The sequence below is a fragment of the Lissotriton helveticus genome, assembly GCF_964261635.1.
Source record: "Lissotriton helveticus chromosome 1_1 unlocalized genomic scaffold, aLisHel1.1 SUPER_1_unloc_17, whole genome shotgun sequence".
Classification (NCBI taxonomy): domain Eukaryota; kingdom Metazoa; phylum Chordata; class Amphibia; order Caudata; family Salamandridae; genus Lissotriton; species Lissotriton helveticus.
The window spans coordinates 758361-902539 of record NW_027611656.1 but is presented as its reverse complement, the minus strand read 5'-3'; the positions used below and the strand labels follow the sequence as shown (position 1 = coordinate 902539).

The 144179-nt window shown below is 48.9% G+C and overlaps 1 protein-coding gene across 1 annotated transcript; it reads right to left on the bottom strand.

Annotated features, from left to right (window-relative positions):
- Positions 1-40292: 40292 nt before the first annotated feature.
- LOC144805651 (uncharacterized) lies at positions 40293-106692 on the bottom strand. Its single transcript, XM_078672172.1, has 2 exons — positions 106641-106692; positions 40293-41732 (listed from the first exon to the last, which is right to left on the bottom strand). Exon 2 carries the CDS (start codon positions 41493-41495, stop codon positions 40527-40529), a length of 969 nt encoding a protein of 322 aa, XP_078528298.1. The 5' UTR covers positions 41496-41732; positions 106641-106692; the 3' UTR covers positions 40293-40526.
- Between the last annotated feature and the right edge of the window lie 37487 nt (positions 106693-144179).

The window sequence follows — 144179 nt, the reverse complement described above, 5'->3', positions numbered from 1 at the left end:
TTCCACCCTTCTAGAGGGAGAAGACATGTTAAACTTACGATACCCAGTTAAAGTTAACCAGAGCCCCGGCATCACAAAATGGACGCTGCTGCCACCAACACAATTCTGACCTCCTGCGGCTGGGAGTCCTTCCAGCGACGGAGGCTTGGACAATAGGTTTCCTGCATTGGGAGGTGCTAGCACCACCCCAGACAGGACTTTGTGTATTGGGACAGGGAGGGCTGAAAGAAAAGAGACACTGCCTGGGGCACACAAGGTGTCCCATGCATAGCCCGGTTCAAAGCAGTTGCTGGGGCACTCCAGCCCCAGCTCTGGCGTGAAACTGGAAAAAGGAAATGGGGTGTAACTACCCCCCTTCCTGGTCTCACCCATAGGAGGGACCTAGAAGGTAATCTAGCTCCCTAGATTAGTATATAGGTGGAAGCTGAGTCCTGAGACTTTAGATTAATCCTGACTGAAACCTGAAATGAAACTCTGGACCTTCGACGTTCTACTTGAAGATAGAAGACTTAAGAATCTCCCTTGTGGCCAAGGAGTGACCACCCTGTGCAAACAGGCACCATCAGCAATCAACGGCTTGCTTTGTCGATGTTCCTGCCGGAACCCTGGCACAGAGCCTGACAAGACCCATACTTCCAGACTTCTTCGACCCTGATCCTCGACCACAGCAAAGTTGAGACCCGTAGAGGCGACAAGAGATGTGGGACAGGACCTCTTGAAAAGCCTGCAAATTGCTACATGTGCGGCTTCTGAGGCACCCTCGAAGTTTTGCATTGGGGATTGAGAAGCCCCAACTCAGAGCACCATCTGCACTGAAGATCAGCCATCCACCCTCCACGAGATCGGCGTGGGGCCCTTTTGCATTTTGCCTGCTCGACGTGTTGTCCGGCTACTGGCCCGCTGGCTAGTAGCCTCTGTGACAACCAACCCTTGCTTCCCTGTGAAAGAGAAGCCCCTCAGACCTTGATGGTCTGCATCAGAGGCCATCTTCGATTCCTGCATAATGGGTTGCCTTTGCCAAGGCTTTTTTTTCAGAACTAGAACCTTTGCCAAGGCTTTTTGACTCCAATCCGGAAGTCAACTCCTCCATCAGCGAGATCCTTCGTGGGACAGTCCGTATCCAGCTCCTGGTCGTCTTCGACGCCTCCTGGTCCACGTGGCTGCAGAGACAAGCTTCAAGACATCACCTGATTGCTCCTCGACATCGCCTGGTTCCTTCCTGGTTCCACGTGGTCACTGGCTAGTGACCCAGACTCTGTCCCCTCTGCTTTCAGGTACTCTTCATCCTCGATCCACCCTTGGATCCACCCGGACATCTTCCTCCTAGTCGCCTGCAGCCTCTTTCTCCAGGTCTCAATAGGATCCGGCTACGAAACGCGACACATCTTGACACCTATGCCCCCGTCTCCCGTGGATGAGGTAACGTGAGTACTCCGGTGCTCCTGTGGGTATTGACTATCCAAGTGTCCCTGTTTTTAGTTGCTTCCTCCTAGCTTCTCCGGAAGTGTCCTAAATCTTCTTACTGCTGATTTCTAAGTTCCCATTGACTTCTATGGTAACGCGCGTACGTGGAAAAGACCCCAGGCCCTAGGCCTACTCCTTGTTCGTGACGTAGTGCTTATACCACTATTTTAGTATATGGTTTTCGTGGCCCCTAGGCCATAACTGTATTTTGTGCAACTTAACGTATGCTCTTTAAGTTTTTTGTATTGTGCTTAGACCTCTGACCTCATAAAGAGTGCAGAGGGTATGTGTTAGAATAAATACATTCTAATTTTTATATATACCTTGTGTGGTGTCCTTTTATTTGGTATTCAAGGGGTTGTACTTGGTAAAACAGCTGGCTTCACATGCCCTCTGAAGTTTTAGCCTTTAGACTGCTTTGTCCATTCTACCACTAGGATAGCTGGTCTATTAGGTTGCCTTTACAATCATCACCATAAGGGATTGCTTGGACTGATACAAGGTGCCTTTAGAACTAGTGACATCATATATCAGGCCAACTTCTCACAGGACCTTATTGGCATTTCCCATATTAAAGACATTTGGGGAGAGGGAGGGGTCAAATCCTTCCACACACTACAGACTGAATACAAGCTGGCAGGCACCAAATGTTTCCGATATACACAGATCTAGCATTCACTCCTGACTCATCTTCTTAAGCGGACCTCACTTCCCAAAGCCTCACCCTTAGACGACAGAATTTTAGATGCTCACCTTCCTGAAAAAACTATCTCCTTAATATACAAGAAACTAATTAATAACATGGCAGATCCCCTCCAATCACTGGGGGAGAAGTGGAGGTGAGATGGGGTTGAAATAGATGACGAGGACTGGCAAGAGGCTGTGTCCTCCCCTAAAGTGGTTACCATTCCAGGGCGCCTCAGGTTGGTGCAGCTTAAAATCTTCCATAGACTATATATCACTGGGCCCCGATTGGTGCTTATGGGAAGATCCGATAAAGGAGAATGTAAGTGGCGCTGTGGCCATATGGCGACATTCATGCATATCATCTGGGAGTGTAACTATATCAGCTCCTACTGGAGCTAGGTCCGTGACACAATCAACGCGGGGCTACAGGTCCAACTTCGCCCAGAGGTGCGTAGGTGCCTCTTGAATATATGGAAACCCACGGACCTGAACACTCATCAGACTCAGTGGGTTACACTAGGGTTCATGATTGCTAAAAGAAACATCGCACAATTATGTGGAGCAGCCCAATCGCCCACACTTGAAGCCTGGGAAAGAGACCTTGATTTGTGTATGTATAGAGAGAAAACAGTGTACTCTGCCAGGGGATGCCCCAAAAAGTGGTCCTGTATATGGAGTCCCTAGAATACATACCGTGGAGAGATGTGTGTGCCACCCCAATGTGCTGAACAAGATGACTCCCTAATGCCGTAGCATTCCCCTCTTATACAATGCAATGATATGAAAATTCTCCTCCTGTGCCGCTCTACAATGTATAATTTGATTGATACCTCTGTATTGTTTATTGAAACCGATGTATGCTTAATACAATGATGCATAAAAAAAAGTATTTAAATAATTTTAAATTAGTCTTTAAAAAATGTAAAAGGTTGATGTTTGAATTGCCACTCGGGCAAAAAGTCCAATTTGTCCATTCATAGAAGTTGCTTTACTAGAAGCAGAAGAAGGCCATGTCTTTTTCAGTGAAAGTGTCAATGTAGGAAATGTTCCAAATGTTGTTTGTTTATTTATGAGAAAAAGAAAAAGCCAAATTCTTTCCCAGCAAAAGATGAGCCAATTTTACATTAAGTGTCCTGGCTGGGAGATGCAACAATATCGGTGTTTGGTACTGCAGATGACAAGTCTAACACCTTGCAGAGTATGTCAATCGCACATAGATGATATTCCGTACTGCCAACAGCCGGTGCTAGGGCAGCTTGTGCGGTAGTTGATACCAGAGTGCCTGTGGAGGAGGCAACACCTAACCCAGCAGGAGCAAACGGCACCTGTGGGTTCTCGAGGAATGCAGCTATCAGTATAGGAATACGCTGGGGACAACGCAGAGCATGGGCTTTTATGGGGTCCAGCATAGCATCCATGTCCGAAGGCGTAGCTGATGAAAGTGTCAGAGATCCCACACACATTCTTCTCCTCAGAACAGGCATCGAAGAACATGTAAGATGCAGTCCATCCAGACTGGTCTAAATAACACGAACCAAGAGGCGCTCAGTTCCCGCAGGCGAGGTATGCCCAGATGTTGCACCAAGGGTTCACGGTATTTCCGCTCCAGGAGCGCTTTTGTCATCTCTTTGGTGATTGGGCCGTCCATTGCATAGCAGTAATGGGACAATCAGGATTCCTGCAATTAATGCCAGGATAAGCAGAAGACCTCCGAAAATGCTTCCAAAGCCAGAGTGTATAAAATATTGGATAACTCCGAGGACTCTCTGAAAGGTGCTTAACAGTCCTGACCCTATTGTCTTAAATAGGTGTACAATACCACTTGTATCAGACATATAAAAGATACGACCCATAATTTCTGCGAGATGAATGGGGCAGTTTGTACATATGAGTGCCTGTATATCAGCTGAGGTTCTTGCTATTTGAGGATCAAAGGTTTCTCTGGTGTAGGTTAAGGGCACGTTTTGCTGTAGATGCATGGCTTTCATTCTGCTAAGAGCATCAAATTGTATGAAGGAAACATTCAGTGAAGGCCATAACGGCGCCTCCCTGACTGTATGTATCAGTGGAAACAATACTTGCATACAACAAGTAACTCTGGAGCCGACGGTTACCAGATATGCAATGCCTGGTAGCATTCCACAGCAGCCTTGATCGTTCAGCATCAGGTAACTCCCATTTGAAAGTAGACCGAATGCTGGAGTCATCTCTGCAGCCAGGGAACCCTTCAGATGGCAGGACAGGTTCGCTACAGAACCATAACAAGCCCCGTGCAGCAATATGTCCTGGCATATGAGTGATCCACTTAAAGCACTCTCACAGTTTGTACCGCTAAGAACACTTCTCAATCCCCACACCCGCATCGAATTCTGTATAGTAATTCCCAAGATTCCTTTTAAAAAAAAGAAATTATTATTGGTCATTTCCCTTTTTTTGCAAGGAATAAATACATCAACAATCAGATATGAACAAATAAAAATAGAGTTCCTTGACAGAGAAAACTATACAAGAAGAAAATCCAGAACAACAGTTATATACAGTTATATACACCAGAAAGAAAGCAGAAACCTAAATATAAAAAAAGGACAAAGGCACAAATACAATGATTGAAGAAAAAGCAAGGAAAGAGACAACTTTAATAAAACAAAGATATCTTTTAAATCCAGTCCGTAATGGGTCTCCAGATTTTAACTCCCATTGCCCTTTTTCTCCTGCCCTTGGTCTTATAAATAGCCATTTCCAGGTTATACATTGATAATAATCTTGCCCGCCAGGTCAAAAAATTGAGTTTCAGTGTTGATCCACTCCTCCGTGATACAAGCTTGCGCGTGTGTGTAGCAATGTCAGAGCTCAGCCCAAACAGCACAAGTTCTGCTGTGATGTCATTTGTTACTCCCAACAGGGAATCCAAAAAATGCTCTATGGACAAGAAAAGTTCGGCTAATTTCGGCAAGAGAAAAACATATGAACTGTGTCTGCAGCAAACAACCCACACCTGTTACATTTAGTCCAAGCAGATGTGGCCCAGTTAGAGATCTTTTTTGGTGTATAATACAGGTCGTGAATAGCCATATAATGCTGGCTTCGTATCATCCCTGTCAACAAAACCTGATTTGCAAGACTTAACGAGTCTAGCATGTTAATCCCTGCTTGCTCAAGCTTTAGAGCACACTTGTTTTGAAAAGCCTGTATATCATCAGGGAGTACCTCAATCAGTAGAGTATACAGATGACCTATGGAAGCTTTACCCAGTTTCTCAATAAGCGGAATTGTTCTCAATTGATTTTCTCGCCCGGGACCTAAAGAATTAAAAAAACTCCGAATCTGAAGGTACTTGTAAAAATCGTGCTTAGGAAGGCCATATTTAGTTTGGAGCTCAGTAAATGATCGAAGCTGGCCTGCCTCACATAGATCTCCGAGTGTAACAATTACCTTTAAGCACCATCTAAAAGAGATTTGATCACGGAAGATCAAAGGCAGCAGCCCGGCGGCAGAGAAGGGAGTATAAGCACTAAGGTTGGGGATCCCTAGATGGCGCTTAACTTGTCTCCAGATACAATAGGCGGATTTAAGGATCTTGAATTTAGTTTTTTTTAAATAACTAGGCTCTAGGATTTTAACAAGACACCCATTAGCCTCCTCCCCCAGACTCAACGTAAATATTACTGCACTATGACAAACCAAAACTTCAGCGCCCTCAACCACTACTAATGAACTTATAAATTGCAGATCAGATGCCCAATAATAAAACAAAAAATAAGGAATACCCCAGCCACCACGATTTTTGGGCAAGACCATCTTCCTATAAGCCCTTCTCTGGCATCTATAACCCCATAAAAACCTAGAGCTAATGAGCTCTAATTTTTTGCTCTCAAAAACACTTGAACGCTGCGTAATCCTGCAACTGACACACCATCTGGACAACATCAATCTCCTGGACCCCCTCCAATCCGGCTTCAGACAAGGCCGCAGCACAGAAACCGCGATGCTGAACATCATAGACGACATTCACAGATCTCTTGACGCGGACAAGTGCTGCCTCCTCATATTCCTTGATCTCTCCGCAGCTTTCGATACGGTGGACCACAAGCTCCTCATCAAGACTCTTCAAGAAAGAGCCGGTCTTGGCGAGGTAGTCCTCAAGTGGTTCTCCTCCTTCTTGCATAACCGTACGCAAATAATAAAAATCAAGAACTTCACCTCCGAAACCCAGCAAGTCAACAAGGGTGTCCCTCAAGGAACAGTGCTCTCTCCTCAGCTCTTTAACATCTATATGGAACCGCTCGCCAAGTTACTCAGGAATGCCAACATCCACTTCCACCTTTACGCGGATGACACGCAGATATACCTGGAATCCTCTTCCCTTAATGACATCCACAGACTCAACGATGTCCTAAATCAAGTTCAAGACTGGCTGACAAAGAATCACCTGAAACTCAATCCCGACAAGACAGAAACACTCCTCATCTCAAACAAGGAAGATAACCCTCAAATCACTGAGTGGTTAAAGTCGATCGATGCTCTCAAAGGTAACCTTACGCTAGCCGACTCCGTTAAATCCCTGGGCTTCACCCTAGACCCCAAACTTACCCTGGCAAACCACATCAAGAATTCGGCGAAAAGCGCATTTTTCAACCTCAGACTTCTGAATAAAATCAAACCTTACATTCCCAATAAGGACCTCAAATTAGCCACGCAATCTCTAGTTCTATCAAGACTGGACTATGGGAACTCAATCCTAACAGGCATCCCCAAATCGCACCTGGCCCCACTAAAAACAACACTTCACGCGGCAGCGAGAATGATCACAGGCTGCAAAAAATCTGACCACATCTCCCCGGCACTCAAAGAACTCGAATGGCTCCCTGTGGAAATGCGGAGTACCTTCAGAACGGCCTGCCTAACCCACAAGGCCCTCCATACCGGCAAACCGGAATACTTGGCAAGCAAACTTAAAAAAGCAGGCCAAGCCAGAAATTTGAGAAGCTCTAACTCCCTGCTGCTCATCCTACCAAAAACCAGAAAGAAGAGAACTGCGGACGGCTCTTTCACAGGAAATGCCCCCAGAATATGGAACGCCATCCCCCCTCACATCAGAACCATACCGTCCTATGCAGAATTCAAGAGTCAACTCAAATCCTTGTGCCTTATCCGCTCCCTTGGTTGTGGGTAACCTGGATCAGCAAGCGTCCCCAGAACCAAGCGGTAACGCTGAATCCTGTTACCAAGAAGTCCTGCTGTTCGAACTTTTCCACCTCCAAATGGTCGCTCGTTGTTCGCTTTTACTGAATTTGTGTCATGTTGTTCTCTTTTGAATTCCCTCTACTGTAAAGCGCTCTGCTACATTCGGGTCTTGTTAGCGCTATAGAAAACTTCTAAATAAATAAATAAATAAATAAATCTCCTCAGACAGTGCAGACCGTAATCTTAATTGTTTGTTAATTAAATAGCTCAGGGTTGCTCCGCGAGCGCCCGCATTGAAAGCTTCCCAAACCATTTGAACAGACGCAGACCCACGATTAATCTTAAAGAAATCTGATATCCACTTGGACATCTGTTCGCAAAAATCGGGGTCCACCAATAATTTACGTTCGAACTACCAGGGTCTCAAGGGAGATCTATAGCCAGTTTCTAGCTCTAATAAAATCGGGTTGTGATCCGAGATTATTTTAGGCTGGATATCAATCCTGGCTAAATTTGCGATTAAAGTCCCCACAAAGGATCAGGGGTGAGGGCCATTGGGCTAGTTCAATACTAGTTCAATACTAAGGTTGTTCAGCATACAAGGATCATCAAGGTTAGGGCCGTAAATAGAGTGTATGGTTACAACCCGACCATCTAAGCACAATTCCACAATCACCCAGCGACCGCAAGGATCCTCTTTTACCCTTTTACATCCCCCATCCGCACCTTTTCAGAACGGCCACCCCCCTGGTGGTGGTACCTTGTCGTGTACAGCAAATCAGCTCTAACCCCAGGTCTTTCAACCAGCCCCTATTGTTCTAAGCAATGTGAGTTTCTTGTAAACATAATAAATTACTTTCTTCGATTTAAGTATCTGAGCGGTAATCCCCCTTTTCTTTTTATCGTTTAGGCCGCAAATGTTCCATAAGCCGACTTCATATCTACCCATGTTCACAATGCGGTTGAGTTATCAAGTCTGAAATGACTTCCTCCCTTCTGCGCATAAGCATAGGAATTGCTATTCCAAACAAGTCAAAACATTTAGTGAAGAACATTTTAATCACACTTAGAAAGCTGTTACTGTATAAGCACAAAAATGTATTGTTCCTTGCCCCCCAATACCCCCCAAAGGCCCTCCCCAATTATCCCACCCTGAAGCCCCTCCCCACCCACCCAAGCAAACACCCAAATGAGGCAAAGGGACTGACTAGTCCCTATTGGTGATGGAGAGAAAGGACAAAATGCCCCCACCAAACCCCCCCACCCTCTAACTGAGGTAAAGTAAATAAGCAAGAGAGTAACTGAGAAAAAGGGTGAACTGTTAATCGAACAATTAACCCCTTAATAATACCTTCCAGACATCCCACTAAATTGATCCCAAGAATTCCTTTGCTGCCATTTCTGAGATAAAACATACTGTTTTATCCTTGAATATAATTTTACGTTTTGCAGGATTTAATAAATACGTTTCCGGCGCCTTAGCTTGAAATTGAGGGATCAACTGATGAAAATGCCATCTCAGCTGTACTGTGGCTTGGCAGTAGTCTGGGCGCACAAAGAATTTGCACACCTGCCCACGCCTCTTGCGTTCATACAGGGATTCACAAAGTAAAAATGTTTTCAGACAGATCAAAATAGCTCTAGGCTTGCACTCTACACCAGTCTTGCCCCAACGTATCTGAAAAGGGAATCTATGCACCCCCTGCAATTCGAGTTCCCACTTCCACTTCGAAAGATCTGGAAATGCTTCAGAAAACAGATTGATGACAAATTGGCGAATGTCTGTTCCTTGAATTCCTTCAGGTACACCTAAAATATGAAGGTTATTCCTCCTTGATCTGTTTTCCATATCAGCCAGTTTCCAAGTAAAGTCATCTCGAAGAGACTGAAGGGAAGATAAATCGGAGTTTACGCACCGCACCCTGCAATCGGAGTCCTTCTGCCCGAGTCTCCTCCCGATGGGGCATTATTGCCTGATATATAGTAGCTAAGGTGACGTTGTTCTGCATTGTCTCAGTGGAGCACAAACCTTCTCCCTGTACTTCTTCAATGACAGCCTGACTCTCGTTGGACCCTGCACCATAAGAATGAGGCAGCAAAGGAGATCCATTGTTAAGATCTGAGAGACCTTTATGGGAGATTATCTGAGGGACATCCTTCAGTTTTCTAACTGTATTAATATCTTAATGAACCAGAAGACTGTTTTCATCTTCGTCCGGAGGGGCTGAGCTGGTCACGCTTCTTTCATTGCCCTAGTCCCCTTCAGTGCTCCCGTTCTCAGAGTTATTAGAGAGGTCGGACATAGAGAAGAAGTTTACACCAGAGTTGCAAGAGTCCGGTTCTATTAGCACTGTTGGTGCTGCCGTACTACCGTTCTCACACAGAACATTGTCCACCTGCTGTGCGCTACTGGAGCCAGCAGTATCCGGAGCAACATTTTCAGCAACATTGTCAGCATACTCCACTTTACTCTCAATACCCTCCTGCTCCTGCTCTTCCCCCTGCAAGCCAGGTAGGTTTTTTTGTGCTGAGGAAATACCAATAGTTGACTCAATTAACTCAGATGTTGGACTAATAGCAAGTAGGGCTGAATTGCTATTACCTAAAAGACCGGCATAATCATTTATCCCTATCACTGTTTCAACAACAGGAAATGTCTTACCTCTGACTGAGGGTTGACTCTTTTTAATCATGCCCGGGATCTTCTTTTTGGCACCAGTATGGCCTGTGCCACACACAGCCCAGGGGGAAGAGAGTGTATTTTCTAGGATAGAGCAACTGTTAGACCCCACTTCTTGCATGGGCCATTAAGGGCACCCGCCGGTGTCAAAGCGTGAGCTGGAGCTGGGGCTGGAGAAGGTGCTGCATTCCCTGCCTTGGCTGCTGTGACTCGTGTCTTTGGCCCCTTCTGAACAGCACTAGCGTTTTTTGGGCCCATGCTTTTCGTAGGGCTCAAACTGCAACTCCGGTCCCACTGCGTTTGTTGGTGGTACAATGTTCTCCTGCAGCAAGCAAGAGCCCCACACTGCGCCACGCAACTCTGTGGTTTGTGAGGCAAACGCTGTGGAACAAGCACAGAATGGGAGAGAATGCCTTGCCGCATCGCTCAGTGCATCGCTTGACTGCGGCACCAGCCCAGGAGCCGCTACGATTCTCTACCGTCGCAGCCCGTAACTCTCTGTCGCAGCGCCTGCTGCCAAGCTCCGGTAAGCAGTAATGAGGGTTGCACGCCGATAGTGCAACTGATAAAGTTGTGCCAGATAAAAGAGGAGCATTACTGGGAAGGCTCCAAAGCAGGTTTTAAACGAGGACCTCACGATTACCAGGATTTTGGTATTCAATCCTGCATAGCGAGTGTTTTGGTCACCCGCAGACAGCTCTCCCTCAGGTCGGGGATGTAGAGGGGTTGGACCGGTGGGAAGCACCTCTCGCCTGCCTATCTCGGACACGGTCGTGTCCGCCATCTTGCCTACTGATTCCCAAGATTCCTCGATTTATTCCCTACCCATCTTTTCATATTTGCCTGCCTGCTTATGTTCAAGGCAATACTGAAACTGGAAAGTAGTGACCGGGAGAGTTATGTGGCCATGGATGAGCCATTCTGTAGCCGGTGATTCTGCTACGTTGAATACTAATCTGTCCAGTTTTTCAATACTAAGAATTGTATATTTTGCTTCCTTTTGTGCCATTTCTACCTGTTTATCTGTTAGATTATATTCATAAAACAGAGAAGTACTGTTGATAAAACACCAAGGCACATAGCCTGCACGCAAAGATTGAAGCGCCTAGCCTAACAACATAACAGAACGTAACTGAGATGCAGTGTTGCAACATGGCCAAATCTTGTTCCAATATGTCTATCGCAGAAGATACAATGTTGCCTAAGGAATATATCCTTGAGGTCAATGTTGTTAACCCATTATTTACTACTGCCAAAGATTTTTCTAAATGTATACGGTCAATTTCCCGTATTTTCTCTGTGACCTTTTGTTGGGATATTTTCCATATTTCATTGTATGCAGTGTAAACACCGGCATATATGGAACGTTTCTGACGTGGCTTCCTGGGACCTAGTAAGAATTCCCTAAGATCCACATCCTCTGTAAGTAAGGATAAGTGTTGTTTCACTTAGGTGAATGTTGAGGTTCCTAGCCAATCAAGGCACAACTTCCCAACACTGTAGGATGTCACTACCCCCGTATGTTGTCTTTTCTAAATAACGTGGAACTGGCCTATGAATATTATACCCTTCATTTCTACCCAAGAATCTTGACTGACAACCATTGGTGTCTGTGGGCCAAATCAACCATTTTCTCCAATCGGGGTCTGATCTATTGTATTGAATGATGTCATCTAATGTAACTATTTCTTGTGATGTATTGTTATCCTTGGTGTGTAATGTGTTGGCACCGAGGTGTGTTCAGGTCTTTGATCTTGGCTAGTCCAAGGCAAGACGGTTGTTGCACTGTCTCATTCAAAAACATGATCTGCTGAGGGATGTGGCATACTCTAAATAAAGCTCCCATCCCCTGAACTTGCCAGTCTCTAGTATCCCAGACTGATTTTAGGTCTGTAGTGTCTTTTCAAAGGTCGAACCCTTGTTGAGACAGCTGGGTAATAAAGGTAGCAGAGTAAACCTGTTTCGTATCTGTAAGCATATTTTTCTGTGCTGATGTAGGTGCAACCTTATCGTAATATGAGGCTGGGTGAGACATATTAAACCCTGAAAAATATGGAAACTTGTGCACGAATATTTTTGAACTGTCCTTTGGCGGTATTGGTCAATGTTCCCACTGGTTTTATGTGAAGACATTTCTAGGTGTCGCGGATTTATGGAAAAAAGTATGACCATAATGTTGATAACAATACATAAATTTATAATCTGATGAGCTTTCCAATGTTTCACTACTGGAAAATCCAGCAGATCTTTCTAAATCAGACAACATGTTATTTACAGTTTCAAAGTCCCAATCATCGGAAAATGTACTTGAGGTAATATCACTTAACGATATTCTATACAAATGTGGAATTTTTAAAAGTTCAGTCTGGCCAAATATGTCGAAATCAACTTTGTCCCACACTATACCATCCGGTACAGGCACTGCTGTAATGTTCACTGAAGACAAGTCTCTTTGTTCTTGATGATGAGATGGATGTGGTGTTAAAACTAAATTCACGTTTTGGGCTGTAGAGCTTTGCCGAAGAGGTTAGCATCCCAGCTTCTGCGGCAGTCCCGCCCACTTCCCCACGACAAAAGGGAGCGAGCAGAGCAGACGCCAGTAGCCAACACAAAACACTACGGGGCAGTAACCAGAGCCCTGTCCGGACACAGTAACGCCCGCACTTCTGTTCTGATTATTTTTAAATTGCCTTACTAGCATTATAACTGTTGTAAAATGCCTGCTTTTAATTTGCGCCACATTTTCCGCTTTCACCGAAGTCTCCCCTGGTCCGCCGCGGCTGGTGCCGTTTGTGCGGAGGGGACCGACTCCGCCATTTCCTCTCCCCCTAGACTCAGGGGAGGTTAGCATCCCAGCTTCTGCGGCAGTCCCCCCACAACAAAAAGGATTGCGCAGAGCAGACTCGCACAGCGGCGCGCCAAAGGCAAGCCCGTTTGCGCCTGTCTGTTGCCAGGCGCCAGTCACGCTGCCTTTTTTATTCCTTTTTTACTCCTTTTTTTGTTTTATCCTTCCCAACACATCACCCTTACTTGACATAAGAAATGACAATCATCAAATACACTAACCATGAGCTACACTCCTTAAACCGGGTCAGTACTACTTCCTTGATCACCAAGTTCCCTAACACCCCAGAATGCTTACACATCACTAAAGTAAGCGCACCAACAGTGAACAGCACCACTATCCCACGGCTTACCAATCCTAAGCCAGAATCAGAATTTATAAAAGCACTAGACTGCAATATACGCTCCCTCCCTAAGCACTCACTCCAAATATGGTCCCTACTAGACTCGGAGAAGCCAGACCTCTGCTTTTTTACTGAAACTTGGCTAAATGAGTCCTCTCGGCCTGACCTAGCGACTGGATCCCCTCCCCCCCCCCCCGATTACCAGATTATCAGTCAGGCATGATAGGACGGGGAAGAAAGGAGTAGGGATAGCTATAGTTTTTAAATCTAACATGAAATTACGCACAGGCTGACTGGGGCAAAATCTGTATTTTCAGAATAGAAGGCACAAAAACTGAAGCATGGAAAGGTGCGCTCCTATACAGACCCCCGGGTAACAAAACTCAATTCGCGAATAATCTAACGGAAATGATTGCTCCACATGTTCTCACGGCAGATAGGTTTATATTCCTTGGAGATTTAAATTATCATGCCGAGCTTATAAATGACCCTTACACTGGAGACCTCATCACCAACCTCAACTCACTCGGCTTAAAACAACTGATAGCAGACCCCATCCATAATGCTGGTCATACCCTAGATCTATTATTTACAAACTAACATTGCATAAAGATCAATCAAATTCTCCCCATCCTAAGGTCAGACCATCACCTCATAAGCTTTCAAATAGGCCAAGGGATGCCTAAATTGACCCACAAAAAAGAGCAGAAGCTTAGCCGACCATGGAACAAGATCAACTTGAAATAATTTCAAACAGCCTTTGTCCCTATTCCTCCTTCTGAAATGACCAACATAAATGAGGCTGTGATAAAATTGGATGCAGCCATAACCAGATCCCTAGACTCAATTACCCCGAAGAAAAAAATCAACTGCCCCATAAAATTATCCCCCTGGTTCACTCTGGATCTAAAACACATCAAGACAGCTGTCAGAAAGGCTGAACGTAAATGGAGACAAACTAAAAATACATCAGACAGATATCAATATAAAATGCTTCACCAACAATATATGGATAACATTGCTAATGCCCAAAAAACCTATCTTGGAAACCGCATCAATCAAGCCTCTAACTCCCACAAGGAACTTTATAAAATTCTAAAGGAGTTCACACACCCTGTCTCAGACATTCTTCCACATACCATCTCACAGGAGTGAGGAGACTCACTCGCAACCTTTTTTGTAAATAAAATAAATGATATCCATAAATGTTTTCCCCATGACTCTAACCCACTACATAGTCAGAATAATACCTCCCCCACCAGATACCAATTCTCTTTTTAGTAAACTTACAATAGAAGACACCTCCATTCTACTTAATAGGATGAAATCCGGGTCACCAACCGACCCTGCATCTGCACAGATTCTACTCAAGATTGGTTCAGCACTCATCCCCAACCTAACCCATATCCTTAACCTCTCTTTATCAGAATCTACTGTGCCAGCACACTGGAAAAAAGCTATTCGACACCATCTCACACGACATTCTTTTAGCACGTCTAGGTGAGTTTGGTGTCGAGGGCCTGGCTCTGAAATGGCTAAAAAGCTACCTAGCGGAAAGGACTACAATGGTACAAATAGGGGATTGCTGCTCCAATAGCCTAATCATTGATAAGGGTGTTCCTCAGGGATCCATTTTGAGTCCAACACTCTTCAACCTTTACGTAGCGCCGCTGGCCAAAATTATCAGAGACCATAGCTTCGGCACAATCTCCTATGCTGACGACACGCAACAGCTGATCACTCTTGATGCTGACCCAACTGACACACAGCGCAGATTTATACAATGTATGACATCAGTAAACAAATGGATGTCAACTAATCATCTGCTCCTCAACGCGAGCAAAACAGAGATCATGCTCTTTGGAGACGCTCTGAACATATGGTCCGCAGACTGGTGGCCTCCCTCACTTGAACCATGCCCAAAACAACAGTTCGTAACCTGGGAATTATCATGGACAACAAATTGTCCATGAAGGAACATATCAACTTCCTGGTCTATACTAGTAACGGACAAATGCGCTCTTTGAAAAAAATCTTTAAATGGATCCCCTCAGCGCTAGGCTGCCACTAGTACAAGGCCTAATCATCAACCGATTAGATTATGGCAATGCACTGTTTGCATCCATTAATGAAAGACTTCTCTCTAAACTAAAAGTGCTTCAAAACACGGTGGCGAGATTGGTCCCTTATCTCCCTTCCCGATCTCCATCAGCCCCCAGTCTTAGGACCCTCCATTGGCTGCCGATAAAAAGAGAGTTTCTTTTAAATTATGTTGCCTCACTCACAAAACTCTGAACAACCAGGGACCGATCTACCTGGCAAAGAAACTGGTTAAATATCAGACAAGACGCCCCCTTTGCTCATCCAACACGCACCTCTTGAACATCCCCAAGGTACGCACGGTAAAAAATGGGGATAGGTCTTTCTCCAAAATTGCCCCGGAGCTATATAACTTATTGTCGATGCAACTCCACCAGGAGACGAACCATAAACATTTTTGTAAAGATATCAAGTCATGGCTATTCTAACTCTTCTCTCCCCTCTAGTTACTGTTGTTGGCAAAGTGCTATGAGACCTATGGGTGAAATATGCGCTCAAGAAATGTCTGTTACTACTACTACTACTACTACTACTACTATAAGGTGCAGGCAATAGTTTGGAGACAATTGCTTCGTTTGGTTTCAACGGTAAAGCCAATCGGCCTGGGAAATATCTACACCGAGATCCTCGCCCCATAACACATAAGCGAGGTCAGTGGAGTTAGAGGTGGCCGCCAGCGTGAGGGCATAGCGTTTGGTAACCAATTTCTGAGGAGTGGGAGACGAGTATAGGAAGTCGAGAGTGGTCATCGAGGGAGGGGGCTGGCGGAATGTAGGATGCAGTTCCCTACAGATGGCCCGTAACTGATAAAAAGGTAAAGTATCCATGGGACCAGAGACAGCAGCGGGAGAGTGGAACTTGCTCCCCGGGTAGAGGTCTGCTAATGTCGCCAGCCCTAGTCGGGTGTCGTGTTTAGCAATGCCGGAGGGCTGGAGAGGGGGGAAGGCAGGATGCCGAACAATCGGCATAGTTTTTGCCGATAGCATCGGAGTACCAGGAATGCAGCATAGTCCCTCCCAGGCCCAGCACAAGGTTTTGACCGTCTTTATTTCAGTGCGTGGGAGTTTGGCTGGGGCAAACAGGGCAGTGACTAGAGTCCACGGGGCTGCAAGATCAGCTTCCACCGCCACATGGGGCTGGAAAGGAGGATGAATCCAGAAGTGGCCTGAGCACATAATGCATAAAGCTTAAAATGAGGGACGTCCAGGCCACCACACGACATCGGGAGGGTAAGAGTGTCATATGCGATCCTGGGTTGTTTTCCTGCCCAGGTTAGAGAGATGATTAGCGAACGAATCCTATGAAAAAAGTGGGTTGTGAGGGGGACAGGGACGTTCAGGAAAAGATACAGGAATTTTGGGGGGACAACCAACTTGGCAATGGCTATATGACCGGTCAGAGATAGGGGCAGCCGTTTCCATCGGGGTATCTTGGTCTCAAGCCAGTCCTCCGCACAACCAAAGTTAGCCCTCCAAAGTTATTCCACGTCCCTGCTAAGCCACACACCCAAATAGCGAGTGGGACCAGACGAGTAAAGGGCGTAGTGGCGTCAGTAAGAGGGAAGAGGACTGACTTACTCCAGTTCCCCTGGGTACCAGAGTATCCACCGAACCATATGGTCTCGCGTACCAGGGGGCTGAGATTTTCCTGGGAGTGTCGGACATATAAAGTAATATCGTCCGCGTACATGGAGACCAAGAGGGCGCGGGCTGAAAAGCCAATGCCCCTCTGAGTGTGTTGTCAAACTCTGGCCGCGAGGGGCTCCATTGCGATGGCAAAGGGCATGGGGGGGAGCGGGCACCCCTGGCAGGTACCCCCCGATAGGGATGGGATCGGATATTTGTCCGTTAATCCGAAGACGGGTGGAGGGGAGAGTCTATAGGAGTAACATTTTGCGTATGAATACTGGGCTGAAGCCAAGGCGTGGGAGGAGAATGAATAGGAATGAATAGGAAGGGCCAGTCCAGGGTATCGAAAGCCATGGTAGCGTCAAGAAGTGCAGCCAGTGTGGGGAGAGCTGGATTAATCTGATGAAGGACAGAAAAGATGGTCCGAAGGTTGCGTGAGGTGGCGTGCCCAGGGATGAAGCCAGACTGATCTGACAGAGCAATGAGTGGCATGAGAAGAAGGTGGCGAGAGGCAGCTTTGCGAAGATTTTATTGTCCGTATTAATAATGGACAAGGGGCGGTAGGAGTCACGGCATTCAGGGGGTTTGTCCGGCTTGAGGAGGAGCATTAACATAGCCTCATGGAGCGATGGTGGGAGGAGACCACTCTCGAAAGAGTCATTATAGATAGCGGCCAGGTGTGGTACCAAAAGTGGAGCAAAGGTCTTGTAGACTGTAACGGCGACACCGTCCAAACCAGGGGCCTTGTCGCAAGGACTCTGTAACAGACTCGACCGTGCTGTAATAGGCCAGTTCTGGACTCTGTACCAGACACAACTGTGCTTTAATAGGCCAGTCATGGACTCTGAACCAGACTCGACTGTGGTGTAATAGGCCAGTCCTGGACTCTGTACCAGACTCGACTGTGCTGTAATAGGTCAGTCCTCGACTCTGTAACAGACATGACTGTGCTGTAATAGGCCAGTCCAGGACTCCGTACCAGACTCAACTGTGCTGTAATAGGCCAGTCCTGGACTCTGTACCAGACTCAACTGTGCTGTAATAGGTCAGTCCTCGACTCTGTAACAGACATGACTGTGCTGTAATAGGCCAGTCCTGGACTATGTACCAGACTCGACTGTGCAGTAATAGGCCAGTCCTGGACTCTGTACCAGACTCGACTGTGCTGTAATAGTCCAGTCCTGGACTCGGTACCAGACTCGACTGTGCTGTAATAGGCTAGTCCTCAACTCTGTAACAGACTCCACTGTGCTGTAATAGGCCAGTCCTGGACTATGTACCAGACTCGACTGTGCTGCAATAGGCCAGTCCTGGACTCTGTACCAGATTCGACTGTGCTGTAATAGGCCAGTCCTGGACTCTGTACCAGACTCGACTGTGCTGTAATAGACCAGTACCGGACTTCGTACCAGACTCGACTGTGCTGTAATAGGCCAGTCCTGGACTCTGTACCAGACTCGACTGTGCTGCAATAGGCCAGTCCTGGACTCTGTACCAGACTCGACTGTGTTAAATAGGCCAGTCCTGGACTCTGTACCAGACTCGACTGTGCTGTAATAGACCAGTACCGGACTTCGTACCAGACTCGACTGTGCTGTAATAGTAAAGTAAGTAAAGTAAAGTCCACATTTGTAAAGCGCACAATCACCCGTAAGGGTCTCTAGGCACTGGGGGGCCGTCGGGAAGATTAAGCGAGCTATTGCCCAGAGTCACATGGTGCTGGGCTAACCTGCCGCCGGAGCCGGGGATCGAACCGTGGTCCCCAGATTCCAGCGTCAGTCGCCCTGGCCGCGGCGCCACACCTCACCCACTAATAGGCCAGTCCTGGACTCTGTACCAGACTTGACTGTGCTGTAATAGACCAGTCCTGGACTCTGTACCAGACTTGACTGTGCTGTAATAGGCCAGTCTTGGACTCTGTACCAGACTCGACTGTGCTGCAATAGGCCAGTCCTGGACTCTGTACCAGACTCGACTGTGCTGTAATAGGTCAGTCCCTGACTTTGTACCAGACTCCACTGTGCTGTAATAGGCCAGTCCTGGACTCTGTACCTGACTCGACTGTGCTGTTGGAGGCCAGTCCTGGACTCCGTACCAGACTCAACTGTGCTGTAATAGGCCAGTCCTAGACTCTGTACCAGACACGACTGTGCTTTAATAGGCCAGTCATGGACTCCGTACTAGACTCGACTGTGCTGTAATAGGCTAGTCCTGGACTCTGTACCAGACTCGACTGTGCTGTAATAGGCCAGTCCTGGACTCTGTACTAGACTTGACTGTGCTGTAATAGGCCAGTCCTGGACTCTGTAACAGACTCGACTGTGCTGTACTAGGCTAGTCCTGGACTCTGTGCCAGACTGGTCTGTGCAATAATAGGCCAGTCCTGGACTCTGTACCAGACTCGACTGTGCTGTAATAGGCCAGTCCTAGACTCTGAACCAGACTCGACTGTGCTGTAATAGGCCAGTCCCGGACTTCGCACCAGACTCGACTGTGCTGTAATAGGCCAGCCCTAGACTCTGTATCAGACACGACTGTGCTTTAATAGGCCAGTCATGGACTCCGTACTAGACTCGACTGTGCTGTAATAGGCTAGTCCTGGACACTTTACCAGACTCGACTGTGCTGTAATAGGCCAGTCCTGGACTCTGAAACAGACTCGACTGTGCTGTAATAGGCCAGCCCTAGACTCTGTACCAGACACGACTGTGCTGTAATAGGCCAGTCTTGGACTCTGTACCAGACTCGACTGTGCTGCAATAGGCCAGTCCTGGACTCTGTACCAGACTCGACTGTGCTGTAATAGGCCAGTCCCTGACTTTGTACCAGACTCCACTGTGCTGTAATAGGCCAGTCCTGGACTCTGTACCTGACTCGACTGTGCTGTTGGAGGCCAGTCCTGGACTCCGTACCAGACACGACTGTGCTTTAATAGGCCAGTCATGGACTCCGTACTAGACTCGACTGTGCTGTAATAGGCTAGTCCTGGACTCTGTACCAGACTCAACTGTGCTGTAATAGGCCAGTCCTAGACTCTGTACCAGACACGACTGTGCTTTAATAGGCCAGTCATGGACTCCGTACTAGACTCGACTGTGCTGTAATAGGCTAGTCCTGGACTCTGTACCAGACTCGACTGTGCTGTAATAGGCCAGTCCTGGACTCTGTACTAGACTTGACTGTGCTGTAATAGGCCAGTCCTGGACTCTGTAACAGACTCGACTGTGCTGTACTAGGCTAGTCCTGGACTCTGTGCCAGACACGACTGTGTTTTAATAGGCCAGTCATGGACTCCGTACTAGACTCGACTGTGCTGTAATAGGCCAGTCCTGGACTCTATACCAGACTCAACTGTGCTGTAATAGACCAGTACCGGACTTTGTACCAGACTCGACTGTGCTGTAATAGGCCAGTCGTGGACTCTGTACCAGACTCGACTGTGCTGTAGGAGGCTAGTCCTGGACTCTGTACCAGACTCAACTGTGCTGTAATAGGCCAGTCCTTGACTTGGAACCAGACTCGACTGTGCTGTAATAGGCCAGTCTTGGACTCTGTACCAGACTCAACTGTGCTGTAATAGGCCAGTCCTGGACTCTGTACTAGACTTGACTGTGCTGTAATAGGCCAGTCCTGGACTCTGTGCCAGACTCGACTGTGCTGCAATAGGCCAGTCCTGGACTCTGTACCAGACTCTACTGTGCTGCAATAGGCCAGTCCTGGACTCTAACAGACTCGACTGTGCTGTACGAGGCCAGTACGGGACTCTGTACCAGACTGGACTGTGCTTTAATAGGCCAGTCATGGACTCCGTACTAGACTCGACTGTGCTGTAATAGGCTAGTCCTGGACTCTGTACCAGACTCGACTGTGCTGTAATAGGCCAGTCCTTGACTTGGAACCAGACTCGACTGTGCTGTAATAGGCCAGTCTTGGACTCTGTACCAGACTCGACTGTGCTGCAATAGGCCAGTCCTGGACTCTGTACCAGACTCGACTGTGCTGTAATAGGCCAGTCCCTGACTTTGTACCAGACTCCACTGTGCTGTAATAGGCCAGTCCTGGACTCTGTACCTGACTCGACTGTGCTGTTGGAGGCCAGTCCTGGACTCCGTACCAGACTCAACTGTGCTGTAATAGGCCAGTCCTAGACTCTGTACCAGACACGACTGTGCTTTAATAGGCCAGTCATGGACTCCGTACTAGACTCGACTGTGCTGTAATAGGCTAGTCCTGGACTCTGTACCAGACTCGACTGTGCTGTAATAGGCCAGTCCTGGACTCTGTACTAGACTTGACTGTGCTGTAATAGGCCAGTCCTGGACTCTGTAACAGACTCGACTGTGCTGTACTAGGCTAGTCCTGGACTCTGTGCCAGACACGACTGTGTTTTAATAGGCCAGTCATGGACTCCGTACTAGACTCGACTGTGCTGTAATAGGCCAGTCCTGGACTCTATACCAGACTCAACTGTGCTGTAATAGACCAGTACCGGACTTTGTACCAGACTCGACTGTGCTGTAATAGGCCAGTCGTGGACTCTGTACCAGACTCGACTGTGCTGTAGGAGGCTAGTCCTGGACTCTGTACCAGACTCAACAGTGCTGTAATAGGCCAGTCCTGGACTCTGTACTAGACTTGACTGTGCTGTAATAGGCCAGTCCTGGACTCTGTGCCAGACTCGACTGTGCTGCAATAGGCCAGTCCTGGACTCTGTACCAGACTCTACTGTGCTGCAATAGGCCAGTCCTGGACTCTAACAGACTCGACTGTGCTGTACGAGGCCAGTACGGGACTCTGTACCAGACTGGACTGTGCTTTAATAGGCCAGTCATGGACTCCGTACTAGACTCGACTGTGCTGTAATAGGCTAGTCCTGGACTCTGTACCAGACTCGACTGTGCTGTAATAGGCCAGTCCTTGACTTGGAACCAGACTCGACTGTGCTGTAATAGGCCAGTCCCAGACTTCGCACCAGACTCGACTGTGCTGTAATAGGCCAGTCCTGGACTCTGTACCAGACTTGAGTTGGAATGTAAACAACAAAAATATTTTTTCAAAAATGTCGTTTGTAAGAATCTTAAACAAAAACAAGTAAAAATATAGGTTAAAAAAAAATAAATATGGATTTGAAATAAGCGTTTTTTAAAACAGTTTATTCTTTAAATGTAACATGCATATTTATTCATTTCAAGTATATTTTTTAAATTGGGGGGAATGGCTGGCCATGCTCCAAGATGGCCACTAGTCAATGAGGGCCGGCGTATTGAACACTGATCCCCAGCCATCCCGACAAACTGGAGGAGCTGGCAATGATGCGCGTGGCGGAGAAACTTTGGCAGCATTGATGGGCACATTGTAGTGCGGAGCAGGGCCCAGGCAGTGGCGACTAGGCAGAGCGGCACCAGCCCTGAAAAAAGGTGGCGCAAGGAGCCGACGGAGACCGTTGTTTGGGGAACGGTGCTGCCTTGGGACTGCCCCAGAGTTCTGCTTTCTCCCAGGGAGGACTTTTTGCTCCAGAGGGTGTTTGATGGACTATACTTACATTGAGGGACCTACCCAGAGGTCCCTCAATGTCCTTGACATTGAGGGACACTGGGGTGTCTTTGGTGGGGTGGTAACGCTTCCATCCCTTGTGGCTCTCTCTGTGGAGGCTGGACATTGCACTGCCAACCTAGGAATAACTCTCTCCTTGCTTTGGTCATGCACCCTAACTTACTTCCAAGTCCTGGTCCTGATGGGGAGGCCTCGATATGTCAGTGACGCATATGGATTGCAGCAGCAGGGCCAGGGGGAGCCACAACGCTGCAGGAGGGCCTGAATTGGCAGAGCAGCAAGATGCACACAAGGCCCCGGCTCAAGATGATAAACTTGATCAGCTATTCTACATGGTTCACACCTCCAGGCCGGTGTTGGAAGGTAAAATAGACGAGGTAGCCATCGACCTGAACATTCTCCAGGAAGACCACCAAAGATGATGGACCAATTCAAACGTCTTAGGGAAAGGTCTATTCGAAGTTAAAGGAGCTCTAAGACCAGCTATGCCACCTTTCCAGATGAGAGGCAAGTCTGGAAAATAGAGTGGAGGATGCAGAGAAGTGCAGCAGGCAGAAAACGTCCGGATGGTGGGCTTCCTTGACGAGACAGAGGAGCAGATCGGGTTGCACACATGGAAAGTTGGCAGACAACAGTAGTGGTCCAGCATGGTCTCTTTTTATTTTCCTTGTGCTGTATCAAGCCCGAGAGTGCCAGCGCACCCTCTGCCACCAGGGGCACAGCAGAGACTAGTGGTTGCACATATCCTGCATTGTAGGGATAGGGTCCTGGTGCTGCAGAGGGCACGCATACGTGGTCACATTGAAGCAGCTGGGGCCATGGGTGCCATGTCCCTGATCTACCCCCAGCAGTAAGAAGCAGATGTCATTTATGTCAACCAAAAAGGCCCTCTGGGAGGCAGGAATCTGCTTTGCATTGCTCTTCCCTGCTCACCTGAAAATCATAGCAGAGGAGAAAACGTGGTTCAGGGACAATCCAGACAGTGATTGGACCTGCCTAGAATTGCACAAAGCAGGGACAAACATTGTTACATGCTCCAGGTCACTGCAAGCAAAGCACAAATAACTTAGAAAAGCAAGGCCGGAAAGACCGCCTCTGCCCTCTGAATCTCAGACAGCGCTGGCGAGAGTAGCGGCTCTCAAAGGACCGTCCATCTTTCATGCCCAGTGGCTCAAAATGGAGAGTGAGTAGTGCTCCGAGTCATCTCCTGGTTCACAGAGAGCGCACGCTGGGATCTTTGCGAAGTGGGCCAGCGGTTACTCTGCAGACACCATAGGATGTTAGCTTTATGGGGACTCTTACTCACCAGCCCCACAACAACCTGACTTTGGGGAACCACCAGCGACTGGCTGAGAGGAGGTTGTCAATACTCTGTATGGTCTGGCCTGCCATGCTGCCTGATCCAATTAAGGTGGATCCAAGCAACTGCAAATTTGCGGCAGCTTCAGAAGAAGCCCGCCCCCTTGCAAGAAGGCCCAGCAGATTGAGTAGTAGTGGCGGGTGTTTATTAAACGGTTTTATGCTACCAGCTATGTATCGGTTTGGACAGCTGACTGTTGCCAGCTCAGTCTGGGGAGGGAAAGTTAAGTTTTCTTGTTGTAATTGTATCCGGGCTTATTAGGAGTGGACTGTGATGCCTATCTTCAGGGGATAGGAGTAGGAGAGGGGGGGTTAACATATGAACAACAGACGTAATGCAGAGGAGGTGTCCACTGGGCTATCTAGCGCAGGGGACATAGGGACAATTATTGACTCTAATAATAGTCTTACTTCCTCCGTCCTTCATCATTAAGTCGTAGACCCCCTTTCACAGCAAAAAGTTGGTTTAACCCCTTGACCACGGCCGGAATTCTGCTCCTGTGCGGCACATTCCGATTGCGGGCGTGGTCGTGACGGTTCCCGGCCGTCATCAGAGCATGAGCACTGTGGTGCATGACGGCCGGGAGCCGTCATCAGTGTAGAAGGGGTTAATAAGGAGCACAGTAGAATCGTTACCTATTGGTCAGGGCAATAAAAGCTGAAGATATGCAGCATGCACTCTTCGCAAGGAATCTCTCTAAAACTCATGCCCAGGTGAAAAGAGAGCGGGATGAGGGGAGATGGAAAGACCTCCGAGCTGCTTGTTCTGCCAAGACTCTGTTAGATTCTGGACACTAGTTAAGTGGGGTAGACACTGGCAAGCCCACTCACCCCATCATTCTAGTGTCTCTGTCAGTTGCTCATTTTTTCCATCTATAGTCTTATATCCCTTCCTCCAATGCTGCCAGGAGTGTGCTAAATAATCCATTGGAATTTTTCCCTGTAGCCCCAGTCCGAGGTCCATATGAGACTGCAGATGTCACTAAAGCCCGATATGCAGTTACCAGAGGCAGCGCCGGGAAAGGACCGCATTTCTGTTGAGGTATTTTTGTAAGATTGGGCAAAGTGGTCTAAGTATCTACTCATTCTGGCTAACGTCATCTCGAGTGGTGCCCCCACTCCGGATTCCTCCAAGGGAACTGTACTAATTCCTATTTATAAAAAAAAGACTGGTGCCTGCCTGGGAACTAGTGGCCTATTAGTTTAATTGATTCTGTCCAGAAATCTTTGCCCAACTTGTTTTGTTTAAAATCCAGGATTGCATAATTGATAATGATACCCTTTCACGCCTGCGCGCAGGTTACCGCAAGAAGATCAGCCCTATCGATCACATCTTCCGTTCCTTACACCTATACTGGAGGATAGTGACAATCGGCAGAGGCGGCATGTATGCTAACTTCGTCGACCTCAAATCGGCATTTGATTTGGTTCCCCATAGGTAGTTATGGTCACTCCTCCTTGACTTGGGCAGGACGTTGGATCTGCTTTCTTTGGTAATTTATATGCATAATGGTAATTGTGCCCAGGTTTGTAGGGGTGGGCTGGTTAAACTTACCTATCAGCTACCTATAGACAAACGTGTTTGCCAAAGCTGTGCTTTGACCCCTACTCTGTTCTCCTTGTTCCTAAATGGCACTGTTCATTTTCTCTCTTGCTTTCTTACCGACGCCCTTACTCTGGCCAGGACGAAAACCCCCATATTGTTGTTTGCAGGGGATACTTTGCTGATCTCGGAAACGCCGGGATGTCTTCAACGTGACCTGCACCATTTCGAGGAGTTCTGCGGAGTGCGAGATCTTGAGACAAATGCCATCAAGACGAAATATATGTCTTTCAAACAACATAGATCTTACAAGGGCAGAATAATGTTGGGGGACAAGCCACTTGAGAGGGCAGATGTATTTAATTATCTTGGTGTCTCCTTGTGTTCGACCATGTTGTGGAAGCACAAGTGGATGCCATGGTTCCTAAGCACAGACAGATTAGCTGAGTTATATTGAAAGAACACAGCAGCTCTTTTTCTAAATCAATCGGTTCAACTTTAAAAATCTATGATGCTAAAGTGTTGGGGTCGGTTCCATATGCTTCAGAACTTGGGGAGTTCCCCAACATTTCCTCTCTAACCCTCTCAGAGAACAAGTTTCTGAGAAGTGCAACTCACCTTCCCCCACCTCTGATACTTGATCTGGGCAGTAAAGGGTTAGTTAATAAAGTCAAACTACACCCGTTAGTATACTGGAGAAGGGTATGGTCCACACCTGAACATGCTCACTAAGCTATGACTCAGCGGGATGTTATAGATGCCGAAAGGCTTCACAAAATCAAGTGGCTACAGCAAATTAAAAGCTTTCTACTAGATATGGGTATGAGGGAACTTTGGGGAATCCCATTCGGCAAACCTTTCCCCTCATCAGAAGTCTCATTACTGGCTATGGATCTGGCAATGCGAAGAGAGAGGTGGAGAGCCATGGACAGGAAGGTTCCTAGATTTCAAACGTTGCTCCTTACTGAAATCCTACTGGGACATTATCACTGTGCCTCTTGAAAGAAATCTCTATTTTCACTTCAGAATTGGCACTTTGCCTTTGAGATTTTTTACCAACAAATGGGACTCGGGTGAATACAATTCTTTATAACTAAACATATTTTAGCCCTACTCTAATGTATCATAGAGATGCCTTACATCAACACTATGGAGCATTATTTGAGGACATTGGAAAATGGATGGAGCCCAGATTTTTGAATCTAACCTACTTGTATGCTGCGATGCTTTGGCTCTCATATGAGAAAAAATAGTATGTAATTTATGTAATGCTTTAAAAAAAAAGTAATACTTCATATGCCGAATGTAACTGTAAAATGATTTTATGACATGAATTGTCGAAATAAAATGTATTGAGGGGGCGTGGCTTGTGCGCCGATGGCGGAGGTCGCCTAGCAGCTCGGCTCCGGGATCGAGCCATCATTAATCCTGCTCCTGGGGGCTCCCTGGGAATCCCGAACCCCATAACGAAATCCCCTGTGACCCGGACACCTTTCACAGCGGTTGGAGGCCCGCGGCGTTCTCTGGGACAGAGAAAAGACGGAGCGAGAGAACTACGCGGTGGAGGCCAAGATGGCGCCCACTTCACTTTAACGACCTCGGAGACGGCCGGGGGACCTGGAGGCGGCGGACGTCCCGGCGCCCCCAACGGGACAGGCGATCCTTCCCCCACTAAGGGGACAACTAGCGGCCTGCCCCCTGACGCCCCCTGGGGGGGCTGACGACGCCCGGCGGCCGGACGGGGTGAGCCCCGGCCCGCTGCCGCGGGACACTGTTGAGGAGCTGCGTGGAGGAGGGGCGGATTGGCCTCTTCGTTGCCATACGGGGGCTGCCGCGGCGGCTCGCCCTGGCGGCTCGCCCTGGCTCCCTGATTGAACAGAGCGGACCGCTCTAGAGACGTTGGGGGTGAGCTGTGGAGCGCCCTCGCCGCCCCCTGCAGCACGGACGCACTGCGTGGCGCCAAGGCGCTCCACTGAGGAATGACCCCTGGGGGGACTGGAGATGCCCGGCGACCGGCCGTGGAAGACCCCGGTCCGCTACCTCGAGACAGTGCTGAGGTGCTGCGCGGAGAGGAGGTGAGGCGGCTCGTTCCTTGCCATGCGGGGGTCGCCGGGGCGGCCCGCCGCTCTAGCTCTGGCCCCTGGTTAGGTGGAGGGCGGACCGCTTTTGGGTCGCTGTTGAGCTCTGTGGAGCGCCCCCATCGCCCCAAGTTGTAAGGACACACTGTGTGGCGCCGTGTTACTTAACCGAGAAGCCGAATAACGAGCTGGAGACCGGGGGCACTCTGAGGACACGCTGCTCCCCGGGCTTTCTCCGCACCTATCCAGGACCTCCCCTGCCCCCTGGCACTGGGGCTGGGAGCATACATCTGCACAGCACATTGAAGCGGAGGGGAGCACTAGGACCGTCGACGTTGCGCTTTGCCCTTTGGACCCGGACTGACCTACTGGCGGATACCCATCTTGACCGCCGTCTGGGGACCTGCTCTCCTAGGGGGCCTGCTAGTAGTCGAGGGGGAACAGGCTACGGAGTGACGCCATTTCGAGCGGCCGCGCCACATTGACGACGACCTCCGGCTTGGTCATCCCCAACTGCTGCTGCGACCCTCCCGCAGACCCTAAAAACCATGGGTAAGACGAGGGGACCTAAAGGGGGCTCCCAGACCGCCTCTGACGTGGAGCCGCCTGACAACGAAGAGCGCCTACCCCTAGAAGGACCTGGGAACCCGCATATTCAGGAGCAACTCGACAAAATCCTGTTGGCGATCACTGAGACTAGATCGGCCCTTCGAGAAGACATCGCTCAAGTTGCGACGGGTTTGGGTTTGCTTAGAGCTGACCACGGTAAGCTCTCGGACAGGGTGAAGGAGGTAGAAGGTTCAGTGAGACACCTAGAACCGGCGCAGAAAACTTTGGACGCCACGGTGAAGGACGCTCTGTCCCGAATAGAGGCCCTGGAGAAACGTGCGGAGGATGCGGAGGGGCGCAACAGGAGAAATAATACTCGGATCGTAGGCCTTCCGGAAAAAATTGAAGGTGAGAACATGGTGACTTTTCTGGAGGATTGGCTACGGACGGCGGTGGCGCCGGAGGGGCTGTCCCCCTTCTATACATTGGAACGAGCACACAGAGTGCCGGCCAAACCACCGTTACAGGGCCGACTCCCCCGTCCGGTGGTGGCGCGGCTGCTACATTTTCGAGACAGAGACTTCCTGCTGCAGGCCACCAGGCAGGGGGGACCTTATCAGGTGGACAACAGTCGTGTGAACATTTTCCCGGACTATACTTACGAGACGCAGAGACGTCGGTCCTCCTTCCTGGCCGTCAAACGAGAACTACGTGCTGAGGGCATCCAGTACTCCCTACTCTTTCCGGCACGACTCCGCATCATCATAGACAATTCCACCAAGTTCTTTGACACCCCAGACAATGCGTGTAGTAGGCTTGAATTATACAGGGCTGGCAAGGATGGTTTTGGAACCTCTTCCCAATCCACGATGGAGAACATTCTACAGCGGAAACCTAAGAGGTTCAGACATCGCAGAGGTAGGACTACTCGTCCCTCTATGATAGAGACTGAGGCGGAGCGGCGTGGTGCGCTGGAGATGGTCTCCTCCATATCTGGCCCTCAGGGAGAACATGGGACTGTACAATCGGAACCTGGAGAGAGTGGGGGCCACTCGGACACGGAGGGATCTGAAACAGATAGCGTGAAGCTCCCGGTGGTCACCCCAGGGACAGCAGAAGACCTACTTGATGAACAATGAAACTTTCGGGTGAGCCAGTTCTGGTTGGGGGGTTGGGGGTGAGCAAATGAATGAATGGGGGAGATGGGACTCATCGGGGGAACTGTTAGTTTACGGACTGGATGGAGGGTTGCGGGAATTCCCTACATAGGCCCTGATGGTATAGGGCTCGGTCGCAATGCAGCGTGCAGTGGGGGGACCCCACATCGACGCTCGGCCCCGTATTGCCCTTAAGGCACACCTGCGGTGGCTACCGTCAGGTTAGTAGGGAGGGGATTCTTTGAAGGTACAGTTTGGATGGGGACTAGATGGTACTATTTGGAACCTGTTCTGGGGGGGTGGGTGAGGGATTCATGTTTGAAAGTTGCTTTATTGTTGTTGAGGGGGGTACTCGTCATCGGTACGGATTTCACTGGGTGCTTGCACATGCCTGTAGTATGTTCAGAGGGACAGGAGGACACGACATGGGACAATGGCTGATCTCTCCACTCTGAAATGCATCACCTGGAATGTGCGGGGTCTGCACACCCTGTCCAGGCGACATAAGGTCCACGCTTATCTAGTGCGGAGAGGTATACAGATTGCACTACTGCAGGAAACACACCTCACCAAAACTGAGGGGCTAGCACTACAGCGTAGATGGCGAGGGCAAGTGTACAACACCACGTACTCGGCTTATGCAAGAGGCGCGCTAATATGGATAAAAGCGGGGGTACCCTTCCAGGTAGATAGTCACACTGTGGATCCAGAGGGGAGATACGTTGCAATAGCAGGGAGACTAGGGGGAAGAGATGTGAACATTTGCTGCATTTACGCGCCTAATACGGACCAGCTCGCCTTTCTGACTGCGTTATCTGGCTCCCTGGCCCGCTACCTCTCGGGACCCATCCTATTAGGGGGTGACTTTAATTCGGTGCTCGACGTTAACCTGGACAGATCTCATCCTCCTCTTCCGGACTCCCCAACACATCGGGTGGCCAGGGGCAGGTTAGACTGGCAGACTAAGTGGGGACTGACGGATATCTGGCGGCCCAACACCCTCATGCCCGGGACTACTCCCATTTTTCTGGCATGCACGAGTTGCATGTGCGACTAGATAGCCTGCTGGGGTCGGGAGAAGTGGCTTCTTCGGCTGTGCGGTCTGAATACCTGACGAGGACTATCTCCGACCACAATTCGTTATTGATAGATCTCCGGTGGCTCCAGAGCACCCCCTGTGTGCCAACCTGGAAATTGCGACCCAAGCTGCTGGAGGACCAGGTGTTCCGCAGTGGCCTGGAGGACAAGATCGCGGGATACTTTGAGTTGAACAAGGGCACGACTGCTGAGAGGGCCACGGAATGGGATGCCTTTAAGGTTGTAGTTAGAGGCTATTGTATAACGCAGAGAGTTGGAGTGCGCCGAGTACTCCTAGAAGATCTGGCTAGAGCTGATCGAGTCCTCCGCGAACTGGAAATTACCCGCCCTGGCCGCCCGGAGCTCCAACAACAGACCCTGGCGGCAAAAGAGGCGGTGGCCGTAGAGGTTGAGCGACTACGAAGTTATGACCACAAAGCTTACCTGACTAGATCGTTGGCTGAGGGCGACAAATCGGGTACGCTACTGGCTTGGCTTGCCAACCCAGCGAGACGTACATCGCCCATTGTGGCCATGCGGACTGCGGAGAACAGGGAGGTCTATACTCAGCCCGAGATCCATAACTGCTTCTGGAGATACTATGAGAGGCTGTATCGCAGCCGATTACCGCCGGATACTACTCCGACGGACACCTTCCTGCGTGATCTGCCGATCCCCACTCTGGAACCGGAACAGGCGAAGGCCCTGGGACGGGATGTGGAGCTGGGTGAGATCAGAAGCGCCATAAAAAAAATGGCGCGAAATAAAACGCCGGGCCTGGATTGACTCCCAGTGGAGTTTTATTCCACATACATAGAACTCCTGGCCCCCAAACTCCTGCAGGTTTACAAGGAAGCGAAGACCTTGGGACACCTACCGGGCTCGATGCGAGAAGCCCTGGTGATACCTTTACTCAAACCGGGCGCGGAGCCAGCATCTTATAGACCACTCTCAATGCTCTCGGTCGACTATAAGATCTTGAGCAGCATATTAGCCGCACGTCTGTTGGAGCACAGGAGCTCTCTAGTACATACAGACCAGGCGGGCTTCATCCCCAGGCGTAACACTACGATGAACATCCGACGCTTGTTCCGATTGTTAGAGGGTGATCACACACATGCTCCCGATCCCATGATCCTCTCGATAGACCTAGAGAAAGCCTTCGACAGCCTGGAGTGGATTTATCTCCACAGGGTCCTGGAGCGGTTTGGCCTGGGTGAGGGATTTCTGAGATGGACCACGGTATTGTATGCCTCGGCGGTGGCTAGGGTGAAATCGGGCCCGCTGATTTCCCAACGATACCCCGTAGAACGGGGCGCGAGACAAGGCTGCTCGCTATCCCCATTGTTATTCGCCCTGGCAGTAGAACCGCTGGCTGTATCGATCCGCACGGGGGCACATTACAGGGGGTTGCAATCTCCGTCGGGTCACCAGTACATTTCCCTATATGCTGACGACCTACTGCTTTTTCTTGAAGACGCTAAGACGGCCCTGGCCGGAGCTGATTCAGTGCTCACGGCTTTTGGTAGGATGTCGGGACTCCAGGTAAACTGGGCTAAGACCTGCCTGTTTCCGGTCCACAGTGGAAGTCCCCAGCCGGACACTCACAGAGAGATCCGATGGGAGCCTGTTTGTTTTAAATACCTGGGGGTGCATGTATACCATCGCCCTGCTGACACACTAGAGGGTAACATCTCTAGAGGCATCCGGGCGCTTAAGGGTAGCATGGCCTTTTGGTCCACCCTACCCCTCTCAGTAGCAGGACGAATAGCACTACTGAAGATGGTGGCACTACCCCGCCTACTATACTACTTCAGGACACTTCCGATCTGGATCCCTAGCTCTACTTTCCAGGGCCTAGACTCTATGATAGTGGCGTTCCTCTGGGGCTCGGGCCGCCGCAGAGTGGCACTCAGGAGTTTATTGAGACCTAAGGCGGAGGGGGGGCTGGCGGCGCCCGACTTTGAGACGTACTATTTGGCTGCCCAGCTACAGACCTATACCCAGGAGGTGGCGCGTGAGTTTCGGGGCCCGGAAGTTACACGGGGCAGTGGCATACCCAGACATGTCTTATCGTATATTGTGCTGCAACAGAGGCTCGAATTGAGAGACCTCACCCAGGAGGAACGCACCATACGCTTGTATTGGAACCGAGTGCATCGCAAACTGGGAAGGCCACAACCTTATGCCCCGGAGATCCCGCTGGGAATGCTCACTGCATTGCCCCATTGCGGCGACTGGTCTCGACTGGGAGTTTCGGAGGAGGTAGGTGTACAGACCCTGGGTGACCTCTACGAGAACGGGGCGTTGCTGCCCTTCCAGGCGCTTCTGGACCGCTACGACGTCCCCCGAGGCGATTTTCAGCTGTCGGAGGCGTGTCAGTACGTCATGATGTCCGCGGGAACGGTTAAAGCAGTGACATGCTTATATTCCAGGATGATCGCTGAGAGACTGACCCCCTTAGCGGTTCTTAAGACCCGATGGGAAATTGACATTGGGAAGGAAATCCCGGAGACCACGTGGGCCCACCTGCTGCGACGGGCCTGGAAGGGCACGCGCAGTGCCCGATTCCAACTGGTCCACTTCTATATATTGCATGAAGCCTATTTGACCCCGGAGAAACTACAGAAATATTTCGACCTGGAAACAGCAGCCTGCCCTAGGTGTAGGACAGCCGGAGCGGACCTTTTTCACATGCTATGGTCCTGTTCTATGCTGACCTCCTACTGGTTGTTTGTGGGAGACGCGCTGTCCGAAGTGACTGGAAGATCGTTGCAGATAGATGCAGCTGTTGGGATTCTACATTGGTTTCCACATACCCCTAGGAATAAGATTACTAGTAAATTCATCGATTTAGGGTTGCTCCTGGCCAAACGAGAAATCACCAGACACTGGAAGGCGCGGGCTGGTCCAACAGGCACTAAGTGGCGCAATGAACTTCTCAAGTGGGCGGGGATTGAGAGCACGTTGAGATACCAACAGGCGAGGCGGAGACGGGATGAGCGAGCTCTGGAGGCGGCGCAAACATGGGAGACATTGGTACAGGCCCTGTGCGACCATAACACACATACTGACTCAGATAGCGCTGATGAGGAACAGCCTGGATCCCAATAACATTCTATTGGTGAGTTATACCCAATAAGAAGATCTAAGTCTCTTATCACATACTATTCGACCATACGATGTACTGCCGATGACGAGAGGGGTGGAGGGAGGGGGATAGAGGAAAAGGAGCGTCATTCGCTTCCACCAAGCATTAGAAGGCTGTACCATTGAGACTGACAATTCACTCCTCTGGGGGGGGGGTAGGACTGGTTAGGGAGGGGGGGGGGGTGTTTCCTTTAGGTTGTTTGGAAAAGCAGAAGAAACTTATTTTTCTCACCTGTTATACCCTGCCGGAACGGGGGGATATTCAGTGCATACTAGTGGCACACGCCGCCCGACCCCCGGGTTGTGGGCTGAATGGCCGTGTATAGAGATTATACCACTAACGTCGACATTGCTTTAGATCATTTCCCAGGTGCCAATAATGTGATTGCATTTGTTTCCTGCAATAAAAACATATTTACAAAAAAAATAAAACGTATTGAATTGCTACTAGAATATAACATACTACTAATGATAATATTATTAAAATACACATTAAAAATAACATGCAGGCAATGGTATTAAGAAGGTGGACCTGACGGATGGTGTAAATGGGAATCATGAATGTTCTGGGAACAACCTAAGGTTTTAGGAACAACATATGTCCTTGAACGTCATCACAGGCAATTATAGATCAATAAGTCAGAGTTGTAATCATTATTTTGCTTATGCTAATATGACCGAATGGCCAAATTTCTCTTTGGATGTTTTTATGCATTTTATGTATGTAATATCATGCGTTTTTTTATTGCTTTCATGATTTTATTATATTTTCAGTGATCAAATAAAGCTATGGTGAATATTTTCCTAGAACAAATATTCGTGACATTTAGAATAATCGATAAAAACTATCATAAAATGTTCTTGTTGATTGTCCTGATGCCTTCAATTACTTCATTTTGTTAGTTAGAGGAGCGCAAGGGTGTCATGGTATGCAGATTGGTAGAGCGCACTATCACCCAGCAGGGTAGCCCGACGCGGAGTAGTTGTGAGTCGAGGCATCCCTTGGGCCTAGTGGGACTACTCGAAGAGCCGGTTCTTCAGCTTCTTGCAGAACTCAAGAACTGAGGAGGAGGTCTTTCTGTGTAGCAGCAGTTTGTTCCAAGTTTTAGGATCTATGTACGAGACATTTGGACCACTGAATCTGGTTTTCACTATGCCGGAGATTTGTGCAAGTAGGAGTCTGGATGAGTAGAGGTGTCTGGAAGGTTTGTGAAAGCAGATGCGATTGTTGAGTTATTCTGGACCAGTCTTATGTAGAGCCTTGAAAGTACGGGTGAGACGTCTGAATTGTGTTTGCCATCAGCGCGGGAGTAACTAGTTCACTTTTTACTTCACTGATTAAAAGGAGCCACAATAATATTATTGATGTTCAAACTGTCAGTGTGAGTTGTTGCAATTGATATTTAATAGATGCAACATAATCTGCCTTAGCCCACAACTGAAAGTTTACCAATTTTATGAATAGTGACAGTAACTAGAATAAATGTATTTGGTATGTTACTTGGGGATCAGGAAGGATATTATTCACACACTTACTGTAATTATAAATTGCATGTGAAGCATAAAACAGTGTACATAACAATAGGTGTAGCAGTTGTAACAATACACATTTTGTAATAATCAATGAGCGAGCAGGGCTAATTATCTTCAATTGATCCATATTACTAAGTTATACATTATTTGTTTAATGGCGCAGATAACACATGGGCTTGCATAAGGTGCTGGAGAGACAATGGACCAGACGTATCAAGCATTATCCCATTCGCAATGGGCGATTCCCAGAATTAGGCCGTTTTGTAAACAGGAAAAAACCTTTTGTGATGTATCATCCCAAAAGTCGTGTGCAAAAAAGAGAATCACAATCTTTGAGATTATTTATTTTGCGCATGCATTTAGAGAATTGCAATTTGCGATACTCTAAATGCAATGTAGGAAGCGCTTTTTAAATTGCGCCCCTGCTTTAAGGAATCGCAATTTACCATCAACTTCAAGTTGGTGGTAAATTGCAAATCTTTAGAAAAATGCACAATTTTGCATTTTTCTTAGGGCATGTATGTGCACCAGATGTGCATACACGCATATTTCAGTGGTGCAACAGGCTGTCCTTTTGCAACCTTGAAATTGCATGCGCAATTTGCGAGTACCTATTGGGCACTCACAAATTGTGCATGCAATTGCAATTCATTCCTATGGGCCTCTAGGCCCATAGAAATGAATGGGAAGCCATTCCTTATTTGCGACTCGCAAATTGCGAGTCACAATTAAGGAATATGTAGAATTCACGAAAATTTTGCCAAAACCTACATACATTGCATTTTGCAATTCGATAATAGCGAATCGGTAAAATTCGCAATTATAGAATCGCAATATGCAATCTTGATACATCGGGCCCAATATCATTCAAATTAGGATGAAAGCTGTGGTACCTGGCCCGTCTCTGGTAGTCCTAGATCTGGTTGTTGACTTTAGGCGTGTACAAGACAAGCTCTTGCAGATTACAGTAAGGTTCACACAGGTAGATGTGAAATGTGGAGCTTTGCAATGATTTGAACTAGAGTTAGACGACCTGACCAGTAATATCCACTTACCATCTGACTAATAATCACACTTATAATTTGCAAGTACTCGAGAGGTGTATTCCGAGAATAGTATTACTTTTGAGTGGCGTTGTTAGGGCTGTGAGGACGGAACTAGCGACTTGTGGGAAATATTCCACGTTGTGCATTCCTGAGGATTCTTGGGTTGCTGGCAGCTCAACGAGAGGAATGTCTCAATAGGATTGATCTGGTGACTATCAAGTGTCAAATCCTATGAATCAGAATCAAGCCCTGAAGGCAAAGATTCAACACACAGGGAGAGACACCCTTTTCAAAGTTCCTCTCGATGCAACCTCCTTTTGACTCTAGGAGGGACTCTTCCCTCTTCTGGGTCCAAACTAGTCATAAAATGCCAGCGGACCAAGCAGGAGCTTGTAAAAGGAAAACTAGAGTACACCGGTGAGTAACTCTAAGTCAAGCTGTAAAGAGTTAAAACACGTCCAAGCTTTTCAGAGATGCAACTCTTTTGTTTAGTGGCATCAAAATGTTAGCTTTTGTTTTTAGAAGGGGCCTGGTATGTAGAGCAAAAGGATGACTGGGCTATGCATCTACAAGCTAGCTGAAAGGGACAAACAACGGTAATTTAACAGATCCTAGGGCAAATTAGTGCCCCGGCCACATCATGGCATGCCCGCAGCTGTGCAGATGCACTGAGAAGACAAAAGTAGACAGAGCTCTCCTCAAAAGAAACAGCGGAAAGCGGTCCAGTAAATGTATTTCTTAACTGCTTAACTGCGGCGGCAATTCCAACACAGTGCGGCAGTTTAGCTGAGTGGGCGGGGCCGTGTCGGCCAACAGATATGCGCAGCACTACCGAGGTACTGCTCGCGACGGCTGTTGGCCGACAAACGCAGCGAATGGGTTAAGAGAGCAGTACCAGAACATCTCCAGCATTGGAGGAAGCAGGCCACCAATGCATGTAAACATACAATATCTAGATGAGGTGCCACTAAGGAGGGATCTTCTTGTGTGCAGACAGAATGAGTGTCACAATAGAAATAATTCTCCCATCCATACCTTGCCTTCCAGGGGTGGTTGTGTTTTATACACGACATGACAACGTACAATTTCTAGGCTTTATTTGTTTCGAAGGACTGAAATGAAAACATTGTGCTTTACAACAGAAAGGCTTACAAAACAAAGGAAGACACAGGGAAGAGCATATTACATAACACAGAATGGGTGGCAGAAACCCTAGTTAAACGACCTTCATCGTGTTTGACTGGATAATCTATACTGCTCAGCTTCTGGCATTATGCAGAAAAACCAGGGTAAAGGGTGATGAGTGGGATTTTTTTTTACAGTGGAAACAATCCCCATGTTCAGGGTCTGTGATATACAAAATCAGTAACATTCTTCAGAGTGTGAGGGAGGAGTCAGATTTATAGGACGGTCACTCCAAGCCACACCACAGAAGCCAAGATGTTCGGAATACTGTCGGGTTACCAAATGTAGAGTTTTACAGCCTTCCGGTGAATGTCTCAGCTCTTGTGTGCTTCCTGAGTTTTTCATTTTATTTTTAACTGAACATGAGTGACAAGACTTTGCCTCTGAGACATATTTTAATTTTATTTCGGCACATTACAGAGTTCTGTAACTGAGGGTGAAGAGACCCTGGTAATTAACCCCTTATACTCAGCAGGCTGCAGCGCTAACACTGCTTTGAGAAGGGACTGGGGGCAGGCAAACGCAGACAACCAATAAGTTGCCCGCCTTGATTCAGTAGATCACTTTGCCTGAACCAATGAAAGCGAACATTTATGGATGTGTGGACTTAATCACCTGAGGATTCAAGAACAAAATAAATGGATGCATTTAATTTCAGGTGTTTTCGGCAGGTTCAGGTGATATAAGAAGCAGCTTAGGGCCATATGTACAGATTTTAGGGATAGGGGTTTCCTAATTGCGATTCTCTTTGAATTACAATTAGGAAATCGCTATCCCAAATGTATGAAACTCTTTCAGTTTTATTCAGCGATTCCTAGGTTGTTGCAAATCTACCTACCTCATGAATATTCATGAGGAAAGTCGCAGTTTGAGACCCACTGGGAATAGCAGCCATCATAGATCACCATATCTGATTACTTATTAATGAAGCAATTAGAAACTTTTTTTTAATTAAATGCAGCCCATTTTCTTTAACGGAACACAGGATGCATTTTGAATTAAAAAAAACGTGAAGTTTAATTTTGTTTAATTGTTTTTTTAGTTTAGGCAGTGGTCTCCGTAGGACCACTCCCTGCTGTTAAAATATATTCTTTTTGTTGTTCTCAAATGGGAAGGGGTCCCATTGTAAATGGGTTAACCCCTCCTTCAAGGAGTCAGTAAAACTTGAAAATTATGCAACTGTAATTTGGTCGCAAAACATTCATACATCCCATTCAGATTCAGTATTTGGGCGGGACGTCCTAAACACGCCGCTTTCAAATACTGAATTGCAAAGACAAACTGAAATTCGCAAATGTGCTGCCGAATCACAACTTGTGTTTTGTACATGTGTAAAGGTATGTTTTGTACATGTGTAAAAGTATGTTTTGTACATATGTAAAAGTATGTTTTGTACATATGTAAAAGTATGTTTTGTACATATGTAAAAGTATATTTTGGGGCCAGAAACGGCCAGACTGCAAAAATGGTTTCTACATACGGCCCTTAGCTTCCAGTGAGTTAAGCTTCGACAACTGTCAGTCAGGCGGGCCTCAGTCTAACTCACGGATCAGTTGATGAATGCTGATAATTGATGTCAGTCCTGGATGTTGTTGACTGATGTCAGCTCTGGTTGTTGGAAGATGTTAACTTATTGTGAGTCCTGGATGTTGGGGTCTAATGTCAGTTCTGGGTTTTGGTAGCAGATTTCAGCTCTGGTTGTTGGAAGATGTTAACTTATTGTGAGTCCTGGATGTTGGGGTCTAATGTCAGTTCTGGGTTTTGGTAGCAGATGTCAGCTCTGGTTGTTGGAAGATGTTAACTTATTGTGAGTCCTGGATGTTGGTGTCTGATGTCAGTTCTGGGTTTTGGTAGCAGATGTCAGTTCGGGATGTTGGTGCTGGATGACCCCCCCCACCCCCAGCCTCACCCCGAGGCAAAGTTGCACCTATCGTGAAAACTGACGGACTATTTGTATTCTGCACTATGAAACATTAGGATCAGTTTTGCAGTAGCTTTTTCAAACACCTGCACTTCTTAATTTGTGCACAGGGGCAATATTACCATATTTCAGATGTTTGCGTGATTTCATCTTTATAGAGAGACTATTTATGTTTTCTTCTGATTCAGGTCTCTGAATAGGCTTTCATTTTACACACAGCAGGAGTCATAACAAAAGGTTCAATGAGGAAGGATACGTTAGTGAAATGTTCTACATAACTAATCTTTACACTATTGACAAATACTATCAATATCATCTGTGCAAAAATAGATACATTCGTAGAATTGATTGTGTTTTCACTTTCACAGGCAATATCTTGAAGTGGTTTTAATAGGCCATACTGGGCGATAATTGGTCGCAATCGATTACACTTGGTCACAATGGTTTGTGATTTTTCATTTTTTTGTCCCTAAAGGCATATTCCAACATTTGACACTCTTCAAAAAATCCCCATGCATTGTTCTCTGGTACATATTATACAATTCACACACTAGAGTCCATGCACAACTTGCCACATTAATATACGGTTCACCAGAGTCAGGACGTTTCAATAAGTATCAGCTTAAATTATTTCACTAGTTCAATTTGTTTTACTAGTATGACAACGTGCCAAGGCTAGAGTCTCTTTGGCTTTTTGAATAGCAGCACATTTAAATTACGCTGTTGGCTTTCATTCATTAGCTTGTTGAGGGAATTTAGAGAAGAGGATTTCAGTTAAATGCTTCCACTTTTTTGCTCATCACAATTTTCTTTCTTATATATGTAATCGCCTTGATCTTTTCCAAGAGCAAACTCACAGGAGGGAACAGCTCTCTTACTACTGCAACTTATTTTATGTCAATCTGCTGAACGTTTGGCAAGGGAATGTTTATAAAACAGTGTGAGTGTGTTGGGGGTGGGATGTGTGTGGGTTGGGTGTGTGATTAGGGCTGAATGGGGTGTGTGGTGAGAGTGCATTGGGACTGGAGTGCGTTGGGGATGCGGGTGTGTTGGGGGATTTTGTCATTTAAAAAAAAAAGCCCTTACAAGTTCCACCTTAAACAGGTTTGTAACTAAGCTAGATTTGCGCTCACCCATTAAGTCAGATTACCTTTCTCACTTCAGCTTTTCAAAGATATTATTTCTCATGCAAACCAGATATTTTCTCCCTCATACGCCTAGGCAAACTGAGTTATTCATACATTCAAACACTGTTATGACTAGCCGATTGGTTTTGCAGCGCACTGCTAACTTTTGTTTGGGCAATTCCATGCTATCTCATCTGTAAGACTGATTTCAGAATTAGAGCTTGCGTAATATTCACTGCACTTGTAGGGGTTCAGTTCAGGTTAATGTCCATATGTTGTACTTTCTTTTAGTTTACATGGAACTATGTGAATGAACATCATTCCTGAGCGGAGGCGTGCCTAGCGTGCGTTCGCTCATGGTGAGTCAGGCTAATTTTGTGGTTGAATCCTTTCTGACATTCACTGCACCAGTAGGGTTTTTCCCCTGTATGAGTTCTCTCATGCTGGGTCAGATGAATTCTCTGACTGAAGCTTTTTTGACATTCTTCACACTGAAAGGGCTTTTCTCCTGTGTGGGTTCTCTCATGATGTACGAGATGGATTTTCTGACTGAAGCTTTTTTCACATTCTGTGCACTTATAGGGTTTTTCTCCGGTGTGTGTCTTTTCATGCTGAGTTAGACTACATCTCTTAGTAAAACATTTTTGACATTCATTGCACTGATATGGCTTTTCTCCGGTGTGAATTTTTTCATGCTTAGCTAGAGTACTTTTATCGTGGAAGCTTTTCTGGCATTCAGTGCACTGATATGGTTTATGTCCCAAGTGTGATCTTTCATGTAATGTGAGACTGATTTTATGACGGTATGTTTTACCACATTCAGAACACAAATACCGTTTTTCTCCTGCATGTGCACCTTCATGCTGAATTAAACTCGCTTTTTTGCTGAAACTTTTTGGACATTCAGTGCACTGATATATTTTTTGTCCCAAATGTGTTCTTTCATGTCGTGTCAGATAGTGTTTTTGACTAAATCTTTTCTCACAATCAGAGCACTGATAAGGCTTTTGTTCAGAGTGCGATTTCATATGTCGGGTCAAGTAGGATTGTTGAGTAAAGGTTTTCTCACATTCGGAACATTGATAAGGTATCTCTCCTGTGCACCTCTTCTTCTGTACTGTCCTGTTCAAATTACAAGCTAGGTTTGTCTCTTGTGAAGTGCATGGGTACACTACTTCTGCAATCTGCACAGTCTTATAAATAATGTACACTGTTTTTTTATTCAAATTGTGCTGTTGTTCTGGCTCTTGCTTTACAGTCACAAAACCCTCCATCTCCTCGATCATGTGTGTCCTTGCTGCCCCCAATTTAAGGGTTCATTGACTTAAGAAATTAGAGAGAATCCAGAAACTGCATTTACAATCAGTCAGCGACTCTGCTCTGTATTGTCGTTACTTCCTGGCCAAACCCAGCTTTTAGAAATTGGTTTCTTCTTAAATCTCTGGAACATCTCTCTCTTTGTAGTCTATTTGCTGCAAATGACATCATCCTTAAGTTTTTTTCCTGTCCACACTTGAAGCCACCTGCAGTATAAAAAAAAAAGAAAAAGAATTAAAGTGAAATATCTTTCAAGGTGTAAACTAATTTTAACGAAATTATTTAACAGTGAATGGCAGCATTCTGGAAGTAATGCATGTACTTTCCGATGGAAAGAGTTGGTAGGGTTTTGAGGCAAGGATAAATGAGACCAACATAAAATAAAGCCGATTGATGTTAACAAAAAGTGTGCACTCACTCATATCAGTAACATAAAATGATAAATCTATTTACATTTTGTATAGACCGTAAAAGAATTAAAAACAAATTGTTTTGCCATGTCGAATGATATCAAAAGGAATAAACTAAATTTGAAACTTGCATAATCTTGTAAAAGGCAGACACAGGAAGATGGCTGAATGAAAGTCTTGAACGATTGCGCTGCCGGGCACCCAGCCTAATCCTACAGAATCCAGTACTCTCCCAAGGAGTTAGAGGTCAGACCCCTAGAGGAGGTCCCACGCATAGAGCCCTCCAGGTGGTAGAGGGGGCTCGGACTGACTTCCTACCATGATCGAGCGCACAGATGCCAAGGTGAGTGCCATACAGTGGCAGCCTGACAATTGCAAATTGAGCTCGGCGGACCAAGGGGGCCGCAGACTCCACTTCCCAAGCCCCACGAAACCATGATGGGAAGCGCATAGACGCCTGCAGAGGCTTGGCTGAGATGTACTGGCAGAGCCAGGCACACTGGGGCTGAATGGCTTCCTAGAAATAAACTGATCGCTGGGGCACGCAATGCTGGTTGGAGCCTAGAAGCCTGGAGGACGGTTGCTACAATGACAGCGGCTAGATAATGGAGATGAGGTCAGCACAGTCCCCAGGCGGTAACTGCCCCTGCCCTTCCTGCGTTGCGGACTGCTGATGCAGAGAGCGTATACAGTTGCATGAGGCCTGCCTGAGAAGGCATAGAGGGCCGGGCCTGTGAAGTGCATACCAGTTGACATACAGGTGCCACCTGTGCAACCCCTCCTCCCTCCCCATTGACGTGATCATATAGTTGGGACTGCGACCCGGTAACCCTGAGCTTCCAACTGATGAAAGGTTGCTGAGAAGGGATCTTCCAGCTACTAACCTTTGAGACGTGAGCAGTGGTGGATGAGAGGGAGGCTTGAGGGCTAGGTCCTTGCTCATGCCTCGGGGGACATTGTCTGGTTCTCCTTCATGTTCTTGTTCTGGAGGTAATAAGTGGCAGACAGACCTGAAGAAGACAGTCTGACCTGCAGTGGGCTGGGCCGCTGTTTTGAGAGGGTACCCAGGGGATAGCAGAGCACCTGCCGAGATAGATCTTCTAGAACAGGCCAATAACAAAAAATGTACAGATATACAGAGCTGGGAGGAGGCCCTGCATGGAACTCGTAGAGCAGACAAGGCCTATTTCCACGGGCGGATGAAATGTCCACTCCCCAGATACTGATGGCTATTACCCAACTGAAACAGATGCTAGAAGAATAAATGGATTCCATATTCATTGATAGTAATATTTGGATCGCCATATGGTGAGGGAGCGACTGCTGCAGACAGAACTAAATGTGGTTGAGCTCACTGCAAAACTGGCTCCTAATCCTCGCCCAGGTTAAACTTCCATCATTAGCAATTTAGGGGTCCTGAGTTCCAATCGTTACCCTTCTTCCTCCCCATCCTCGCCCAAGGTGGAACCCAACCCATCCACCAGACCCCCTAACCATTGGGTCTTTACTGCCCCTCAACACAAGAAGCCCATTGAGGACCACCCTTTCACCTATGGAGGGAACTGGCCTTCTCCTGCTACTCACATATCATCACCCTATGTTCACCCCCATAACAATAAATAACAGCACTCTAGATAACTAAGCCTACTAAACCCCCCTCCTCTCATCACTCCTACCTCAAGGAGCACCCCACTCACCCACTGTGCTTCCCAACACCTGGCACTCAACTCCCCTAGAGCACAAAAGACACATGGAGGAAAACTGTAGAACACCACTTCCCTCTACTCTTCATACCCCCTCCATGCCACCAACCACCAGCCCCCAACCTCCAAAAAAACTCCACTTATACTTTCATCCGGGACTATGTGGAACCTACATTACCTACCACTGTTCCTTTTACGAGGAGACATCACTCCCTTCCTATCACCAGACCAACTAACCACTGCTTATACCCCCGCACCCCCCCTTGAGGTTGAACTGAAAGACATCAAGCAGACATCAATCATTTCTTCAATGATGGAGGAGCGGTGTAATCTCTACATGTCCTTCAAGAATAATCAATCATGCCTCCACACTACGGCTAAACTCTGCCAAAGTCAAGACTCATCTTGGAAAACGAGACAAATTTTACCTGGAAATCTAGGCCTCGTTAACCATCACGCCAGGCCACATAGGATTACTGACTCTATGTCTGATGCTGACATTCACTCCTTTCTACTTCATTACAATACCGCCCAAAATAAACCTTCTCTCCCACCATCCAAGATCCAGACTATTTCCTCCAACTCATTTAGAGAATCTGTATCACGAGTCCGAAGATGCTGGCTTCTGCTCTCCCTCTTGGCGCGCGTGGATGCATGATAATGCAGAGATGACTGCAACTGCTGACAAGACACGCACGCTAAAAGCTGTAACCTGGAATGTGAAGGGCCTGAAGTGCGGTAGAAAGATGTGGCGCGTTTCTTAATTGATATGGAGCAGACTCTGCTTTTTACAAGAGCTGAATCTGATAGGAGCCTCGTGTTCGCGCCTGCGAGTGGGAAGGATGGGTGAAAAGTTCGTAGCGGGATACTTCAACTACGCCAGGGGCACAGCCATCGTTCTCAGAAAGGGCTTCCTATGGCACACGCGCACTGCAATATGCGATCCACAGGTTCCGTATGTGATAGTGGAGGTCGCCCAGTGAGACTCATATCAATATACGGCCCCAACACCGAGGAGCCCCAGTTTTTTAGTGAGATGCGGTGGTTGGCGGACACCCTAGGCCCCGGGGCAGTGCTATGGGGAGGTAATTTTAACGTAGTTCTCAACTCCAATTAGGACAGGTCAAATGGTTCTCGCCGGCCTCACGCCTGAGCTGCGGCTCAACTGCAGGCCCTTATGGAAGACCAGGATCTGATAGATTTCTGGCGCAGCCAACACCAATCCAGCCGAGAGGGGAGTTGCATTTCCTCTGTGGGCACCTCGTGGTCAAAAATTGACTACCAACGCATATCCTGTTCCGTGGACACTTGGGTTAGACACTGTGCCCATCTTGCCTGAACCGATTCAATACTATTAGAATTTATTTTAACAGACGCGCCAAATAGAGCCTTCAGCTGGAGACTTCCAGCTGGCGCCCTCTGGGAGCAGGTGTTGCGAGAGGAGATTGGATCAGCCATACTTTGACACCAAAGTCAGCTCTGCGGACACCCCGTCCACTCTATGGGAGGCGTTTACGGCATTAGGGGCAAGTGTATTGCTAAACAAATTTGTGTTCTACGTTCACTGAGGAAAGATCTGCAGTGGCTAGAGAAAGATTCACTCGCTTGAATTAGAATTCTTCAAGTCCAATCAGCTCACGACCCATGGGCAGATCAAGGCTAAGATAGCGGAATTTGAGGATGCTGAACACAGAGAAACGCATTTCCTAGGTCGGAGGAGCGCGCTCGCCAATATGGGGAGGGTGACCAGGTCGGCAAAACCCTTGCGCGTCTTCTTAAAAACCCTTGGGAAAATGCCCGCTAAGCTCTTCAAAGATCTTATACCTTCCATAATCCCACTCTGGTCCAAGATTGTCCATGAATCTCTCCTACAAAGCAGGATTCCAGATTGCCTCAAGACTGGCCAAGTCACCTCCATACCTAAAAAGCCAAATGCAGACTTAAATGATCCTAACAACTTTAGGCCCATTTCCAATATCATTACCCTAGCCAAACTACTTGAGAAATATGTTCACACACAACTGCGTAATCACATCAATCAGTTTCAACTCCTTGATCAATTCCAATCAGGTTTCCAAGCGGGTACTGAATCTGCCCTGACACACATTACTGATGACACTCAGATATCTTGACCGAAATGAAAGCTGCCTACATTTTTCTCCTGCATCTCTCCTCAGTGTTCGACACCGTCAAACATGATAACTTGATTGATCTTCTCGAAAAAAGGATGGGCTTATCAGGCACAGTTTTAAATTGGTTTCCTTACACAATAGATTCTCTACCGGATATTCTAGCTGCACTTCCCTCAGAGTATTATATATTAGTAGCCAACTGTCCTCCTGGAAAATTGGGCGGCGGGGTGGCTGCCATCATCAACAAAAAACTTAAATTTCGGGCCCTTACCCCTCTCGCCCTCATAGAGTCTGAGAATCTTATCATCAAGCTAGATGCAGATAGTGGCGCTCTGGTTTTGGTATTGATCTATCGCCCCTCTCGTCCTATATCCACATTCCCCATATCTTTAGGAGAACAGATAGCCTCCCTAGTAGTAAATTTCCCGAAAGTACTCCTAGTAGGGGACTTGAATTACTGGTTTAATCATCAAGCGGGTAGAGCTCAGGCAGCCGAGCTTCAGGAACTGCTCGTGAACATTAACTTGACCCAGCACATATTTGCTCCTACTTACAAAAGGGGTCACATACTGGACCAGATATGGTTGCACAACTTATCACTCTCAATCCCTTCCATTTTACCTTGTATCTGGTCTGACCATCATCTAATCCAGTTTACGACTACTTTGGATGGCCACATTAAATCTCTACCTAAATCGGGAGGTATAACCAGAAAATGGAATTCTGCCAACACGTCGGCCTTTATAGACACCTTGAAATCCAAACAACCTACATTAGGCAACGAAGTAGATACAATGGAAGGAAAGATCACAGACTGGTTATCTGAGGTGGCAGACATTCATGCCCCAGTGGTTAAATTCTCTCGCGCTTGTAGTATAGAGGCCCATAAATGGTTTACCCCCGAACTGAGAAATTTGAAATTGGAACTTCGCCAGAAAGAAAGAACCTGCAGCAAAAAATACTGCTCGCAAGATAAGGAAGAATATATGATCGCCCGTAGAGAATATTTAAAAACTATCCTAAAGAACAAAACCGAATACTTTTCCAGGAAAATATTATAGTCCCAAAACAAATCTAAGGATATTTTCAAAATAGTCAACGATCTCTGTAATAGTGACAGAACTGCTCCCACTCAGGCGCCTACCCAGGAGTTCTGTATTTCACTTGACACGTTTTTCATAGAGAAAATTGCAACCATAAAGAAGAGCATCTCTGAGTCTTCTGGCTCAGAGTATAGAGACGACTTATATTTTAATCCACACAATTTGGACACTCTCCCTCTCATTGACTCAAACTCATTCCCGGCGCTTCTATCACGGGTTAAATCTGGGTCCCCTAATAATTGCTGCCCTCCACATATTTTGAAAGAGGGCTGCTCAGCTTTGCCTCTGAGCATCCTTTCACTCTTGAATTAATCTCTTTCACAGGGCAAGGTCCCTGTCTCGATTAAAAATTCCACACGTGTACCACTCTTGAAGAAGCCGGGTATAGACCCGCTGGATCTGGCAAACTATAGACCCATCTCTTTGCTCCCTTCCTGTCTAAACTCCTGGAGGCCCACATGTGTAGCCGCCTCTCAAATTTTATAGAGCAAACTGACTACCTTGAACAGAATCAGGCTGGCTTCCGTCCCTCACAATCCACGGAAACGGTGATTCTTGCAGTTCAAGACACCTTTAGAGCCAACGCAGATAAAGACATCCACCAGGCGCTGGTACTCCTTGATTTGTCGGCCGCGTTCACCACGGTTGATTATAACATCCTGCTGAGCCGTGTCGAGCAGGCCGGCCTCAGCGGAACCGCGCTTGATTGGATTGCTTCCTTTATTTATTTATTTATTTATTTTGAAAGTTTTATAGAGCGCGAACAAGATCCTTGCGGATATCAGAGCGCTTTACAATTAGTGAGGTTAATTATACAACAGATAAATGCAGGTAAATCACGTATACATAAATAAACAAGCAATAGGGTAGAAAACAAGAAAGACCCGTTGATTCATGACAATGGCAAATATAATGACTAGGTTGTCTAGTTGGTCCCTGGTCATAGTAAGGAATACTGGTGATGGTACGAATGTGATCAGAATTTCCTTAGCCTATGTTCAGGTGAATTTTGCCATGATCTTAATCTTACTGTGCCTAAAAGACGAAGGTGACCTTGTGTAATGTAACTAGTGGTCATGTAAATAACTTTGGGTTGAGCTTGTAACATATAAGAACTGCAGAAAAGGGTCAAAACAAATCATTAACACTAAAAAGGAAAAACAAATAAATACGCACTTAGTGGCTGATTTTTACACAGTGAACCCAGAACTCCTGGGTAAATCATAGCTTCCAGGCTAAAACTGTGTGATCTTAGGCACATATTTAATGTCACCAAAACTCCTTTGACTTCATAATTATGTATGAAAGAGTCTTCAAAGACCTGAGTTCAGGATACCGGCTGTATTTGATTTCATGGACCTCAATGTTGCCTGATATCGACCTGGTCGATACACAGGGCTGACGTGGGAAGGGTCTTGCCTCTTACTTCACCAATGCATGCATGGAAATATTTTAAAAGAGGGAGATCTATAAATAATAATAAGGAGATTGTATTTTCCCTCATTAACTTCTATTGAACAGAAGCAGTTTGAGGCGGGAGGGAGCCAAAGAGCGGTTCATTTTGGCTCGAGGAGCCGAGCCAGGCACCGGGCCAGAGCCGGGCCAGACACCGGGCTCTGCTCTCCCTGCTGTGTCTCCCGCATCTCGTGGGCGCCCCCTTATCGGTTGCAGTCAGTGAGATTAGGCACATTCACAGCTCAGTATTTACCCTCTTTCTGTGGAGTGCCATAGGGATGGTCACTTTCACCACTCCTATTTAACTTATATTTGAGACCTCTGCTATATTCTTTGAAACATCGGAAAGTCACCATCTTCAATTATGCTGACGCACTTGCAGCTAATTTTTCCCCTGAATACACCAGACTCTGTTGACGAGTTTCAGGGAACTATGTTGCATATACAAAGGTGGATGGATCTAAACCACCTCAAGCACAACCCAGGCAAGACAGAATTAGTTTTGCCTGGGAAGAGCGACCTCAGTTGGGGCCCCCATTTTTGGCCATTACACTTGGGAGCTCCGCCCAAGGCTTCCAAGTCAGTCAGAAGCCTGGGGGTCATCCTTGGGGCCGACCTGTCACTCAGAAGTCAGGTGGGAGCTGTTGTATCACCCAGTTTCTTCCAACTATGAAAAATTAGGAAAATTTCCCACCTGCTCACCCATTCTGCAGTTGTACAGGTAACCATAGCCTTAGTGCTCTCCCGCCTAGATTTTTCAAATGCTATTTATCTTGGGCTCCCATCTGGACTACTAAAACGACTCCAGATGGTTCAGAACCAGGCGGTCAGACGGATATGGAAACTCCCTAAATGGCAATCAGCCCGACCTTGTATGGAAAAACTTCATTGGTTACCATTGGCCCAAAGGATCACTTTCAAAACTGGTTGCAGAGTTTTCAAAGCATTGCAGGGCAAGAGCCCTAAATTTATTAGACAGTTGCTTACTGTCTATAAACTACAGCTCAACCTGCGATCGGTCCATCTTAACTTGCTCACCACCCCTCACTTTAAAAGGAAGAAGCATGGAGGATGTTGTTTTTCACTCTTGGCGGCCACTCTGTGGAACTCCATCCCTACTTCACTCAGGAACTGTGACAATCTTTTGATCTTCAGAAAGTCCCTGAAAACGTGGTTATTCAAACAGGCATACGTTTAAGGAATGTATCAGGATCATTGACATTAGCACCATGAAACCTAAGGGTGTACGAGCGCTTAATAAATAAATGTTATCATAACATAACAATAGATCACAGAGAATCAAAGTCAACCATTCCCTTTCTAACAACACCCCGATCGCAACTGGGGTCCCTCAAGGATCTGCATTATCACCCACGCTCTCCAACTTGTACATGGAACCGCTTACAGAAATTCTGAACCACTCGAACATATATTGTCACATGTACGCAGATGGCACTCAAATATACCTTAAAGTCTCTTCACCTGACAATATCAAAACTCTTCTTGTGTCCTTGTGAAAACTCAACATTGGCTACCTCACAATCACCTTATGCTGAATACCCTCAAGACAGAATTCCTACTTATTGCCCCCCACAATCATACTACCCCCATTCAAGACTGGCTCAAACAACCGACGGCCCTCAATTGCATTCCACATGTTGTTGATTCCACCAGATCTTTAGGCATAACGCTGGTCAAACACCTCCGCCGAAATAATGCACCCCAGCTACTCTTTCATTCCTACCGAATTTACATTTCTCCTTTGTTAATGTAACACCATGTTATTAAAGAACGAAGAAAGTATATTTTTTACTCTCTTAAATTCCAGGACAAAATCTGTATAGAACTCATGGAGGGTCAAATCGACTGCCTGTTGCACAGAGAGAAGTTTGAAGATGCCAGCACCCGATCCATCGAAGTTCCAAAGATGAGATAAAAAAATATATATAGGGTGAATGAGGAAGTGCTAAAACTGGGGACGGTTGGCCCCAGAAACGTTAACCTCACTGGTTAGGGGCTGCCCAGCTGTCATTCCCAACCGCTAGCATGCTAAAGGCATAAATGTGACACCTCCAGGCACATACTACAGAACACTCCTGACCTGATGAAGATCAGAAAATGACTGAACCTGCTGTTTGGCAACCTAGGAGGAACCCTGAGGCACTGGACCGGCTTTCTTTTAAATCCAGGAAAAAGAAGTGGATTCCAAGGGTCAGTTGGATGACCACATGTTCAAGGTACGGGTACACAATAAGCTACAAGAAGCCTTTCCTCCAACTGCTCAGGTGACCAGTGCCAACTGGACCCTCTGCCCGACACTCTGAGAGTGTCTAGGTGCCACCCCTTGGCGGCTTTAGCTTTTTACTTCTGTGGTAGGTTGGGGATTAAAGGGATAAATCAGTGGGTAAAATCTTTGACCAGGATGAACCTGGTTGGTGTATTTGATCTGTGCTCCATCACAGCCAGCCTCTAGTTATACCTAGGTGCTGCCCACCACGTCAACTGGCACTTTGTTTCTCAAATAAAACTTTAAAAATTCCTATTTCACCGGTGCCCTTTAATGGATTTTTTTCATTTTGCTTTAGAATTGTACACTTGTTTTCTAATTTGGCTTGATATTTCTATGGTTTTGAATTTCAGTGTTATTACTGTTTCAGTGCTGCATAAATACCTTACAAATTCCCCTTAGGTGAGCCTGTCTGCTCTGTGCCAAAGGGACCATGGGGACGAGCTCAGGGACGCTGAGGGTCAGTGCTGCATAAATACCTTACGTATTCCCCTTAGGTGAGCCTGTCTGCTTTGTGTCAAAGGGACCATGGGGACGAGCTCAGGGACGCTGAGGGTCAGTGCTGCATAAATACCTTGCGTATTCCCCTTAGGTGAGCCTGTCTGCTCTGTGCCAAAGGGACCATGGGGACGAGCTCAGGGACGCTGAGGGTCAGTGCTGCATAAATACCTTACGTCTTCCCCTTAGGTGAGCCTGTCTGCTCTGTGTCGAAGGGACCATGGGGACGAGCTCAGGGACGCTGAGGGTCAGTGCTGCATAAATACCTTGCGTATTCCCCTTAGGTGAGCCTGTCTGCTCTGTGTCAAAGGGACCATGGGGACGAGCTCAGGGACGCTGAGGGTCAGTGCTGCATAAATACCTTACGTCTTCCCCTTAGGTGAGCCTGTCTGCTCTGTGTCAAAGGGACCATGGGGACGAGCTCAGGGACGCTGAGGGTAAGTGCTGCATAAATACCTTACGTATTCCCCTTAGGTGAGCCTGTCTGCTCTGTGCCAAAGGGACCATGGGGACGAGCTCAGGGACGCTGAGGGTCAGTGTTGCATAAATACCTTGCGTATTCCCCTTAGGTGAGCCTGTCTGCTCTGTGCCAAAGGGACCATGGGGACGAGCTCAGGGACGCTGAGGGTCAGTGCTGCATAAATACCTTGCGTATTCCTCTTAGGTGAGCCTGTCTGCTCTGTGCCAAAGGGACCATGGGGACGAGCTCAGGGACGCTGAGGGTCAGTGCTGCATAAATACCTTGCGTATTCCCCTTAGGTGAGCCTGTCTGCTCTGTGCCAAAGGGACCACGGGGACGAGCTCAGTGACGCTGAGGGTCAGTAATGCATAAATACCTTGTGTCTTCCCCTTAGGTGAGCCTGTCTGGTCTGTGTCAAAGGGACCATGGGGACGAGCTCAGGGACGCTGAGGGTCAGTGCTGCATAAATACCTTGCGTATTCCCCTTAGGTGAGCCTGTCTGCTCTGTGCCAAAGGGACCACGGGGACGAGCTCAGTGACGCTGAGGGTCAGTGCTGCATAAATACCTCAGGTGTTCCCCTTAGGTGAGCCTGTCTGCTCTGTGCCAAAGGGACCATGGGGATGAGCTCAGGGACGCTGAGGGTCAGTGGTGCATAAATACCTTGCGTATTCCCCTTAGGTGAGCCTGTCTGCTCTGTGCCAAAGGGACCATGGGGACGAGCTCAGGGACGCTGAGGGTCAGTGGTGCATAAATACCTTGCGTATTCCCCTTAGGTGAGCCTGTCTGCTCTGTGCCAAAGGGACCATGGGGACGAGCTCAGGGACGCTGAGGGTCAGTGCTGCATAAATACCTTACGTCTTCCCCTTAGGTGAGCCTGTCTGCTCTGTGTCAAAGGGACCATGGGGACGAGCTCAGGGACGCTGAGGGTCAGTGCTGCATAAATACCTTACGTATTCCCCTTAGGTGAGCCTGTCTGCTCTGTGCCAAAGGGACCACGGGGACGAGCTCAGTGACGCTGAGGGTCAATGCTGCATAAATACCTCAGGTGTTCCCCTTAGGTGAGCCTGTCTGCTCTGTGCCAAAGGGACCATGGGGACGAGCTCAGGGACGCTGAGGGTCAGTGGTGCATAAATACCTTGCGTATTCCCCTTAGGTGAGCCTGTCTGCTCTGTGCCAAAGGGACCATGGGGACGAGCTCAGGGACGCTGAGGGTCAGTGCTGCATAAATACCTTACGTCTTCCCCTTAGGTGAGCCTGTCTGCTCTGTGTCAAAGGGACCATGGGGACGAGCTCAGGGACGCTGAGGGTCAGTGCTGCATAAATACCTTGCGTATTCCCCTTAGGTGAGCCTGTCTGCTCTGTGCCAAAGGGACCACGGGGACGAGCTCAGTGACGCTGAGGGTCAATGCTGCATAAATACCTCAGGTGTTCCCCTTAGGTGAGCCTGTCTGCTCTGTGCCAAAGGGACCATGGGGACGAGCTCAGGGACGCTGAGGGTCAGTGGTGCATAAATACCTTGCGTATTCCCCTTAGGTGAGCCTGTCTGCTCTGTGCCAAAGGGACCATGGGGACGAGCTCAGGGACGCTGAGGGTCAGTGCTGCATAAATACCTTACGTCTTCCCCTTAGGTGAGCCTGTCTGCTCTGTGCCAAAGGGACCATGGGGACGAGCTCAGGGACGCTGAGGGTCAGTGCTGCATAAATACCTTACGTCTTCCCCTTAGGTGAGCCTGTCTGCTCTGTGCCAAAGGGACCATGGGGACGAGCTCAGGGACGCTGAGGGTCAGTGCTGCATAAATACCTTGCGTATTCCCCTTAGGTGAGCCTGTCTGCTCTGTGTCAAAGGGACCATGGGGACGAGCTCAGGGACGCTGAGGGTCAGTGCTGCATAAATACCTTACGTCTTCCCCTTAGGTGAGCCTGTCTGCTCTGTGTCAAAGGGACCATGGGGACGAGCTCAGGGACGCTGAGGGTCAGTGCTGCATAAATACCTTACGTATTCCCCTTAGGTGAGCCTGTCTGCTCTGTGTCAAAGGGACCATGGGGACGAGCTCAGGGACGCTGAGGGTCAGTGCTGCATAAATACCTTGCATATTCCCCTTAGGTGAGCCTGTTTGCTCTGTGCCAAAGGGACCACGGGGACGAGCTCAGGGACGCTGAGGGTCAGTGCTGCATAAATACCTTGCATATTCCCCTTAGGTGAGCCTGTTTGCTCTGTGCCAAAGGGACCACGGGGACGAGCTCAGGGACGCTGAGGGTCAGTGCTGCATAAATACCTTGCATATTCCCCTTAGGTGAGCCTGTTTGCTCTGTGCCAAAGGGACCACGGGGACGAGCTCAGGGACGCTGAGGGTCAGTGCTGCATAAATACCTTGCGTATTCCCCTTAGCTGAGCCTGTCTGCTCTGTGCCAAAGGGACCATGGGGACGAGCTCAGGGACGCTGAGGGTCAGTGCTGAATAAATACCTTATGTATTCCCCTTAGGTGAGCCTGTCTGCTCTGTGCCAAAGGGACCACGGGGACGAGCTCAGGGACGCTGAGGGTCAGTGCTGCATAAATACCTTGCGTATTCCCCTTAGGTGAGCCTGTCTGCTCTGTGCCAAAGGGACCACGGGGACGAGCTCAGGGACGCTGAGGGTCAGTGCTGCATAAATACCTTATGTATTGCCCTTAGGTGAGCCTGTCTGCTCTGTGTCAAAGGGACCACGGGGACGAGCTCAGGGACGCTGAGGGTCAGTGCTGCATAAATACCTTACGTCTTCCCCTTAGGTGAGCCTGTCTGCTCTGTGCCAGAGGGACCACGGGGACGAGCTCAGTGACGCTGAGGGTCAGTGCTGCATAAATACCTTGTGTATTCCCCTTAGGTGAGCCTGTCTGCTCTGTGCCAAAGGGACCACGGGGACGAGCTCAGGGACGCTGAGGGTCAGTGCTGCATAAATACCTTAAGTCTTCCCCTTAGGTGAGCCTGTCTGCTCTGTGTCAAAGGGACCATGGGGACGAGCTCAGGGACGCTGAGGGTCAGTGCTGCATAAATACCTTACGTATTCCCCTTAGGTGAGCCTGTCTGCTCTGTGCCAAAGGGACCACGGTGACGAGCTCAGTGACGCTGAGGGTCAATGCTGCATAAATACCTCAGGTGTTCCCCTTAGGTGAGCCTGTCTGCTCTGTGCCAAAGGGACCATGGGGACGAGCTCAGGGACGCTGAGTGTCAGTGCTGCATAAATACCTTGTGTATTCCCCTTAGGTGAGCCTGTCTGCTCTGTGCCAAAGGGACCATGGGGACGAGCTCAGGGACGCTGAGGGTCAGTGCTGCATAAATACCTTGTGTATTCCCCTTTGGTGAGCCTGTCTGCTCTGTGCCAAAGGGACCATGGGGACGAGCACAGGGACGCTGAGGGTCAGTGCTGCATAAATACCTTGCGTATTCCCCTTTGGTGAGCCTGTCTGCTCTGTGCCAAAGGGACCATGGGGACGAGCTCAGGGACGCTGAGGGTCAGTGCTGCATAAATACCTTGCGTATTCCCCTTAGGTGAGCCTGTCTGCTCTGTGCCAAAGGGACCATGGGGATGAGCTCAGGGACGCTGAGGGTCAGTGCTGCATAAATACCTCAGGTATTCCCCTTAGGTGAGCCTGTCTGCTCTGTGCCAAAGGGACCATGGGGACGAGCTCAGGGACGCTGAGGGTCAGTGCTGCATAAATACCTTGTGTATTCCCCTTAGATGAGCCTGTCTGCTCTGTGCCAAAGGGGCCACGGGGACGAGCTCAGGGACGCTGAGGGTCAGTGCTGCATAAACACCTTATGTATTCCCCTTAGGTGAGCCTGTCTGCTCTGTGCCAAAGGGACCACGGGGACGAGCTCAGGGACGCTGAGGGTCAGTGCTGCATAAATACCTGGCGTCTTCCCCTTAGGTGAGCCTGTCTGCTCTGTGTCAAAGGGACCATGGGGACGAGCTCAGGGACGTTGAGGGTCAGTGCTGCATAAATACCTTGCGTATTCCCCTTAGGTGAGCCTGTCTGCTCTGTGCCAAAGGGACCACGGGGACGAGCTCAGGGACGCTGAGGGTCAGTGCTGCATAAATACCTTGTGTATTCCTCTTAGGTGAGCCTGTCTGCTCTGTGCCAAAGGGGCCATGGGGACGAGCTCAGGGACGCTGAGGGTCAGTGCTGCATAAATACCTTGTGTATTCCCCTTAGGTGAGCCTGTCTGCTCTGTGCCAAGGGGACCATGGGGACGAGCTCAGGGACGCTGAGGGTCAGTGCTGCAGAAGTACCTTGTGTATTGCCCTTAGGTGAGTGTGTCTACTCTGTGCCAAAGGGACCATGGGGACGAGCTCAGGGACGTTGAGGGTCAGTGCTGCATAAATACCTTGTGTATTGCCCTTAGGTGAGTGTGTCTCCTCTGTGCCAAAGGGACCATGGGGACGAGCTCAGGGACGCTGAGTGTCAGTGCTGCATAAATACCTCAGGTATTCCCCTTTGGTGAGCCTGTCTGCTCTGTGCCAAAGGGACCATGGGGACGAGCTCAGGGACGCTGAGGGTCAGTGCTGCATAAATACCTTGTGTATTGCCCTTAGGTGAGCCTGTCTGCTCTGTGTCGAAGGGACCATGGGGACGAGCTCAGGGATGCTGAGGGTCAGTGCTGCATAAATACCTCAGGTATTCCCCTTAGGTGAGCCTGTCTGCTCTGTGCCAAAGGGACCATGGGGATGAGCTCAGGGACGCTGAGGGTCAGTGCTGCATAAATACCTTGTGTATTCCCCTTAGGTGAGCCGGTCTGCTCTGTGCCAAAGGGACCACGGGGACGAGCTCAGGGACGCTGAGGGTCAGTGCTGCATAAATACCTCAGGTATTCCCCTTAGGTGAGCCTGTCTGCTCTGTGCCAAAGGGACCATGGGGACGAGCTCAGTGACGCTGAGGGTCAGTGCTGCATAAATACCTTGTGTATTCCCCTTAGGTGAGCCTGTCTGCTCTGTGCCAAAGGGACCATGGGGACGAGCTCAGGGACGCTGAGGGTCAGTGCTGCATAAATACCTTGTGTATTCCCCTTAGGTGAGCCTGTCTGCTCTGTGCCAAAGGGACCATGGGGACGAGGTCAGGGACGTTGAGGGTCAGTGCTGCATAAATACCTTGCGTATTCCCCTTAGGTGAGCCTGTCTGCTCTGTGCCAAAGGGACGAGCTCAGGGACGCTGAGGGTCAGTGCTGCATAAATACCTTGTGTATTCCCCTTAGGTGAGCCTGTCTGCTCTGTGCCAAAGGGACCATGGGGACGAGCTCAGGGACGCTGAGGGTCAGTGCTGCATAAATACTTTGTGTATTCCCCTTAGGTGAGCCTGTCTGCTCTGTGTCAAAGGGACCATGGGGACGAGCTCAGGGACGCTGAGGGTCAGTGCTGCATAAATACTTTGTGTATTCCCCTTAGGTGAGCCTGTCTGCTCTGTGCCAAGGGGACCATGGGGACGAGCTCAGGGACGCTGAGGGTCAGTGCTGCATAAATACCTTGTGTATTCCCCTTAGGTGAGCCTGTCTGCTCTGTGCCAAAGGGACCATGGGGACGAGCTCAGGGACGCTGAGGGTCAGTGCTGCATAAATACCTTGCGTATTCCCCTTTCGTGAGCCTGTCTGCTCTGTGCCAAAGGGACCATGGGGACGAGCTCAGGGACGCTGAGGGTCAGTGCTGCATAAATACCTTGCGTATTGTCCTTAGGTGAGCCTGTCTGCTCTGTGTCAAAGGGACCATGGGGACGAGCTCAGGGACGCTGAGGGTCAGTGCTGCATAAATACCTTACGTCTTCCCCTTAGGTGAGCCTGTCTGCTCTGTGTCAAAGGGACCATGGGGACGAGCTCAGGGACGCTGAGGGTCAGTGCTGCATAAATACCTTACGTCTTCCCCTTAGGTGAGCCTGTCTGCTCTGTGTCAAAGGGACCATGGGGACGAGCTCAGGGACGCTGAGGGTCAGTGCTGCATAAATACCTCAGGTATTCCCCTTAGGTGAGCCTGTCTGCTCTGTGCCAAAGGGACCATGGGGACGAGCTCAGGGACGCTGAGGGTCAGTGCTGCATAAATACCTTGCGTCTTCCCCTTAGGTGAGCCTGTCTGCTCTGTGCCAAAGGGACCATGGGGACGAGCTCAGTGACGCTGAGGGTCAGTGCTGCATAAATACCTTACGTATTCCCCTTAGGTGAGCCTGTCTGCTCTGTGTCAAAGGGACCATGGGGACGAGCTCAGGGACGCTGAGGGTCAGTGCTGCATAAATACCTTACGTATTCCCCTTAGGTGAGCCTGTCTGCTCTGTGTCAAGGGGACCACGGGGACGAGCTCAGGGACGCTGAGGGTCAGTGCTGCATAAATACCTTGTGTATTCCCCTTAGGTGAGCCTGTCTGCTCTGTGCCAAAGGGACCATGGGGACGAGCTCAGTGACGCTGAGGGTCAGTGCTGCATAAATACCTTACGTATTCCCCTTAGGTGAGCCTGTCTGCTCTGTGCCAAAGGGACCACGGGGACGAGCTCAGGGACGCTGAGGGTCAGTGCTGCATAAATACCTTACTTCTTCCCCTTAGGTGAGCCTGTCTGCTCTGTGTCAAAGGGACCATGGGGACGAGCTCAGGGACGCTGAGGGTCAGTGCTGCATAAATACCTTGCGTATTCCCCTTAGGTGAGCCTGTCTGCTCTGTGCCAAAGGGACCATGGGGACGAGCTCAGGGACGCTGAGGGTCAGTGCTGCATAAATACCTTACGTATTCCCCTTAGGTGAGCCTGTCTGCTCTGTGTCAAAGGGACCATGGGGACGAGCTCAGGGACGCTGAGGGTCAGTGCTGCATAAATACCTTGCGTATTCCCCTTAGGTGAGCCTGTCTGCTCTGTGCCAAAGGGACCATGGGGACGAGCTCAGGGACGCTGAGGGTCAGTGCTGCATAAATACCTTACGTATTGCCCTTAGATGAGCCTGTCTGCTCTGTGCCAAAGGGGCCATGGGGACGAGCTCAGGGACGCTGAGGGTCAGTGCTGCATAAATACCTTACGTATTCCCCTTAGGTGAGCCTGTCTGCTCTGTGTCAAAGGGACCACGGGGACGAGCTCAGGGACGCTGAGGGTCAGTGCTGCATAAATACCTTGCGGCGTCCCCTTAGGTGAGCCTGTCTGCTCTGTGCCAAAGGGACCATGGGGACGAGCTCAGGGACGCTGAGGGTCAGTGCTGCATAAATACCTTGCGTCTTCCCCTTAGGTGAGCCTGTCTGCTCTGTGTCAAAGGGACCATGGGGACGAGCTCAGGGACGCTGAGGGTCAGTGCTGCATAAATACCTTGTGTATTCCCCTTAGGTGAGCCTGTCTGCTCTGTGTCAAAGGGACCATGGGGACGAGCTCAGGGACGCCGAGGGTCAGTGCTGCATAAATACCTCAGGTATTCCCCTTAGGTGAGCCTGTCTGCTCTGTGCCAAAAGGGCCATGGGGACGAGCTCAGGGACGCTGAGGGTCAGTGCTGCATAAGCACCTCAGGTATTCCCCTTAGGTGAGCCTCTCTGCTCTGTGCCAAAGGGACCATGGGGACGAGCTCAGGGACGCTGAGGGTCAGTGGTGCATAAATACCTCAGGTATTCCCCTTAGGTGAGCCTGTCTGCTCTGTGCCAAAGGGACCATGGGGACGAGCTCAGGGACGCTGAGGGTCAGTGCTGCATAAATACCTTGCGTATTCCCCTTAGGTGAGCCTGTCTGCTCTGTGCCAAAGGGACCATGGGGACGAGCTCAGGGACGCTGAGGGTCAGTGCTGCATAAATACCTCAGGTATTCCCCTTAGGTGAGCCTGTCTGCTCTGTGCCAAAGGGACCATGGGGACGAGCTCAGGGACGCTGAGGGTCAGTGCTGCATAAATACCTTGCGTATTCCCCTTAGGTGAGCCTGTCTGCTCTGTGCCAAAGGGACCATGGGGACGAGCTCAGGGACGCTGAGGGTCAGTGCTGCATAAATACCTCAGGTATTCCCCTTTGGTGAGCCTGTCTGCTCTGTGCTAAAGGGACCATGGGGACGAGCTCAGGGACGCTGAGGGTCAGTGCTGCATAAATACCTTGTGTATTGCCCTTAGGTGAGCCTGTCTGCTCTGTGCCAAAGGGACCATGGGGACGAGCTCAGTGACGCTGAGGGTCAGTGCTGCATAAATACCTTGCGTATTCCCCTTTGGTGAGCCTGTCTGCTCTGTGCCAAAGGGACCATAGGGGATGAGCTCAGGGACGCTGACGGTCAGTGCTGCATAAATACCTTGCGTATTGCCCTTAGATGAGCCTGTCTGCTCTGTGCCAAAGGGGCCATGGGGACGAGCTCAGGGACGCTGAGGGTCAGTGCTGCATAAATACCTTGCGTCTTCCCCTTAGGTGAGCCTGTCTGCTCTGTGCCAAAGGGACCATGGGGACGAGCTCAGGGACGCTGAGGGTCAGTGCTGCATAAATACCTTGTGTATTCCCCTTAGGTGAGCCGGACTGCTCTGTGCCCGAGGGACCATGGGGACGAGCTCGGGGACGCTGAGGGTCAGTTCTGCATAAATACCTTGCGTATTGCCCTTAGGTGAGCCTGTCTGCTCTGTGCCAAAGGGGCCATGGGAATGAGCTCAGGGACGCTGAGGGTCAGTGCCGCATAAATACCTTGCGTCTTCCCCTTAGGTGAGCCTGTCTGCTCTGTGTCAAAGGGACCATGGGGACGAGCTCAGGGACGCTGAGGGTCAGTGCTGCATAAATACCTCAGGTATTCCCCTTTGGTGAGCCTGTCTGCTCTGTGCCAAAGGGGCCATGGGGACGAGCTCAGGGACGCTGAGGGTCAGTGCTGCATAAGTACCTCAGGTATTCCCCTTAGGTGAGCCGGTCTGCTCTGTGCCAAAGGGACCATGGGGAGGAGCTCAGGGACGCTGAGGGTCAGTGCTGCATAAATACCTCAGGTATTCCCCTTTGGTGAGCCTGTCTGCTCTGTGCTAAAGGGACCATGGGGACGAGCTCAGGGACGCTGAGGGTCAGTGCTGCATAAATACCTTGTGTATTGCCCTTAGGTGAGCCTGTCTGCTCTGTGCCAAAGGGACCACGGGGACGAGCTCAGGGACGCTGAGGGTCGGTGCTGCATAAATACCTGGCGTCTTCCCCTTAGGTGAGCCTGTCTGCTCTGTGCCAAAGGGACCATGGGGACGAGCTCAGGGACGCTGAGGGTCAGTGCTGCATAAATACCTTGTGTATTGCCCTTAGGTGAGCCTGTCTGCTCTGTGCCAAAGGGACCATGGGGACGAGCTCAGGGACGCTGAGGGTCAGTGCTGCATAAATACCTTGCGTATTCCCCTTTGGTGAGCCTGTCTGCTCTGTGCCAAAGGGACCATAGGGGATGAGCTCAGGGACGCTGACGGTCAGTGCTGCATAAATACCTTGCGTATTGCCCTTAGGTGAGCCTGTCTGCTCTGTGCCCGAGGGACCATGGGGACGAGCTCGGGGACGCTGAGGGTCAGTGCTGCATAAATACCTTGTGTATTCCCCTTAGGTGAGCCGGTCTGCTCTGTGCCCGAGGGACCATGGGGACGAGCTCGGGGACGCTGAGGGTCAGTGCTGCATAAATACCTTGTGTATTCCCCTTAGGTGAGCCTGTCTGCTCTGTGCCAAAGGGATCATGGGGACGAGCTCAGGGACGCTGAGGGTCAGTGCTGCATAAATACCTTGCGTCGTCCCCTTAGGTGAGCCTGTCTGCTCTGTGCCAAAGGGACCACGGGGACGAGCTCAGTGACGCTGAGGGTCAGTGCTGCATAAGTACCTTGTGTATTGCCCTTAGGTGAGCCTGTCTGCTCTGTGCCAAAGGGACCATGGGGATGAGCTCAGGGACGCTGTGGGTCAGTGCTGCGTAAATACCTTGTGTATTCCCCTTAGGTGAGCCTGTCTGCTCTGTGCCAAAGGGACCATGGGGACGAGCTCAGGGGCGCTGAGGGTCAGTGCTGCATAAATACCTTACGTCTTCCCCTTAGGTGAGCCTGTCTGCTCTGTGCCAAAGGGACCATGTGGACGAGCTCAGGGACGCTGAGGGTCAGTGCTGCATAAATACCTTGTGTATTCCCCTTAGGTGAGCCTGTCTGCTCTGTGTCAAAGGGACCATGGGGACGAGCTCAGGGACGCTGAGGGTCAGTGCTGCATAAATACCTTGCGTATTCCCCTTAGGTGAGCCTGTCTGCTCTGTGTCAAAGGGACCATGGGGACGAGCTCAGGGACGCTGAGGGTCAGTGCTGCATAAACACCTTGCGTCTTCCCCTTAGGTGAGCCTGTCTGCTCTGTGCCAAAGGGACCATGGGGACGAGCTCAGGGACGCTGAGGGTCAGTGCTGCATAAATACCTCAGGTGTTCCCCTTAGGTGAGCCTGTCTGCTCTGTGCCAAAGGGACCACGGGGACGAGCTCAGTGACGCTGAGGGTCAGTGCTGCATAAATACCTTGCGTATTCCCCTTAGGTGAGCCTGTCTGCTCTGTGCCAAAGGGACCATGGGGACGAGCTCAGGGACGCTGAGGGTCAGTGCTGCATAAATACCTTACGTCTTCCCCTTAGGTGAGCCTGTCTGCTCTGTGCCAAAGGGACCACGGGGACGAGCTCAGGGACGTTGAGGGTCAGTGCTGCATAAATACCTTGCGTATTCCCCTTAGGTGAGCCTGTCTGCTCTGTGCCAAAGGGACCATGGGGATGAGCTCAGGGACGCTGAGGGTCAGTGCTGCATAAATACCTTGCGTATTCCCCTTAGGTGAGCCTGTCTGCTCTGTGCCAAAGGGACGAGCTCAGGGACGCTGAGGGTCAGTGCTGCATAAATACCTTACGTATTCCCCTTAGGTGAGCCTGTCTGCTCTGTGTCAAAGGGACCATGGGGACGAGCTCAGGGACGCTGAGGGTCAGTGCTGCATAAATACCTTACGTATTCCCCTTAGGTGAGCCTGTCTGCTCTGTGTCAAAGGGACCATGGGGACGAGCTCAGGGACGCTGAGGGTCAGTGCTGCATAAATACCTTACGTATTCCCCTTAGGTGAGCCTGTCTGCTCTGTGCCAAAGGGACCATGGGGACGAGCTCAGGGACGCTGAGGGTCAGTGCTGCATACATACCTCAGGTATTCCCCTTAGGTGAGCCTGTCTGCTCTGTGTCAAAGGGACCATGGGGACGAGCTCAGGGACGCTGAGGGTCAGTGCTGCATAAATACCTTGCGTATTCCCCTTAGGTGAGCCTGTCTGCTCTGTGCCAAAGGGACCATGGGGACGAGCACAGGGACGCTGAGGGTCAGTGCTGCATAAATACCTTGCGTATTCCCCTTAGGTGAGCCTGTCTGCTCTGTGTCAAAGGGACCATGGGGATGAGCTCAGGGACGCTGAGGGTCAGTGCTGCATAAATACCTTGTGTATTGCCCTTAGGTGAGCCTGTCTGCTCTGTGTCAAAGGGGACCATGGGGACGAGCTCAGGGACGCTGAGGGTCAGTGCTGCATAAATACCTTGTGTATTGCCCTTAGGTGAGCCTGTCTGCTCTGTGCCAAAGAGGCCATGGGGACGAGCTCAGGGACTCTGAGGGTCAGTGCTGCATAAATACCTTGCGTATTCCCCTTAGGTGAGCCTGTCTGCTCTGTGCCAAAGGGACCACGGGGACGAGCTCAGGGACGCTGAGGGTCAGTGCTGCATAAATACCTTGCGTCTTCCCCTTAGGTGAGCCTGTCTGCTCTGTGCCAAAGGGACCACGGGGACGAGCTCAGTGACGCTGAGGGTCAGTGCTGCATAAATACCTTGCGTATTCCCCTTAGGTGAGCCTGTCTGCTCTGTGCCAAAGGGACCACGGGGACGAGCTCAGTGATGCTGAGGGTCAGTGCTGCATAAATACCTTGTGTATTCCCCTTAGGTGAGCCTGTCTGCTCTGTGCCAAAGGGACCATGGGGACGAGCTCAGGGACGCTGAGGGTCAGTGCTGCATAAATACCTTGCGTATTCCCCTTAGGTGAGCCTGTCTGCTCTGTGTCAAAGGGACCATGGGGACGAGCTCAGGGACGCTGAGGGTCAGTGCTGCATAAATACCTTGTGTATTCCCCTTAGGTGAGCCTGTCTGCTCTGTGCCAAAGGGACCATGGGGACGAGCTCAGGGACGCTGAGGGTCAGTGCTGCATAAATACCTCAGGTATTCCCCTTAGGTGAGCCTGTCTGCTCTGTGCCAAAGGGACCATGGGGATGAACTCAGGGACGCTGAGGGTCAGTGCTGCATAAATACCTTGTGTATTCCCCTTAGGTGAGCCTGTCTGCTCTGTGCCAAAGGGATCATGGGGACGAGCTCAGGGACGCTGAGGGTCAGTGCTGCATAAATACCTTGCGTCGTCCCCTTAGGTGAGCCTGTCTGCTCTGTGCCAAAGGGACCACGGGGACGAGCTCAGTGACGCTGAGGGTCAGTGCTGCATAAGTACCTTGTGTATTGCCCTTAGGTGAGCCTGTCTGCTCTGTGCCAAAGGGACCATGGGGATGAGCTCAGGGACGCTGAGGGTCAGTGCTGCATAAATACCTTGCGTATTCCCCTTAGGTGAGCCTGTCTGCTTTGTGTCAAAGGGACCACGGGGACGAGCTCAGGGACGCTGAGGGTCAGTGCTGCATAAATACCTTGTGTATTCTCCTTAGGGGAGCCTGTCTGCTCTGTGCCAAAGGGACCATGGGGACGAGCTCAGGGACGCTGAGGGTCAGTGCTGCATAAATACCTTGCGTATTCCCCTTAGGTGAGCCTGTCTGCTCTGTGCCAAAGGGACCACGGGGACGAGCTCAGTGACGCTGAGGGTCAGTGCTGCATAAATACCTTGCGTATTCCCCTTAGGTGAGCCTGTCTGCTCTGTGCCAAAGGGACCATGGGGACGAGCTCAGGGACGCTGAGGGTCAGTGCTGCATAAATACCTTGCGTATTCCCCTTAGGTTAGCCTGTCTGCTCTGTGCCAAAGGGACCATGGGGATGAGCTCAGGGACGCTGAGGGTCAGTGCTGCATAAATACCTTGCGTCGTCCCCTTAGGTGTGAGCCTGTCTGCTCTGTGCCAAAGGGACCATGGGGACGAGCTCAGGGACGCTGAGGGTCAGTGCTGCATAAATACCTTGTGTATTCCCCTTAGGTGAGCCCGTCTGCTCTGTGCCAAAGGGACCACGGGGACGAGCTCAGGGACGCTGAGGGTCAGTGCTGCATAAATACCTTAGGTATTCCCCTTAGGTGAGCCTGTCTGCTCTGTGCCAAAGGGACCACGGGGACGAGCTCAGGGACGCTGAGGGTCAGTGCTGCATAAATACCTTGTGTATTCCCCTTAGGTGAGCCCGTCTGCTCTGTGCCAAAGGGACCACGGGGACGAGCTCAGGGACGCTGAGGGTCAGTGCTGCATAAATACCTTGTCTATTCCCCCTAGGTGAGCCTGTCTGCTCTGTGTCAAAGGGACCATGGGGACGAGCTCAGGGACGCTGAGGGTCAGTGCTGCATAAATACCTTGCGTATTCCCCTTTGGTGAGCCTGTCTGCTCTGTGCCAAAGGGACCATGGGGACAAGCTCAGGGACGCTGAGGGTCAGTGCTGCATAAATACCTTGCGTATTCCCCTTAGGTGAGCCTGTCTGCTCTGTGCCAAAGGGACCACGGGGACGAGCTCAGTGACGCTGAGGGTCAGTGCTGCATAAATACCTTGTGTATTCCCCTTAGGTGAGCCTGTCTGCTCTGTGCCAAAGGGACCACGGGGACGAGCTCAGGGGCGCTGAGGGTCAGTGCTGCATAAATACCTTACGTCTTCCCCTTAGGTGAGCCTGTCTGCTCTGGGTCAAAGGGACCATGGGGACGAGCTCAGGGACGCTGAGGGTCAGTGCTGCATAAATACCTTGCGTCTTCCCCTTAGGTGAGCCTGTCTGCTCTGTGCCAAAGGGACCATGGGGACGAGCTCAGGGAAGCTGAGGGTCAGTGCTGCATAAATACCTTGTGTATTCCCCTTAGGTGAGCCTGTCTGCTCTGTGCCAAAGGGACCATGGGGACGAGCTCAGTGACGCTGAGGGTCAGTGCTGCATAAATACCTCAGGTGTTCCCCTTAGGTGAGCCTGTCTGCTCTGTGCCAAAGGGACCACGGGGACGAGCTCTGGGACGCTGAGGGTCAGTGCTGCATAAATACCTTGCGTCTTCCCCTTAGGTGAGCCTGTCTGCTCTGTGTCACGGGGTCCATGGGGACGAGTTCAGGGACGCTGAGGGTCAGTGCTGCATAAATACCTTGTGTCTTCCCCTTAGGTGAGCCTGTCTGCTCTGTGCCAAAGGTGTGGAAAAGTAAATTTTGCCATGTTCTGTGTCCCTACGTGTTCCCCATCTTAAGCTATATGTGCATGATTAATATGCATATGTATTCCCTTATTACCGATTAAAGACGCAGTTATAGTTGTGTCCATCTCTAGTATGCCAGTTTCCAGTCTTCGTGAATACAACGAATATCAGGCCTATGTAAAGCTATGTTGCCACGTTTCACAGTGTGCACGTTAATTCAGTAAAAGTCCCCGTTTCTAGGCCTCAAAAGGGCCCGGACACCAGATTCAGCTCCTGTCTCCTGAACCCTCTCCGAGGAGCGATGCAGCCCCCACCTGTATCCCTGACCCTTCACTTACTTCCTGCCTCGCAGTGCCCGGCTCGGCCTGTCTCTGCCTGCCAGTCTGCCAAGAGTATGTTATGATTCTAGTTATCAGTCCAGCTCTCCTTCTCTGCATTCCCAAAACTACTGAATCGCATCAATAGTTTCAGTCATCGTCTAGCCTTTACGTCTCCATGTAAGAGAAATACTGTATTAATGGTCATTTAATATTCCCTGCACCCGCACTACATGTAGAATAATGCATGCACCAGTCTTAGAGTCAAGTAGCCTTTCCCCTCCTGACTTTTAGTTTATATCAACATGTTCTCTAAACACTAGATACCAGATATGCCTAGGTACATGTCGCTCTGACTCTCCAGACTTTCGTCTCCTCTTCTAGAGCAGAAGTCATAGCCCCCAGCTTCTCCTAGTAACACGTCATTGCCAGCTTGCGCGCACCACTAGGTCAGAGGTCCCGGCTCCTTAGGTAGCCCCCTCCATGTTTCCGCCCCATTCATGACATATTCTGTTACGTTTGCATCACATGTCTATGTACACGCCTCTTGTTACACCCACTTTATGCCTTATCTTTCGCGACTGCTACAGGCCCTGCACACTGCTACGCCTACTGTATCTACTGCAATGAAATTGTTTTACTATATATATGTTGTACATTGTTATTAAAGCTAGCTGTTGTCCCGATCCTGCCCCCGGCAGCGCTAGCCATCCCAGATCTTCCCCGTGCAGGTTGTCCTGTTGCTGTCCTTTATGCTGTATTAAAACCTGCAAACTCCAGCTACCTCGAATCTTGACTCTTATTTATTGAGCTATCTGTTATTGTATATCTAGTCAAAAATAGAGGTATTATTTATTTATTTACCACATAATGGCGCCCGAATAGGGACTTGCCCTTTCCCCACGCGCCGGAGAAGCCACGCAGGCCCCCTGATCCTCTGCAGCCGTGACGGAACCATACCGTGCACGTGCAGATATTTCTGCTTCAAGTATCCCTCAGGCCCACGGAGGAGACGGAGGTTGCGGTCCAGCATCCAGACGAGGCGGTGGAGGAACGCGGCGAGTCCCGACCAGAGCCCAAGCCGAGAGTCCAAGGTCAGAGGTATCCGAAGGCCCACCCGTAACTGAAGTCCGAAGTTCGTAGTCCGTCGTCGTAGCAGTCCAGTCCAGTCCGAGGCCTTCCGTTCTTGCTGCCCAGTGAGTACCGTTGCTGGGGTAGTATCTAGACAGGGTCAATCTAAATTGTCTCTGGTCCGTGGGTTTGGGGTACACAGATCCAACACGAAGTGTCCACTTAGGTGGATGCGGGTCCTGACGTGTCTCTTTATGAGACCGGTAAGTGTCGTACTGTTTCAGCAGTGCATCTAGTAACTCTAGTCTGTTCTGTTCTCGAGAAATTCATGTGTTTCTGTTCTCAGTATTCCAGGTAGTATTTTGTCCGAACTGTTATTTTAAATGTCATTTTAATATGTTTTCAATGTCGTGGTATGAGTGATCAGTCTCAAGTCATTATTGTGTTCATTGTGTATTGTATTGTGTCCGAACTCCAGCCTAGTTATGCCTTTGTTTTCAAAGTTACGTCAGTTAAAAACTAGAAAATGTCTGCTCGAGGAAGCAGTTCCTGTCCCGCCTAGGGACAGTCCAGGTCATTTTATGTATCACAAGCATGGCATAAGTGCCATATTATATCTAGATCTATGGGTCGAGTATACCAAGGAATTAGACGAGAAATATAGATGGCCTGTATCAGGCACATGGGATGCCGAGTGCATCATGCGAGTAGAAGAAGTATTATGGAAAAAGAAAGCCAGACAGTCCCAGAAAGATGCCATCGAGCTATGGCGCAAAGAATCTCATAAAAGAACCGAGAAAGAAATCAGAAAGTCAGAATTAAGTAGAGAATCTCTAGAAAGAGCCCAAGAAAGGGAATTAATCGAAGTAGGTGAACGAGTTAAAACCGAACAGTCAGACAGACAGAGGAATGCCCTTATTAAGGGTATGTACCCTCTTCTTGCCGAGGGCTTGCCAAAAGCAACCCCGGAGGCATCCAGTAATTTTCCGCCACCATTAGTTCCGACCAAGCTACGTCACAACCCGACCGCAGCTGATATTTTTCTCTCGTCCTATTTGGACGACACAGTCCCAGAATATGCAAATCCTGTTCCGCCAGCTCCTGTAAATAATGTAATTCCTGCTCCTCCAGTCACCGGGGCACCCGTTACGGTACCCCCAGTCCAGCCTGCATTACAAGTTCCCGCCACACCGGTCACTCTGCCAGCACGAAGAGTATCAGTCGACGATTCCAGTTTAGGGGCCGCGGGAGGAGGTCCTCCTGGTACCCCGCCGCCACACAAACGTGTAATATTAGCCGAGTTACATGAACGTGCGTTACAGCGTACACCTAAACATCAGTCCGTTGCATATATCAGGCGAGCTCTCACCGAATGCCGTTATGATCCAGTCCCAGGCGATGATAATATGGTTATATATTCATTGCGCGTAAGACGGGTGACCGAGTATTTGGACACCCTACCGAATATGAAAGAAGATCTAGACAGAATATATCGTTTCATTCGTACAGGAACAGATCCAGAAAGTATTGGCGAAGTCATGTCTTTAAGGAAAGCTGAGATTCAGCTCATGCTATTAAAGTTTCTAATCAATTGTTTAATAAGGGAACAAGATAATCCGACCAAAGATCCGACCGAAATGAGAGCTCTGACGAAATGGAGTGATCATATAGCCGAGGGAAGACACAAGACACTCAGTAGTATAGAGAGTATGTACAAGAAAATACGTAAAGAAATAATAAGGTTACACGAACAACGCAAAGCAGCACACGTAAGCGAGAAAGAAAGTAACTCTGATACTGAAGAGGTAGACGATGAGAATCCTTCCAGAATAGCGTATGTAGGTAGAACTAGACTTTCCGACCGACATTCACGTCTAGAACACAAGAAAGTTTTCTCCCTTCCAGCACCAGAACAAGGTTCTCTAGAGCAAGTATTTCAAGCTACCGATCACATTCTGAAATCACGAATCGGTTATAGTGAACTTAGTACTATGCATGAACAAGAACAAGCCCGATCAGCAGTCCGATGGGCTACTGATTCTACCACTTTTCCAGACGAAATAGTGGCACAAATGTTTCTGAAACTGCCCCCAGCCGAGCAGCGACTGGTGGGTATGTATATGATCCAGCACCTCATCACTCTGTATGAGGGTCAACATTCTGATCCAGGTCCGTTACATGATGTCCTGAACGAGTTACTCCAGTATAGATGGAAAGGTCTAGGTACCGATTTAATTAGTGTCATTCTAGAACAGCGCCACAAATACCGAACATTCCTGAACCCGCATTTTGTTCATGTCTCACCCCCAGAAAGTAAACCATTTTACATAGACAGACAGCATCCGTTACGAGAAGTACACCCAGTTAGGACAGCGGGTGGTGAAATGCAACGAGTATTTGTTTACACCCCGATTACAAAGATGGAACTCTTAGAGATGAAGAAATTAATTCCCTGTCACGATAAAGATCCAGCAGGGTTCCATCGTGAATTAAAAGACATGCTCCGGATGGGAGAATACACGTATCCAGATATAATTAAAATGTTAAAGGTCCTGTTGCCTGCAGGGGTATATGAAAAACTCAAGGAAAAAGAATGGGAGGTGGGAGAGAAAAAGATAGATTGGGCAGCTCTAGAAGCTGAAGATAATATACGAGTACCAGGTACCGGTCTAGGAGACAAATGTAAAGAATTGCCTGAACTGTTAATACAAGTTCTGCCAAGATTACTAGTCACGAAAAAGGAAGACTGGGATGCAATCTCAGCCTGTAAACAGAAACCAGACGAAGATACTAGTGATTTTTATTCTAGGTTTGAGAAATGTTTTATCATCAACAGTGGTCTCAAGACGAGTAGTGAGTCATACCCTCATCTTTTTGTTACTAAACTAGTCGAGAATTCAAGTCCACAAGTTAAAAACCGAGTTTTGAAAGTCGAAAGTACATGGCAAGCTAATACTCCGTCCCAAACGCTTCAGATGCTTCAGTATCACCAGAATAGAATCAGAGAAGAGCAAGAACACGAGAGAAGACGTATGAAAGACACGAAAATGAAAGTATTAGTTGCACAATCTGTTCCTCAAGACAGTCAGAAGAGGGGTACGAATCAAGCCAGTCATCCTGCAGTTCCTGTTAAAGGGACCTGCAATTATTGTAAACAACCAGGTCATTATATAAACGAGTGTGCAGTTCTGAAACACAACATAGCCACTGGTAAAACTAAAGAAAGACCACGTCCGCCCAGACAAGAACAAGTTTCACAGACCTCTCAGTCACCACAGAATGCACAACAGACAGTTACAGCACAGCAGCCTATAGCTGCAACACAGCATGTTACACAGCAAATGTACCAGTATGCACAGTCCGAGTATCCAGAGTATCAGTCATATTCATGAAACAGCCTAGAGAGGGAGGTAGGCTTGCCTCTCATCGAGATACCTGTAGATCAAGAAGGTCCCTATGTTCACAGTCAAGTATTAGGGAAAGACAGAAAATTTCTGATTGATACAGGGGCAAGTAGGACTACTATAAGTCACGACGAGGTTCCAGGGGCTCCGCTCTCAGGCTCTAGAAATGTTTCCCTTGGATTTTCAGGAAAGCCAATAGTAAACGAGATATCAAAGCCAGTTACTCTAGAAGTAGGTCCATTGTCCCGTACTACTGATCTGTTACTTACGAAGTCATGTCCAGAAAATTTGTTAGGTATTAAGACACTGAAAGAATTAGGTGCAGTTATTTGCTGCTCCCCAGAAGGAATACGTTTGTTTTTGCGTGACTTTAAGGGTCACTATGTATTACGTGATTTTGATCCAAGATTACTGAATGTCCCCCAGCATCTATGGGCACAAGGTCCAACTGATGTTGGTTTTATGCAAATCACACCCCATCGTGTGACTCTCAAACCAGGTGTAGTGTTACCACGAATCAGACAGTACAGATTGCCACCTGAGGCTGTAGCAGCCTTATCCAAAATTATTGACGAGCTCATTGCTCAAGGAGTGGTTGTAGAAACTGACTCCAATGTATGTAATTCTCCTATCATTCCAGTCATGAAACGTACTGATCCAAATGCACCTCCAGTATATCGATTAGTGATTGACCTACGAGAACTTAATAAATGTATCATTCCCCAGTACCCAGTTGTTCCAGATATTTCTTCCCTATTAACAGCCATTGATTCCGAAGCCACATTTTTTACAGTCATAGACCTCAAGAATGCATTTTTCAGTGTTCCCATTCATCCAGACAGCCAGTTCCTTTTCGGATTCTGTTTAAATGGAAGGAGCTATAAATTCACACGAGCTCCTCAAGGTTTCACAGAAAGTCCTAGCATTTACAGTCAAGCACTTAAGAGACAACTAGACAATATTCACATGCCAACTGACACTGCCCTACTCCAGTATGTCGATGATCTACTGATCACAGCCCGTTCTGAACGTGACTGCGAGCGTGCGTCACTTACAGTTCTGTATTTCCTAGCCGAGATGGGGCACAAGGTGTCCCCTTCAAAGCTTCAATTCTGTGTCCAGCAAGTGGTCTACTTAGGACACTTACTGTCCAAGAGGGGTAGGCAGTTGACACCTGACCGTATCCAGTTAATAGCGAGTCTTCCTCAGCCCAAGACCCAGAAGGAGGTACGAGCTTTTATCGGCCTCACTTCTTATTGTAGACAATGGATTCCTCAGTATGCATTTTTAGCCAAACCACTGATACAGTTAACGACACAGGAGGCAGCCGTATCGACTGTCCTCCCTTGGACATCTGAATATACACTTGCTTTTAATGAATTAAAGAAAGCCTTATGCCAAGCACCCGTTCTAGCAACACCGAACTACAGTAAGCCTTTTACACTTTTTGTCACAGAACGCGAAGGTACAGCATTATCTGTTCTCACACAAGATCAAGCAGGACAATACAAGCCTTGTGCTTATTTTTCGAGCACGTTAGATCCAGTAGCCCAGGCTCTGCCTGCGTGCCTCAAGTCAGTTGCAGCCACAGCACTAGCTATCAGACAAAGTGATTCCATAGTGTTAGGACACTCCCTGACAGTACAAGTTCCACACTCCGTGGAAGTTCTTTTAAACCGAACCCAGACTCAGCACTTGACAATTGCACGTTTAACAGGTTATGAACTGACACTGTTCCAGCCACACATAGAAATCAGACGCTGCAACGTTTTAAATCCTGCAACACTGTTACCGTCAGTTACTTCAAATCCTGCCACACATGACTGTGTGGAAGTTGTTAACACTATGACTAAGCCAAGACAAGACCTGACAGATATTCCATTACCAGATCCCGACCTGACACTTTATGTGGATGGTTCATGTATGAGAACAAGTACAGGAGAACTAGTAGCCGCGTATGCAGTGACTACTGACACTGAAGTTATAGAGACACACCGTATTGACACCCTGTCCGCTCAAGCAGCAGAGCTAGTCGCTCTGACCCAAGCCTGCATACGTGCCAAGAACCTGAAGGTTAACATATACACAGATTCACGTTATGCATTCGGAGTCGTACACGACTTTGGAGTGCTCTGGCAAGAAAGAGGTTTTATGACTTCTCATGGAACCAAGATTCAGCATGGTCTCCTCATTCAAGCTCTGTTAAAAGCAATACATTTACCGACAGCTATCGCTATCATGAAGTGCAAGGCCCATACGAAAGTTACTGACATCATTTCCCAAGGTAATGATCTAGCAGATCAAACAGCCAAGCTCACAGCCCAGACTCCAGACATTCCAGTTAACATGACACAGACACACACTCCAGATCCGACTACATGTATGACAGTTAAGGACCCCACACAAGATGTCATAGATATCCAGTCCCTTGCTACTCCCGAAGAAATCAAGAAATGGTCCGAACAAGGAGGGGTCCAGACAGATCAGGGATGGTTGACGAAGGGAAAAGCCACATGGTTTCTCCCCGACTCAATGGTTCAAGTCATTATCAATACCGCACATAGTCCTGCACATTTAGAAGAAAAAGCTATGTTAGACAGTATCCAGAACATTTGGTTCAACAAGCATTTACGAGCTGCAGCCAAGCAGAAAGTCCGTACCTGTATGATATGTTGTCAGTTCAATCCAGGTAAAAGTGTCCCGGTGGAACAAGGGGGATTCCAGCCCCCTGACCACCCTTTTGAAGTCCTCCAGATGGATTATATTCAGATGGAGCGATGTCGAGGTTTCAAGTATGTCCTTGTAGTTGTATGCGCTTTGTCCAGGTGGACAGAGGCATATCCACTTCCAGATTACACAGCCGGGACCACTGCCAAGCAGCTGGTTCGTGAATTCTTCCCCCGTTATGGACTCCCTAGGGTCGTGTATTCAGACAACGGCCAGCCATTCTCATCAGAGTTAATGAAGCACGTTTCCCTTCTGTTAGGGTACCAGTGGAAGTTTCATTGTGTACGCCATCCTGAAGCAGCAGGTCTCGTAGAGAGACATAATCAGACCCTGAAAATCCGCATCGCCAAAGTCTGTAAAGAGAAAGGTGTGGACTGGCTAGTAGCTCTGCCAGTCGCCCTATTTTATATGCGCATGGTCGCACATTCCAGATCAGGTCTGTCCCCTTACGAGGTCGTATTCGGCCGCCCCCCTAATATGTGGGGTACACCTAGACCCCGCAGTATTACAGATGTTTCCAGTAATATGCTGACAGATTACCTAGCTTCCTTGATGTCTGCCCTACACTCTTGTCGTTCACAGGTTGCCGCCGCATTTCCAGACAATACCGAGGTGAAACCGCATGAAATCGTTCCAGGATGTATGGTCCTCGTCCGGAATTTTGATCGTTCAAGTCCGCTGGAGCCCCGCTGGAAGGAGCCGAAGCAAGTCCTTCTGACCACCCGTACGGCCGTGAAGTTGGAGGGCCGTAAGGGTTGGGTCCATCTGTCTCATGTAAAGAAATTTTACGGACTAAAGACTTTTTCCAAAAACATTTCCGAGGATTGCAAGGATTTTAAAGACTGCCAAAATACTGTTCTCAAGGACTGTCCCGCAAATGACTCTGAAATAAAGCCCTCCCTGTTAGAGAAAACTCCGCAGCAGGAGTATAAACAGAAGCTCCGGTCTAGTAAAATAAGTCAGCCAGTTTAATTGTCTAAGTCCTCCCCTAGGTGAAACGGTTAGACAGGTTTCTGACATGTATAAAATAGACCCCCATAGTGAGAGAGTTAGTCAAAACTCTATCAGATGTATCGTTATTCTATGTTTTCTTCTATTTTTGAGTTTGATGGTTACCTGCACAAGTTATGCATTGCATTTATGTTTTCCGATTTCTCCTGTAAATAAGTCTTCTAATGCTACAGTAGAGCACACATTTAGTGATCTGCCTCCTCACGAGCTATCCTATCGTCTTGCTATGAGAAACAATACGTTTATCAGAATGTTGCACTATTCACACCAGACCAGCAATGCCACTAATTGTTGGGTGTGTGGTCGACTCCCCCCTTTCCAGACACCGAAGGGAGTTCTGCCACTCTTTCCTTATCCGTTTTCACATAATGGTTCGTGTGGAGCATGGTCCACGCTAACGTCATCTTCAACTGACATGTCCCTTCTGAATAATACATGTTTTCCAGACAAGCAAGGTCTCGCCCATAGAACCGGGTTAGATCTAGAAAATGAAGTTTATGATTTAGGAAATTATTCTTCGAATTTTATGGTCCTGAATGTTCAGTCTGATACTACTCCAGACTTACCTGCAATTTCAGTACTACCAGTCAAAGGCGAATTATGTGTCAGAAAGAATGGTTCCGCACATGTAGGACATAGTGATTGTACTACTATTGTCAAGTATAGTGACAGTGGGAAATCTATTTTCAAAGCCTCACGTCATTCATATTTTGTTTGTGGTCAGACCGCATATGTTCGTCTGCCCCTCGATTGGGATGGAACCTGTTACATTTCCTTCCTACTGCCACCAGTTTTTCTAGCCCCATCCGATTATCATAGGAACACACATCTAGTACACATTAGACATAGAAGGGAGATCGAGTCCCCAATTGTCGATCAAACTGAAACTGCTCTATAACAATATCAAGACTTCAATAAAGGTTTCTTCTTCTTTTTAGGACCCGTCCAGAATAGTAAGCTAATCCGTAGGTTAACCAGAACCCTTGAAGCAGTAGTGAATGAGACTACTTCTGCTCTAGGTAACTTAACTGAAGAGCAATCTGCTATGAGATTTGTCGTTTTGCAGAATCGTCTCGTCCTTGACGTCATACTGGCCGATAGGGGCGGGGCATGTAGAGTCATCGGATCTAGTTGCTGCATTTTCATTCCAAATAACGCGCCGTCTGTTTATTCAGCTATAACCAGACTTCATAAAATTGCCCATCAGTTACACCAGAATCCAGGCACCTGGACATGGTCCGGTTGGCTCTGGAGTATAATTTCTGCCTGGGGATGGAAAGTATTGTCATTCCTAGGTATAGCAGTAATGATCATTTTCAGTTGCTGCCTCTGTTTACAATGTGGCCCTGCGATTTGCGGCATTTGTGCTACATCATGTATTCCTAGTCCTAAGCCCCGCTCTAAGTCCCGTTCCAAGACAATTCGAGACGAGCAAATGATGCTGTCTGAAATGATAGATGGTATTATGAATATTGATGTTTCCTGATGGAAACGTAGTGACAAGGAGGGAATGTGGAAAAGTAAATTTTGACTCGATTGAGAAAGCACCTCTGTGCACAACGGTAAAGACCAGGTGGTCTAGTTATTTAATCAACCTAAAGTGTAAAGTCATTAATTCCTCAAAGGTAGTTCTTCAGCTGTCACATTTTATTCATGTTATGCTGTTGAGAGTCAAAACAATATTTTCAAAAACGTGGATTCCATCTCACAGATAAGGTATTTCCCAGCATATAATCATAGGTCCCAATGCATTTCGGGCCAAGCCCTTCGTCAGGGGAAAATTCTTCCTTGTGTGCTGACTTACTTCCTGCCTCGCAGTGCCCGGCTCGGCCTGTCTCTGCCTGCCAGTCTGCCAAGAGTATGTTATGATTCTAGTTATCAGTCCAGCTCTCCTTCTCTGCATTCCCAAAACTACTGAATCGCATCAATAGTTTCAGTCATCGTCTAGCCTTTACGTCTCCATGTAAGAGAAATACTGTATTAATGGTCATTTAATATTCCCTGCACCCGCACTACATGTAGAATAATGCATGCACCAGTCTTAGAGTCAAGTAGCCTTTCCCCTCCTGACTTTTAGTTTATATCAACATGTTCTCTAAACACTAGATACCAGATATGCCTAGGTACATGTCGCTCTGACTCTCCAGACTTTCGTCTCCTCTTCTAGCGCAGAAGTCATAGCCCCCAGCTTCTCCTAGTAACACGTCATTGCCAGCTTGCGCGCACCACTAGGTCAGAGGTCCCGGCTCCTTAGGTAGCCCCCTCCATGTTTCCGCCCCATTCATGACATATTCTGTTACGTTTGCATCACATGTCTATGTACACGCCTCTTGTTACACCCACTTTATGCCTTATCTTTCGCGACTGCTACAGGCCCTGCCCACTGCTACGCCTACTGTATCTACTGCAATGAAATTGTTTTACTATATATATGTTGTACATTGTTATTAAAGCTAGCTGTTGTCCCGATCCTGCCCCCGGCAGCGCTAGCCATCCCAGATCTTCCCCGTGCAGGTTGTCCTGTTGCTGTCCTTTATGCTGTATTAAAACCTGCAAACTCCAGCTACCTCGAATCTTGACTCTTATTTATTGAGCTATCTGTTATTGTATATCTAGTCAAAAATAGAGGTATTATTTATTTATTTACCACAAAGGGACCATGGGGACGAGCTCAGGGACGCTGAGGGTCAGTGCTGCATAAATACCTTACGTATTCCCCTTAGGTGAGCCTGTCTGCTCTGTGCCAAAGGGACCATGGGGACGAGCTCAGGGACGTTGAGGGTCAGTGCTGCATACATACCTTGTGTATTCCCCTTAGGTGAGCCTGTCTGCTCTGTGCCAAAGGGACCATGGGGATGAACTCAGGGACGCTGAGGGTCAGTGCTGCATAAATACCTTGCGTATTCCCCTTAGGTGAGCCTGTCTGCTCTGTGCCCGAGGGACCATGGGGACGAGCTCAGGGACGCTGAGGGTCAGTGCTGCATAAATACCTTGCGTCTTCCCCTTAGGTGAGCCTGTCTGCTTTGTGTCAAAGGGACCATGGGGACGAGCTCAGGGACGCTGAGGGTCAGTGCTGCATAAATACCTTGCGTATTCCCCTTAGGTGAGCCTGTCTGCTCTGTGCCAAAGGAACCACGGGGACGAGCTCAGTGACGCTGAGGGTCAGTGCTGCATAAATACCTTGTGTATTCCCCTTAGGTTAGCCTGTCTGCTCTGTGCCAAAGGGACCACGGGGACGAGCTCAGGGACGCTGAGGGTCAGTGCTGCATAAATACCTTGCGTATTCCCCTTAGGTGAGCCTGTCTGCTCTGTGCCAAAGGAACCACGGGGACGAGCTCAGTGACGCTGAGGGTCAGTGCTGCATAAATACCTTGTGTATTCCCCTTAGGTTAGCCTGTCTGCTCTGTGCCAAAGGGACCACGGGGACGAGCTCAGGGACGCTGAGGGTCAGTGCTGCATAAATACCTTGCCTATTCCCCTTAGGTGAGCCTGTCTGCTCTGTGCCAAAGGGACCATGGGGACGAGCTCAGGGACGCTGAGGGTCAGTGCTGCATAAATACCTTGCGTATTCCCCTTAGGTGAGCCTGTCTGCTCTGTGCCAAAGGGACCATGGGGACGAGCTCAGGGACGCTGAGGGTCAGTGGTGCATAAATACCTTGCGTATTCCCCTTAGGTGAGCCTGTCTGCTCTGTGTCAAAGGGACCACGGGGACGAGCTCAGGGACGCCGAGGGTCAGTGCTGCATAAATACCTCAGGTATTCCCCTTAGGTGAGCCTGTCTGCTCTGTGCCAAAGGGGCCATGGGGACGAGCTCAGGGACGCTGAGGGTCAGTGCTGCATAAGCACCTCAGGTATTCCCCTTTGGTGAGCCTGTCTGCTCTGTGCCAAAGGGACCATGGGGACGAGCTCAGGGACGCTGAGGGTCAGTGCTGCATAAATACCTTACGTCTTCCCCTTAGGTGAGCCTGTCTGCTCTGTGTCAAAGGGACCATGGGGACGAGCTCAGGGACGCTGAGGGTCAGTGCTGCATAAATACCTTACGTATTCCCCTTAGGTGAGCCTGTCTGCTCTGTGCCAAAGGGACCATGGGGACGAGCTCAGGGACGCTGAGGGTCAGTGCTGCATAAATACCTTGTGTATTCCCCTTAGGTGAGCCTGTCTGCTCTGTGCCAAAGGGACCATGGGGACGAGCTCAGGGACGCTGAGGGTCAGTGCTGCATAAATACCTTCCGTATTCCCCTTAGGTGAGCCTGTCTGCTCTGTGCCAAAGGGACCACGGGGACGAGCTCAGGGACGCTGAGGGTCAGTGCTGCATAAATACCTTGTGTATTCCCCTTAGGTGAGCCTGTCTGCTCTGTGCCAAAGGGACCATGGGGACGAGCTCAGGGACGCTGAGGGTCAGTGCTGCACAAATACCTTGTGTATTCCCCTTAGGTGAGCCTGTCTGCTCTGTGCCAACGGGACCATGGGGACGACCTCAGGGACGCTGAGGGTCAGTGCTGCATAAATACCTTGTGTATTCCCCTTAGGTGAGCCTGTCTGCTCTGTGCCAAAGGGACCACGGGGACGAGCTCAGGGACGCTGAGTGTCAGTGCTGCATAAATACCTTGTGTATTCCCCTTAGGTGAGCCTCTCTGCTCTGTGCCAAAGGGACCATGGGGACGAGCTCAGGGACGCTGAGGGTCAGTGCTGCATAAATACCTTGCGTATTCCCCTTAGGTGAGCCTGTCTGCTCTGTGCCAAAGGGGCCAGGGGACGAGCTCAGGGACGCTGAGGGTCAGTGCTGCATAAATACCTTGTGTATTCCCCTTAGGTGAGTCTGTCTGCTCTGTGCCAAAGGGACCACGGGGACGAGCTCAGGGACGCTGAGGGTCAGTGCTGCATAAATACCTTGTGTATTCCCCTTAGGTGAGCCTGTCTGCTCTGTGCCAAAGGGACCACGGGGACGAGCTCAGGGACGCTGAGGGTCAGTGCTGCATAAATACCTTACGTATTCCCCTTAGGTGAGCCTGTCTGCTCTGTGCCAGAGGGACCATGGGGACGAGCTCAGGGACGCTGGTGGTCAGTGCTGCATAAATACCTTGTGTATTCCCCTTAGGTGAGCCTGTCTGCTCTGTGCCAAAGGGACCACGGGGACGAGCTCAGTGACGCTGAGGGTCAGTGCTGCATAAATACCTTGCGTATTCCCCTTAGGTGGGCCTGTCTGCTCTGTGCCAGAGGGACCATGGGGACGAGCTCAGGGACGCTGAGGGTCAGTGCTGCATAAATACCTTGTGTAGTGCCCTTAGGTGAGCCTGTCTGCTCTGTGCCAAAGGGACCATGGGGACGAGCTCAGGGACGCTGAGGATCAGTGCTGCATAAATACCTTACGTATTCCCCTTAGGTGAGCCTGTCTGCTCTGTGCCAGAGGGACCATGGGGACGAGCTCAGGGACGCTGGTGGTCAGTGCTGCATAAATACCTTGTGTATTCCCCTTAGGTGAGCCTGTCTGCTCTGTGCCAAAGGGACCATGGGGATGAGCTCAGGGACGCTGAGGGTCAGTGCTGCATAAATACCTTACGTATTCCCCTTAGGTGAGCCTGTCTGCTCTGTGCCAGAGGGACCATGGGGACGAGCTCAGGGACGCTGAGGGTCAGTGCTGCATAAATACCTTGTGTCTTCCCCTTAGGTGAGCCTGTCTGCTCTGTGCCAAAGGGACCATGGGGACGAGCTCAGTGACGCTGAGGGTCAGTGCTGCATAAATACCTTGCGTATTCCCCTTAGGTGAGCCTGTCTGCTCTGTGCCAAAGGGACCACGGGGACGAGCTCAGGGACGCTGAGGGTCAGTGCTGCATAAATACCTTGTGTATTCCCCTTAGGTGAGCCTGTCTGCTCTGTGCCAAAGGGACCACGGGGACGAGCTCAGGGACGCTGAGGGTCAGTGCTGCATAAATACCTTGCGTATTCCCCTTAGGTGAGCCTGTCTGCTCTGTGCCAAAGGGACCATGGGGATGAGCTCAGGGACATTGAGGGTTGACCCTGGAAAGGGTTGTGATTATTCCCTGAAGAGGGAAGTCAACCTTCCACCCCAAATAACAATCCAATTTCTTACAAATAATGACGGATAAGTGGTAGTAAAATCTTAAGCTTTGCAATGCTTGTTTACCATGTTACCACTAGCCATTTGAACTACTCGCAGTTTTCTCATATATTGATGCCCTACTTGCGCAACAGTCTAGGTTCCATTGTAACTCTTTAACAGTGCATCTGAGCACCATTCTAGTACTTTAAATGAATATTAAAAAACAAACATTCCAGTTACCGAACAGCAAAGTGATTAGATTTGATGCACCTAGATTGTTCATTACACAGAAACCAAATTTAATGTTAACTACTGCAGCACTGAACCGACTTGGGCACCCGTCATGAGGACTGCCGTCCAAACAGAAGGCTAGAACAGAATGGGACTGATCACCCCCAACAAGGTCTCTGTGTTCCCCTAGATTACAGTAGAAAGGGCTTGAGCTATACAAGTCTACAGAAGATCCAAATTGGATCTTGAAGCTTATAATATTAAACCACTAAGTTTTGTGAGTCTCCACTTTCTGAAGCAAAGCTTATGATTTGCATTTGGGTCATGCGTACGTAAGACCAATTAAGTTTACATCCATGTGCGCGTTCCCCTGACATACAACGGCAAACACTGGAGACCTAGGGAAGCTTACAGCGCTAGGAATGTTTCCTATACCCAGAAAACATTCTACTAACAAGGATTTTGCGACAGCCTCACTGCCATTTAATGTAAGTACAGTGCTCCTTCCGCTCGTTCCAAAGGCATCCTGCACAAGATCTGAAGACATTTCTTGTGCTAAAGATAGTATTGCTATTTGCCATAAGAATAAAGGCTTGCAGGCAGGGGGTGTAATGCTTACACAAACAAAAAGAATCCTACTCGCAGTGGACAGGGAGAGTGTAGACCACGGATGTGGGGGACACTCAGGGTTTTGTAAAATATCCCTCACACACCAACAGGCCCCTTGGTGTCATGCTTCATCATCGGGGTCTTCGCACCCCTCTAACGGGATGCGGCGTGCTGCGACCTGCGACTACGCGGGAGCACTGAAAGAGTAGACTATGTGTGGTGCGTGTGATGGACGTGATAGGGTATTGTAGATGTGAGTGGTGGGGTATGGTGAAGGTTAAAAAGTACCTGGCTACGAGCCCCACATCCGTGGTCCACACTCTCCCTGTCCACTGCGAGTAGGATTCTTTTTGTTTGTGTAAACAGTGCCCGTGGAGTAAGAATCCTATCTCTATACTCTACCTCCCTCCTGTTGTTATTCTATAGGGGGTGTAATGCTGCAGATCCCAAATTATTATGATGAATTGTAAAAATGAGTAAAGTGGCGAGCTTAAGAGCAGTGTCAGCAAACATAGACAGTTGAGTGGCCTCTAACCATCAGGCGAGCTCAACATAGATGAGTGATCTTTAACTAGACATTGACCAGAAGCGGTCAATTGGGGGGTGAATGTAACAACTTTGGAAGAAATGACAGCACTCAAGAAACAGAAAAAGGTTTCGGAGGAATGCATATGCCTCACTTTGCATGTTAAGATGTCCACCTTGCTGTGTGTAGGTACTGGTATTTTTATGTTGCTACCCTAGCCAAAGAGACACAGAGCACAATACAACCAAGCAAGTGCCCATCAAATGAGGATTTACACATTTGAACTCCACAGCTGTATTACATTTCTTGAATTAACATTTAGGCAAAGGAAGATTAAGAGATCTTAAGATTTTCAGGAAAGCGCTGAAGCTGGAACCAGCACCCAGATCCCCAGGTTCCACAATAGCCAGCTGAGACACCAGCACATATTTACTCCTAAGATCTTCTTTTAAGGTATGCTGCCTCCGTGCTGAGTGGGAATGAGCTAGATGCATTCAATACGATTGGCATAAAACTGTGAAGCGCAGACTTGGATCTGGCAACTTCCACTCCCAGTGAGAAGAGCCATCTTCAGTAGCAGATAAGGTCATGTCCCTCATCACCCCACTAAAACGTAAATGTTATGCATATGTAGCTCCTCATGCTTGCTCAAAGCGCTTAACCCTGCAAGCGTGGCACTTGGCAGAGTTGTGCTTTCATCTCAGTGCAGCATGTGTCAAGTCCATGTTAGTGTTTGCAACCTTTTAATGTGGCCCAGTCAGGGTGAGCCGGGCCCGGAAAACTGGTGACTTGGCTCTGGGTCCAGCTCCGCTCTTTCTGATGGTTGCCACAGTGGAGACTGCTACGCACAGGGGTAACTACGAGTTATCCTCCCCGATTGATGAGGACACACTCCCAGAATCACAATTTTTGACCTATGGGACACTGACAAGCTCCCTACAGACACGGTGGAAGGGCAGCCACATTGAATCCAAAACACATGACTTCTTACAGGTTGTACTTACCTTTGGCAGTGGGTGCAAGCTCATTTCTCGGCTATACAAAGCTGTAAGCATTGACCGCAACCCCACTGACGAAATTAAGGCCATACTGGGAGGGAGCAATAGGACAAAAACAGAGACAACGAGTGGGGTTATATAGGGGCATACCCATGTGAGGTCTCCAGTCACACTAGATTCCACTAGAAGCAATTTAACTATCGGCACACCATGTACTTACACCCAAAGACTGAACATTATTTGTTGACAACAGACAAAAAATGCCCCAGTTTCCACAGAACAGATGCAGACTTTAAACATGTGATATGGTCTTGCCCATCCATTGGCGAGAGGTCACAGCAGACTTGGGGAGTGGGCAACCGGGAGAAAGCACAAGTGTTAACCATGGAGACATGTCTACTTGGCCTGTATCCTCACTCGCAGCCCCAGAAAGTGCAGTCTAGATTTATGGACTTAGGTTAGATCACGGCCCGCCAAGCAATAGCGATGTGCTGGAGATCACTAGAGGGGCATCCCACAGCCACTGGAGGAAGTTCATAGAAGGGCAAGAGCACGGCCCTCCAAACCAAAGAACGCTGAGGGCTCCATAAGCACTCTACAGCGCACCTCTGAAATAAACTGACAGAATCATTCAAAGAACCCGCAACATAACCCCAGAGCAAAGTCACAGATGAGAACAGTATATACAGAGGCCACCACAAATGACACAGGTCAATGCCATGACCCAGAACTGGACTATGAATGGTAGACCGGGTAGGCAGCTGCTACCAGCGACCATAGTGCATTTATACATTTAGAAATTAGATAGTAAACCCTGCGTAAGCAGAAACGGGGTTGCCATGGAATCATGCGCTAAAACCGCTGAAGTCTTATATAATGAACAAAAACCGGCACCCCACACTCACCAAATTCTGTCCACCAGCCGTCCTGCAAACCAATCAAATTTCCTTTTAAGTCTTGAAATGTGGCAGAAGAGATGAAGATCACAGAAAACATTGGTAAAGATGGACAAGTGATCATGTTTAATAAGAAAGCTGTTAGTAAAGTCTCCAAAACATTCTGAAGGTATGGGGCACCCGGGCCGATTGGACTGTCTGGGTCCGTGTTTAAAAAAGATACTGACAAGGAGACCAACTACCTCAGTCACCAATATTATTACTGCTCCGAGTCAGCTCAAATTCCACACTCATGGAGAGGATCCATATTACACCCAATCAACAAAAAGCATTGGCACAGCCAATAGGTCTCACCTTTGGGACCTTGTAAGTGTTTAGTTATCCAGCACAATATCCTTGGTGCAACAACATCAACTGTTGAATAGCTAAACACTTATAAGGTCCCAAAGGCGAGACCTATTGGCTAAGAAGGAGCCTGGGATTCCACAAAGCATACTTAGGCAGTCTGTGACTGCCTGCATAGAATGTGAAATAATATAAATAGATTAATAAAGAGCATACAAATAAAGGAGCAACATTTTACATTTGAAAATGTTCTATAAATGAGAAGGAATTTCAAATTTAAGGCTAAAAATTAAGTTAGTGTCCTCCAGATTAATTTGTTAGAGCAGTGCAAGTGCATCAAACAGAATGGAGTATGTATGGTTGTGGCCTCAATTGAACTTAGAAAGGCTGCAGCCTTCCCATTAAAATGTTGAGATTTATTGGTGAAATAAATAAAATATTTTATAACTTATGTGCTTGAGTGTTTGTTTCTGTATTTGTGTATTGTTTTGTAGTTCGAATTATCGAAAATGCTTCAGTCAGTCACCTGCTTTCAATAATGACTTGGTGGGCACCCCCAGAATCCGGTAATGATTAATTGAGGGTCCACAGAAGTCAAAAGGTTAAGAATTATTGGCATAGAGTGTGTTGGCTTTGAGTAAAGTGGTGTAGACCGAATTGGCAGAGGGTGCAGTCGCATAGAATGCTTGGATGTAGATTATAATGGAGTGGCACAAGGTTGATTCAGAGGCGTTGAGTGGAATAAAATGGCATAGAGTGCAGTGGCGTAGAATAGATTGTTTCAGAGTAGAGTGCAGTGTTGTAGAGAGCAGTTGAGTACTTTTGGCGTACAGTGCATCGCTGTAGAGTGGTGCAAAGTGGGATGCAGTGGCGGAGAGTGCAGTGTTGCAGAGGACAGTGGCGTAGACTGAAGTGACATAGTGAGGAGTGATGCTGGGTAGAGTGCAGTAGCATAGAGTGTAGGGGCCTAGAGTGGTCCACAGAGTGCAGTGGTGTAGAGTGGCAGAGTGCTGTGTTACAGAGTAGACTGTTGTAGAGTCCAGTGGTGTAGAGTGGTACAGACTAGAGTGGCATAGAGCACAGCGACGCAGAGTAGAATAGAGTGGCTTGGTGTACAATGGCATATAGTGCAGTGGCGTAAAGTGTTGCTGAGTATAGTGGCACGGAGTGCAGTGGTGCAGAGTGGAGTGGCGCAGAGTGCAGTGGTGCAGAGTGGAGTGGCGCAGAGTGGAGTGGCGCAGAGTGGAGTGGCGTGGAGTGGAGTGGCGTGGAGTGGCGCAGAGTGGAGTGGCGCAGAGTGGAGTGGCGCAGAGTGGAGTAGTGCACGGGAGAGTACAGTGGCGTAGAGTGGCGCAGAGTAGATTAGAGTGGCGCAGGGTGGCTAGGCAGAGTGCACTGGCGTGAAGTGGTACAAAGTACAATGCAGTATGGTGTGAGTGGCATTGTGTGGAGTGGTGGTGCAGAGCTAGTGAAGTGGCGTGGGTGGCTAATTCAGTAAGTAAGGCTTGGGAAAGGGAAGGGACAAATTTGTGCTGAACTGACAAAAACACACAGAGTCAACAAATAAAAAGCAGGCACATGCGAGTTATAAACCACAAAGCCAGTAGTAAGCAATGGACGGAATGCATTCCCAGGGAAGCTTTCCGAATGTTCCCTAGATGTCGTTAACAAACAAGACAGCTGCGCTGTCTGGTAGGGTATGACCTAATAAAGTGTGCTAGTTTCTGCCACCTGCAGCCGCCAGCACAGATTAAATAAACACTAAAGAGAGGTTAATTTTTGGTTGAGACGTGAAATGCAGACGCTGCCATGAGAGCAAAATATTCTGAGTATTCGCGAGTGTTGTGCTCTTAGGTCAAAAATCAGCCTCTTCAGTGAGAACATGCACGTTCACAACTACGACTCTGTGCGATTCTGGCCTACAATCCGTCATCGGTGTGCCGGGGGTGTGTGCCTTTTGTCATGCGCGGTGTGTCTCTTCACTTCTCCAGTCTCACGAGGCGGTGGGCGGGTCCGGCACTTGTGGCTGTTTACATATTATGCAACCAGTGTTTCAAAGTACAGATATCTATCTTCTGCCGCCGCGGAAAACGCGTTATCTGGGCACCCGCTGAGCTCTGCCTTAGTGTGCGTATATAAGGCCGGTGCAGTAAGTGAGCGCGTGTTTTCTGCACGTGCTACAGCGAAGCTCTGTAAAAGAGGGACGACTGACTGATCGATAGAACAGTATGTACCCATTTCTCCTTGATAGGAACCCAGAAGTTTATTTGCGTATAATATACATGTGCATTTTAAGCATCTAGTTGCTCAAGACATGAGTGTTACTTTGGTTTTGTAAGATGGGAGAAAAGCGTTTAAATCAAAATTAATAGATGGTGTTATTGTTTTCAGGAAAGTCATATCCAGTCCCGGATTTTTTTGTTTAAACAACCAAATGCATTCTGTGGGTTGTAGTTTTGTTAACCTCAATTGGACTAAATTGCTAGATTGCAGTGGTTTGCAGCAGGAAAACTGGTCTCCAAATGTGTTTATGGGGAGAATCCCGGAATTCATAACAAAGTTAAACTTCCGTAAAAGATGATGTTTGATCAGCGAATATTTTAATTTGCCCTTGAGCCACAAAGGGATTTCAGCTGACTGTAGAGCGCACAGCGCCTTTCCACCTTCCAGTATATGGGCCTCAAAATCTCGGAATGCGTTGTTCTGTTGGACTGATCTCAACCAATATTTGGTGTCTGTTGACAGTGCTAGGTTTGCTCAGGAGCACCTCCGCATCTCCATGCCAAGGCGGTAGTTGTGTACCTTTGTTGGAGGGGCTGGTCTGTACTCCTGAAGTCTGACTGGTGAGCGACCGAAAGAAAATACTACATTTGTTTGCAACGGCTTGGCTTTCATGTTAATCTGTAGAGGGTACGGCCTCTCGCAGCCCTGACTGGCTTTAGTGTGTGCACTGGTGTGGATCTGGTGGGGATGCGCAGCTCCTTTGACTGTTTTCGAAGCACTAGTTCACAAGTGGGACTGTCGAACCTAATGTTTAGCATGTTACGCAGTTGGTGTGGCTGAAGGACGAGATGCCTCGAGAAGACCTGGACTTATGGAGGCTAAGAAGGGACGCAAGAGACTGCATGTTTGACAGTCCGTCAGTAAGAAAACACAGTCACAGCTAATGGCCCAAAAATCATACTTATGTTTTCGCTTTTAATCTTGTATCCTGCGATTTTTTGTCTACTAGAATGTTGATACTCTTCAAGAAACTAAGAATACATATCGCTTGGACACTTTTCAAATGACTAAATACAGATATAAACAAGCATTGGCCGCACGGCTGTGACAGCGACGTGGCCGCGAAAGTGAAAGCGATCGCGCCAAGATGCAGCAGCTGTTTTCAAGCACACTCATGCTTGTGGCACCATTCGCCTTGCAGGAGCGAGCAACAGCCAATTAGCATGCGCGCCGCTGCTCGCTCCCGCAATGGAGATGCCGCCACAAGCACAAGTATGTGCTTCCAAAAACAGCAGAGCGATGGCTAAAGGTCCTCCTATGCAGCGCATGCGCGGTGCGTAGGCAAGACCTAAAAAGGGATCCACCATTTATCCATCGAACTATCGATTAATTGCACTGTGAGATCTAGAAGCAAAATCGTAGGCAAAAATTTTACTGCAAGAATTTGAGGGTCTGTAGAGGAAAATATAATTCTGTAATACCGAATCGATTTTAGGCATTCTTCCCTATAGAAGGCAATTATTTCTCTCTATTCTAACACGGGTCCACATTAAGCTTGACAACGTAAAAGAGAGTAACATTTAAAATACAGATAAATCGAGGCCTAAAACAGGAGTGTGTGTTAGCACAGATTATGTTTAATTTATATACAGCAGACCTGTGCCGAGTCATGTCAAAATATGAAACAATACGAGTGCCGTATCGCTCGTGCCGCTCGCTACAGAGGTTTACATCGTGTCCAGGTCTCTGCCAGATCACTGCTACAGGAGTAGCCCTTGTTAAAAACTGCTTACAGTGCCCGAGGAGGAAGGAGTTTCACCAGCGCGGCCGCAGAGGAGGCGAGAGGCGCGGCCCCGGGACTGCGAGGTACAGCGTAATCACCACCAGCTGTTTCCTCTTCCCGTGCGGGCCGCGCCCCCTCCCAGTGCCCCGCCCCCTTTGAAGTGCTCTTAACCTCTCGCGGCCCCCGCTTCGCGGGAGCCGCTCGCTACAGAGGTTTACATCGTGTCCAGGTCTCTGCCAGATCACCGCTACAGGAGTAGCCCTTGTTAAAAACTGCTTACAGTGCCCGAGGAGGAAGGAGTTTCACCAGCGCGGCCGCAGAGGAGGCGAGAGGCGCGGCCCCGGGACTGTGAGGTACAGCGTAATCACCACCAGCTGTTTCCTCTTCCCGTGCGGGCCGCGCCCCCTCCCAGTGCCCCGCCCCCTTTGAAGTGCTCTTAACCTCTCGCGGCCCCCGCTTCGCGGGAGCCGCTCGCTACAGAGGTTTACATCGTGTCCAGGTCTCTGCCAGATCACCGCTACAGGAGTAGCCCTTGTTAAAAACTGCTTACAGTGCCCGAGGAGGAAGGAGTTTCACCAGCGCGGCCGTAGAGGAGGCGAGAGGCGCGGCCCCGGGACTGCCAGGTACAGCGTAATCACCACCAGCTGTTTCCTCTTCCCGTGCGGGCCGCGCCCCCTCCCAGTGCCCCGCCCCCTTTGAAGTGCTCTTAACCTCTCGCGGCCCCCGCTTCGCGGGAGCCGCTCGCTACAGAGGTTTACATCGTGTCCAGGTCTCTGCCAGATCACCGCTACAGGAGTAGCCCTTGTTAAAAACTGCTTACAGTGCCCGAGGAGGAAGGAGTTTCACCAGCGCGGCCGCAGAGGAGGCGAGAGGCGCGGCCCCGGGACTGCGAGGTACAGCGTAATCACCACCAGCTGTTTCCTCTTCCCGTGCGGGCCGCGCCCCCTCCCAGTGCCCCGCCCCCTTTGAAGTGCTCTTAACCTCTCGCGGCCCCCGCTTCGCGGGAGCCGCTCGCTACAGAGGTTTACATCGTGTCCAGGTCTCTGCCAGATCACCGCTACAGGAGTAGCCCTTGTTAAAAACTGCTTACAGTGCCCGAGGAGGAAGGAGTTTCACCAGCGCGGCCGCAGAGGAGGCGAGAGGCGCGGCCCCGGGACTGCGAGGTACAGCGTAATCACCACCAGCTGTTTCCTCTTCCCGTGCGGGCCGCGCCCCCTCCCAGTGACACGCCCTATTTCACCTCTTACTGCTTTTAAGCAAGGTCGCCAACGCGGGACGCGCGCGGGTCGACGCCTGGGCGAAGCCCGGGCCAAGGGCGGGCCCGTTTAAGCCCGTTCAAGACCGGGCAGGACTGGACTGGGCCATCCTATTTCAGTTTTGTTTTTACATTCTGTCACTGATTATACCTTTATCCAGGTCCCGATAATCTTGCTATTAGTTGTATTAGACTCACTGTACTTTTGCACCTGATACGATTTCTATTGTACCATGCCTCCGAGAACTACTAGAAACACCGTTAAGAAGCAGGCTCAAACTGCTGCCGAGGTTATTGGCCCTATAGATCAGTTCATAACTAAAGCAAACGACGCCATCGAGCAGGGTATCATCCTACTGGAACGGAGGGTCTCTCAGGACCTAATGATTGCCAGACGCTCTTCAATGGGCTTACTGGCCACTGCAAAAAAAAACCAGCGACCTGTTGAATTACCCCTTCCTGTGACAGCATATGCAGAGGTTCACACTGTCCCTCGTACAGTGGACTTATCAGCGTCCCTAGATCTTTCCGAATCCAATCTTTCTCTTGAAAAATCTCCAGCTATTTTTGTTACCCAAACAGATGATACCCCCTCCTTCTCTATAGATAGGGGTGTACGAGAAGGAGCAATCCCCAAAAAATCAAAGAAGAAGGCAACTACTAAGTCTCACCATACTATCACTCCTCCCCCTGCAACTATCCCTGCTACTCCCTCCGTTCTTCATCCTTCCCTACAAACCCTTAACCCCACAACCCCCTACCAACTTCCTCCCCTATCAAGTGTACAATCATTGGACCCTATCTTGGTGAACTTGAATATTAGTTGTACCAGCTCCAGTAGCTATGACAGCGAAGGTGACATGGAAAACGGGAACCTTACAACTAACACATGCAGAAATGACAGCCTACTGCTTAGCAGAATTGGAGATTTATTTAAATCTTATTTAGAACCAATAGAAAAGGCTCTGCATACGGTTCAGTCCCAATTAACTCAACTGTCTTTAGGCCTAAATCCAAGTAAGGGAAATAAGAAGGATTCCAACTTGGCGCAAGGTAGACTTAGAACTCATACTACAAACACACCAAAGCCTGCAACTTCTGCGCAGAATCCCAATATCAATAAACAAAAAGCCCCAGAGAAACCTAATCAAAAACAACCACCAGCACCTACAACCAAGCCGCAACCACTCCTCAAATCCTCTAATCCTTTACCGCCTCACCCCGTAACTAACCCTAAGCCAACACCACCTACCCAACCAAACCCTCTTTCTTCCATTCCCATCCCCGTTGTTCCTACCCCTGCTCCCACCCATCCTAATAACTCTACTGGTTTTAACACCATTCCGAAAACCCGAAAGAGAAGTAGGCCCCCTATTCACCTCCCACCCGAGGCATCCCCTTATGTAGTTATATTGACAGGTGTCCCGGAACTCTCCCCTAACCAGGACGAACCGGTCTGGTCACTAAAAAATAAAGTAATATACTGGTTGTCCAACAACAGACCTCTTCCAACCTTCATGGACAACAGAGTCACTACTGTGCGCAGAGTGCCCTGGTTAGGAAACGAACCGAAAAACATCTTGGGCGACTGCGTCATAGTAAACTTTGCAGATCCTAATACAGTTGAGCATATCTGCTCCTGGGGTGATCATACATCTACTGAAGGGATAGCTACTCATAATTTGTCGTATTTCTATCCCCCGACCACACGACGTAACGCTGGTCCTCCATGGTCCTGGACGAGGGTAGGGAACTGGGGTGGAAACAGAGACCGAGACCAGTGGTCAGGCTATGGTTTTAGCAACCCACTACCCGGCCACTTTAACAACTGGAGAGGACCACCATTATCCAATAGATATGACTGCTTGGATTTGGTTGACTGACCACCAACTCCATCTACCCCAGTCAAGGGCCCTAACAATGCTCCGCTCAACCCCAAATCTATCTACAAGAGCACTCGGGCGGTTGGTTTCATTCTGCCATCCCTGTCTGATATCTATCCTGAGTCCTGTATCCCCCAGCAAACCTTGACCTCACAGTCGTCATTTTCTATCTATCAGGATTCGTGTTTTACCCAGTCAACTACCTTAGTTGATTCACTTTTGAGTCAACAACTCACTACTCCTCAACCCTGCGATCCAAAACATACCTCCTTCCCCCCCGTCCCAACTACCCAGTCCCTTCTCCGACCTCCACATTCCACTGTTGAACCACAGATTTCAAACCTTATTTCGACATCAACCCAGGATCTTCCAGTCCTATATTGGAACGTAGCTGGCCTTAGAACCAAAATTCATCTGCAGTCTTGGCTAGATGTGATCAATAATTATAAAATAATTTGCCTTCAGGAAACCTGGGCAACTGTCCCTATTCACATCCAGGGCTTCAAAACATTTCATCTTCCGGCCTCACCGTCTGCTCATGGAAGACCCAAGGGCGGCTTAGCTATCTACATTTCCAATTTAATTCCATTTACGATCACGGAAGTCCCATTAGTATCTCCAATCCTCCAAATCCTCAAATTAGTCCCAGACAACAGTTCCTGTTATTATTTTATTAATATGTATAATAATGCCACATCTGGTGACTGTGTAAAATCCCTGTCGGAAACTACTTCATATTTGCAAGATCAGAAAACAAGGAACCAGAAGCTACAATGTCATGTTGTGTGGGGTGGAGATTTTAATGTTTATATGTGCAATACCTATAAAAAAGGTACATGTGGGCTCCAAGACGAGCACAACGTCCCCCTGGCCCACTTTGCCCACAGTAGTATTGGAGACGCCTTAAACAATTGTGTTTTTGCTTTAGAACTTGAATATGCGAACGAACTAGTGAGTCCTGCTGTTGAGTTTAAGCCGACTTTTCACGGTAGAGGGTTTTCTACTATTATTGATTTTATCTTATGTTCTCAATCCTTAAATAATCGATTAAAACATTTTATAACTGGTACTGATCCCTTAAGTGACCACTACTCCAACAGCATTACTATAGTATTAAATACCCCATCCCCAGTCTGTTCGAAAACAAGCCTTTTAAACACAGCAATCTCTGGAGATGAGTAAAATCAATGGCTATACTGTTAAATGGTCAAAGATCAATCCCTCAGAGGTCACTAGCAAGATTATTCATAAAACCCTTCCCTTAATCTATCATTGCTTGGAGAAATCTTCACCTCCCCAGTTGATCCTCTCAAGCTTTGTCAAAATCCTAGAAGCTATACGACAAGAGCTTACACGCCAACATAAGACTCTCGATAGGGACTCCAGAGGGTGGTTTGACTCTCACTGCCGTAAAGCCCTGCGTGCACTAAAAAGTGCTCTACACAAACAAGTCAGGGACTTCCCCCTAATTGCCTCCCTAAGAAAAAACTATAAGATGGCACAAAAATCCCGTAAACGGGAAATAAAAAACAACCTTTGGGCCCAACTACATCAGAGCACATTAAGTAAGGACTGTACCCTGTTTTGGAGAACAGTTAAGGCCCCCTTTTTAGCCGATGCAACTGCTGTACGGCATCTTGATGTGGCAGTACCCGCTGACAAATGGGTAGCGCACTACTCACAGATCTTTGGGGACCCCACCTTAACAACCGTGGCCTCAAGATCAGAGGGGGCAGCTCCCACAAGCAACAATATCTACCCTATCGACCTCCACTTTGATCTAGAGGAGGTGACTGCTGCGCTGACCTCCTCTAAGATCGGTAAAGCGCCCGGCCCTGACGGGGTCCCATTAGACATCTTTGTGAGCAATATAGACCTCTGGTCCCCAATTGTTACGCAGGTCATGTCCGCAGTGACTCAGATTGGCCTTTTAGAATCCTGGTCCACTTCTGTGCTCCTACCCATATTTAAAAAAGGAGAACGTGACAACCCAGCCTGCTACAGGCCCATTTCCCTCTTGGATTCCCTGGGCAAGGTCGCCGGTAGACTAATTTTGGAGCTTCTCCGGGACTGGGCCTCGGAGAATAAGATCCTAACCGACTTACAGTTTGGATTCCAGGAGGGACTGGGCACCGTTGAACAGGCCTTAAATCTGACCCTGCTGATGGGTAAATATGCCTGGGCCAAAGGCGGCTCTCTCTACCTAGTCTATGTGGACTTGAGTTCCGCATTCGACTGCGTAATTCATTCCAAGCTCTGGGAGATCTTGAGCAATCTGGGCATAGATCCTGCACTTCTGAATTTTCTCCGAGAGCTATACTCGGACGCAAAAGCTTGCGTGAGATATGGCATCAAAGGGGAGCTTTCGGAATCATTTGACATTGCTAAAGGCGTTAGGCAGGGGTGCGTCCTTGCTCCATTCCTATTCAACATCTACACAAATGGGCTGGAGCAAGCGATGCTAGTTGACAGCAAAAATCTCCCCTGCATAAACACCCGCCCAATCCCTGCATTATTATATGCAGACGATTCTGTCATTTTAGCAAGGACACCCAATCAACTCCAGATCCAACTAAACAAATACTGCCAATTCATGCTATCTCTTGGACTTAAAGTAAATAAGTCCAAGACTTTTGTTATGAATATTGGTAAGAAAGCCCAAAAATGTAAATCTCTTTTGATTGGGAAGACAAGGCTAGAAACTGCTAACACCTATCCATATCTAGGGATTCTTATTGATAAAGATTTGTCCTGGAAACCTGCCACTTCCAGCAAGAAACTGCAGTTTCAACGCACAACATCGGCGCTGACTTCATTTTCAAGGAAACTAGGCAAGCCCGCTCCTGCCGTAATCCTGAAGATTTACCAACCCAAATGTATGAGCGTGGCTACTTATGGAGCTGGTGTATGGGGCTATATACCCGCTAGTGAGCTCCAAACTACTGAAAATGATTTTCTGAAGTACATACTAGCCCTCCCCCGAAGCGCTTCTACTTATGGCATCCATACAGAGCTCGGCTGGGAGTATTTATCTGACATCATTAAATATCAGCCGATCCTTCTTTGGCATCGCATATGGACTCAGGAGCAATGCCATCTCACTAGGTCACTAATATCTGATTGTCTTACACTGACCTATTGGAAAAAGATTCCCTGGTTGTTATATGTTTTTAAATTCTTGAACGATCTGAACTGCCCTGCATTCTTCACAGACCCTGCATCACTACTGGCCATACCAAGAAAAACTTTGAAAAAACTATGTGTCGCCCATTTATGCGATTTACGCTCGTGCTCAGAACTTGGTAAAAAGTCAAATGTTCATTTAACGATGATTCAATCCTCCTTTGGTATTCAACCTTATTTGTCTTTTTTTCTGTCTAATTACGAGAGATATGTTTTAACCAGATTTCGGTTTGATTTGTTTTATCGTCTTGTCTCACTGCCTGTGCCCTCTGACTGGTCACGTGAATATCTAGCTGTCCGTGTGATGGACATTCTCGCCAGTCTACTCTGCATGTAACTTTTTTCTGCAGTCTTTATGAGACCCCGCGTAAGCACTGGCTGGTTACACTTCTTCGACAGGTAGGTTTGGGTAGATGTAGACCGGCGCTTTTGGCACTTCAGCACCTAGATACTCCGTTCATTGCCAAATCAGTAGCCTGCTACCTCAAAGCCTGTTTGAAAATTCATTCCCAAATATTGGCTACCGCACCTTAAGACTCCATATCTGTTCAATCGACTACTAGGCTATTATATTTCTGTACAGAGTGTCAGTGCTTAGTTGAATTTGAATGATCTTTTAATGTCCTGATTTATAGTGTTATGCTTCCCTTAGTATTTATTGTGTAAATGGAAATTTTTAAAAAACTGTTGCAAATATTTGGTTTTAAATGTACTTTTTATGATTCTAAATTCAATCGAAATAAAGTTACCTTTGACTTTGACTTTGAAACAATACGACCAAGGATCGGGTCTTACAGACTCCCTGTACTTCAATATGCTGAAAACCTAATCTTCCTCAACCACACTAGAAATAAACGCAAGGAGCACTGGACCAGCTGAATTCATTTAACTTTTAAAATATGCTTACTGCTAAAGCTGAAAACACTATGGTCGTGATATTCGGCAACTAAAAACATATGTCGAATAAGCACTGGAGGTTAGAATTGAAGATTAATAATTCATCAAATTATAACTATCTGGGAGTATGGTTCCCTAATAAATGCGAGCAGAGCAAGCACACAACTACAGTATCTTAAGAGAATAGCGTCTGCCGTCATATTTGATCTCTGCAAATTAAACAAACACCTGCAAAGTCCATCGGCCAAGGCAATAATTTGATTTGTGCGTGCCAAACTACTGTCGACCGTTTCCTACGGCCAACAACCATACCCGGGGAAACTGTAAATCACACTAGATACAGTTTAATTCCTACAAGCAAATTTTCTGTCTACTAAAACACACAAGGCAGGCATAGCTATGGCTGAAGTTAAGCTTTACTAGGTAAGAGCTGGAGTGCAAGCCATTATATATCAAATACTACACCTCTAGTTACTGCTGACCCAGGAACATTAAGCTCTACTTGCGATATAAAGACCCTTGGGATCAAACTTAGCAGCAACGGCCAATGATTTAAAGATCAGTTTAGAGTCAGTCTCTGCATCAACTGTTACATCCTCATCTATCAGGCTTACTCTGAAAAAATAAGGTACAGCCATCTCTCGTAAAGCTGATACAAAAAAAAAATAGGAGATGCTCCCTATGAACTTCTAATCATTAAATCCTACAAAAACTTGAAGATCCAGCCTTATCCTATAGAGTCATTAAACAGAATGACTAGGCGCTCAAATGTTATGCCTTTGGCTAAGGACTCTTCCCATCAAAGAAAATCGGACAAACTGGGCAAAACAACTGAACTGGCAATCAATCAATCAATCAATCAGTTCATTTGTAGAGCGCACTACTCACCCGTAGGGTCTCAAGGCGCTGGGAGGGGGGGGGGTGCCGCTACTGCTCGAACAGCCAGGTCTTGAGCTTCTTCCTGAAGGAGAGGTGGTCTTGGGTCAGGCGCAGATTGGTCGGAAGTGAGTTCCAGGTCTTGGCGGCCAGGTAGGAGAAGGATCTTCCTCCTGTTGTCGCTCTTCGGATGCGGGGGACGGCGGCGAGGGCGTGGTTGGTTGATCTGAGGAGGCGCTTGGGGGTGTAGAAGGTGATCCGGTTGTTGAGGTAGCTCGGGCCTTGGTCGTGTAGGGCTTTGTGCGCGTGGGTGAGGAGCCGGAAGGTGATTCTCTTGTTGACCGGGAGCCAGTGCAGATCTCTCAGGTGTCCGGAGATGTGGCTGCGTCGGGGGATGTCGAGGATGAGTCTCGCCGAGGCGTTCTGGATCCGCTGGAGTCTCTTCTGGAGTTTGGCAGTGGTTCCGGCGTAGAGGGCGTTGCCGTAGTCCAGTCGGCTGGTGACGAGGGCTTGGGTGACCGTCTTCCTCGTCTCGGTGGGGATCCACCGGAAGATCTTACGTAGCATGCGTAGGATGTTGAAGCATGACGAGGAGACGGCGTTGACTTGTCTGGTCATGGAGAGGGAGGAGTCCAGGATGAAGCCCAGGTTGCGTGCGTGGTCCGTCGGTTTGGGTGCGGTGCCCAGGGCGGGGGGCCACCAGGAGTCGTCCCAGGCGGAGGGCGTGGAGCCCAGGATGAGGACCTCCGTCTTGTCTGAGTTCAGTTTCAGGCGGCTGGTTGTCATCCATTCGGCTACGTCTCTCATCCCTTCGTGCAGGTTGGCTCTGGCGGTGGCGGGGTCGTTGGTCAGGGAGAGGATCAGCTGGGTGTCGTCAGCGTAGGAGATGATGTTGAGGTTGTGTTGGCGTGCGATGGTCGCGAGGGGGCTCATGTAGACGTTGAAGAGGGTGGGGCTCAGTGAGGATCCTTGAGGGACGCCGCAGATGACTTTGGTGGCCTCTGACTTGTACGGTGGTAGGCGGACTCTTTGTGTTCTTCCGTCGAGGAAGGAGGTGATCCATTCCAGTGCCTTCTCCTGGATTCCGATGTTGCTGAGGCGCTGTACTAGGGTGCGGTGGCAGACAGTGTCGAAAGCCGCGGAGATTTTGTAGCTATAGGCGAGAATCAGTGCTTCAAGCATTTTTAAAAGCATGTCGCACTTTGAGACAATGTTTTTAACTCATGAAATTCACACCTCTTAGGTGGCCTGGGTATTCTGTCTATCAACAGACTGTTAGATAGAGCCTGGTTTGGATAGTTAACAAAAATATTTCACGCGTGGGGGACAGTTGGAAGTTATTGATTAGAAGGCAGCATCAATGCACCGAAGCGAGGTGGCCATAAAGTTAAAGCTCGGCTTAATACAGTTCAAAATTCTTCATAGGGTATGCTATGGTAGGCGGAGGCTTCACGCCATGGCTAAGGAACAAGATTCTTGTTGTTTGAGATTCGATGGGGAGGGTTCCTTCTTTAATACCGTTAGGAGCTGTCCTTTGATTCAGGTCTACTGGGGAAAGACTGTCGAGATCTTCACAGAGTTCTTAAGGACTCGATCCTACTGGACCCTCCCTACATGTTTTCTCCTTGGGATTCCCAATGATGTCGATCTACTAAGGTCCAAAATGTTGTTCTGCAGTCTGGGTTTTGTTGTGGCCAAGCGAGATATCGCCAGGTACTGGAGTTGCATCTCTCCCGACTATTCAAGAAAGGAAATCAGATTGGATACGCACATGGTAGCAGACAAAGTCACATATGCAAATAGGGAGTGACCTCAAACGTTTAGACAAGAGTGGGGAAGGTGGATGCAATGCAACTCCCTGGACATGCTGGAAGCAGTGGGGAGTCCACATTAGGCGATGCCGTCGTGACCAATAAAGACTTCTGGTGGAGAAACACCGAGACACCTCTTTGGAGGTAGCTTTGCGCTATAAAAATTGCCATGAGTTAAACTGAAGGCAGCAGGCATGGATTCTAGGTTTCTTTATGGATACATATGGCGAGTGGCTGGTCCATGGCGGGTGATGGGAGGGGGAGGGGCAGAGGGAGTTTTGGTATGTTAATCAAGAACTGGTTTCAGGTCATACTGTGCTTTGTTACAGAGTTGTGCATTAATGCAAGTATCCTCATTGATACGCTTGTCATACATGTATCAATAACAAACAACAACATTTTCAAAAAAGAAAAGAAAATCTTTCACCCTGCCATGAACTGCCTTAACCCCCATGCATAACAGAGGGTTAATGCCATCTACGCTGGGTCCCTACATTTGAGACCTCTTTGCATTATAATAACTTTTTGGCTGCACTTTTAAGTCCATTTTATGATATTGTATTTTACACAATACTGTGATTTTAGATTGTGTTATTGTACCAATTTTTGTTAAGTGGCACAATAAAGATTTTACAGCAGCAATACCACAGCGAACTTATAACGTACTATAGTTCAAAATTATAAACCGCCGGCAAGGCAAAAGTTACTGTTTTGATATTCCTTCTTTAGTTTAAACATAAAACATTTATTGCTGCCACCAACAGTAAATCCCACAGAACCTTCAAAGGACACAAACTTTAATAAAGATATGGGAAAGATCACCCCTCTTGATGTCACACCTATATATGATTTCTGTGAAATCTGTAATATGTGAATCTAATGACTGCAATGTATTGTCAAAAATGCAATAAATACTAGTTTCATTAAAAAGAAATAAGGTACCCGGTTGTCAGAATTTTGGCAGTGCCAAACTATAAGAAAATGGTGTGTTTGCATGTGAGGAGAAAGTGTGTGTGTAGGTGGGTGGTGAAGGGAGCAACACTAGTCTTGCATACCACAATTGACCAATGGTGAACTAACAAAGTGATATTTATTTCAGCTCCGGTGGAGCTGCAGCTCTTCACACGCTACTTTCTTGATGGCCCTTCCATAAAATCTTACAATATCAAAGAGTGTAGGGAACAGACGCGCCAAAAAGAACTGTCGTGGCTCAAAGGAGATACCACTCAACTACTCAGATTCCACACATCTCCTTTCTTTCAGAAAACAACAAAAGAAAATGAAAAGAAGAAAGAAAAGAAACAAAAAAGGTACACCCTATTTACAGGTATCACTTGAAGCCAGAAGTTAACACACACAATGTTACAATTTCTTAGGCTTGTTGGTCGGACTACCAAATCTTCCCCATTGGATACCTTCAGCCCCGGATGAAGACAGCTCCACCATAAACCACTGTGTTACAGACCACTTACTCTCACTGCCTCATCCAGTTCCATCCCTGATCCAAAATCCAGCACTGAATTTCACCGGCTTTACCTCCGTGCTTTGCATCATACCATAATTTATATGGAGATTACTCCTCTTCTGGTGACTATTCCACCTATCTAGCCTTTGGCCTCCACCCATGGTGACTGGCAGCCCCCCCCATTCATCAAGACAAAAGGACTGTAGCCCAAGACCTCACATGGTGTGATGTGGTATGCACAGGCCATACCCCCCACTTTCTATTACTCTGTGCCAGCTTTATACCCTGAATCACACTACTGAAGTGCTCAACACTTCCATTTCCTTCTGGTTGATAAATAGATGTGGTCCTGTGCAAAGCAACATTCCTCCTCAAAAAGCTTTGGATTTTTCCGATCAGAACTGTTAGCCATTACCACTCATGAGATACTCGGCACATATTCCCTGGGGAAACCCGTATCCAGGAACCAAGAGTCCACAAACATCACAACTTCCACTTCAGGCCATTTTCAGAAATGACCATAGATCCCTAATATGCATTTCATTTACCGGCCATTCTTCCATATGGGTCCCATCACCTCAACACTAACTCTTTTCCAAGACATACGGGGATCGTTTACTGGGAATAAAGTTGGACTGAACGTGAGCTGTGATTTTATTAGAATTTATGCTTCCATAGAATCCTTCATCTTCCTTGTCTATCCTAGTCCCCCAATACAATATTCGTTAGTTAGCCCTTTGTTTTTCATATATCTAAATGCCCCCTGTGATAAGTGTCAAGAGTTCTCTTTCTCAAACTTTCCAGAGAAATGACAAGTCTGCCGCAACAATAATTCATCCTCTTCAGCCAATTCTTCCTTACGTCTCATTCAGTCCATCATTCATAAGCCAATAACATCTAATATATTTATTCATGCCTATCAATATTTTGTCTTCCATAAGTTTTTTTCCCCAATTTCTCATGGCTGAGGCCATGGATCTTTTTCCTTTTACAATCATGCATTAAAAAAAATCCCCATCATTCTTTGGTACTTTTTTGATAGGTAATGGCTTCAGACATAAATCAGAAACTTTTTTCCACACTTGGATCATATTGTACAGTGTAATTTAGACGAACAACTTAATGGCCATGTGAGCCAATGCAGCCACCGCCGCCCACCACAACCTCATCAGATACACTAGAAGAAAGCACTCCAGGACAGAATCTCCACCCACGCACACAACAGCAAGGAACGCCCAATGCAACAGTGAGACAATCAACATCTCCCCGGACCTCTGCGACAGACTCTGCACCTTCTTCCACCACAAAATCAAGACCATCTATGACAACTTCAACAACAACAACCTACACAAGGAACCTACACCCACCACCCCCATACACCACGCAGCTTACGCTAGACAGCTGGACTGCTGTCACCATTGAAGGCACCCTGAAGACTATGAAGTCAACCCACTCCGGGGCCCCCACGGACCCCTGCCCCCACCAGATCTACCACAGACCAGCTGACATCATCGTCCGAGCTTCGTCAAATCATCAACAGATCCTTTGAGACAGCCTCCTTCCCCAACGACTGGAAACATGCAGAGATCAACCCTCTCCTGAAAAAACCCACGGCGGACTCCACTGACCTGAAAAACTACAGACGGATCTCATAACTCCCGTACCCAGCGAAGGTCATCGAAAAAGTCATCAACAGCCAGCTCGCATACCTCATAGAAGAAAACATCCCTGACTCGTCCCAATCTGGCTTCAGGAAAAACCACAGCACCGAAACCACCCTTCTCGCCGCCACAGACATCCGCTCCCTCCCTGACAGAAGAGAGACAGTGGCCCTCATCCTCCCGGGCCTATCCACAGCCATCAACAGTCTCTCAAAGCACCATAGCCCACACACTACATGACGCAGGACCTGGGGCATGCCCTCAGCTGGATCCACTCATTCCTCTCCGGCAGGACACAGCGGGTCAGACTTCCGCCCTTCCACTCAGATCCCACACTGACCACCTGCGGAGTTCCCCAAGCATCTACATCAACCCCACACTGCGACTACATGGCTCTGCTCGCACCCATCGTCAGATCCTATGGACTCAACATTGTATCCTACACAGACAACACCCAACTCATCCTCTCCCTATCCAACGAACCAAACATCTCCATACAAAACTTTCAAAAAGGGATGGAAACTGTTGCCAGGTGGATGAAGAACTGCTGGCTACAACTCAACAGGGACAAAACCAAAATATTCATGAAGGGCCCACACCCGATGCCTGGAACGACACCTGGTGGCCCCTGCTCTTGGGGACCAACCCTCCCACACCGCCCAAGCACGCAACCTTGGAATCATCCTAGACTCCAAACTCAAAATGGACCGTCAAATCAACGCTGACTCCTCCCATTTCCATACCTTCCGCCTCCTATGAAAGACCTTCAACTGGATTCCTCTTGAACACAGAAAGACCGTCACCCACACCCACGTTAGCAGCAGACTGGACTACGGTAACGCACTCTACGTCGGGATCAACAAGAACCTCACCTGCAAACTCCATAACGCCTCCGCCAGGCAAGTCCTCAACCTACCATGCCATTGACACATCACCCAACACCTGCGGACACTACATTGGCTCCCCGTCGAGAAGAGAATCACCTTCAAGCTTCTCACGCACGCCCACGAAACCCTCCACAACACCAGACCCGCCTACCCGAACGACCGCCTCTCATTTCACGCACCCCAAAGATCCTTCCGCTCAGCCCAGCTCTCAGTTGCGACAGTGCCACGCATTAAGAAGACCAGAACAGCAGGTCGCTCTTTCCCCTTCATCGCAGCCAAGGAATGGACCACCCTCCCTCTCCACCTCTGGCAGACACAAACACTCTCCAAGTTCATGAATGACCGCAAGACCTGGCTCTTAGACGAATCACCATGAACTTCCAAGAGCCTCCCCAGCGCCTTGAGACCCTTTCAGTTGAGTAGTTACGCTTCACCAACCCGTTGACTGATTGAAACTGTTAAAAAGGTTTAAAGCCCTCCCTCGGGCAAGGAATATTTTGTTTCTGCAGGTCAAACACAAAGGTTATAACTATTTCACATCCTCTCTTACCACTTGGGTCAGTACTGTTCCTAACCCGTTAAAATTGCAGCAATAGTTACTACACCTTTCAAAATCAAAGCCACATTCAGGCGGTGCACTACAAAAGTCTTTATTTAGTTCACTAAACCCTTCCCAACACTACTGGCAATTCAAATTTAGACGTATTATTTAGCAATCGCCTGACGTTGTAAGTATTTTCTAGAAGGTTATTCACAAACTTTGTGTAAAATTCCACGAGGTATAAAAGCGCCCCTGTATCTTCTTTACTTTTGGGATGAGAGGCAATGTTAATTGACTCCATCAACTTCTCCTTTGGTTTAATAACTTCCCTGCCAACTTCTTGCCTCAGACATGCCACATCACCCTTAAGTGGTCAAACCTTTTCGTTTGAAAACTCCCGACCAACTCCTTCAAATCTGTATCGTGCCCATTTTCATGGTAGTGATTTTGTGTGTAATGGCGAAAAAAGTGAAATTAAAAATACCTTTGTACCGTCATTTATTAGCCATGAAAGGGTAATGGTTAAAAACTGCGTGAGGTGCTTGGGTGGATGTATTAATGGTCAACTGAACCTAAATGATTATTGTGTTGGTGAAAAGCACAGGCTGTCACGGCCAGCCTGCTCCTCTCTCCAAAACAGACTTCAGGCAGTCTTAAGTAGACACATGTGCAAGAGCCTGATGGCAGCATTGATGGAACTGAAAGTTAAGCAGTATGGGCAGAGCTGCTGGCAGCCCGATTCTGCAATAATTGGGGTCCTCTGACAGGGATGTGGAATTCCTATAGCGCGGAGGAATAGATTATATAAAGTGGATTTTGTTACATGACAAGTGGATTTATAAGGCATTCTATGACTTTCTAAACCCCTACTCTGGGCCTGCCCACAAGTTACAAAAGAGTCACATTCCAATGCAGCTCTGGGTGTCTACAGAATCAACCCTGTACTCCCAAAGCTGCTTGTCCAATATCAGCTGCCTTCTACCACTCCTCCCTTTCTAAGTCTTCACACTGCGACAACTTGGAAAGGGAGGAGATGCCGCATTTGCAAGATGGTCTTGTGCTCTAAACAGAATACACCGCGCATGCTTCTGAGCCTCATGTATTCTGTTGACAGCATTAATGCAGAGAAAGAGATACAGCTGGGCCTCTTTGAAAGGCAGCGTCGTGGACTATTGGTGTGCAGAGCCTGCGGCCCCCCAAAACATACCCTCATAAACATCAGCTTCACTTGCACTACAAGACATTCACTGGTTTTACGCCTCACCACTTTCAAATACCATCAGCCGCCACTGCACTGCTGTGTCCCCAACTGACATCGGTCACAAAATGGTTGAATTGTGGAAACATGTGGAAGATTTTGGGAGAATTCATCATCTGACATTTGAACCCCAGATCTCTATGTAGCTAATCTGCACTGCACTGGCAGCATGTGGCCTGAAATTAACATCTGGATGGTAAAGATCACTGAAGTGCATTACTTCTGGGCAGTTATTCCCCTAATCTAATATCTGTCAGTAACCCGTGAGACTCATGGGGAATAATTGCTTCTTTGCAAATTTAGAAAAGTACGAGGAGCATTGTTGACGGGATAATAGATCTATAATAACGTTAAAGGAGCTATGATAAATTGATATCTTTAATTTCAATATCGAAGTAACACTTGTCAAATTATTTCCCACCCCCAGATATGAACCACTTAAAACTCTGTACTGGCATTTGACACGACGAAACAATGCCAAAATAAAGGTTATATAGGACGTGTGTGTAAAAAGCAGTGTCTCTATCTCTCTCAGAAAATAGGAAATAATTTAGTTTGGTAAATTAACGTGTAAAACAAATACTAACAGTTTTGTAAAGTGTCCTAATGGAGATTCCTTCTTGCACATGCTCTCTGCTCAAATGAACTCTCACTTCTGGGCACCCGCTGAGAATCAGAGAGTGGATTTTGTCTAGAATCACACAACTGATTCAAATGGAGATTCCCGGTTTCAAAGGATGTCTCCCTATACTGTCATCAGCAACCTGGGCACTTGCCCATATCTTGTCTGGATGTTCTTCCTGTACAGCAGTATTTTGGCAAAAACAATAGAATAAGCACTTTATGATCGTGACGGAGATGTACTGAAAGTAAATAAATATTAATGTTCCAGGATAAAAAGTGTAATGGATACTGCTCTACCTGTCACAATAGTTGTCATTGTTAAACAAATTGTATAGGTTTTGTCAGAAACTTGACAGTTCACACAAATAAGTTATAGTCGTGTTTAACATGCAAACACCACTTGACCCACACATAAATAACGATTAAGCAGAGGTTTGGACTCACAAGTATCTGCTATACATCTGCTGTAAGCTTCAGCACCTGTCGCTGTTTCAAGTTAAAGGCAGAGCTGGGCGTCCACTGTGAGCCCGGCTCTGGCTCGGCTCGAGGTTCTGTTGGAACCTCAGGCCCACTGCGAGCCGGGGTTCTGCTGTACTCTTTAGCACCTGTCGCTGTTTCAAGTTAAAGGTAGAGGTGGGCGTCCACTGTGAGTCCGAGCCCGGCTCTGGCTCGGCTCGAGGTTCTGTTGGAACCTCAGGCCCACTGCGAGCCGGGGTTCTGCTGTACTCTTTAGCACCTGTCGCTGTTTCAAGTTAAAGGTAGAGGTGGGCGTCCACTGTGAGTCCGAGCCCGGCTCTGGCTCGGCTCGAGGTTCTGTTGGAACCTCAGGCCCACTGCGAGCCGGGGTTCTGCTGTAATCTTTAGCACCTGTCGCTGTTTCAAGTTAAAGGTAGAGGTGGGCGTCCACTGTGAGTCCGAGCCCGGCTCTGGCTCGAGGTTCTGTTGGAACCTCAGGCCCACTGCGAGCCGGGGTTCTGCTGTAATCTTTAGCACCTGTCGCTGTTTCAAGTTAAAGGTAGAGGTGGGCGTCCACTGTGAGCCCGAGCCCGGCTCTGGCTCGGCTCGAGGTTCTGTTGGAACCTCAGGCCCACTGCGAGCCGGGGTTCTGCTGTACTCTTTAGCACCTGTCGCTGTTTCAAGTTAAAGGTAGAGCTGGGCGTCCACTGTGAGCTAGAGCCCGGCTCTGGCTCGAGGCTCTGTTGGAACCTCAGGCCCACAGCGAGCCGGGGTTCAGCGGCCCAGAGCCCGGCTCTGGCTCGAGGCTCTGTTGGAACCTCAGGCCCACTGCGAGCCGGGGTTCTGCTGTAATCTTTAGCACCTGTCGCTGTTTCAAGTTAAAGGTAGAGGTGGGCGTCCACTGTGAGTCCGAGCCCGGCTCTGGCTCGAGGTTCTGTTGGAACCTCAGGCCCACTGCGAGCCGGGGTTCTGCTGTAATCTTTAGCACCTGTCGCTGTTTCAAGTTAAAGGTAGAGGTGGGCGTCCACTGTGAGCCCGAGCCCGGCTCTGGCTCGGCTCGAGGTTCTGTTGGAACCTCAGGCCCACTGCGAGCCGGGGTTCTGCTGTAATCTTTAGCACCTGTCGCTGTTTCAAGTTAAAGGTAGAGCTGGGCGTCCACTGTGAGCTAGAGCCCGGCTCTGGCTCGAGGCTCTGTTGGAACCTCAGGCCCACTGCGAGCCGGGGTTCAGCGGCCCAGAGCCCGGCTCTGGCTCGAGGCTCTGTTGGAACCTCAGGCCCACAGCGAGCCGGGGTTCAGCGGCCCAGAGCCCGGCTCTGGCTCGAGGCTCTGTTGGAACCTCAGGCCCACAGCGAGCCGGGGTTCAGCGGCCCAGAGCCCGGCTCTGGCTCGAGGCTCTGTTGGAACCTCAGGCCCACAGCGAGCCGGGGTTCTGCTGTACTCTTTAGCACCTGTCGCTGTTTCAAGTTAAAGACAGAGCTGGGCGTCCACTGTGAGCCCGGCTCTGGCTCGGCTCGAGGTTCTGTTGGAACCTCAGGGCCACAGGGAGCCGGTTTCTGCTGCCATTCTTGCCCTACTATGAACCTGACTTTGAAACTTGGGAACCAGGTGCGACTCTTGGCATCAGCTCGACATCCCGTGACCCCGGGCAAATACTTTAATCTGAAATAAATGAACGTGACCTTGTGTAAAAAGTAACTAGTGGAGGGTAAAGTACTCGAATAACTTCGCAGAAAAAGGTAAAAAACAAGTCCTTAACATTAAAAAAGAAAAACGAATAAATACTCACTTGGTGCCGATTTTTACACGGTGAAACCAGAAATACTGGACAAATCGCAGCTTCCCAGCTAAAACTGTGTGATCTGAGGCACATATTTAATGTCACCAAAACTCCCTTTACTCCATAATTATGGATGGAAGTGTCTTCAAAGACCTGAGTTCAGGAGCCCGGCTGGATAAAAGCCTGCCTTTGATTTCATGGACCCGAATGTCGCCTGATATCGGCCTGATCCATACACGGCTGAGGCGGGAAATGTGTGTCTCTGAGCTGTGCAGCCGCTGCCTGGCTCCTTCTGCTCTGTTTTCAGCTGCAGCCTCGGCTGGCAGCTATGGGGTTAACGCTGCTCGAGCAGTTTCCACGCATGCGCTGGGGTTTAAAGACAGATGGGGAGGGTCTATTGATAGCTCAATGGCGCCTCGTTCTGTGTTACTTGACCCTGTGACGCGCGGGGCCCGACCGCCCCCCGATATTCACATTTCCAACCAATCACGGAGCTTCTGGTGGAGAAACCCTACAAAAATTACAACAACTTCCGCTTCTCACGGCCCCTCGGAGTGCGCGTGAACCGCGGACAATTGGAAAATCATCTTTGAATGAAAATTGTCCTGTCCGCCAATGACTAAAACAATATAACTTACTACTATTAGAGTGACTTAACACCGGTGACGTGTCAGTCACTCTCATGAATGCCTCTGTGTGCACAACTACAGAAGCTCCTTCTCCTATTAAATAAATTCCTGTGTCACCTGTACTGAGGAATCGGGTGTTTGCCGTAGAGGCTTCTGGGTATTCAAATGAATGTGTCCGGCCACACCCCCTCCGGTGACAGCGAGGGTCCTGCAGCGAGTTGGGGATGCACTTCATTTGTTCCCTTCCTTGTCAGAGCGTCATTTAAGACTCCGTCCCATCTGTCTCAGTTATTATACAGGGTACCTCTAGAGACTTTGCTAATGCTTTGTTTTCAATTTCATATGGTACAATACACTAATAACCCGGAATTTCCCTTAGAAACGTAGTATGCCTAATTTTGTGCCTTCCGACTTGACGATTGATACTGTGCCCCCTTCGTTCTTAAATGTCTGTTCTTTATCATATTCAAGGCCATCAAGAGCCCTGCATTTATATGAAAATAAAGCAGCTTTATGGTACGCACAGGATTGTGGGTATGCAGAGTGATGGTGACGTGCTGAAGGTTCCTCTGAAGCCTCCCGACCTCTAGCGGCAGGAAGGAGCGTTGCACCTCCCGCTCCTTTGAGCAGGTGCGCGTCAGTCCTTACGCACAGCGCCTGGCGCTGCGTGACTTTGTGACGTCTTACGTCACCTGGTGTTGCTGAAACAGCGGGCGCTCCTCTCCTCAACCTCCCCGGGAGATATTACATTTCAACCAGTCACGGAGTTTCTTCTAAAGAAACCCTCCAAAAATTAAGAAAAATCCCGCTTCTCACGGCCCCTCGGAGTGCGCGTGACCCGCGGAGTATTAAACAAAAGATTAAGATGCTAAATTGAAAGTTGTGCCTTTCACACAATCACGATAACTTCCTACTGGAAGGGTGACTTTACAGTGGTGAGGTGTCAGTCACTCTTATGAATGCCTCTGTGTGCACAACTACAAATACTCCTTCTGCTATCAAACGCCTGTGTCGCCTGCACTGATGAATCGGATGTTTGCCACAGAGGCTTCTGGGTATGCAAATATTTGTGACTGGCCACGCCCCCTCCAGTGCCAGCAAGGCTCCTGCAGCAGCCCCATGGTTTCTTGTGCTCTGGTTCCAGGCTGAGAAGAGTCTCAAAATCCAGCAATAAAGGGAATGTGTGAAGCAAATTTAATAGTGACAAAAAGTGACACTAGAAGTCCCACCAGAAGTAATCCTGCTGAAATAAACAAAACAAGCATTGGCATAGCCAATAGGTCTTGCCTTTGGGAACTAATAAGAGTTAAGGCAGAGATATTGAGTTTGTGTTTGTTTTTAAGCTGTGTTGTGCAGAAGTCTGCAGTATGCTGAAATGTTATAATAAAGAAGTGTGAGAAGCATTTTTGTTAGTTTAGTTATGATGTATAATGTACAACAAAATGACGATGATAAAAACTATTAATTAGAAGTAATGATTTGAGGTTTTTTATATGTTTGAATGCTGGCAACTTGTATCTGCCTGTTCTAATCGTTGCTTTTTATGGTGTTTAGTGTTAAAGGGGTGGGTATAAATAACAGGAGAGTGAAGGTTACTTAGCTAGTTAGTGAGAGTGATAGATTTAGTGAGTTAATTAGTGAGAGATAGTTAGTGAAAGATTGAGACAGTTAGTAAGAGTGATAAAATTAGTGAGAGTTAGTGAGAGTGAGAGAGTTAGCGAGTGAGTTAGTTAGTGAGAGAGAGTTATTGAGTTAGTGAGAGAGAGTGAGATTTAGTTAGTGAGAGTGAGAGAGTTAGTGAGTGAGTTATTGAGAGTGAGTTAGTTATGGTCACCAATTATAAGTGAAATGGAAATGTCAGAATTTCATTGCTCCGGTTTACTCCACCCAGGAGTAAAGAAAAAAAAACAACTCCACTAACCCATGTCATACACTAATTACAGGTAGCCAGTAGCCAGTAAAGCTGTACCGGGGCCACACAGGCGTGACGGTGAAGCACCCTCTACAGTGACAGGCTACAGACGGTAAATTCTCTACTCTGTCCACCCGACGGCAAGGACAGGATACAGCATCCATGGCAGAGTCTACTCAGGACAGAGGTGAGGGACCTGAAGGCATGCACTAAATACAGCAATTTGTTAACATGCTTTGTAAGGTCCACCCCGGAGCAGCTCCCCTAGCAGGGGTGGATAGCAGACCCTGCTCTGGGAGGAGTAAAGTTTAATAGATGACTGACTGAGAAGAGGGGTGCAGAGAAGGATCTGGTTTATTCCAAGCCCCATCAAGTGAAGATGTAGTGGCAAGAAGAGGAATTTGCCTTTCTGCCCTGCAATGGACACCAGAGCTCGATGCCCTGGCAGTGGAGGGCAGGTAGGGGCAGTGCAAGGATTTCAGTGGCACAGGCGTGTAGTGCAAACAGTATGCATGGGAGGGGGTGGGCCAGGTGGATAGAAGTGTGGCTCACTGGTTAGGGAGAAGTGTGGCTCACCGGTTAGAGGAGGCAGACCCGGACGCTGAGATCAGGCCCGGGACCAGGGTTCAATTCCCGATGCGGCAGGGTCTTGAGCCCAAAATGTCCACGGACTCGGTAATTCTCGCTTTGGTGCCTACTCGAATCACAGGTTCCCACTCTGCAACTCTGGGCAATAGCTTGCTTAATCTCCACAACGGCCCCCGCGGCGGGATGCCTGGCTTTCACCTTGGGGATAATCAGTAGGGGCTATCTCACAGGGAAAAACCAGGACGGGTTCCCAATGCAAAAGCGCTTTGAGACCTGGCGGTGATATTGCGCTATATAAAAACCCATCCATCCATCCATAGAAGGGACACCAGCAGGTAGCTACAAGGCCTTCGGCTCCCACTCCACTCAAAAACAGCCGGTGTGGATGGAAAAAGCAGGATGCATCGCACCGCACACACGGACTACAACTCCCACTCCACTCAAAAACAGCCGGTGTGGAAGGAAAAAGCAGGATGCATCGCACCGCACACACGGACTACAACTCCCACTAAACTCAAAAGCAGCCGGTGTGGAAGAAAAAAGCAGGATGCACCGCACACCCGGACTATAACTCCCACTCCACTCAAAAGTAGCCGTTGTGGAAGGAAAAAGCAGGATGCACCACACAGCACACAGCCTACAACTCCCACTCCACTCAAAAACAGCCGACGTGGAAGGAAAAAGCAGGATGCACCCCACAGCACACACGGCCTACAACTCCCACTGTACACGTCGAAGTGGCCGGTCACCTGTGGACTGCGGCAGCGCAAGCAAGCAGCATCTTGCCAACCTCTTAAGACACAGCAGAAGCCTTTCATGATCGTGGCCTTCACCTAGCATGCACCTCACCCGATGAACAGCGCCTAGACGCCGGCGCAGCGCTTCAACGCTCCGGTGCTTAATGAGAACCACACGCGGATAGTGAAGTCCGATATTTCTCTGAACCAGAGCCGATTGATTCGCTTGTGAACTCCGATCATTATTGCGCTCAAGCTGCTGTTTTACAGACTCTATTTCCTACCTGCTGCTCCTGATTCCTGATTCCTGTTTACTTATGTTTATTTTCCTTGCTACCGATCTCTATTTGCTGTGAAGCGCTCTGATACCCTCGGGTCCAGCCAGCGCTATACAAAACTTCAATAAATAAATAAATAAATAAATAAAGGTTATTATTGTAGCAGACGAGACAGCTCTCGTGGTCTCACTTCACCAGATGGTGAATAGCGAGACTAGTACAATATAAGGCGAGGGAGACACTTCTAGGCGTGGCTGGTCCAAACAGATACTCTTGAAGTTGAGGCTCAGTCTGCTGCCGGTGCTCGCCAGGTAGAGAGCCAGAGGTGCAGGACGAGACATTCGTGTCACAGGTTCATGCAATCGTGGTCAAGTGGAGAAGCCAAGGTTAGGATCACAACCTTCAGACACCAGCTCATCAACATCGCCTTTTACTGATCACCTTGAATGATGTACATTTAGGGGTCACCTGGGGTGGGGTTTACCATCCACAGTGCCCCCTGAGAGCCCCCCCCCCCATGCAGGCCGAAGCAACAAACTCTGAGTTCCAGAAACAAAGTGGGGACTATAGCAAAAGCACCCCGTCGAGTCTGCATAAACATGCCACAGGCTGGCCAGCACAGACTTCATTGCACGTCTACAAATAACAAATCCCTTGATTCATGCAGACCTTCGAGGCTCTAGCTTGCTGCAGGGGTTCTTACCAACAGGAGCTAATAACAAGATCAAGCAAGCATTTGCAAAACCAATGGTGCTAGCCTTGGCAAGGTGGAAATCTTAGTTTTATTGGAAGCATGTGTCACAAACTGAAAGAAAATGATAAACACTGCCCCCATATCATATGCTTGCAATAAAAATGTGCAGTGTAAAAACAGCAACTCGTGGTTGTTTTACTAGTGATGTTTTACAAATGCCAATGCTTTCAGTTCTCACAGGCATTTTATTATTTCTTAAGGAGACCACACTTAACCCAGCACTTAAACTGCAGGCAGCTGAAATGGCACTTCACAGAAGCTAGTTGGAACAAGAGACAGAAAAAAAATGCAATCAAAAACAGAATTCTATGTTTGATGTTATGAAGGACCATGCTTGTTTCTGCCTTTATGGTGCAATCACCCATATAAAGGTTTACACGGGAGTGGTGCAGCCGTATGAGAGACACAAAAACTGGGGCACGTACTGCATGGTCTGCCTATGGAGATAGGGTTCATTACCATGAACCCATGTGTGGGCTACACAGAAAGGCAGTGAGTGGAGCGGCCACACTGAAGCCTGCCGAAGGGCATCTAGACTTTAATCCACTCATCTCCACATGACCAAAATGTGGGCTTCGGAGCAAAGAGCTTATCTCCCAGCCCCACTTCTCCCAGACGCAAAACAAAAAAAACCCACACTGGAGCACCTAGACAATATTTACAACCTGCCAAGCCACCCTCTACGTGTACCATTTGCAATGGCAAAAGTTGGCTCTTTCTTTTGAACTTTACGCCTGCCAAGTTGTGCTACACTGCAGAACACGAGTGCAAAGCCAGGGCATCCCAAATGTGCCATTTACACTTCAGAAAATAAAACAAACTGTGCTTAAACAGAACAGAGTCTGGATAAAAGGGGTTTCGTGTTCTCGGGGGACTTCGTTTTCTGCTCACAGAGCGCCCAGCTCCCGGGACAGAACTGTATTCTTCGCTGCAGTCTCTCACGGATAGGACACGCGTATCCCAACACCCATAAAAAGAGCTCCAGCAAACACACCACTCACACTGGACAAAAGTAACTCCCTGGTCAGGACAGGTCATCTTTGAGAGAGTCAATGGACGGCAAAGCACGGCAACCTTCCAGCATCTGTGGACACTTGGTGGACACTTGGTGGTTCAACAGGTACCGACTGGTATATATCGGTCAGTGTTGCCGAAGTGTGAAGATTAGCCAGCCCTGAATACTGACCCAGTGATCCCCATTGTGACAGCTGGTGTAAGTAAGCAAGAGTGAGAAGGGACACGCCCGCCCTCCCTAGCTTGAGGAATGCATGCACTTACACATGTAGACAAGAAAGGCACAGCAAAGTGGGAACAATTCACGTATTTGATTTAAAACAAGCCCAGCCGCGAATACAAATGCATCGGCCCGCAAGTGGTGCGCGTACGCTTGCAAGACGCTGCTCATAACAGCAAGCCATAGGCCGGAAGTCCCGCAAGTGGTGCACGAGCACTTGCGAGCCGATGCACGTAACAGCAAGCCGTAGGCCGGTAGTCCCGAGCGATTCCAAGAGGTCATTTTTCCTAGAGCATCGCATGCGCGCTGCCTAGGCAAGCCCGGAAAACTAGCAAGCTTTCCTTAACATGTTCAATCAATCAATCAATCATGCCATTTGTATAGCGCACTACTCACCCGGGAGGGTCTCAAGGCGCTTTGACACAAAGTTTGCTTTGACACATGAACTATGCCACACTTTATTTGATCTAGGAGACAGATGTAGGACGTCAATTACCGGTCGGTAACGGCCGATATCGGCCGTTACCGACCGGTATTTGGGATTTGGCATGTAGGGGGCATTTTATTTACAGAATCGGTATATTTACCGATTCGGTAAATTTACAGAATCGGTAAAATACCTAATCGGTAAATTTACAGATTCTGTAAATCAAGATGTAGGTGGCACTGTAATCAGTGCCATAGGCCCTTACCGAATTGTTATTTACCATGGAATACTATTTCATGGTAAATAACGAATTCCTGTGTACATACAACATGTGTGCATGTACACCTGTGCCATGTGGCACACAGACATGCCCTAAGGCCCTTAGGGCATGTCTGTGTGCCACATGGCACACAACCCAGAAACAGGGGTGCAACAGGGTGTCAAAGTGACACCCTGTCCCCCTTGTAAATTCGGTAATTTTACCGATTCGGTAATTACCGAATCGGTATTTGCTAATGAATCCTATGGGCTTCAAGGCCCATAGGAATCAATTGCATATACTGATTCGGTAATTACCGATTCGGTAATTACCGATTCCTACCTAATTTTTAGCTACATCTCATTTACCGAATCTAGAATACCGAATCAGTAAAATTCGGTATTCTAGAGTCGGTAAATGAGGATTACCTACATCCGGCCCCTAGTGTATAAAACTGTGTGGTATTTTTCTCTGTTTACTTTGCTATGTACCACACTGTGTATTTGAAAAAAACCAATAAAGTTCTTAAAAATTGCACCACTGACCAATATTCTCATTTATTCCATGAAATACAATCTGTCACTTCCAGCTGTCATCTTTCTGTAAATACTTTTAGTCCTCGATATCAGGTTTTGGAAGATGCTCATGTGAAGTGAAGCTATAACTACTTTTCTAGCAGCAACCAAGTGTGAGGCCTGCACTTGAATGAGCGTATCTTGAAAACATCCAGAGAGCTGCCAAGGTTTCTGATTGCTATGTGTGACATTTTCATAATTTCAGTGTAATTACGAGTGACATTTCAATGACTTTGAGTGACACTTAAAATCAAGCAATGAAACATATAGGGAAAGATAAATATCAGAAACTACACTAATTTGAGTAACGAGAAACTCTAAGAAGTCACTGAAGACACAACATTCATCTTATATTTGTTCACGCATTTTTAATTCACTCTTTGTGAATGTAACAAGTTAACCTACAAGCATAACATTTGTGTCAGTTTCAAATGAGTGAGATATAAATTAGGAAAACTATGCCGATGACTCATTTTGGTGTAAACTAATTGGAATTACGGCCTACTACTGTTAAAACATCTGCCTGCAGCGGTCAGAGTGAACTTCAGTACAGACTCATGGCCCGATTCACAAAGGTAAACTGAGACGAAAGTCTAACTTCACGACTTTCGGTATTCACAAAGGGCATTTACGAGTAGTAAAGTTAGACTTTTTCTCAGTTTAACTTAAGTTTACACTCAATTAGACTAAAGACCAAAACTTAAATTAAATTGAGACAAAAGTCTAACTTTACTACACGTAAATTCCCTTTGTGAACACCAAAAGTTGCAAAGTTAGACTTTGGTCTCAGTTTACATTTGTGAATCGGGCCCTAAGTGCATGACTCCCCCAGGCTGCCAGTTCACGTATGAGTGGGGGAGTGTGTCAGCCCATCGGAGCGCCTCACTGGTGACGTGGCAGTGGCGCCTGTGCTGAGACCCCGGCTCAGGGCTGCTGTGAGTGAGTCCACCTGCATGAGAGTTTGCTGGCTGCAGATATGAAGTCATCCAAGTTGTCACTCTGATATCTGGCGCTAGGATGCAGCAAACCGAATGCTCTCTTGACCCGACTATGGCAGGCTCGAGCACACCAGGAAAGAGTACATTCACTGCTGCAGCCTGCTGCAAAGCTTGTGGCCCTTTGGGCATGTGCTGGAATGTCTGCCTTGCGGCAATCATGAATAAGCGTGGCAAGCCTTTCCAGAACATATCAACAGGCAAGGCGCAGCTCATGGATCCACGTGTGCCTGGCGCTGTCTGCAGGTGATGGCAGTTATGTTATCAACATTTGAGGAGCAGCTATGCACGCGATAAGACACGGTCTGACTCGGCTTCCAATATAAATGTAGGATTTGTTTTGCCTGCGCCAGAACCCAGACCAGAGTAAAATCGACAACATAATGCAAGCGCCCCCTTCCCAGGATTGGGACTGTAGGACATAAATACCGGTTGTGGCAGGCACTATTGTGACAGAGCAAGCCACGGCCCGACTGGAAACCGAAACCGGCCCTGGCAAACAGCTCAGCATTGGGCAAATCATTGCAATCTCACGTGACGGATTGGAGTGGCATGACTGAATGTAACTTAACCAGAACCCCTAAACGTGCGTTGTCAGCTTTGCTCAGTTTTACTTCAAAATATTATAGCATCGCTCCAGCACTTGACAGTTCAGAAAGCTATAAAAATGTGTGACTTTGCATTTCAGTACGGTGATGCGGACCACCACATTGAAATGCGTTAGTCTAACCCGTAATGCGTGGTACTTGGCAGGCCTGTTCCCCTCAACGCAGGCACCCTTGCACTACGGTGCAAGGCTGCCTGCATTGGTGCTCAGCAGCTAAATTTAGCACCAGCACAGGGAGAAACACAGGGCTGCACTATATTCTTGTAAATACGGTGCACCCCTGCATTTCAGAAGTGGAGAGTGCGGTGTAAAGCCAAGGAGGCTAACGCCGTACTCCTCCAATTGCTTGTAAATATGCCCCTTAATGACAACAGCCTGACCTTTTTTATCAAGAGGCAGAAAATCCTCTTATTTCAGGGGATGCTCCACCTTGATGTAGCATTGCTCCAGGACACACACCTTTCACCTATTGAACATGATAAACTCAGAAGGGATTGGATGAGTACATGCTAGCTGGATCTAGACTACCCTTACACACCCATCTACTCCTGTGGAACAGGGGCAGAGTGGGTTGGACATCTGTTTTCACAAATTGCTGGGGGTTTGCACACTGCGGACATGGCGGGACCCCCCTTAGCAGATATATAACTTTGTCAAGGTTCAGATACCCATTGAATCTTTGTGTGTGGGCTCTATCTATGCCCTGGCAGCTGACCAAACTCCTGCTCTCCTTTGGACAGCCAGGGTATTCATGAGGGGGGTGCTGGAATATGGCACCTTGACAAGTCCAGAAAGCAAACGACCAGGCAGCCCCGAGACCGGTTCATCCTCTCGGACATTATTGATGATCATGCCTTGGGGGATCCATGGTGGTTGGCGCAGCTGAGGGACGCGGACTATACTTTCACCGCCTGCTTCCATGGTAAACGTTTACGCCTTGATCCTCCCAAACAGTATCTCTGATCATGATCTTCTGCTACTCGACCATAAACTTCAATAGTTGCCAACTCCTCAGGCCCATTGGCGTATGTATACAGCACGGTATAAAGCCCCTGAAAAAAAGTACAGATGGTGCCAATATCTGAGCCAGTACTTGGAGGAGAACATTGGGTCCATCTCCTCTGCACAGGTGCTGTGAGAGGGCAAGAAGGCCTTTTAGAGGTAATTTGATGAATGATTTGGCTGCCTATAAGTGCCACTGTGAGGCATAATAGCGTTGGTTGACTGACCTCACGTTTCACCTGGCTCAGACGTATAACGTACTGCTGACACCTGCTCTTCTCAAGGAGCTGCTTGGGGCCAATTATGATCTGAACTCCGATTACACAGTGGAGGACCAGAGGGATACGCTCTGTGGACGATATAGTAAGGGACGGTGAGTTGGCCCCCTTTGGTACTCTCATGTGTGATTATGGGCTGCCACAGTCGCATCACTGACAGTACCGACAGCCTATGCATAGCCTGCCACACATGCTGGGTGCTCCCCCTTACGATCTAGAGACTGACCCAATGTTGCATTATATCCTGATGTGGAAAGGATTCAAGGACACTATGGTGGAATTGTATGTTACCACTATGGACAGCCTTTTTTCAAGCACCACTGCCCACACTTTATGCTGTTTGTGGGAGCAGAGGCTGGGCCTCTCACTGTCTGAGCCGGATGGGCATAACCTTTGGAAAGACCATGGCAGTTTCCTCCAGGAGGTCAGGTTGAAATTCAGTTATTTCAAAAACCTACACCACTGGAACTGGACGCCGTAGCACATACGGCAGACGATTCCAAGTGCTGGAGGTGCTGAAGGTGTGGTGCACTCGCCTGTGACATTTTACATTTCCTGCGGACTGTACAGTGCTTTGTGCTACTGGGGCTCCGTTTGGGATACCTTGATGACCAACCTAGGGGTGGCACCGTAATTGATGGTCCGTCTGACCTTGCTTTACAAAATGTCAGCATTCCAGGATTTAACCCACCACTGTAAGAGTTAGCTGGGATACGGTCTTCATAGTGGGAGTTGGCTTTTTGGGGGCGACCATGGGGCTTGGCACCCTGACATTTTTTTTCCTGCTCCCATGTCCCTTCCCCTCGTGTTCTCCCTCATCCTCCTTCCCTGATCATCTGGGGGTTTTCTGAGCCACATCACCTCTATCTAGAGGGTTTATTTCATTTATTGTTTTTCCTGTTTTCAATGTCTTCTCACAAGTTCTAGTTTACACTGTATCTTGGACTCTGCTGAATTGATAAACTTCCATACCTGTTATATGGTCATTGTGTATGATAAATCAATAAAGAATTGAGGTATTTAAAAAAGACACAGGGAGTGTTGTCACTTAACATTTGACTTTGACAATTCCAAAGGAAGAGACATTACTGAATTTATAGACATGATCACATGTAAAGTGATAAAATTACAACCAAGTCTCACCAAAATAGACATTCAATGTAACATTCTACTGAACTGTGTGCAGTACTCATGGTGAAATATGAGAAAAGTTTTGCCAACAAAATGTGGGACAGAGGGTCTTCTCTGTGCCGAATAGTCATGTGTGTAGTTCTAGTTAATCCCCATAGTTTGGAAGAATGGGCCAGGTTTGAGTGAGACTTCAACACGACCTCCAAATGTGTGAGTGTCACTCGAGATGAGTGACGCTTGAGGGCTCTGATTTATGCACGTCTAAATTAATGTCGCTGTTGAGGCACTCAAGGCTGCTTGAAAGACAATGCTACAAAGAGTTGACGCACTCACTAATCAGCCGTTTATTGATGACAAGCGTACTATGATATAGGGGCCTATGTGAAGGAGTAGAATATTTTCGAGTAGTGAAATGCCCCTCCCCTGTTCTTTAGACCAGTAATACCCACTCATTTTTATGATACAATGTAAACTGTGTGAGAAATTTCTGGTTCATACTTGGTTGCCCTATTTTAGGAATTAATTGTTTCAAAGTTATATTGCTTTATTTTTTGTCAGTGAATCTTTGTTGAGAGAGGGAGGTGGTTACTGTAAACAAAACAACAAAGCCTGGAAGAGGCCGGTAGCTTAATAATTTAGAAGACAGTTGTGCTCTTAAATCAGAAACTCAAAACCTAATTAGGGCCTAAATTTCAGTCTTGTTTGCGGATATAAAACTGTATCAAATATAAGGAATAAGCGACAGACACAGGAACATTGGAAATAAACTGTTCCTTTAACCCCTTCTGTGCTGCCGTCGGCCATTGGCCGATGGTAGCACTACCTCCCCAGTGCTGCCGTCGGCCAATGGCAGACGTGGCCCCGCCCGTATTGTGGCAGTGCCGCACTTCCGCAAAATTGCGGCCGCTTTAAAGGGTTAATTGGCGCTTTGACACTTGACCTATGCCAAATTTTATTTGATCTGGTGGTTAAAACTCCATGGTATTTTCCTCTGTTTACTTTCCTGTGTACCACGCTGTGGATTTGAAAAACCTGCAAATAAGTTATTTAAAAAAATAAATAAGCTGTTCAGTTTAATTGCAAAACTGACCGAAATACTCATATATTCATTGAAATACAGATATATTCATTGAAATACAGATATATTCATTGAAATACAGACTGCCACTTCCTGTTGTCACCTTTCTGTAAATACTCTTAAGTCCTTTACATCAGTGTTTGGAAGATGCTCATCTGAAATGAAGCTATAAACACTTTTCCACAGCAGCAGCCAAGTGTGAGGCCCTGTACTTGAACTTTCTGACCTTTAAAAACATTCATGTCTGTGACATCTGAAATCCCAGGTCTTTACAGACCCAAAAAACTTTTCGACCTCGTCAAAAACCCAAATTGTTCTCCCCAAACCATCAAGCCTGAGGAGGCTTGGGGGGCAGTGCTAGCCGCGCTTGGAAATGGCCGCGCCGTAGGCGAGCTCTCCCGATCGAGCCACAATCCTTCAGCTTATCCTGGGTTTCTACGAACCACATTTGCCCACACCCGCCTGCCTATGAAGCGGACTGTTTGAGCTATCGACTGATACCACTCCTGTGCAAATCGGCCGACATTGCTGCACCGACATCGATCTGACCGGGAGCAGAGCGCTGCCCTGCCTACCTGTGCGTAACCACATTCGAGCTACGCGAGCCCGAGGCTGCGCTGGTGTGAGATAGGCCGCATCGGCCTGAGAGGGTGCTGGGACCATCGCTATCCGAAGCGCGCTCCTGCTTGGGCCTCAAGGGACTTACCACACCTAGCCGGGGCTCCGTCCACAACCCTTCACCCCATCCTACACACCGGGCCCTTGTTGGGGGACGCTCCGACTCCTATCTGCGCCACAACTGGGCCTCTTCACCGAAGGCTACCCTCCCCCCCCCGACCGCAACGAACTTGTTGTTGGAACACGCGGGTCTCACCCGGGGGGCTGCACACGCCACTGCCGCCATGGGTAAGCCAGAGAAGACATAGACAAAAATTCAATTTGAGAACCAGCGGAAATTGCCCACGCCGTCCACAGACCCCCAAACACCACCCAACGACTCTGCACCTTCTGCTGCGGCCCAGACGACGCTGGACGTGCAGGCGATGTTCACCGCCATTCAATCCACCCTAACCAACATTGATGGGAAAATTGATTCACTCACTTATCGAGTGGACCGCATGTCGGAACGCCTAGATAAGCAGACGGAGCGCATGGACATGGCGGAACGCCGAATATCAGACGCTGAAGATGCCACAAACCAACTTGAACTGAAACATAAGAAGGTGGACGCTCTCTTGCAAAGCCTCGCGGCCAAAACAGAAGATTTGGAAGCACGCTCGCGCCGATGCAACCTGCGCATACTGGGCATTGCAGAGACAACTCAAATCAGAAATATGGAAGCATATGTAGAGACCCTTTTGACGACCATACTGGGCAAGGACATTTTTTCAACGGTTTTCATCGTGGAACGGGCGCATCGGACTTTGGCGCCAAAACCGGCGGTTGGAGAGAAACCGCGCCCAATCATCGCCAAACTCTTGAACTATAGAGACAGAGACGCCGCGCTCCGGAAATTCCGGGAGCTTGGATCTCTCACACATGAGGGCATGAAGATCTCCATATACCCAGACTTTACTTCTCATGTGCAGGAGGCCAGAAAGCAATATGTGGACATCAAACGGAAACTGAGAGACAATGGTATTCAGTATGCAATGCTGTACCCGGCACGCCTCAAGGTTACTATGGATGGATCCAGCGTTATATGCAATACACCCCATGAAGTAATTAAATACTTGCAGGCCAACCATCCGCATGTCCTGAGGCGCAAATCGCCACGCGGACAGAACCAGGACCAAGACCCTCCTTCAGATGCGGAGTGACTGACACAAAACGTACCTGATATACTGGAAGGTTTGTGACTGTGTGTCTGGACCATGTTTGATGAAACGGTTTCTTTTTTTTGACCCTTGCTTAGGCTGCTGCTCCTCATTACTTCTGTCTAGCTATCGCACCGCCAATACATGCCGAGGACACTGAAACCCACCGACTACTGACTCGCGCTTTTGCGAGTGGCTTGATCACCCAGCGTCTCACTGCTGGGAGTTGTGCGGGCAGCTACCGGCCCCCCTCTGTGTAATCCACACTTTTTGCCTAGTTAAGTTCGAAGGCACCCTGTTATTAGGGATGCCTGCCAGTTGTTGTTGTTTCGGGATGACTGCATGGGGTTATGGCTTTGTCATAATTGGGATGGCGAAGCGGGTGGTGGGCGGAGGGGGGGGGGTTCGACGGCGGATACAGATGTCATGATTTGCTTCGGCTATAATACTGTTCCTGATTGTTGGAATACGCGCTTTGTATTCCCTGACGCACTGCACTTACATGTATTGTTGAAATGTACAAATGGTAATGGGTAGATGCTTAAAGTTGCTGACGTGGAATGTCAGAGGCCTTAACAGCCCAAAGAAAATCAGACAGATATTTGCATACTTGGACCGTCATAACATAGATCTGGTCCTTTTGCAAGAAACCCACCTTCTCCCTGGTAAGGCCAAGTCACTGGGGTGCCGCTGGGCTGAACACTCTATCTCTGCCACTTACTCCTCTTACGCTCGAGGGGTATCGATCTTAATACGTCGTGGGGTTCCATTCTGCTTAGAACGCACAGACATAGACCAAAATGGTAGATTTGTCATTGTAACTGGCACACTCTGTGGCACTAGAATAGGGGTTGTTAATATATACGGACCAAACACTGATGACCCTGAATTTTATCTCTCTCTACTCACCAAACTGCGAGATTATCCCCCGCTGGAATGGATCTGGGGTGGGGATTTAAACATAGCACTTGACTCTGCCTTTGATAGATCACAAGACACATTTGAACATCATAGGCGCGCAGCGGACGCTCTCCTCCATGGCATTGAGGAATTTGGCCTATATGATGTCTGGAGAGACCGCCACCCCACAGAGCGAGAAAGTACGCATTCCTCTGCAGCACATGCTAGTTGGTCCCGCCTCGACTAGTGGCTACTATCGGAGCGGGCGTCCACATGGACCACTGAGGTCTCACATCTCCCCTGAACACTGTCAGACCACAACCCGGTATTGCTGTCTTTAGCCGTTCCATCCCACACTCCTCCCCCATTCACCTGGCGCTTCAATGCCATAGCACTCATTGACCCCTATATAAAGAAACCATACACAAAGCGATAGAGGATTTTTTTTCGATTAACAATAAATCCGTAGACAGTGCAGGTACGCTCTGGGAAGCATTTAAAGCCACGCTCCGCGGGGTATGTATCTCCACAACTGTAGGTATCCTGAAAGATATCAGAACGCAATTGCAGAACTGCGAGGCAGATATCCGTCGGCTAGAAACAGAGTTCGACTCCACACAAGATACTGGGGTGTTGGCTGACATACGCGAGGCTATCTCGCGATATAACGCGCTAGCGGACGTCGAAATTAAATACACGTCTAAGAGGGGCAGAGCGCGTAGATTGGGTGAGGGGGGGTCGCCTTGGCCGGGTGCTGGCGCAGAAGGTATGCGCGCAACATAAACGACAATTAATCACACACATCATGGACGACCAGGGTCATTCGCATTTTGACACCCCTAATATCCTCAACACGTTTGTCTCCACATACCGTGACTTCTACACCACACAACACACGGCCACTGAATCTGACATATTCGACTATATCGAGGATTTGACACTGGTGTGGTTATCGGACTCTCACCGAGACTTTTAGCCTCGCCTATAACGGAGGAGGAGACCCTCACTGCTATCAAATCCTTGCCGAATGGGAAGGCCCCGGGCCCAGATGGGTTCACGGCGGAATTCTATAAAGCATACGCAGAGGACCTTATCCCACCCCTCCTAGAAATGTACGATGAGGCCCACACCGAGGGCATTCTACCACAGACACTGAGGGAGGCTGTCATAGTCGCACTTCTCAAACCCGACAAAGATGCCACTAGAGCATGAGTGCTATAAGGTGGTAGTTAGCTGGATTCTTACGATCACCGCCTTTGTAGATTGGATTAACGATCGCCCCTCTCCAGCTTTCGGGAAGCCGACTTGTGTTATTTATTGCCCTGAATAGGAGGTTGAAGTTACGGGCCCAATAGTGGGGGTCCTCCTTATAAATTGCACGGGGGACTCCGTTCGGTCCTGGCGCACTATCTTGTCTACTTTTCTTTATTATTTGAATTTGAATTTAAAATTATTTATAGGAGCGCACATACACCAGCGGCTTCTTGGCGCTATCACTAACATACTACTGAGAGAAGAAAGAAACAGGGGGCCAGAAGGAACTATTCAAAGGATTTCTTAAATAGATGGGCCTTGAGTTGTTTCCGAAAGTGTGAATAAACAGTAAGGGATCGAACTTCCAAAGGGAGAGAGTTCCACAGGGATGGAGCCAAAGTGGCAAATTTAGAGCCTCCCCACTTCTTCCTCCGAGACCGAGGGACCGTAAGAAGGGCCTGGGTGGACGAGCGAAGCTCTCTACCCGGAACATACTGGGTGATCTCTGAAGATAAAGGCTGGAGCTGAGCCTAACCGAGCCAAAAAGGTGATGGAGGCGATCTTAAATTGGACTCGGGCCTGTACAGGCAGCCAGTGTAGAGACTTCAGGAGAGGGGTAGAATGATGACATTTTGGGAGATTAAAGGCCAGGCGGGCCGCCTGGTTCTGGATGAGTTGGAGACGCCGTAAACTATATGCAGGAATACCCGCATACAGGGCGTTCCCGTAATCCAGGCGGGACACCACCATGGCCAAAATGATAAGCTTGAGGGCGGAGAATGAAAAAAAACGGGACACCCTGCGTATAGTACGTAGTGCAAGAAAAGAGGCAGAAACCACAGAACTAACCTGGGAGTGAAGGGACAGTTGAGAATTAATTTTAATGCCAAGGGTTTTAACTGAGGTAGCAGGAGTGGGAGAGGGACCAAGAGAGGGGGGCCAAAACAAAGGGGTCCAGGGGCTGGATGAACCACCTGTCAACACCAACTCGGTCTTATCGGGGTTGAGTTTAAGGTGGTTGTGGTTCATCCAGTCCCTGATGTGAAGCATGATAGATTGAAAGTTAAGAACAGAGGAAGAAGAAGAAGACAGATCAAAAACAAGCTGGAGGTCGTCCGCGTAATTGAACACGGCGACCTCCATCTGTTGCAGAGAAAAAATGAGGGGGGCAATGTAAAGATTAAATAAAAGGGGGGAAAGGGAGGAGCCCTGTGGGACCCCGCACTGAACTTTCCGGACGTCCGCTGTAAAATCACCCAGGCGAACAGCCTGGGTGCGGTCCCTCAGGAAGGAGGAAAGCCAGACCAAGGCCGTCCCCCCGACCCCCGCCGCCCTGACACGGGAAAGTAAGATGGTATGATCCACCGTGTCAAAGGCGGCTGAGAGGTCGAGGAGCACCAAGGCCTGGCGTTGGTTGGTATCCATACCCTCCCTGAGGCTGTCCAAGACAGAAATGACCACGGACTCCATAGAGTGTGCGGGGCGAAAGCCGGCCTGACGGGGGGCAAGGGCTCCATGCATCTCCACAAAGGTGCTCAGTGCGCAGGTCACATGGCGCTCGAGCACCTTTGCCAGAAATGGCAAAAGGGAGATGGGACGAAAATTGGCAGGCACAGAGGGGTCCGAACCGGGTTTTTTCAGGATGGGCACAATCACCGCCGATTTCAGAGGGTCAGGTACCACACCCTCAGCAAGTGAGCTATTTAGGAAGTGAAGTGGAGGGTCGGGACATAAGGAAAAAATGTGACGAAGAACGTGAGCAGGGCAAGGATCACGTGGGGAGCCAGACTTAACCAGGGGAACTAAGGTGGACAAAGTATCTCTAGTCATAAGGGGAAACGAAGTGAATTCAGCCTTAGGGGGGGGACACTGGGGGTCAACGAAAGAGGGAGAAGAAGGGGGAATGTTGGCCTTAATGGACACAATTTTATGAATGAAGTAATTGTTAAGGGAACAACAAAGTTCCTCGGATGGGGCAGGCTTAGGAGTGGACCTGTCCGAGAACGCCAGGTTGTGGACAATGGCAAATATTTCTTTGGACTGGTTTTCCGCAGCCAATATTTTGGAGGAGAAATAGATAGTTTTGGCCTCCAAGATGTCTTTTTTGTACTTGGCCAAAATGGTGACATACTCCAAACGTACAATGGGGCTATAATTTCTCCTCCAAGCTCGCTCAGCGCGTCGTACCGCTAACTTGGTGGCCTTCAGCTCTTTGGTGAACCAACGGTTAGCGTCTTTGTCGCGCTTAGAGGTGATACGTTTGAGCGGTGCCACAGCATCACAACCTGAGGACAGCCACTGTTCTATGGCCTTAACCTGTGAAAAGGTGGATAAGCCCTTTAATGAGGGGGGGGAAGCAGCGAGTGAGGCCGAGAGATCATCCAAATTGGCTCGGCCCCAAGCTCGAACCCAGATATTTTTTGGGCGGGGGTGTTTGACAGGGGAGTGCACAGGGAGGGAAAATGAGACAAGATAATGGTCGGACCAAGTGCATGGGGAGATTGAGAGAAGATCCACCGGGCAGTTAAGGGACCAAATCTGGTCAAGTACATGACCTTTCATATGGGTGGGAGAATGAACATGTGAAGTGAAACTAAAAGATTGAAGGGTTTCAGAAAACTCCTTAGACGAGGAGCATTCGGCGGGATCAGAGGGCCAAAAATTAAAATCACCAAGGAGTAAGATTGAAGAATTATTGACAGTAATGGTGGCCAGTACTTCCAAAAAATCATGAAGGAACAGCAAGGGAAATTTGGGAGGACGATAAATAAGGAAGCAAGTCAAAGAGGGGGTAGTGGCAGTAGTGCGAATAACCAAGTATTCAGAGGTTGAAATGGCAGGCAGAGATAGAGTTTGAAAAGGAAGGTCAGTCTGGGCGATGACCGCTACACCGCCGCCGGTTCTGTTAGCGGGACGGTCAGCTCGAAGGGCGTAATATTGGGCCGGTAGAGTGGCTAAAAGGGCAGGAAGAGAGTCATCACCAAACCAAGTCTCCGTTAGGAAGAGAAGGTCTGGTGAATGAAGGTCCAACAGGACCGAAAGTTTGTGCGCATGAGCGACAGCAGATCTAGTATTAAGGTAGAGTGCTTTGAGAGGTTTGGGGGCTGTCGGTAAGTTCATGTCATCAGCAGAACGTGAGGAGTCAACTATAGGCGGGGAAATCAAAGGAGCTGTAACAGAACAGAGGCCAAGACGGGAAATATGGGAGTAGATAGGGGCTGGGATAGACCATGGTCCCTGAAGGTGGTAGAGCTGGTCAGGGGTATAGGCAATGTGGGGGGCAGAGTGACGTGCCCCTGGCCCCGGACTGTCGCGGACGGGCACAGACGGGCTTGCCTTTGGCGCGCCTTCGGCGCGCCATCGTCGCGCCCGCTGCGCCCGTCCGCTGCGCCTCCGGCCCAAACACATATTTTTATACAGGGATCCAAGGGAAAAAAGGGGAGGAGGAGGGGGCGTGGCCTAAAAGGTGGGCGGGGCTTACTCGCCCACGAAAGATGGCAACAGCGAGGGAGGACTCCCCAAGGCAGCGCCCAAGTCGGCTGTCAGGGAGCTCCCGAAGAGGCAGGGGGAGATGCCAAGATGCCTGTAAACTTTAAAATCAGCACACAGCACACAGGTACAAACAATACAATGTACAATTTAAAAATAAATTCTATCAGCGCTCCTGGCTTGCCGCCTCAGGAGTAGTTAGGAGGGCGCGCTAGTGATCAGCGCGCGCTTTTGAGCCGGTAGGAGGGGGCGTGGCCTAAAAGGTGGGCGGGGCTTACTCGCCCGCGAAAGATGGCAACAGCGAGGGAGGACTCCCCAAGGCAGCGCCCAAGTCGGCTGTCAGGGAGCTCCCGAAGAGGCAGGGGCAGATGCCAAGATGCCTGTAAACTTTAAAATCAGCACACAGCACACAGGTACAAACAATACAATGTACAATTTAAAAATAAATTCTATCAGCGCTCCTGGCTTGCCGCCTCAGGAGTAGTTAGGAGGGCGCGCTAGTGATCAGCGCGCGCTTTTGAGCCGGTAGGAGGGGGCGTGGCCTAAAAGGTGGGCGGGGCTTACTCGCCCGCGAAAGATGGCAACAGCGAGGGAGGACTCCCCAAGGCAGCGCCCAAGTCGGCTGTCAGGGAGCTCCTGAAGAGGCAGGGGGAGATGCCAAGATGCCTGTAAACTTTAAAATCAGCACACAGCACACAGGTACAAACAATACAATGTACAATTTAAAAATAAATTCTATCAGCGCTCCTGGCTTGCCGCCTCAGGAGTAGTTAGGAGGGCGCGCTAGTGATCAGCGCGCGCTTTTGAGCCGGTAGGAGGGGGCGTGGCCTAAAAGGTGGGCGGGGCTTACTCGCCCGCGAAAGATGGCAACAGCGAGGGAGGACTCCCCAAGGCAGCGCCCAAGTCGGCTGTCAGGGAGCTCCCGAAGAGGCAGGGGGAGATGCCAAGATGCCTGTAAACTTTAAAATCAGCACACAGCACACAGGTACAAACAATACAATGTACAATTTAAAAATAAATTCTATCAGCGCTCCTGGCTTGCCGCCTCAGGAGTAGTTAGGAGGGCGCGCTAGTGATCAGCGCGCGCTTTTGAGCCGGTAGGAGGGGGCGTGGCCTAAAAGGTGGGCGGGGCTTACTCGCCCGCGAAAGATGTCAACAGCGAGGGAGGACTCCCCAAGGCAGCGCCCAAGTCGGCTGTCAGGGAGCTCCCGAAGAGGCAGGGGGAGATGCCAAGATGCCTGTAAACTTTAAAATCAGCACACAGCACACAGGTACAAACAATACAATGTACAATTTAAAAATAAATTCTATCAGCGCTCCTGGCTTGCCGCCTCAGGAGTAGTTAGGAGGGCGCGCTAGTGATCAGCGCGCGCTTTTGAGCCGGTAGGAGGGGGCGTGGCCTAAAAGGTGGGCGGGGCTTACTCGCCCGCGAAAGATGGCAACAGCGAGGGAGGACTCCCCAAGGCAGCGCCCAAGTCGGCTGTCAGGGAGCTCCCGAAGAGGCAGGGGGAGATGCCAAGATGCCTGTAAACTTTAAAATCAGCACACAGCACACAGGTACAAACAATACAATGTACAATTTAAAAATAAATTCTATCAGCGCTCCTGGCTTGCCGCCTCAGGAGTAGTTAGGAGGGCGCGCTAGTGATCAGCGCGCGCTTTTGAGCCGGTAGGAGGGGGCGTGGCCTAAAAGGTGGGCGGGGCTTACTCGCCCGCGAAAGATGGCAACAGCGAGGGAGGACTCCCCAAGGCAGCGCCCAAGTCGGCTGTCAGGGAGCTCCCGAAGAGGCAGGGGGAGATGCCAAGATGCCTGTAAACTTTAAAATCAGCACACAGCACACAGGTACAAACAATACAATGTACAATTTAAAAATAAATTCTATCAGCGCTCCTGGCTTGCCGCCTCAGGAGTAGTTAGGAGGGCGCGCTAGTGATCAGCGCGCGCTTTTGAGCCGGTAGGAGGGGGCGTGGCCTAAAAGGTGGGCGGGGCTTACTCGCCCGCGAAAGATGGCAACAGCGAGGGAGGACTCCCCAAGGCAGCGCCCAAGTCGGCTGTCAGGGAGCTCCCGAAGAGGCAGGGGGAGATGCCAAGATGCCTGTAAACTTTAAAATCAGCACACAGCACACAGGTACAAACAATACAATGTACAATTTAAAAATAAATTCTATCAGCGCTCCTGGCTTGCCGCCTCAGGAGTAGTTAGGAGTATTTGTAAGATTTGGAGTTCATCGCCTGTCCACAGTGGTTGGGTTGAACCTTCATGTTGGTTCCCCTGGATATTTGACCAGACACAGGCTGTGCCCATCGCAGCCGCAGTTTTTGGGGTTCTTGGTGCCCTTGTTGCAGTTATGGGCGGTGTCAGTGATTTTATCGAAAAAGTGTCGACTAGGTACTGGACCCATACCTTTTCTGTGATGCAGGTCATGCTTATGGATTGTGCTGGTCTATTCAAAGAGTTAACTTGGAACCAGAATGCCCTGGAGTCAGATGTTTTATGTTGTGTAACATTTTGGTCCAGAAGTCAGTGACTCTGTTTTTTTTTTCTGTCCAAATTAGATTCTTGTAGAGTTTTCTTGTTGATCGGACTTCACACCAAATTGCTGAATTTACTTTATGACCTTGTGCTTTCCTTGTAAGCTTCCGCAGATGTCTTCTTAAGGATAGTGTGGACTTTGTGAAATCGGAGTTCCTCATCAGGTGGACCTTCTTTTTATAATTGACACCAGTCCTGGGTAGTTTGTTTAAGAAGTCAGACCAAGTTTCTGGGCTCAAATCATTTTCTTGAGTTAACGTTTGGAGTAGCTTCTTGGCGTCCTGCGCTATTTGTGGTAATGTGTTACTAGTCCACCTTAGTCACCTCAGGGTGCTGTCGTGGGTGCTTGTGAGTACCTTGATGATGCCAATTTCATTTCAATGTGCTGCATTGAGAGCATATTATTTGGAATTTTTTAATTAGTCTTAATAGGGGTAATGAGACTATGGTGTAGTCCAAGATAGTGCTTCTGCCATGGCCTATGTAGGCAGTGGAAGGGGGTTTATCCTGGTTGGTTCTGCCAGTTATCACCCGTAACCCTAGGTGCTCGAGGTCCCACATCAACTGCCTACCCACTTTGTCAATTTTCTTTGCGGGTGGGATCGTCTGGGTTTCAATGCTCCAGAGTTCATTAGCTGTAACGATATTGTCCTCGTCTTCCGGGCGATGTAGGAGATTGGCATTGAACTCGCCTGCAAGGATAATCTCTCATGCTGGTTTTTCAAGGCGGAAGTCGGATACAACGTTATTGATGCGTTTGAAAAGGTCTTTTTTGACTGTGATTTTCGGATGTTAGTGCACCAACTCATTCTCAATCCCTCCAAAACGGAATTCCTCTTTGTATCTAGCTCTCTCTCCCCGCCTCCTGTTCAATCCTGGATGGATCAGTTGAATTTACTCAACAGTAAACCCATCATTGTGGACTGCGCTAAATCCTTAGGTGGCACACTTGACAAAAGACTCAACCTAATCTCCAACATCAATTCCATGGCCAAGAGCGCACGTTATCAGCTGCGCCTTTTATGGGGGATTCGTCGGTTCTTCCCGGAGAATGACCTAAACACCTTGGTCCAATCACTAGTTCTCTCTAGACTGGATTATTGTAATTCTCTTCTGACTGGCCTTTTCAAATCTCACCTCTCCCCCCTCAAATCCATCCTCCACTCAGCAGCTCGCTTCATTTCAGGGTCTAAACGAAGTGACCACATCACTCCTATCCTGTCTTCTCTCCGATGTCTTCCTATCGAGGCTAGAGCTATCTACAAAACGGCGTGCATCACCCACAAAGCTTTGCACTCTTCCTCCCCTCGCTATCTGGCAAATAAAATGAAATTGTCTGGAGGCTCAAGACTCTCTCGGAATGAGGAAAAGATCCTATTTGAGCCCCCCTCCTTCAAAAGGGAAAAACTGATGGCACAATCCTTCTCAGGTAATGCGGTGAGAATCTGGAACTCGCTTCCTCCTTCGCTCCGTGCCATCACCTCCATCCAGATCTTCAAAGCGGACCTCAAATCTCTTTTATTCCAAAGACATTTTCAGAACTAATTCCCTCCTTCTCAGACCCCGCCAGGAAGTTCTTTAGTCATTGTAAATTTGTCTCTTACATTTATATTTTTGTTTGTACATCCTGTGCTTGCTACGTTTTATATATTGTTCCTTTTGCCTGCGTTTTTTTTTAGTCTATGGCCTTCTATTTTTCGCCAGGAAGTGCTTTAGTCATTGCAAAATTTGGCATATATATTCATATTTTTGCTTGTGCAATCTATGCTTGCTGTGCTTGAGATTGTGTGCCTTATGCCTGCGTCGCTTTGACTCTATGGCATGTTATTTTTGTTTGTTACATTCCTGTAACAGTTCTCTCATGTAACGTAACTGGTTCTATTGTACAGCGCTCTGACACCTTCGGGTAAAGTCTGCGCTGTATAAGAATGCATTAAATAAATAAATAAATATAAATGCTTGTTTGTGTGAAATGTATTCACTCCTGGACCCTGGAGGCAGTGTTTCCGCCAGCGGCCACCAGAGGGCGCACCTCGCCTGCTGATAAAACCCAAAGAGCACATTGTATGAAAGGGAGAATGGTTTCTTCTTTCGGGTCAGCAGCGGCAGAGACAGCACCAGCAGCGATGATGACATCAATTCCGGCCTCTCCTGGTGTTTCCAGCCTGCTGCAGAGGAGGAAGGAGCCCTGTCTGGGGGCAGTTACCTTCAGACCCTCACAGACCCCAGATCTGCCCCTGCCCCCCCTCTCAGACCCCAGATCTGCCCCTGTCCCACCTCTGACCCCAGATCAGCCCCCCTCAGGCCCCAGATCTGCCCCTGCCCCCCTCTGACCCCAAATCAGCTCCTGCCCCCCTCAGATCCCAGATCTGCCCCTGCCCCCCTCTGACCCCAGATCTGCCCCTGCCCCCCTCGGACCCCAGATCTGCCCCTGCCCCCCTCTGAGCCCAGATCTGCCCCTGCCCCCCTCAGACCCCAGATCTGCCTCTGCCCCCTCTGACCCCATATCTGCCCCCCTCAGACCCCAGATCTGCCCCAGCCCCCCTCTGAGACCGCAGATCTATCCATGCCCCCCTCTGACACCAGATCTGCCCCCTCAGACCCCAGATCTTCCCCTGACCCCAGATCTGCCACTGCCCCCCTCTGACCCCAGATCTGCACCTGCCCCCCCAGACCCCAGCTCTGCCCTTCTCAGACCCCAGACCTGCCCCTGCCCCCCTCTGACCCCAGATCTGCCCCCCTCAGACCCCAGATCTGCCCCTGCCCCCCTCTGACCCCAGATCTGTCCCCTCAGACCCCAGAACTGCCCCTGCCCTCCTCTGACCCCAGATCTGCCCCTGCCCCCTCAGACCCCATATCTGCCCCCCTCAGATCCCAGATCTGCCCCTGCCCCCTCTGACCCCAGATCTACCCCCCTCAGACCCCAGTTCTGGCCCTGCCCCTCTGACACCAGATCTGCCCCCCTCAGACCCCAGATCTGCCCCCTCAGACCCCAGATCTGCCCCTGCCCCCCTCTGACCCCAGATCTGCCCCCTCAGACCCCAGATCTGCCCTCCTCTGTCCCCAGATCTGCCCCTGCCCCCCTCAGACCCCAGATCTGCCCCGTCAGACCCCAGATCTGCCCCTGCCCCCCTCTGACCCCAGATCTGCCCCCTCAGACCCCAGATCTGCCCCCTCAGACCCCAGATCTGCCCCTGTCCCCCTCTGACCCCAGATCTGCCCCCTCAGACCCCAGATCTGCCCCTGCCCCCCTCTGACCCCAGATCTGCCCCTGCCCCCCTCTGACCCCAGATCTGCCCCCTCAGACCCCAGATCTGCCCCCTCAGACCCCAGATCTGCCCCTGTCCCCCTCTGACCCCAGATCTGTCCCCTCAGACCCCAGAACTGCCCCTGCCCTCCTCTGACCCCAGATCTGCCCCTGCCCCCTCAGACCCCATATCTGCCCCCCTCAGATCCCAGATCTGCCCCTGCCCCCTCTGACCCCAGATCTACCCCCCTCAGACCCCAGTTCTGGCCCTGCCCCTCTGACACCAGATCTGCCCCCCTCAGACCCCAGATCTGCCCCCTCAGACCCCAGATCTGCCCCTGCCCCCCTCTGACCCCAGATCTGCCCCCTCAGACCCCAGATCTGCCCTCCTCTGTCCCCAGATCTGCCCCTGCCCCCCTCAGACCCCAGATCTGCCCCGTCAGACCCCAGATCTGCCCCTGCCCCCCTCTGACCCCAGATCTGCCCCCTCAGACCCCAGATCTGCCCCCTCAGACCCCAGATCTGCCCCTGTCCCCCTCTGACCCCAGATCTGCCCCCTCAGACCCCAGATCTGCCCCTGCCCCCCTCTGACCCCAGATCTGCCCCTGCCCCCCTCAGACCCCAGATCTGCCCCCCTCTGACCCCAGATCTGCCCCTGCCCCCCTCAGACCCCAGATCTGCCCCCGTCAGACCCCAGATCTGCCCCCTCAGACCCCAGATCTGCCCCCTCAGACCCCAGATCTGCCCCTGTCCCCCTCTGACCCCAGATCTGCCCCCTCCGACCCCAGATCTGCCCCTTGCCCCCTCAGACCCCAGATCTGCCCCCCTCAGACCCTAGATCTGCCCCTGCCTCCCTCTGACCCCAGATCTGCCCCCCTCAGATCCCATATCTGCCCCTGCCCCCCTCCCACCCCATATCTGCCCCCCTCAGACCCCCGATCTGCCTCTGCCCCCCTCTGACCCCAGATCTGCCCCCTCTTACCCCAGATCTGCCCCAGCCCCCCGTCTGACCCCAGATCTGCCCCCTCAGACCCCAGACCTGCCCTGCCCCCCTCTGCCCCCAGATCTGCCCCCCACAGACTCCAGATCTGCCCCTGCCCCCCTCTGACCCCAGATCTGCCCCTCTCAGACCCCAGATCTGCCCCTGTCCCCCTCTGACCCCAGATCTGCCCCATAGCTGCCAAGGTTTCAGATTGCTTATGTGTGACATCTTCATAATTTCAGTGTAATTATGAGTGACATTGAAAGACTATGAGTGGAACTGTTTCACAATGCAAATATCAAGCACTGAAGACTAAGGAAACATAGAACTATCATAAAGTACACCCGCTTGAGCACCTAGAAGCTCAAAGAAGATCTTAAAAGTGCTGCAAAGCAGCAGAAATGGAAGGGCGCTAACCTAGTGCCTTTGAGCATGATAGTACTGAGTGTTAAACAAGACTAGGTTGGACACTTGGGTGTGGTGTCGGGTGGATCTGCAGAAAATCAATTAAAACAGATCCTGCCTATGCCGACGGGCCCACCTGGCTGGCTTCTCACTGGCAATCAATGAAATGAAGAGCCGAGCAGCTGCAGTCTGGACTTCAGGTTGCTCGCTGTGCCACGGAGTATTAGGAATGAATATTTCATTTGCACAAATGCATCTAAACATTCTGCGTCCTTTCCTCTTGAAGTGTCGCTTTGATTTCAGCTGGATCCATTGATGTACGGTTGCTTGTGTTTTGATTTAGGTGTTCTCACACTGAAATCCAAGCTAATGCTTTGTGTCTGCAAATCGTACTGACCAATTGCACAGTTTTATTCACGAAATGTGCCTCGAAAAGTTTGATATATTCATCCCAAGGACAGTGATGTTATGATTCCAGTATATTTTGTTATATTTTTGAGCCGATGTCTGTAAGCAAAGAGGATGTGAGAAGCCCCTGACCAATCTCTTCTCAGTCAACAGAGGGCAGCTGTCTCGCGGACTCCGTGCCCCGCAGGCGGCTCTGCCCAGCATTGGGGCAGCCTCAGAAGAGTCTGTGAATAGTCGGCTGACTTACGCACACATAGGTGACAGGGCAGCAAATCTTGTTGGGGCATGAGTACATTAAAGGGAGGCGGCTCTGACGATAAAAGAGGAGTTATATCCCAAGAGTTACTCTGTGCATATTTAACAATGTGATCTTAGAGCGCATGTGCGCGTGAACCTTTTTTTCGTCATCATTGTTATGAGTGTGAATGAGGAATGAATGGCGTGGGGAATATGCAGAGCGCGCTATTATAAAGCATATTTTAACAAAATAAAAGCATAGAATACCTCACTCCACTTACTTTGCTTTGATGCAGGCGAGCGTTGGTCGCTTGAGTCTTCCATCAGGAGTGTGACCCGGATTCTCCTGCGGGGCACATTCATAGTGCCAATATCGGCCACACTGACCATCCCTCCCGCAGCAACATACATGCAGCATAAATAAGCAGACAAGACAACTTTTTTGTTGGGAAAAATTTGCTGCAGGTTTATTAGCATAACAATATGCCAACAAGGTGGGTTATCTTACAGGCGATCCAAAGGCAAGCCGCCCCTCGCGGCCTACCACCTGATGGGCCAAACATGCATCGTGGCCTTAGCCAATCGGTGCTTAGCGGTTGTGGTGAGGGGTAGCCACTTCCACTTCCGGTGAACCATCGTTCCACCCTCTTGCCGACACCCCCCCTCACGAGGGGCGGAATGTTCAAGCAACCCCTGGCTGTACAGGTTTCCAACCGCCCGTAAGATAACGTGGCGTCGTCGCACCCCAGGGTCCACCGCACAGACTTCCTGGGGATATTAGACCTCAGCATCCTTTGTGCTCCTGAAGAGGGTACCCCTAAGTACCTTTCTGCCTCTGGATCGCCCTGTAACTCCGCCACAGCCCTGGGTGTGGCGACCATCGCAGCCAGGGTCCCCCACCAAGGCCGGCATTCCTCCATACATCCTGCTATTTCTAGGGCCATTCCCTTAACCAGCAAGAATCGGGCCATGCTTATACTGGTGAAACCACCTGTGACCCTGATACCTACACCAAAGACGGTGTCAAACTGCACAATTGTGTGCCACATGTTTCGCTTCAGTCTTTTTGGTGTATCCACTGGGACCCATCCGTGTTAACGCAAATGCTGTGTCATGTACTACAGCCCTATAATGCCCTTGCCCGTCCCTCAAAGACACCTTCCAGCCTGATGTCCCCCGTAGCTCTAGCGAGGGGTTTCTTGGCCCAGACTCCCCAGTCTGTGTTTCTAACCTTTATCTCCTCTACATGCTCCAGATTGTGTGAATGGCTATCCCTGTCCTGGCAAGGCCAACAATGGCCGATCCCCCCTCCCTTTGGTGACTCCCTTTGGTGACTATCCTGCCAAGGGCTATGTGACCTAAGTACTGGTATCCTTGCATACTAGCCGTGAGAAGAGGGGGGAGGCAAACATGACGATTACTTGCCCCTTCTTGATCAATGTGAACGCTAAACACTCCTTCTTCCATCTTTATAGCCAAGTTATGTTCTGACCCTATGTTCCCCTCAGTGTCTTGCACCCCAAACCACAAAATATCTGGCAGCTTCTGCCAATGCCCGGCTGGAGTGTTTGTCTGTCCTGGATGGTCTTGAGGATCCATCTCTTGGTGCATGCCGGCAACCCTTGATATTCTCACCATACCTGGGACAAGCCCCCTGCCTGGCCGCAGCTTAGCTAAGCCCCTGCCGAAATCGCCTGCCTGTGCGAGCAGACCAAGCTGTCTCCCTCAGCATCCCATCCCTTTAACACCAGGTTTACCTCTTTAGTCAGGCCAATAAGTGTCTCCCTCATGCATTAAGGCTGGTATGAGACCTGCATAGACAGCATCCCTTCGACTACCATGCAGTAACTTTTCAAATTTGTCTCTTAAAACGTCCCCCGGTTTGGGCACTCGTTGGACCCAAGGTGGCTGTTAGCAAGCGCCCTATCCAAATGCCTGCACCATGTTGTGCAGCTTGGGACACTATTGCTGTCTCACTACGTACTTCCCTGCATGTAAATACTGCCTAAGATCTCCCCACCTTAGAACCTGAATAACCACTAACTAAATATTGTCTCAGGTCGAACGATTACCCGTGCACCTAGTCCAGGGCCCTCCACTGCGTGTAAACCCCTGCAGTTCGAATTAGACTGTTGTTGTTACCTACCCACATCTGGACCCTACAAGTAAAACCCAGCCAAATCAATTGCGGGCCCTCCTGCAACGACACAACCCTATCTGGCCGAAAACTTGCCAACAAGTGTCAATTTATTCTGGGCACCAGAAATAAAACCAAGCTGTTAAATCCAAAGGCAAAAGTCACCAATGATCTTGCCTTACTCCGTGCCTGATGTAGGGGTCCTCTCTGAAAGCCAGACAGTGCTACTTAGTGACAATTGAGGGATGGTGCTGCGCACCAGACACAACCACCCTGGCAAATTGAGCACCGGTGAACTCGTTGCTGACGTAGCAATAGCGGTCCCTATCCGCCCCTCCATAAGTCCAGACTTGACTTTCTCACCTAGCTGGGTTAAACATTTACCAATTTGACAAGTGTGTACCCCGCAACTAAGCAGGCGAGGAGAACTGTAAGGGCCCCTCCCCCCTATGCGACACAGGTGTATTGCTATGACAGGAAGATATAATTTTTATAATAATTTAGTGTGTCCCGGTGTATTTTCGCACAGCAAGTGAAAGGTGTTCAACAATAGTTGATTAAAACCAAGTTAATAGCTTACAAAACAATTCTACAAGCTGCACTTATAACAACTGCACTCCTATGAGCCCTATCCAGTGGATACATACACATAGCCTGCTAGTCACATGTGCTTGAGATAATATTGCCACTTGTAACCTGAGTTTAACCCTTAGTACATGTCAAAGGTACTATACCACCCGATACTATAGTGTGACAAGCTCGCCCCCTTTATTACCAAACTGACGGCCATAAATGTTCTTCTCCGAGTGGTGCCTGTGTACTTGATCCGAATGTCCTGTAATTAGAAAGAAAAAAAAGGGTTGCACTCCATTCCTGGACGTGCTGACCCAGGACCCCACACACTGGCCCCAGTGTGTTCTTCCCCTGTACCTGCTCCATGCCCTGGCTGGCCAGCCAGCCAGGCGTGGTTTGACCATCATAGGACGAAACCTGTGCGTTTCTGGAAGAGAGAACAGATCCATGAAAACAGCCCATATCCAGCATTGACAGGTAAGCAAATTACTAACTCGCTCGCCAGGATCCGAGTCCCTTACTTGAGTACTAGTTGCTGTACAAAAGAACAGATTCCATCCTCTCACGGGGGATGCATGATTTGCCCCGACTCACCAAATGTTTAACGGAAAACACATTTCAATTATGGCACAGGGGGTTCAGGATTTTGTTTCCAAAAGAACACACCAGTTATTGTCCAGGGAATAAACATATTGCCCAGACTCAGTCATTTTACAAGAGAAAACACCCAATTATTCCACAGGAGATACATGCTATGCTCAGACTTATCAGTTGCCAACAAATGTATTACTCCCACGGGGTGGAACCAGCGCAGGCCCCCCTCCTGTACACACAAAGTACCCATGTTGATAAAGTCCGGGCAGACCCTGCTTCCCATGTGGGGTGACCTATCCAACTCGTATCAAGCTTAACTGCTGTAGTCCCATCCCAGGTAACCCTACCTGCTGTCCAAAAGTGACCCTTAGTGTTGAACCAACCATGCCCCGGATTGCTTATATAGCCCCCGGGATTGCTATCCCTCCACCGGAGAGAGAGAAATGGGCATGCCTGTATCTTAGAGATACTGGCGGACGTATGTAATATGCAGTTCTTGTGATAGCCATGCCCTTACATACACATGCATGACATTCGCGCGCTGAATACAGCCAAGAGCGTGCCCCAGTAACTGCTCCTTGATTAGAGACTTGTGGAGGACAGGGAACACATCCCTTATGGTTGACCTACACTCAGCTCAGCTGTGCCCACAGCCCCACACCCCCAGTGTGATATGACCCTTACACTTGTTTATACTTCAGGTGACCCCCAAGTGAGCAGGGTCATTCTCCAATGCGGTTCCTGCATTTTAGACAACACATCCATGAAAAACCCTGCCCCCCCCCTCCTCTACCAATGTGAATTCACTGCAAAGGGACAGGGCCAACAAGTTGCCACGCTACCAAGGCCAAACCTGCTTGTCAGTTACGAGAACTAGTTGACCACATAACATTCTCGTAAGGAGATGGTTGAGGCACATGCTAAGATAATTACTCGAACGCCAAGTCAAACTTGACCATTGTACTTTGTTTACTTTTCCTCCCATAACCACCTCCGCCTCCCAGGCCTTCATAACTGACCTCAACGTTCTCCTCCTGCCAAGCCACATCCATCTTTGTCATGCCGCTATTATCTGTAAGAAGACCTTTCATACTCAAAAATTCTATTCACCGCCTCAGCATATTACCAAGGGCTGAAACCCCTTAAATGTGCCCCTGTTTCCACAACATGGCTTTACAAAGTTGCCCGAAAAAAGGGAGTGACCACAGCACCCCGATGTGGTCGCCGAAACATGGCCGTCTGCCCACATGCAGTTTGCGGCAGTCTGTCGAGACCGGGCCTAGTCTCCCTATCTCATTGCTCCAGACAGTAACGTGACAAGGGGAGCACCCATAACCCGTTGGCGACTAGGCTCGAAATAACTGGAGGTTTTTACCCAGACTCAATGGTACTTTTATTGCCAACCTCAAATTGAAGAAAGGCTGAGTTAATCTACCAGGATTAAAACCTGGGCTGGTGGGAGGGGGGGTCGAAACTGATTGCTGCCTCTCCTCCTCTTAGAGCCAGACCAGAAGGGACTCTCACCGGGCCCAAACAGACACATCCACATGCCGAAATGATAGAAGGAAAACACCTCGCCAACATCCTAGAGGCCTGGCCCAATTCGTAAAATAAAACAATATTGGTCAACAGTCAACATCGTGGACTCAATTCACTAAAGGGACAGTGGGGCAGTTGGCAAGTGAGACAGGTCAATAACTTCTTACCGCTATAACTAGGCAACTTTAGACCTATTGAAACATCCCAATAAAGCCAGTCTCGAAGCACTATGTTATGTTATGTTAAATTATATTTATATAGCGCACGGCTACTCCGACAGAGTGTCCCGGCGCTTTCCACAGATAAATCAGTGTGTAATAACATAACACGAAACAATACAGAAAAGAAACCCCCCAAAAAGCAACTAAGCATTAAAAAGCCATGTCTTCAAGCTCTTCCTAAATTGAAGCAGATTAGGAGTACTGCGTAACGCCAGTGGTAAAGAGTTCCACAACTGGGGTGCCTTAAAGCCAAAGGAGCGGCCTCCAGTGCGGGCCTTATGCACACGAGGAACCACGGCAGTGAAAAGAGCTGCAGAGCGCAGTAGGCGAGCAGGGCGGTAGAAAATCAACCTGCGCCGTAAATAACCGGCCCCAGAGCCAAACAGTGCCTTGTGCATCAACGTAAGGGATTTGAACATAATCCGCTTACGGATAGGCAGCCAGTGAAGCTTCTGAAGCAGCCCCGAGGCTCGCGATCGCCTATGCAGGCCGAAAATTGCGCGGGCAGCAGAGTTTTGTGCAACCTGTAGACGATGGACCAGGTAGTCTGGGAGGCCGAGGAAAAGGGCATTGGCATAATCCAGCCTTGATCCAATGAGCGCCTGCACGGTGATCCGCCTATGCTCCGCAGAAAGCAATGGAAGAAACTTGCGGAGCATCCTCAGAACACCAAAGCAGGCGCCCACCAGACCAAGTACATGGGCTCTCAATGACAGTTTATTGTCAAGTTTAACCCCGAGGTTTTTGGCAACCAATGATGACTGTGCCGGGGGATTCATTTCAACCGGCCACCATTGTCGCCACTCAGGGTCAGTGGCACATCCAAAAAAGAGAACCTCAGATTTGCTGGAATTGGCCTTCAAGTTGTTATGCTGGAACCAATCAAATACCATGGCCAAACAGGCCCGAATACCCTCTCCATCAAATGGCTGATCTTTGCCACATGTGAAGAGGAGTTGCGTATCGTCGGCATAGGACACGATCTGGGCCCCATACGCCTCCACCGCCGCCGCCAAAGGGGTCATAAAGATGTTAAATAATGATGGGATCAACACAGAGCCCTGTGGAACCCCAACCCCCAAAGGCGGCATCTCGGCGGAACGCTGCGAGACCCAGATCGTCTGGCGGCGGCCTTCCAAAAAAGATGTAAACCATTTGAACACCGTCCCCCTAATGCCGATGTCATGAAGCCTGGCGAGGAGCGCCGCATGAGGGACGGTGTCGAAGGCCGCCGACAGGTCCAACATGACTAGCATGGCCTTGCCACCAACATCCAGAGTCTCCCTGATGATCTCAGAGACCTCCAACAGTGCCGTTTCCGTACTAAGATTAGGACGGAATCCGGACTGGGAAGGATGGAGCAGATGGTTCGTTTCTAAAAAGCTCGACAAGACGCCATGCACATGTTTCTCGGTGATCTTAGCCAACGCCGGCAAGAGTGAAATTGGCCTATAATTGGCCAAGACCTCAGCATCAAGACCTGGCTTTTTCAAGAGGGGAATAACCATCGCCCTCTTCCAGGTACAAGGCACCTTCCCTTCCCTCAAGGAGGCGTTGAGGATAGGATTGACCAGAGGGTTCACCACCGCCGCTGTTGAAAATTAGTACGTTTTGGTGAACATTATCTGCGCCATCTTGCCTCTTCCCCTGATGCCACACTTTTGTCGTGCGCGCCCGCCATTTTTTTAAGATGCCCCGATCAGAACGAACCCTTTTGCATGCCGCTGGCCCCTGACATAGCCCTTCGCCTTCACTAAGCCTGCACGCTGACCACCCCCTGCTTGCACCTGCCTTGAGTCATAAACCCCTCTTCGGCGCTGCTCTGCCCCAGGCCCTCTTCCTGTTCCCAGCGCGACACCTCCCTGCTTCCCTTTCATGATCTCCGGCCCTTAGATGCAAACCCCCTTTTTCCCCGTGTGCCCGTTTTGTCTTCCCCGTTCCCAGGCCGACACCCAGCTCTGCCGATACCATTGCTTGCCCCTCCCCGTACAATAGAAAGCTTCCCCCATCAAAGGATCCCCGGGTTGATCAAAGCCCCCACTCCATGAGATCCGATCAAACCCCCCACATTCCGTGAATCGGCGGAATATCCAGCTGCGTGATACTCATCACCTGTTGTGACTAGGGTGGGGACTTCAACTGTAAATGTGTGTGGGAACGGGCCCAAAGGGGAGTTCCGGGAATGTCTTTTCCATACATCAAAGCTTTAACGTGAATGTGTAATCTACAATAAAGTCATAAAACAGTGTATAAGAGGCCAGGCCTCAGAAATGTATCTAGAGCACCTCAGAACGATACCTTCTGTCCGTTTCGTTGTGTTCTCCTCCGGAGAGAATAAAAACCTTGTTTCCTGCTTTCCAGTCTCCAGCGCCTGCCTCTTCATTGATTAAATAACTAGAGGGTCACAGAGGCGATACCGCCGGGCAAATATCGATTGTCCCCGACCCGACACAGGTTTTAACAATTGGCGCCCAACGTGGGGCCCATCAGCGACTCGTGGATCCAGTGGGAGAGGTCCCGACGACAGAGTGAACGACTGCAACGATCGGGAGAGCTCTTGCCCAATAGACCCTCGTCTGGCAGCCGATCATCCGAACTTCACTAGTTCCGAACAGACCTCTCTCGAGTGATCTACGGTCCTGACTGGGGACCATCAGGAGTGCCGTGAGAAATACGAGAAAAAGAGGACGATCGGGCGCTGGATTCGGAAGACAAGAAACTGTCCACATGGTCCGGGTAAGGTCGTGTAATCACGACAAGTTGCGAAATGATTGCTTGATTGTTTGATTGTTTAAAAATACTAGTATTGCTCTTTATTTATTTGGAGATTCACTGTCTACAAACGGAGAAACAACGGGCTCTCTCTTTGCAAGCAGTGGAGGATAGGTAGGGCAGCAGCCGTGCTTATTTTTTTCTCCCCCACTCAATAATTACTTGAAACTGAACTGTTGTTCGCAAAACTATTGTTTCCTGGAGATTCCCTGTCTGCAAACAGGGAAGAGACCACCCTTTTTGCAGATAGTGAAAAGGGTAGGTAACGCAGATCTTTGCGGACCTACTCATTCTCCCCATTGTTATTTATTGGTCTTTTTGTTATTTTTGATCCATGAGGTATTCACTGCCTGCAAACAACGTTGAATAGAAATATTCTGTCCAGTCTTTGCACCTAGTGATAAGATAGGCAGTGCTGACTTTTTAGTCCCTCGTTACGAGCCGTCATGTCTGTCTTCTCCCCACTGATTAATAGCCTGTTTAGCCCGGACCGTGTATTAGAGGTGGACCATATAGCTCCACTAGAAGGCACCCCTAATAAGGACATGTTCATAAACTATGGATTAGTCACCATAGCCTATAATAAATTGTGGCACAGGTATACCGAAGAGAGTCAAGACAAACAGTGGCCACTGGCAGGATCCTTTGACCTTGATAAAATAGAAACGTTAGAAATAGCCCTTCGAAATAATAAGACAACGCCAATTATGCTCGACAGTCTCGGTATGTGGCGCAGAGAGGCTATGCAACGACAGAGAAAAGACGAGGACAAACCAAGTAGAGAAATATACCGACAGGACAACCCCAGGACACCGCTACCCACAACTTATCCCCCGACACTATGCAAAAGACGACCAGACTTAGGGCCAGACCAATGCGCTTTTTGTAGGTATGTCGGACACTGGAAAGCCCAATGCCCGACTCTACTGAGCGTGAGTAAAGGCAAAGGGCCGACAGGAACGACAGACCGGCAGTACGAGAAAAAGCGCGAGACAAAGAAGAACCCGACTTACATAGACAGACCAGACAGAACCACCACGTTTGATTATGCCCGATGGCACAGATTTCGCCAGGACAATTTCAGCGGCATGCTCAAGTTCTCCTAGGTCAGGCAACGTCAAGACGGGAACCCAGCCTCGTTTCAAATTCACAGACGGAAAGAGATAATTATGACCAATAACTGTTTTATATTCGTCTTGGGTCTTTGTATGTCGTACTTGTACTGTCCCCCGTCTGAGTTTGTGTGTATGTAATGTACAAATCTGCGTCATCCCTCTACACGTGTTTCCGTGTTACTCAACCTCTGTTAGCAGAAACTTAGCATAAAAGCAACCTGGAAAGAAAGAAATGGTAAAACAAAATCCGTAGACCATTAATGAACTTGAACTTTTAATTTAGCACAACAAACAAGGAATAATAACGGTAAACTGTAGAAAATGAAAGTCAAACAGAACATTCGCCCCCCCCCCCATTCTGGAACCTTCCAAAGTAGGGCAGGGTTACGGCTACGCCCAACCAACGGCAACCCATATAAGGCGGGCCCGACCGCCAACTCTTGGTCAGGAAATCTTAACGTATGGGGGAGCCGGAGGAGAGGCAGGAGCCAGCAGCCCGGGCAGTTGTAGGTAGTCCCGCCACATGCCTCCTCAGCCAGCCGCAACGGGCCTGGATAGACTTAAGTAGTCCCGCCACATGTCCAGAGAAGAACGAGGCACCTCTTCCTTTTCCCTTCCGTAACAGCCGCAGCAGCTCTGGACGGCGGGATGTCCTGCACGTACCTCCACAACAATTTGTCCAAGTTGGGCTGGGAGGGAGAGGCGACGCGGACGAGCCTCTCCCACCTCCACCGATAGGAGGTCTCCCAGCCCCCGGCCCGACGCCGAACACCCCCAGTCAGGCGATGGTGCCAATACTTCCACAGCACCGAACACACCATGGTGGCACCCCAGTACTTG

Bases quoted from the DNA above. Each gene is read 5' to 3' on its own strand.
- LOC144805651 (XM_078672172.1), bottom strand. From the start codon at position 41,495: ATGATCGAGGAGATGGAGGGTTTTGTGACTGTAAAGCAAGAGCCAGAA.